Source organism: Barbus barbus (assembly GCF_936440315.1).
Source record: "Barbus barbus genome assembly, chromosome: 32".
NCBI classification, from domain to species: Eukaryota; Metazoa; Chordata; class Actinopteri; order Cypriniformes; family Cyprinidae; genus Barbus; species Barbus barbus.
Window position 1 is genome coordinate 2,851,028 of NC_136760.1, and position 104,638 is coordinate 2,955,665.

The 104,638-nt window shown below is 38.6% G+C and overlaps 1 pseudogene across 1 annotated transcript; it reads left to right on the plus strand.

Moving 5' to 3' along the window:
- Positions 1-19,034: 19,034 nt before the first annotated feature.
- Positions 19,035-96,489, plus strand: LOC306852278 (dynein axonemal heavy chain 9-like; annotated as a pseudogene). The gene is made up of 60 exons: positions 19,035-19,073; positions 20,401-20,534; positions 21,211-21,369; positions 21,449-21,579; positions 21,670-21,881; positions 22,960-23,193; positions 23,323-23,490; positions 23,571-23,687; positions 24,189-24,339; positions 24,426-24,540; positions 24,628-24,696; positions 27,084-27,088; positions 28,848-29,089; positions 29,216-29,350; positions 29,464-29,655; positions 30,835-30,963; positions 31,408-31,524; positions 32,050-32,180; positions 32,737-32,863; positions 33,134-33,286; positions 34,642-34,767; positions 35,559-35,799; positions 37,190-37,350; positions 38,984-39,140; positions 40,505-40,609; positions 44,646-44,803; positions 45,751-45,888; positions 47,422-47,709; positions 53,069-53,279; positions 53,356-53,483; positions 53,647-53,759; positions 54,700-54,834; positions 56,179-56,353; positions 56,487-56,674; positions 58,111-58,213; positions 59,023-59,262; positions 62,003-62,164; positions 62,603-62,799; positions 63,760-63,922; positions 64,279-64,414; positions 65,132-65,270; positions 68,871-68,985; positions 69,342-69,575; positions 74,521-74,764; positions 74,870-75,115; positions 75,495-75,615; positions 77,860-78,048; positions 79,965-80,210; positions 82,010-82,174; positions 82,484-82,624; positions 83,472-83,642; positions 83,718-83,840; positions 85,592-85,785; positions 86,393-86,541; positions 86,989-87,113; positions 90,543-90,767; positions 92,485-92,676; positions 94,551-94,682; positions 95,038-95,220; positions 96,418-96,489. The product of its transcript is annotated as a dynein axonemal heavy chain 9-like (transcript).
- Positions 96,490-104,638: the final 8,149 nt, after the last annotated feature.

A 104,638-nucleotide genomic window follows, 5' to 3' on the forward strand; every position in this document is an offset into this window, starting at 1 on the left:
TAAACGAATAATATGTCAAAGATGACCACAAACTCATCAGCAGCTGGAAACCAATGTCAGGTAATGGGACCAAATTCCAACAGCAAAACTCCAGAAACTCATAACCTCGATGCCGAGACGTCTTTAAACTGTTTTGAAAACAAGAGATGCTACACCATGATAAACATGCCCCCGTCCCAACTATTTTGAGACCTGTAGCAGGCATAAAATTTGAAATGAGCTCCTTTTGTGCATAAAATTTTAACATTTCTCAGTTTTTGTTATGTTGGCTCATGTGATTTGAAATTCTTTTAGTTTTCATTTTATTCAAATTTAAAAAACGTCCCAACATTTCCGGAATTTGGGTTGTATGTTACACACACACACACACACACACACACACACACATATGTTGGTTTTTGTGGTTTATGGGGTCTCTCCATAGGCATAATGGTTTTTATACTGAACAAACTGTGTGTGCTATTGCCCTACACCAACCCTACACCTAAACTTAGCCCTCACAGGAGACTTTGTGCATTTTTAGATTTTCAAAAAAACACCACTTAGTATGTTTTTTAAGCCTTTTGAATTACGGGGACATAGGCAGTGTCCTCATAAACCACCTTCATATTGTAATACCTCTGTCATACCCATGTCATTATACAAATTTGTGTCCTCATAAACCACATAAACATGCACACACACACACACACACATGAAAAATGTCCCCACTTGGCTCTCAGGTCCCCTGTTAGTAAGTGTGTAAAGACACCAAGGTCCCCTCTTAGATAGGTAGGCAAGTACACACACACACACACACACACACACACACACACACACATATATACATACATATATATATATATATATATATATATATATTGTTTATATATGCATTGTTGAGAATATATATATATATATATATATATATATATATATATATATATATATATATTCTCAACAATGCAAATTAATAAAAATTAAGTGAAAACTTTAAGTGAACTCTGAAAAACTTATCAAAATAAAGTGAGTTTTTGCTTAAAACAAGAATAAATATCTACCAGTGGGGTCAGAAAAATAATCTTGTTTTTCTCTTTCGTTTTTTTTTCCTCACCCCCATTGACATATCAAGCACAAACCCACTTAGTTTTGATAAACTTTTCAAAAACCAGAACTTAATATATACAGTCCTTTTGCTACTAAAGTAAATACATCTTGATCGAAGAATGTTTAGATATTTGTACTGGAAATCCCCTGGAATACTGAAGTACACAAAGTTGGAAAAACTTATTTTTGAAACTTGCGCAAATGTATGCATTTTATAGATAATAAAACAATCGAACCAAGCGCATCTGCAAATAAATGTCTAGAGGTTTTCTCTGAACAATTTCTGCAATATCCAGATAGTTTTTACCTTTATATTGTTGCTAGACTGTGAGCAGAAGAATGTGTTCAATGCAATAATGAGGAAATTAAAATATACGTCCTCTGTGAAACTAAGAATATCTGACAGACTGTTTGATATTACAAGTTTTAGAAAAATCACAAGCCAGTGTTAATGATTTCAGCTCTGTCTGTCTGACAGGAAGTTGGGGTTGTGACCGCTTCCCTATTCAAATTTTCTGAATACGTTTAGTGAGTGATATATACACACAACCACAAAAAGCTCTTACGATAGAAAAATGTCAAAAGAAAAGTCATTTGCCACCCATCACCTTTGACTTGTTTTGCTGCACATTCCCATGACACAAATCAGATTTATTCAGAAACCTTTGTACCGTTCCTTGAGTAAGACAGACTGCGGCCAGCTGTAAAACATGATGACAATGACATCACAGGTTAAATTTAGAGAGGATTTCAGTTTGTGTGCTATATTTGGACTCCAAACCAGCCATGATGTCAGGTTTGTGCAGTTTTGACTGAACACTGAAAAGAGTACTATGTCATCCAATACCAACAGAGACTGCTGTGGAGTTTCACGATCTCTACATGAAATGTAATGGCAAAAATAAGAGGGAATGTTTCATATTACGCTGCAACAAACCCAAAACACATTCCTGTGAATAGAGTTCCTTAGAGATCTTCCGTCAGTCATCAGTCTGCTTCATCCTTCAGCATGCGAATGACACAATGACTGACGTTTCTGAAGGAATCAATCTACATCGGAAAGTTCTGGAGTTCATTCACACATCACACATAGTCTTTTGACATGCTATAGAACATATTAGCTAAACATCTCCAAGACTTTCTGGGGTTATGAAATGCACTTTCAGATTTTTGTGTTTTCTGAGGTTCAAAAAGTTCAAAGTTATTTGCACCAAATAAAAGATAATTTTCCATCATTTCACTCTCTGTGAAACACACTCAAAACACATGCAGAAACGGAAGTAAACGCCCATTGCTGTGATTGGCTGAATTCATCACACCATAGCCACACCCTCCTTTATAGCAAGTCATGTGCTTTGATGCTCGAGATGGCAAAGTCTGTGATAGAGCCATAATGTTTGAGTGTGAGGCAGAAGAAATTAAAACAACGCACACAATGCAAATGCAAAGCAATATACCAAATATCCATACGTGGACTGCTGTTAACAAATTTCTTAAAAAACGACGACAGTAAAACACTAGCTTCAAATTGTTCAGTAGGTTATTAATAGCAATCATAACATAAACTATTACAAATATTCATCTTGCATAATAAAAATATTCAACCCAAAACAAATATTTCTGATCCAGGTATGTGCTGAATTTATTAGCAACACTCAAACAATGATACGCTTGGTGTCTAATAGCGTAAAACGCTGGTTTGATGTTTATTACAAACACTCTAAGATTAAAAATAAACACCTGCGCCTTGTCTGCTTAGGACTGCCGTAACCTTCATTAAAACATATCTTGTGAAAAACAGAATCATGTTTAGAATAATTCACAAAACAGTCAGTTGTGAATTGAACAAATAATTACTTCTCAGGCATTAATGCGTCTGGGCAGTGCGGAACTGCAGTGCAGTACTGTCAGAAATACTGCAAAATAATAATAATAATGTGACTAAATGAGACAAAATAAAGTTATAACATTTCGTTTCTTCTCGTTTTGGTCAACGGAAATGAAGAGACATTTTAGCATAGTTTTTATTTTGTGAACCACATTTAGTCTCATTTTTATTCGTCAACAATATTGCATTATACATTTAATTATAGTCATCGTCACATGACCAGCATTTACATTGCGTCTCGGTTTTGTCACCTGAAGAAGGTTCATTGATGACGACATTTAGTCATAATTTTCGTTGACGAAAGCAACATTACTAGTTAGCCAGTTTCGCTGCTGAAGTTTACAGATTTTTCGTTATTTTGTTGTTTATTTTTTGTACATCTGCTTTAATATATAGATTCAGATTCAGATTTCCTTTATTTGTCATTTTTATGCTTCACATAAAAACGAAATTATGTTTCACACGTCCACACCTCAGTAATTCAGTGCAAGAAAGGTACTATACAAATCTAATAAATAAAAGTACTAATAAATAAATTAAAATTCATAATAAAATAAAATAAAATAAAATTTAAAAAGTACAGTCTTTTAATAGGTAGCCAGTGCAGAGACTGTAAAATTGGGGTAATATGATCATATTTTCTTGACCTGGTAAGAACTCTAGCCGCTGCATCTGTAGCTTGTTTATTGAAGATGCAGGACAACCACCTAGCAGTGCATTACAATAGTCCAGTCTAGAGGTCATGAATGCATGAACTAGCTTTTCTGCATCAGAAACAGGTAGCATGTTTCGAAGCTTGGCAGTGTTTCTAAGATGGAAGAATGCTGTTTTTGTAACATGGGAAATATGAGTTTCAAAGGACAAGTTGCTGTCTAATATAACAGCCAGATTTTTGATTTTAGAGGACGTAACAGTGCATCCGTCTATTTGCAAATTGTAATCCAAGAGATTCTGTGTAATATTTTTTGGTCCAATAAGTAATATTGGTCATCCAATCTTTTAAATTTTTTACACAATCTATTAGCTTAGTTTAGAAGTTTCATCTGGTCTTGTTGAGATATATAGTTGAGTATCATCAGCATAAAAATGAAAACTAATCCCGTATTTTCTAATATTACCAAGAGGCAACATGTATATTGAAAATAGCAGAGGACCTAGGACAGATCCTTGTGGTACTCCACACTTTACTGGTGATAATTGAGATGACTCCCCATTTAAATGAACAAAGTGGTAGCGATCGGACAGGTAGGATCTAAACCATCTTAAAGCTTGCCCTTGAATACCAGTATAGTTTTGTAATCGATCTATGAGTATGTCGAACGCAGCACTAAGATCAAGTAATACTAGCAATGAGATGCAGCCTTGGTCTGAAGCAAGAAGCAAGTCATTTGTAATTTTAACAAGTGCAGTTTCTGTACTATGGTGAGGCCTGAAACCTGACTGAAATTAAAACATCATCGCGCCGTAAGAAATTTAAATACAATGAATTGCCTATCATATTCAAAATGTTTTACTTGATTTCAAAACATTGTAGTCTGGAATTACAGTTCGGGAAAAACCCAACTATGGTTTTGTAGTCATATAGACTAGTATGTATGGTTTTATAGTAGCCTATGATATGATTCTGTAGCCATAGACTCACTCATGCTTTGTACTATAAAAGGATGTACTTTGTACTATAAAAAAATTATATTTTATAGCTGAGAATCTAATTATTATTGTTTAGCACGCTATTAAATCTATTTGTGAAGAGAGTAGTAATAAAAAGCATGGTCTAAACATTCTTAGATGGTAGCATTCATCATGTTGTCGTTTGGGAAAAACCCAAATAAATGTGTTCAAGTTTATGTCACAATAACACGTTGACTAATGCAACAAAGAAACATTACTTACTCATCAGATCGATCTCCTCTTCTGGATGAAATATTGTTCCTCTTTTGAGGGAAATCAAACCTTTACTCAGTGCGTTTTGGGCAACCTCAGTAGCCCGATGGGTGACCTCCTGACTCTTTGTTTATGTTGAGCTTCTCCACATGCATGCGGCTCACGTGGTTATTTACATATGAACGGTGCGAGTCGCGAGGGGGCGGTTTTTGATAATGAGTTAGATGGGAAAGACTGAACACCATGTTGGTTTCATACGAATTACTTTATCACAGAATATTTGTTTTCGATAAGACTTATTTTATTTAAAAGTAGACACTTCAAGGTTTCTATAGAGATAGGCAAACTCCCATGTTTCTGTGTTGAGTATTCGCCGAGTTACAGTTCATTTTAGTGACCTGTTTCAAAAAGCAGTTCGCGGAGACAGAGAAGACAAAGAGCGCACCCAATTTGTTTTCTTTTTTTTTCCCAAAACCACAAAATGTTGTTGTAATTGTACAGTTTCGATTGATGTATAGGGCATATCGAGGGGAATGGTGACATCACCATTGTCCTGACTTCAAACTCTGGTGTTTCAGAAGACTAGAAAATAATAATTTACATTTTAAACTGAGAAGGTCATTTGAATTTGTTTTCTTTTTTTTTAGTTGCAGGCTAACCTTTCATATGTGTAAATAGAAGGAACTTTTTGGTTCTCCATTTCATGATACCTTTAAACAAAACACAAATATAAATTCATGAATGGATAAAGTATTTTCTAGTTTAATGTTAATGTTTCATCAAATAATACTACTTATTTCATCTTAATGCAGCTTCTTGCTGTACCTTGCAGTTTAGACAATTACATGACTTTGGTTTGTGAGTTTGGTTTATTTAGTACCAAGTGAAATATACTGTTGTGTTTAGCGAAACATTTGAAATCCCTGCTGAAATGTATATATACTTATATGTAAAATTAATATGTGGTTTGAAGACCTCAAACCATTTGTTTTGACATGCTTTAGGGGGGTTTAGGCCTTAATTAGGGTGTTCAGACGCTGCTCTTGTTCGCACCCTGCTATCCTCTCACACACTCCATCAGTAAACAGCAATCACACACATCAGTCAGTGCAAGGAGACAACAGCCCAAGTTCATTACTAGCATGAGGTTCTTTCTGATTAACAAGTAACCAGGTTTTGAACTTTGTCAATGACAAGTCTGTCGATATGTCTATAACATTTAGATTTATTCAGAAAGAATCTAAAACTCCAGATGGTAGGACATAAAAAGTGTGAAGCATGGATAGGAACGTTTGTGGTACATTTAATCCACCATGAATATGCTGACTGAATATCTGCTTTAATCGTGTAAATCTATCAGTCTGTGTGTGTCTGAACAGCATGTGGTAATAAAATGGGACTTTCTCAACTGACTGAAATGCAAGGTTGAATGCTAAATATTGCAAAACAGCATTACTGATTACACACATTGGTTTCATAAAAGAAATACTATATAGAGTTTGCAATAACTAAAGGAATAGTTATTGCAAAATGTTAAATGTTAATCTGCTGAAAATGTTCCAAGATCCAAGATGTAGATTTTGTTTCTTCGTCAGATTTGGAGAAATGTAGCATTACATCGCTTGTTCCCCAATGGATCCTCTGCAGTGAATGGTGATAAAAACATCACAATAATCCACAAGTAATCCACACCACTCCAGTCCAATGTTTTGTGACGCCAAAAGCACAAATCTGTCATTAAGACGTTTTTAACCAAAATACAAGTCCATAATCTTAACACTTCCTCCAGTGAAGAAGACATCTTGTCTGAATCAGGAGAGAAATCTGCACAGATCAAACAGTGTTTACAAGCCAAAAACCGCTCTAAACAAATAATATGTGGGTAGATTTTGATGTGAGAGACAACAGGGGATTGCAAAGGTTTGAAGCTAAAAATGTCTTGCATTGTTTCTTACAAACGCGCAGCTTTTGGCTTCACTAGATGTTAAATGATGGACAAGAGTGGTGTGGATTACTTGTGGATTTTTGTGATGTTTTTATCAGCTGTTTGGATTCTCATTCTGACGGCACCCATTCACTGCAGAGCATCCATTGGTGAGCAAGTGATGAGATGCAACATTTCTCCAAATCTGATGACGAAACAAACTTATCAATATCTTGGATGGCCTGAGGGTGAGTAAACCTTTAATTTTTAAAAATTAAATTTTCAGCTTTAAGTGCAAAATTGTTGCATTAATTAAAAATGCTGTAAGGCTTTCTTGATAAAAAAAAAATAAAAAAGGAAGAGAAATTGCTTGAAGAGCAAGTCACATAAACAACATATTACAGCTATCACAGAGCCACTTTTCATCTGCCATAAAAATGAAGACAAGACTGCCTTTCATTTAAATGTCACCAATGTAAACAGATTTCAATATTTCAGTGTATGCAAGCTGAAGAGCAGAATGCAGTGAGGGTTGAATTATGTGTACTAGCATACGCTGTCTGTTTTCAATGCGTGTCCCCAACACAGTTTAACTTCCCGAGCCCTTGAGGAGAGACAAATAAGATCCAAATGCTCAATGAACCGTGCATTAAATAACATTAGACCTATATTAAATTTTCCTCCGTGAAGCACCTTGTCCAGTAAGAGTGTGCTGAAGAGGCCGCGATCAATGTGTTTAAGTTCATTATGACAGCAAATGCAGTTTGTGCAAAAACTGATTGGGCAAAGACCGAGGTTGTTGATTCAATAAATCATAGAATGTCCTGAGGCCTTGGATGGCTTAAGATATTAAATTATGAAATTTCTGATTAATGTCAGATGAATTTCTCAATACACTGTTTGATATTCCAATGATCTTGGTTATTCCTAGGGCTAAAGCTTTCTTTAATTATTGGGTCCTGCGATGTTTCTCCACAAACTGATCAGACATGCGCTGTGAGGCTGGATCTGAAAACTTTAGCATTACCTTTCAATTGCAGATGACAGATCGTATTAAAAACGAACCCATAGTAGAAGAATACAAGCCATAAAGATTTGAAAGTAAATGTTGTCTGTAAACATAACCAATTGGTTTATATATAGCTACCGACTGCAAGCCAGATGAAGATCTTCAACACAAAAGCATCGGTTCTACATGAAACCAGCCTGAAACCCAACATTACCAGGTGTCTTCATGTTAAATACTCTCTAACCATTCCAAGCGCTTTTAACAATAAGTGGTGAGCGGGCTGCTTAATTACACCTTAAACGCATATCTACTCATAATAATACTCTTCAGTATATTTGTACAATCACTGGCTAAACAAGCACCGTTTCATCAATGTAATAAATGAGGCTCGCTGCAAATTTTAAACACATGCAATGCGATCTGTTTCATTTGTCTGAAAATCATCTGTTTGGATATGAAACGTAAGAAATAGTTTTTTGAGCACGCCGTTTTTCATAGCATTGTAAACGAGCGGCGTAATTTAACAAGGCTTGCGTGATTGACTTTACGGTCAAAGCCGTGTGCCGTGTGTTTACGAATCTACAGGCACATGACAAACAGAGTCTCATAAAACAGACATTTTTCTTTCAGCTTTCTCTGGAGTGTCTAAACATCATGTAGCTGTGACTTTAATATGTCAACAGATTATGAAGCATATTCCCAGCATGCCAATATAAGCAAGCCGCTGTTGTTCTAATGCCGAAGGACGTCTTGCAGAAAAACAGACGTGCGATACGTCCAGAGACATATCTGAGGCCTCAGCAATCCCATTTTTATGGTCGAAGCAGACAATACAAGAACAATAATAAATGGCATTCCAGCAGAACCGGGCCTGATGACTCAAGATCTGGCCAAGATGCTCATTTTTTTCTGGATTGGAAAATAAGCAGCGTTTACATTCCTCAGCTTGTCCTTTCACTCAGCATTTGGTGAAACGTTAGAAACCTGGCAGGAGCGCAATCGAACAACAAATCGGCATGCATGCAGGCAGATTATACGCAAACGTCGTAGATCATAATTGGCAGAGAGAGCGCAGGGTGATAACGTCATTGGCAAAACTATCACTTTTTTTTTTTTTTTTGCATTATTCACCCAAAAACGAAAATTCTGTCATCATTTACTCACAAAACCTGCTGGACTTTCTTTAGAAAAATGTCTCTCTTTGTATGAACCAAGAATATCTTCTCTTATATTCCACACTAGGGAGAGTAAATAAATAAGAACAGAAGATGATTTTTCAGTGAACTCTCCCTTAAACAGTTACAAGCGCGTAAATGGCTTTAGTCCTTCATGCATCCTATAAGAACAACATCTTCCTCTCGGTAGGAGAAGGGGTGATAGAAATGATCAATCAACACGGACAAACTGTAAACAGTCCAATGACACGTGGTAATATAAAACCGAAATCTCAAATAAACAACAGCGGGCCTGTTTAGAGGCAGCATTTCAACAATAGAGCAGCGACACGCACCGCAGTCATCATTAAGACTCATAACTCACAGACGAGAGAGTTTAAATAAACACACACATACACACACATGGGATGGGAAGAGCTGCGGCTCTGTGTGTGGCACCAGGAGACCAGCATTTATTTGTGACTGCACTGAGTTTGGGAAAACATGACATCATATACCTCGGAGTCTGTTCTACAGCAAAAAATTATGAACAAAACATAGGAGAATGCAGTTTGGAATGAATAAAGCTCTGCAGGTGAGGATATACAGACCAGTGGCGTTAAGATAAAACAGGGATACAATAAAGGAATGAAAATGATGGGGTTGGAGTGAAGAATAATGCCAAAATGAAGCAGAGATTTTCTTATGCTGACCTCTTTTAGTAGCCCTGCAAACATTTTCCTGGTGCTTTAACTTACATTAAATATACATTAAACAAAATGACATACTTAATCCTCTTTGTCCAATGTGAGACATAAGGCCACAAAACAACAAAAATGCATGAATTCTTTTAATTCTCCAGCTACAGCTAAACTGGTCTTTATTTCACTGTTTGAGACTGAATCTGAGGCTCCTGAGCTTGGCGTCCGGTGGAACGTTATTATAAATCCATATTTGATTTATACTACCTCAAACTGAGTCCAGGAATGTTCTCCAAGCTGACCTCATGAAGAAATTCTTTGCTTTAATTGAGCTCTAATTGGCCCTGATTAGACGCAATTACTGATTATTAGAGCAAGTTCAGAGATAAGAAACACCAGCTCCTCTGAGGGTCTATCAGTGAAGGTCTCGTCACAAGTGATGTGTGACATCAGTCATATTCATATCTGATCTCGGAGTTGATCTGAGGCTCTGATCAATGCATTTCAATGCAGCGCTCCACAGATCCCCACGTATGAATTCATAGTTTGATATTAGCCAGGACTCATTCCTATTGTTTTTCGTGGCATTATTTTCTGCGTCTCCAATTTTCTCTGAGGATTTACACTTGCTCATTTATCAAGCACAGTTAGTCTGTTTACACAGTGTCCTTTCAGCTTATGGCTGTAATGCAATTCTGGGAACAAAACACATTTACATTAGGGTGGGAATCTTTAGTCACCTTACGATCCTTGATCTACTACATTACTATAAGAAGTAATGTGGTTTGTCCTGTCCGTTTAATCCCTTAAGACATAACTGGCTGTGTTTACATTAATTTTGCGTCATAAAACCATTTTGAGACGCAAGTACATTAAACCACTTATACGGGGTCGCGAGCAGTCTACACAAACAAAGCGCGCGTCAGCATTTGAAATTGAAAGCAGCCTTCTGTTAGTGAGGTTCATCTTTTAAATATATAAGTCCACTGCATTCCAAACCAAACCACATAAATGATGACTTCGTAGAGCATTTGTAAGGAAAATACCGACAGGCGAGACCGCACACTTCAAGTGTAACATCAAACAAAGCATGCGTCTCTCACAGCGCATCCTGTGCAATGAAGCCCGCTTCAACCTATATGAACTTTATGAAAGATTATTTTACGGAAGGTTCGAGTGGTGTATGTGTGTGAGGAATTGGAAGCAAGCAGAATACGGGTGTTTCTGGGGCAAACTCAGCGTCATCGCACATCTGGTTAAAAACTAAGCTCAGAATCAATTCTGAAATTCTCAGAAACTATCCAGAATCGTTGGAGAGGGAATCGCGATGCATCGATGGATCGATTTTTTTCTCCCACCCCTAATTTACATCTAATAGGATTACAGCTGATAGGTCAACACTTTGATGACTGTTCTTTAAAAATCAGTTTTGTATTATTTCACGAGTTCACACTTACATATATTTAGCACGAGTAAGGTAATGTGTATTTGGCGAGTACAGTAATGTGCTGTCCTGGGGAAAGGCTCCGGGCTCAGGAATGGCCCGAACCCAGAGTACCCCCCCATAGTGTGGTGAGAACTCTAGTGATACCTCTTGAGTGGAGAAGGGGTGGTGGAGGGTTGCTGATTATCCGTCAAATGAATAGAGGTATGTCAGCTGTATTTATAGCAGTGCATTGATTAACTTGCGTGCTAGATTAACCTCCTGTGTTAATTAGGCTAAGTATCTGACGCGCTCCTCCCGAACTTTGTTAATAAAACATAATTTCACGAGTTCACACTTACATATATTTAGCACAAGTAAGGTAATGCGTATTTGGCGAGTATAGTAATGCGTAGTTGGCATGCTGTCCTGGGGAAGGGCTCTGGGCTCAGGAATGGCCCGAACCCAGAGTACCCACCAAAAAGCAATTGTGTTGGACAGCCTCCAGACTAAGAACCCCCCAAATACGCACTGAGATCTGGCGGGAGCTGGTTTCGAGAAATCGCTTGTGTGATAGGCCGAAGTTTGCGTGCTCCGTGGGAGCGGCTTGGCATAGGATGGGTAGGCCCGACCGGCCGCTGGTGGATTGCGTGGTTGCCACATTCGACGGGAGATCAATACTCGTGGCATCGGACTGGTAGGCCTCGCCGGTTGACGGACTGAAAGGCCAAGATTGCTTGACCGGAAGGTTCTTGCCGCATTTGACAGGAGTTCCATACTCATGGCACGAGCGGGTAGGCATCACCGGTTGTTGAAAGAAAAACATATTCGGAAGGCTTTTGCCGTGTTCGATGAGAGTTCAATACACGCAGCATCGGACGGATAAGCGTCACTGGTAGTCGAGATAGGCCAAGGTTTGCTCAGCCGGGAGGCTCTCGCCAGCACTTGATATGAATTCAATAATCAAACCGTCGGATGGGTGAGCCTCGCAGGTAGTCGACAGAGAAACACATTTGCACAAGTGGTGGCTCCAAGGCAACAGCATTTGGTGGGACGGGCAGTGCTGTTGGTGTTATATCGGCCTCTGGGGCTTGAGGTGGGAAACTGATGGAAGGAAGAGAGAAAAGGGAGTAAAAGAAAGATGTGTGGGTCTGTTGCAAGCGGAGGCAGCCTCGCGCTTGCTTCGCCTGCCGTAGGCCACAGGAAGGGAGTCCTGAATAATTTGAGAGGCCTGCTCTGCTAGCGGAGGTAGCCTCGCGCTAGTGTATGCTACGGGAGCTGGAGGCCACTGAAAAAGAAAAAAAGGGGGTTATTAGTAGCGAAAAAAAAAACTGAGATATGTGGGCTTGTGTTGCAAGTGGAGGCAGCCTCGTTCTTGCTTCTGCTGCTGTAGCTGTAGGCCACGGGAAATGGTTTGTGACTTTTAACAGGACGTGCTGGAATGTCCAAGTAGCCTGCAGTGTTGCCGACTTAGCCATTTTGCTGCTAGATTAGCCACTTCTCGGACTACCCTAGCAACTTGTTTTTCAAGCAACGAACGTATCTGCCTTTTTTTTTTTAAACCATGCAAAGGCAAGAAAAGTATTGAAAGTAGAGGTGCCTAGCAGTATGCGCTTCACATATGTATTAAGTTGCACTTGTTAAATAATTGTTTATTTATGATGCGCCTTAATTTTTTGGTTTGTACCTATGATTGTTAATCTGTTGGTCCACTGTGACCAACAGCGAAACGTCCTCTTCCACTGTTGATCTTATCCATAAAATAAATTAATCTTATCTATCCATTTATTAAAATGCAATGTGTAGATTAAATACGGGTAAAAAATGCTGGTGACAGAAAGTTTGCGTAATTCCAGTGTGTATTCTAGGCACTTTGCCTCATGGTAACAAAGACGATAACATCCAGTGATATCACGATCGACGCCCTTTAACAACATTTAGCAATGAATTACCTGTCATTAGCATTTTTACTGAAAATTATTTGGCAACGTTGGTGGTCTGCGCCGCTAGCGGGAGCCGCCTTGCGCTAGCATTTGGAAACAGAAGTAAGAGGCCCGGCTGCATACGGCGCTGCGGACGGGAGAGCCACGGTGAAGGTTGAGCCAAAGTGGGAAGCGAGTGAGGCTTTGCTGCGGTGAGAACTGGGGCGCGGCCCAGGCTCATTGAAGGCCTGCTGCTGCTGCGACCCGACGCTCGTGGAGACGACGGTGGTGTCGAGCAAGGCGAGTTCGGAGCTTTTCTCAATCTATTGGCCGCCTTGGCGGCTGGAGTGGATTTAGGAGTGAGGTTGGCTGCTTTGCGCGGTGAAGAATAGATCGTGTTAATCTGCTTTGTTTACTCTCCGCGAGGACGTTGCGTCGGAATTAATCAGCGTTTGCCTCAGGCTTAAATACGAACCACTTTCCGATCGGAGGGATTGTTGGCACGGATGATATTTGCGTCCGAATGATAAAAGGATGGAAGCGACGCCAGTGGAGGCGAGGTAGAGCTCGGCGGCTACGGCAAGCACTGGAGCTCGGCGGCCATGTCTGGCGGAGAAAGACCGATCATGGGGCCGGCAGATTGGCCGGAGGATCCGAAAAATCCTCAGTATAGGTCTCATCGTTTGGACGGGACGCGTTGAGTCTGCGATGTAATGTATTACTTGATCTTAGTGCTGCGTTCGACACTATAGACCATGATATACTCATAGATTGATTACAAAACTATACTGGTATTCAAGGGCAGGCTTTAAGATGGTTTATATCCTACTTGTCCGATCGCTACCACTTTGTTCATTTAAATGGAGAGTCATCACAATTATCACCAGTAAAGTATGGAGTACCACAAGGATCTGTCCTAGGTCCTCTGCTATTTTCAATATACATGTTGCCCCTTGGTATATTATTAGAAAATATGGGATTAGTTTTCATTGTTATGCTGATGATACTCAACTATATATCTCAACCAGACCAGATGAAACTTCTAAACTAAGCTAATAGATTGTGTAAAAAATTTAAAAGATTGGATGACCAATAATTTCCTCTTATTAAATTCAGATAAGACAGAGATATTACTTATTGGACCAAAAAAGAGTACACAGAATCTCTTGGATTACAATTTACAATTTGCATCTTCAATAAACAAGCTACAGATAGTCCAAAATGCAGCGGCTAGAGTTCTTACCTGGTCAAGAAAATATGATCATATTACCCCAATTTTACAGTCTCTGCACTGGCTACCTATTCAGTTCCGTATCATTTACACATTATTATTACTTGCCTATAAGGCCCTAAATGGTTTAGCTCCTGCGTACCTAACTTGTCTTCTACCACGCTACAATCCAACCCGCTCCCTAAGGTCGCAAAACTCTGGACTTTTGGTAGTACCTAGGATAGCAAAGTCCACTAAAGGAGGTAGAGCTTTTTCATATTTGGCTCCCAAACTCTGGAATAGCCTTCCTGATAATGTTCGGGGTTCAGACACAATCTCTCTGTTTAAATCTAGATTAAAGACACATCTCTTTAGCCAAGCATTCACATAATGCATTTTATAATCTTGTACTGCAGTTATATCTGATCAAATGTACATTATTATTATTCTTTAGCTTGGGCTGAACAAATCACTTTTGCTTAGATGGAACAGCAGCTACGCTAATTATGTCTCTATTTGTTTCTCTGTTTCTGCCATGGGATTAACATCCCGTGGTATCTAGGAATGACAACGTTCAGTCTGGATCCAACCCTTAAATGATCTGAGATGACCGAACACCTGAGAAAAGATAATGCCAACCCCTCAGAGGACCTCAGAGGATGCCAACGCTCAGACAACATACAGAGTTACCAAATTTTGCCATAAGTTAAATATATTAAGGTTCTGCAATATATAAATATATTGTGGAAACTTAATTTCCTGTAGAGCTGCTTTGCAACGATTTGTATCGTAAAAAGCGCTATACAAATAAACTTGAACTTGAACTTATAATGACATATGACTGTCCCCAACAATTATTTGAAATGGAAATCTTACATTATAAAAGATACGAACCATAACAACTGTTTTCAACATATAATAATCAGATCATAATCAGAAATGTTTCTTGAGCAGCAAATCAGCATATTAGAATGATTTCTGAAGATCATGTGACACTGAAGACTGGAGTAATGATGCTGAAAATTCAGTTTTGCTCACAGGAACAGTTAACTGAATTTGTAACATTTCCTCGTTTTTACTGTATTTTGATCAAATAAATGCAGCCTGGGTGAGCACAAGAAACTTTTATAAAAAACATGAATAAATATTGACCATCTGTTGACCTTTTGATTTTTAACTTCTAAATTTAGAAGCACTTGAAACTGCTGTGACAGTATAAAGTTTTACGCAAAAACTGCATTAAAAAACCCTCTGGTTAGCTGACATGTTAGTTAAACATGATCTGCTACAGAACAAAAAAAATTAAAATAGAGATTACTGTGCATTAAAAAAAATAAATCTTTATTTTTTGGCCAACATAGTTATTGAAAGTTCCAGCATCTTGTAAAACATTTCCTAAGTGAACTGCTCATGCTGGGCATCTGTTCATACACACAGACCGGCTTTAAAATCAAATAAAGAGCTTGTAGGGCACTTTCACTGACTTCATGCTCTGGGAATTTCAACCAGAACTTGATTCTTGTGATTCCAGAAGTTTCTAGGCAAGAGCATTTGGTGTTATCACCAGAAGTGACGTCATGTCTTAAGTCAAACCCAGTTATCGGTAAGAAGTCTCTGCGTGATGAATGAGTCAAATGACGCCACAGCTTCACAATAATCAGCCGTTTAGTATGTGTTTCTTGGCATGGCAGGTAGATGAAGGAGTTAAAAAACACCATGAGATCTCGTTAATAATGAACAACAGACATTAGACGGACTTTAATTGAGTAATACGTCTCGGCAGCACATCGGTTCAGGCCGCACTGTGGTGAAGACTGTCAAAGCGCATTAAAAACCCTTAGAGTTCTAATTAGCCAGCAGAGTAATGTGTGTGAAATTGGGAAAGACTTCCATCAGATGAGCGAACACGCAGAGCAAATCCGTTATTTCTGTCATACTACAGTCCCAGGACGGCCATTACTAAGCCAATATCCTGTTTCAGAGCGAGTCTCGGTCCAGCCTGTTGCTCTTGGCTTTCCACCAAAGCGTGAAACTATGAAAATTGTCCAGTCATGGCCTGAAGCGCTGAAACCACCAGTGTTGGAGGCCCTGCACATGTTTGAGAGCCATGCGATGATACCGTCCCTCATATAGCGGATGATATGAGTGTGTATTTGAGCGACCGCAGCGCTCTGTTCTGAGAGCAGATAATCAGGCCTGACTTCCTGCAGGCGTTTATCAGCCGCTCTCATGCGTCCAGCGCTCAACGTGTCGAGACCCTCTGGAGGACAGAAATAGCTTTGACGTGTCGCGTAGTGGACATGGAAACAAAAGCCATGGCAGCGGATCTGTGCTGAGAGAAAGAGAGACTTGAACCCCAGTCAGGCCGACTTCATGTGTCTGAAGTGAGCGTTTCCTCTCTATATGAGACACGTCATCAAAGTAAAAAAAAAACAACAACAAAAATGGAGGGATTTTCACAAATACTATAAATTTGTTCTTTGAGCCAATAGTGTCCACATTAAAGAAAAGGAAAAACTTCTACAAATCTATAATGTACTATTGGTATTAAAAAAAACATTTGTATATTTTTAAAAAATGTTTTGAAATTAATGAGTCTAAAAATGTCACGTTCAACATGTACACATGTTAGTGTATTTCTATGAATAAATAAATGAATGAATATATATATGTGTGTGTATGATATCAACGCAGTTGCATTACCCTGAAATTGACTTGTTTTTTAAAAAATAAATAAAACAAACAAATTAATTCATTTTAATCCAGAAAATAAAAACATGCTTATCATAGAAAAATAAATAGCATTTAAATACCATTTTTAATGTTTCTGAATAAATTAATAGATTTATTAAAAATACATTAATACAGCAAAAATATAATGCCATTAAACCCAGACAAGCTCTTGATATTCATTTCTAATTGTCAAAACTAACTAATGACTAAGAGCCTGTATGATGGAGTAATTAATAATCCATATTCATACTTATATTCTGCAGATCACAGGTTTCATGAAAAGCAGGTTCACTGGTTTCAGACGGTGTTGCTTTAGCTCCCTCCCTCGTCATGGACAGAACTTGACTACGTCAGAATTTTCAATAGATAATGCTTCATGTTTCTGCTTCAGCATCTTATCACACTGATTAATGAATCTTCATGTCCTTATGAGCCATAATACTTCATTACTTAAACATCTACAGCTGTCTGAAACATTTATAACAGAATGTGCTATTACAGTTAATAGATATGAATACTTATGTTAGATTCTTTTGAATTTTCCGTGCATCAAATAATCTTTAAAAATAAAATGTATCACAGAGACTTTAAAACAATGTATGTTAAATCGGTCTGGATCAGGAGAGAATAAACTTAATTTGCTACCAAGAAGAAAAGAACAATCCAAAGCTTCTCTGTGTAGGAAACTACTCAAAGCCACTTTATTCTCTGAACTTGTGCTACAGTCTCTTCTCTTTTAGTGCCATCCAATGGCATTTGCAGGTTACTGCATTTGGAGTTCATTCTTCTGATTTCACTAAACACAGATGAACCATGCAGCATTGTACTGATTAAATGGCTTGAGTGAAACAGAGAATGGATCTGTATGACAGAGAGTGTATATGAGGTACAGTAGCATGTGCATTAAACAAATTAGGCCTAAAGAGCAACTTATGTCAATTCTATAGCCTGAAAACACAAACAGGACAGACCGTCTGAGGCCAACAAAACATCACAGCAGTTTCTAAGCAATGGCCATTGACCTGCCTGTCACTATAGCAGTAGCAGGTCGATTCATGTAAACACTGGGTTATTATGGAGACAATTAATGTAATTATAGGGTTAGGGTTAGGGTTAGGTATTTGATACAATAAGTATTTGATACACTGCCGATTCTTCAAGTTTTCCCACTTACAAAGAATGGAGAGATCTGTGAGAGACAGAATCTAAAAAAAATCCAGAAAATCACATTGTATGATTTTTAAATAATTAACTTCCATTTTATTGCATGAAATAAATATTTTATCACCTACCAACCTGCAAGAATTCTGGCTCTCACAGACCTGTTAGTTTGTCTTTAAGAAGCCCTCCAATCCTCCACTCATTACCTGTAATAATTGCACCTGTTTGAACTCGTTACCTGTATAAAAGACCCCTGTTCACACACTCAAGCATTCAGACTCTAACCTCTCCACTATGGGCAAGACCAAAGAGCTGTCTAAGGACACTAGGGACAAAATTGTAGACCTGCACAAGGCTGGGATGGGCTACAGGACAATAGGCAAACAGCTTGGTGAGAAGGAAACAACTGTTGGCGCAATTATTAGAAAATGGAAGAAATTCAAGATGACTATCAATCTCCCTCGGACTGGGGCTCCATGCAAGATCTCGCCTTGTGGAGTATCAATGATCCTGAGAAAGGTGAGGGATTATCTTAGAACTACATGGGAGGACCTGGTCAATGACCTGAAGAGAGCTGGGACCACAGACTCAACGGTTACCATTAGTAACACACTACACCGTCATGGATTAAAATCCTGCAGCGCACGCAAGGTCCCCCTGCTCAAGCCAGCACATGTCCAGGCCCGTCTGAAATTTGCCAAAGACCATCTGGATGATCCAGAGAAGGCATAGGAGAAGGTCATGTGGTCAGATGAGACCAAAATAGCACTTTGTGGTATAAACTCCACTCGCCGTGTTTGGAGGAAGAAGGATGAGTACAATCCCAAGAACACCATCCCAACCGTGAAGCATGGGGGTGGAAACATCATGCTTTGGGGGTGCTTTTCTGCAAAGGGGACTGGACGACTGCACCGTATTGAGGGGAGGATGGATGGGGCCATGTATCGTGAGATTTTAGCCAACAACCTCCTTCCTTCAGTAAGAGCATTGAAGATGGGTCGTGGCTGGGTCTTCCAGCATGACAATGACCCCAAACACACAGCAAGGGCAACTAAGGAGTGGCTCCGTAAGAAGCATTTCAAGGTCCTGGAGAACATCTATGGAGGGAGCTGAAACTCCATGTTGCCCAACGGCAGCCCCAAACCCTGAAAGATCTGGAGAAGACCTGTATGGAGGAGTCCCTGCTGCAGTGTGTGCAAACCTGGTCAAGAACTACAGGAAACATCTGACCTCTGTAATTGTAAACAAAGGTTTCTGTACCAAATGTTAAGTTCTATTTTTCTATTGTGTCATACTTATTTCATGCAATAAAATGGAAATTAATTATTCAAAAATCATACTATGTGATTTTCTGGTTTTTCTTTTAATATTCTCTCACAGTTGAGGTGTACCTACGATGAAAATGACAGATCTCTCCATTCTTTGTAAGTGGGAAAACTTGAAAAATCGGTAGTGTATTATATACTTTATTTGCCCCACTGTATATATTGATATTAAAAAATAGAGACAAAAGAAAAAATAAGGCGAAAAAATTCAATAATTAAACAACCCTGCGTTGGTATTGTATCAGATTTTACTGATCAGTGTGTATTTAACATTATATGAAATTCAAGTTCAAATGGAATTGATGTTTTTGACCAGCGAATGATGGAGATGGAGTGTTTTGTCTGTCATTAGAATGGCTGTAACTGTTCTCTGAGGCAGCAAGTGCATCGCATTATGCTTTCATCAACTTTTACAGGTTATATAACGTTTATAGGCGCTTAGTTTTTCTTGTTGTTTAATAGGCTTGGTCAAAATCTCAAATTAAGCGCTTATGCACAGGCTTTCAGCCGCAAACAGCCCAGAATGCTGCGTCACGTGTATAGCCTACTGCCCATTGCGTCTGCGGTCACCGTAAAATGCACTGTAATATATATTTTTTTTATAATTTAATATATGTTAATGTTTAGATTTCTATTTATGTGTATGCACGTTAATTTTAATACTAATATAGAACTAAAGTATTTTTTGGTTTTTTGAGCAACTGGGATGGTGCCCTCCGCAAATAATCCAGTTAGATTATTATAATTTTATGTGAGGTATTTTTTTGCGATTATTTTGCGGTTAAATGACGAATTATGCAGGATCACAAAAAAAATGCGACATTTTGTTTATTTTGCATTGTATTCAGCGATCGCGGAATCGCGAAAAACTGGAGGGACTGAATTAGGGATTTGTCCAAATATCACAGCATTTTCTGCTTTCATCTTTCACATGTGTTGAGGTTGTGGAACCGGTGTTGTCCAATGATGTCATTTCTCAGGACCTCATGCGGCACATCCACTCGCTCAAAAACAATGTGTTTGTTATTGCTGGACAAGTCAAAGGCAAAACACACCTTCCTGTGCCTCCAGGATTCGAGCAGGTTGAGCCAGTCGCTCATGAGGGAGATAAGAGGTGGTTCATGGAGCCATGACATTTTAATAAACATCTTTTTATGTCTTAATCCATGTGCTGTACTGAATATTCTTTATAATTCCAATTGGCATTTTAAAAATTGCTTGTAAATTGGACTTACATTAAATGTTCCCTCCTGGTGAAATGACCTGCCCGACTCGATCCAAGCAGCTGAGTCCTTGGCCATCTTCAACACCTCTTTTTCATCTTTATTTGACCCTCTAACTCTAGCACTGTGTATTCTAATTCTAGCTTCTCTATTTTATTTGTTTACTTTTTATTATTATACAATTAACCAAAACGCAAAAAAAAAAAAAAAAAGGCCTAACACTAGCTTGCTCTTTTTCTATTCTATCTGTGTTCTTTTTATTTATAAAAAAAAAAAAAAAAAAAAATTGCTATGTAAGCTAACTGAGACTTGTTATAGCACTTGCATATTGCTCTTTTGTTGATTTTGATTGCTTCCATTGTCCTCATTTGTAAGTCGCATGTAAATGTAATTCTTTCCAAAATGTACAAACATGATTTTTGATTTGGGAAGCTGTGTGTGAGCAAAGTCAGAAAGTTTTAATTCAATGCAAAAACATTAACTAGCATTTTCAGGATCAAAATGACCAGAACACAACATGAGGGTTAGTTATTTGATTTGCATTGAACATTGATTTGATGTTTGCAGTATGCATCTTGTGGATAAACGACTCATTCATTCGATGGAGACTGTTGTGATCGATTGGAGTTATCAGGTCAATAAAGTCCTGAAGAAGGACTCATCAGAGCCGTTACTTGAGGGCAAAAACCCCACTCCACATACAGAGATAAAGTTTTGGAAAAACAGGTTAGTCTGGGAATTCAGTCACTCAGATGTTGCCTGGAAAGCTCCTTCAGTCTTGTTTGTCCACGTTGTTATGTTGTAGGCTTGCTAATCTTCAGGGAATTCATAACCAGTTCCAGTCCCCTAGAGTTCTGATGCTGGCTGAGCTCCTGGCTGCCGTCGACAGCAGTTATTATCCTGCCTTTGCAAAAATGCTCCGGGACATTTCAGAAGGTATAACATCAGCTTCTGCCATAAAACATGTGATGCATTAATTGTGTGGAAGCTTTGAATCTTAATTGGATTTGAGATGTGTTTATTAAGCTCGAAATGAGACGAGGGATATCAATACCTTCCTCAAGCCAATAGAGAAACTTGTAGAAGATGTGGAGAACGCAGGCTTCAGTGAGGTGAAGGGGAAGATCGCTCCTCTCATGCACACCGTGTGTCTCATATGGGCAAACTCCAAATACTACAACAGCCCAGACCGAATCATAGTGCTTCTACAGGAGATCTGCAACCTCCTCATCCAGCAGGTAAAGGGCCAGTCACACTACATTTTATATTCCACCGACTTTCATTCATAGTTTTCAGTCAAACATCCATAGAACTGCAGCGCAAGCCTGTCAATTTTCCACCCGTTTCCAAGCCACAAATATTTAAATCACCTATCAAAAGAATAAATCAAAGATATGTGAACAAAATGCAAGTTTTGGCCATTTGCAATCAATAAAGCACCCGCCAGCCGCCGCAATATTTTAATCTAAAACGTTAATATCAAAAACACTTAAAGTGCCTTAATATATTAAAACATTAAAATATCAAATTCAGTATACACCTTATGATGATACATACCTTATATAGGCAAGCAGGTGATTTCTATGCGGGGAAAAAATAGTTTTTATATACTGGGTTCCTGTCCCTGCCTGTACGATGTATGCATCATCAATAAGGTGTATACTGAATTTGGCCTTTTAATTGTAGTATCTTACTATATTACTTCTTAATACAAACCTCAAAGAACAAAACTGGCAGTCAGTGGTAGAAAGCTGTGTTTTGTCCTCCAGGTGGGCGTTCCTCTGGCAGTGTGACGTCATGTGAAAACTATGAATTCGTATGCATGTTGTGTTCCGCTGTGTTTCATACCTGAATTAAAAGAACATAGTTCAAAACTGCAGCTTTACAGGAATGTGTAATAGATTTATATTTTTACAGTTTGGGTTTATTTTATGTAAGTGTTGAATTTATGTTTTTAAAAAGATGCTGCAGAGCGTGACGTCATATCATGATGATTAGAAGTTATAAGAATGAAATGTTCTTGTTGTCGTCTGTTTGTGTTGAAGATGTTGTGAGGAGAATTTCTGAAAGTCATGTCATATTTCAAACAGAGATTTTTTTTTTTTCTTTTAAGATACGCTGTTAATTTTTCATTATAAAGTGCAAAAGAAAAGACTGTTTGTTTGATGTTCACCAAAGTTCATATGGCAGCGTTCACACTTATTCAAATTAACGACACTAATGGAGCAATTGCAAAAGCGTGAACACACCTTTAGATCAGTTTGCTTCATCGGCTCACCATAAGAGAAAGCTTTACATATAAGTGTTGTTTGTCAGGCCCGGAGTTTCCTGAACCCAGAGGATGTCCTGAAGGGTGATGTGCTGGAGAGCCTGTGCCGAGTGCAGATGGCTATAGATGGGCTGACACACTTCAAGAGCACATATGAGGACAGAAGGGCCAATCTGAGTCAGTACCAGAGGAACCAGAATGAGGTGAAGCCTTGGGATTTCTCACCCCTTCTGGTGTTTGTCGGGCTGGATCACTTCATGAAGAGACTCAGAACAATTGAAGTAAGTGGAGAGACGTACTCACACGTTCATGTAGTTTGTGTTTAGGCCATATATGGAAGTATTTTAAGAGCCTGTAGTGCAAAATGTGGTATCAGTGTTGTCTGGTTCTTTTTCAATGTCATCGTCTAGACTCTCCTGCTGACTGTAGTTGATATGATGAAGTTGGAGAAAGTCGAGTTTGGAGGGATTCTAGGAAAATCTCTGAGCCAGCGAGTCCAGTTCTTACATGAAGACTTCTTGGAGACATATAAAACATTCTCAGAGAAGCCGTATGACTGTCTTGATGTTAGTAATGTGGTAAGTGGGCAGCATCTCCAACAAAACGCAACACAAACACTGAAAATTGACATAGCTGTATAAACAATGCTTCTTTGTAGGAGTTTGAAGCAGATTTCATGGAGTTTCAGCTCAAGGTGGAGAATACCGAGCGGCAGTTGAGTACAATCTTTTGTCATGCTTTTGATGATGCTGCTGGTCTGGAGCACGCTTTCAAGGTGAGCAAAACTTTCTGAAAATGTGATAAAATAATTTCTGAGAGGCTTTTTTGGTGTGGAGCTGCACACATGCGCCTGGTCTTAGTAATAACAAAGAGTTTGGACATTATACATAGACAGTTTCAGTGTCTTTAATGAGATGTAGATACCTGCATATTATCAAGTCCCAATCAGGAACGCAGCCTGAATTATAAGACTGGAATGCACACAAATCTCCACAGACTCCAGATCTTTAACAGAGCTCAGTTTGAACCCTGCAGGAGAAGAAAACACGCTTTAGGCTCTTTGTGTATTTTTGAGTTGTAGTCATTTGAACTTGCAATGAGCAGAATATTCCACCCTGGACCATATTTTCATTACTGCTATATTTGATTTTTGCAGTTGATAGTGCAGTGAACCATAATATTAAAAAGTATGTCTTTGGATGAAGTTGGTGGAAAGCATTTGTGATTCTGATATACAATAAACACAACACAGTTTCAAAGAGTCTCTGCTTGGCAGGTCTTGGACATGTTTGGCAGACTGCTGGAGCGACCCCTGATAGCAGCTGATGCTCACACTAGATATCAGATGCTGATCAAAATGTTTGACAAGCGACTGGAATGTTGCAAGATGATCTTCAAGCAGCAGATGCAGACAGGAGAAACCCAAGGTTCAGTGTCCACAAACAACATCACCTGGCTGTTTGCTATTAACTTGGGTTTTTGACTTGACATCTGCTGTTAATTGGTCTTCCAGGTTACTCTCCTGTCTCCAAGAACATGCCTGTGGTTGCCAGAGGTTTGAAATTTGTCCAGCAATTGCAGGAATGCATACAGATCCCTTACAATAACTTCAGATTCATCAACCACCCGTAAATATCATATGCTTGGTGTTTGATGGGAAGGCTCGTTTGGAACTGCTTCTGTGTTAAACAACCACTTTATTTGTATGATAACAGATGTATGGAATCTGCGGATGGAAAGGAGATGATCAAGAAATATGATGAGTTGATGCAGCAACTCAAAGGGTCAGTGAAAATATTATATAAAATGTATGTATGCAGAGCTGGGTAGATTGCTTACAAATTGTAATTCGTTACTGATTCCAAATTAAATGACAAAATTTGTAGTAACGTAATCCATTACATTACGCATTTTAGGTAATTACTTTTAAGATTACCTTTGACCTAACTCGTTTATGGCATTTAAATAGGATAATCTTGTACCATATTGGCATAAAAATACAAAGAGTAAGAAAATATATTCCATTTGTTATTAACAACATGAAATGCTTTAAACATTATATTACGTCAAAGTTTCCAAACTGGGTTTGTGAAGGGACTGCAGGGGGTTTATGAGTTTAATGAAAAGCTAATAATTAATTAAATCATACAATTTTAAATATCTATATTTTAAAATCAATAATAATAAAAAAAACTACTAAGAAAATCAAATATTGTTATATTTGTTTAGCTGCATGTCATGTGACCATAACCAATGTCAGACAACCGTGAACATGCAAATGTGTTACTTAATTATCAAAATATATATTTTTAAAATCTCGGGTGTACCTCAAGTAAAGGTGAAAGAGCATAAGATGACAAAAATGTTTGTGAATTTGTGCATTTTAATGTGTAAACACCTGACTAATGTCTGGTCTTTTGTGAATGTCCACAAAACGTTCTGAGTGTACGTAAGCGGTAGGCTATTTTAGAAAGGAAAAATTAAAAGATGAAAAAGGAGAATTAGGGAGCATGAATAAAATTATGAATATTTTTTTACTATTGTGTAAATAATAGCTAATCATGTAATCCATAAAAAAGTAGCTGTAATCTGATTATGAGTTTTTTCAAATGTAATTTAATCTAATTACAAGTACTTAATTTTTGGAATCTGGTGACATATTCCAGATTACATCAATTACTACCCAGCTCTGACTCTTAAAGGTGACATATTATGCCACTTTTAACAAGAAGTAAAATGAGTATCTGATGTCCGCAGAGTGTGTATGTCAAGTTTTAGCCCAAAATGCCCCACAGATAATTTTTATAGCATGTTAAAATAGCCACTTTTATGGCCAAAACGTGCCGTTTTTGTGTTTGTCTCTTTAAATGCAAATGAGCTGGTGCTCCCAACCTCCTTTTCATAAGAGGGTGGAGCTTCAACAACTCATGCTCAGGCATTTGCAAATAAACATTCCACTATTAGTACAAGCCTGTTATCTTTACAGAAACCGTACTCGGTTTAAAAGTCGGTCATCTTATCGTACTGTAATGATGGGAGAAACAAAGCTTTTCTAAGCTTCCAATCAATTGAACAAATTGCTTCACAAAATGATTCACTCGAAATACCATACGCTAGTCAAAACTGTGTAAATGCAACTAAATTCTTGCCAAATCATGCAGAAAAAACCAACAACAACAAAAAAAAAAAATTTTTCAAACCCAATGCAAATGCTTTCTTGAAAGTATAGTATATTAAATGCAATCAAAATAATAAAATGCCATTAATTAAAGGAATATTTTAAAATGATAAAATACCATTATGAAGTGTCTGTATGATATGCTTTTTTTTAATTATTATGATTAATTTGCAGGGCTTTTTTTGTTTGTTTTATGGAGAGCTTGTCTAAACAGCCCAGTAAGAGACTAACTACTACTCATCCTTTCAATTACACACACCTCATTAAAAATGTTCACAAATTGATAAAACTGATCCGTGATCAGAGACGCTGGTCCAATGGTTCGCCGCTGGGGGGGCGATCTCAATGAACTCGCATGATTCATGGGTTCACGCAGATCACCCCCTAAGGTAAACTATTGAAATTTTGAAACAGTTATGACTTTGGCATTGTGATATACACTCCGAACCACTGTTTCGAAACAAATGATTCGCCGAGACTTCGAAGCTTCGTGAAGCAGTGTTTCAAAAGCGGCCATCACTATTGTACTGTGCATAGTAAATGCGCGTTTATGAAACAAATATGACTCCTATGTTCGTTAGTGCATCCCAAAACACTTGAAATGCCTCTTTGGCGCTGACATTGCATATCTCCAGCAGCTACAGCAAGAAAACAGTAATGGCGGACTGCTGCTTCTCACTCAGGGCTGTGTCTCGTCACAAATAGGCGGGATTTCTTCCCTACAACGACATCATCGTAGGGAGAAATCTGGAGTCGCGTGTTCAGAGAGACATGTTTATGATTTATTGGAATTATAAAAAAATGAGTGGGTGGATTTCTACCATTATAGGTTGGTTGTTTTCACACACTGTGGCCACACAAAAGTGTTCAAACACCTTATAAAAGTGATTTTTGCATAATAGGTCCCCTTTAAATCCCTGTTATTAATCATGTTTATTTTGATAGTGTGTCTCAGTTGATAACTTTAATCCCAGATGAATCGTTTTTGTGTAGCCAATGTATAGACCGCTATGATCCACCTTTGTTAAAATAAATGAGGCTTTTTATTGAAAGACCTATATATTCTCTGCTGCAAGCGCGAACAGATAGGGTGGGATTGCCGAGGGACCTCAAGCTCAACGTGGAATAAACAAATAAAACATGATTTATTTGCTCATTTAGGCACTAGTGTCTGTAGTTTATTACTTCAGGGTCTCATTTTCTCCAATTATGTGCAATGCTTCCATATCACAGCTTGAACAATGGTTGTGTAATGCATCGCTGATGGAGGAATGCATGTTATATGTGACCAAGAACGTGATGCATTTCCCAAGGAGCCAGATCTGCATTCTCTCCAGTCAGAAATTAAGCCTCCTCATTAGATTATGGTAATCAGCGATGTTGCGTAAACACAATCTAGCTGGAGCTGTTATTGGTATCTCTAGTCATTATTTCTTGACACTGAGACATATGACTTGTGTGAAGCAAAGCGATATTTGATTTCATGGACCGTAGCTCTGCAACTCTAATAAGATGATCAAGCTCATACCAAATCCAATAAAGGCCAGAGTGTACAGCCTTTCACAATCGGCCTGTAAGTGAAGTCAAGTGACATACTCGGAATTCGTGCTCTGCATTTAACTCATCCAACATGCACACACACACAGCAGTGAACACACACACCCGGAGCAGGGGGCAGCCATTTATGCTGCGGCACCCGGGGAGCAGTTGGGGGTTCGGTGCCTTGCTCAAGGGCACCTCAGTTGTGGTATTGAGGGTGGAGAGAGCGCTGTACATTCACTCCCCCTATACCGACAATCCCTAGGATTAAATAAATTAATCGCAATCCCACTGTGCATCAAGCGCCTGCCGCTATTGTTTTGAATGCGCTCGAACACTAACCGGAAATGTCCAAGGAACAAAGACGTCACTTCCTTATACCGCCGAATATCCGTTGAAATGGTCTACAGCTGTAAGCGTGATGCAAACGTCATTTTGAGCACTCAAAACTACAGCATCCTGCAGGCTAATTCAGGGCAGCACTGCTCTAAAACTGAAATTTAAAATTAAAACCATGAAAAATGTTTTTACCTAATGTTTTTACCAATTATTTTAATTGTTACCTAAAATAAATAATAATAATAAAAACTTATTTCAGCTAATTGTCAAGGCAACATTTAATTAAGTTTAGTGTTCTAAATAACTTAAACTGAAATAAAAATTAATGAACTGTACAGACATATATAAAAACTGATAAAAATGACAAAAACACAACAAAGACTAAAATTGAAATGAAAAATACAAAAAAAAAAATGGATCCAAAATATGAATAAAAGCTATAATTAAATAGTATTTCAGTGATACTAAAATAACTCAAAATATCAGCATTTGTTGATAGGATCTAGGATCAAACATCTTTTATCAGTTTTTTTGTTTTTATTTGATATTGAGCGTAATTATATTGATTTTATTTTTATAAGTCTACCTCTGTTACTGTACTTCTTCATAATCATGTTTTTTTTTTTGTTATAAAGAAATAGTTCACGTCATGTTGTTTCAAACCTGTATGATTTATTTTTTCTGTTGAGCCCAAAAAGTGATGTTTAGCAGAATGTTCATGCTGCTTTTTTCCGTATGATAGAAGTGAACACACCACATAATAATTACAATAGTCATAATGTTTTAAACTTTTCCCTCTGTTGTAAGAGGATAATTTATGTTTGATTTTATAAACTGTAGATTTTTATATATGCTAAATCTCTATGTTTTCTCTGGTAGGGATTTGGGAATACATCCAGGATGTCCGTGAGACGGTACATGACCTGGAGCAACGCACACAGAGGACTAAAGACAGTGTTGAGGAGATCCAGACTATCATGAAGAGCTGGACTACCCTAGTCTTTGAGAGGAAGGAGGGGAAGAAAGATACTCTAATAAACCTGGAAGATAAGACCGAGCGTCTGGAGAGAACGTATGGCCAAATCCGAGCTTCAGGAACCAAGATCCATCTGTTGCTGAAAGTATGCAATGACAAAAGCCAGCGGTGATTCCATCAGATAACAACTGAGAGAATGACGCATTTTAAAGGAACTGCTCACCCAAACATTTCTACTCCTTATAAGAATTATCTTTTTGTTTTGTTTCAGGACAACATGTCACTCTTCAAAGCAGACCCGGTGTCTGCGCAGTGGAAGGTTTATGTGGAGTACATTCATGAAATGGTCATCGATGGTTTCTACAACGCTATCGAGAGCTCCCTCAAGTTCTTCTTAGAAAAGAAAGTGTGCATTTTCATTTTTTTTAAGCTTTACTAAAAATGATCATAGGGATTTCCCTCATTGCAGACTTATTGTTCTGCACTAAACAATTACACCAATACCCTGATACAGATCAGAAGGCTGGATTAGCCCCACTCTTTGAGGTCCAGCTACTCCTGCAGATTCCTGAGATTGTGTTTTGTCCGTCGTTGGAGTTCAGTGCTTCAAACGGCTTCCATGATCTGGTGGAGAGCCTCATCAATAGCATCTTTAGGATCTCTGCTCTTGTGCCACGATTATCTGAGCACAGTGGTTTCCCACACTATCAGGTACTGAGCCAAACTCGTCACTTCATCTGGATTTAGATACTGTGAAAAAGTGTCTGTGCCATGATACTTCTGCAGGGATTCTGCGGGTCTTATGTAAGTTTTTTACTGTACTAAAGCATAAAATGCATAATATGTGTGACCCCACCCACTGGCAATTTAACCAATAGTATTTTAATAGCCCAGGTCGCCATTTGGCAGGAAACACAGCGTATTGCACCCATGGAAGCAAGTAGACAAACTGGGTCAAGAATCTCAGATTATAGCTGACCAAAAAAGCATCCACATCCATCTAAAAATCTCTATGACCAGAGGAATATTAAATACGGTTAAATCAACTCATCAACTTTCAATATAAGACTTGTTGCCTTCCATTGTCAATTGCGCTCATGCTTGTTGTGTGTCATCAATCTGGCAACCCGCATGAGTACCAGTTCTGATGAAGTGGGGGTGGAAGAAGCAACTCTCTCCAGTATTAAACCACTAGCTGTCAATATTACATACTGTACCTTTAAAAAGCATAGAGAAGATAATTATTTTTGGTTTTGTTTTGTTTTCTGAGAATCTGAACAAAATATATTGAGTTTATGCTCAAAACAGGAACAAATGGCAGATATTTGTTGTTTTAATCATAAACTCACTTCATTTTGATCAATTCTTATAAAACAAGACTTCATATCTTCATTTTGCATCTCCAGTAAATGTATCTTGATCTAGGGATTTTTAGACAATCGTATTGGTAAACAAGGCTTTTTATTTATTTAATCTATTCAAAGTAGTATTCTCAAACTTTGAAGTGTTGCTAATACAAGACATTTGCATTTAGAGGACATATTGACGTATTGTGTTCAATAAAATGTATTTTTAAGTTTTTCTTAACTTGGTCTTAAACATCTTACTTTATCTTAATAAAACCTGCAGAAACCTGTTCTGTAATTTCAGTAAAAATTCATGATTCACTATCAAGAGGCAGATCAAGTCTTTACATTTTGATAAAAGATCTTGAAAGAACAAACATCTTTTTTTTATTATTATTATTTTTTTTTTTCAAATTGTGCACAATGAGCCCAGAAACACATATTAAGAAAGTAAATGCAGTAGATTTTGTTTTCATGTTGCTTAGCAAGTGGTTTATGGTCAGATATGTTTACATGTTTACATAAAGGCATCTTGTTCCTTCAGGCTGATATGGAGGACATGGTGGACTTTGTGGAGTGGAGGCATCTTCTGATGGAGCGTGTGCAGCACACCATTGATCTGCTGAGGACTTATGAACAGGAACTCCCAGAGGTAGTGTACAAACAGCTAGAGGTACGTGTGTCCATAAAATAATACTGAAAACCTCTGAGAGAAGCTCAAACTCACTGTTTTACTGAATCTGACTGATAAAGCCATTAAACGGAGGCCAAGATTTAGCATGACAAACTCTATTAGCAATAACTATTCTGTGAACCTAATGTTCTGTGGGTAGATTCTGAATGGAAAGTGTTATTTAGACCAGTGAGGAATTTCCATGATTGTTCTGGGCCATATTCACGTAGCTAGTGTATGTGTATATATAGTGTATATGTAGCTAGTGTAATATATGAAGCAACCCAATAAATTCATTCAACATTCAAGACAAGATTGAGGGTATCTTTATAACTTTAAGATTGTTTTTATGTCTAAATGCACTAAACAGACAAGTTCAGTTTTTTAAAAAATGCATCTTGAGACCTAGCTTTTTTTTTTTTTTTTTTTTTTTTTGATGAACAGGTGCTGCCGGAGAAGTGGAATAACATGAAGAAGCAGACGGTGTTGGTGAATCGGCATGTTGCTCCGCTGCAGGCTGGCGAGGTGGCTAACCTGCGCAGGAAATGCGCTGCATTCGATGTGGAGCAACACACCTTGAGTGATCTTTACTCACATTCTTTGTATAATATTTTCTGCTTTTATATAATACTGAAATATAATGTGAAGCAATCCGAAAATTCATAAATGATTCTTAGCTTGTTTTGTAGCCAAAATAAAAATGCATCACATAAAATTAATCGACATTAATAATCAATGTTACATTATCAATAATCAATAATTTTTTGCAGGAATGTACTAAATTTGCAGGAATGTACTAAAGGCATACTAAAGATAAATTGTGAAACACACATCTGAGATATTTTAATGGAGAGCCGCTCAGATTCAGGGAGCATCTTGTCCTGCCCTCTGGCACTGTGTTCATAGATCTAGATGAGAGATGAAAATGTCGATCGTATGCGTTTGGCCGAAAACATTTGGATAATTACCACTGGGCGCCTGTGGCCAGACGCGCAGATGTTCCTCAGAATGTCAGAGGTTGTTTTGGGTTTTTCTCTCTGGCAGATGAAGTTGTTTCGACTCATTCTCTTATGAATGTCTCCACAGGACTCCAAACGCTTCGATGGTATTGATACTGATTTCAAAGAGCTGACGCACGGCACCAGTAAAACACCTAACGTTGTGGAGGCCACCAATAAACCTGGGCTCTACGACAAACTGGAGGACATTCAGCGCAGGTCTGCAGCTGCTTTGTGGATTTATGTGTTTGTCTGATTTACTCAACTTCCTCTCTGCAACTTTAAGGAATAGTTCACTGCAAATTTAGTCATTATTTAATCGCCCTTATGTTGTTCCAGCCCCAAATGTTTTCAACTATTACACTAACTATAAAGTTTTAATAGTCGCTCTACACTGCAAAAAATATTAATTAATAATCATTTTCTTCCTCAGTACTTTTGTCTTGTTTTCCAGTACAAATATCTAAACATTCTTAAATCAGTAAGATACATTTACTTGAGAAGCAAAATGCATCAAAATGTTGTTTAAAACAAGAACAAATATTCATTCAAATGGTTTTTTCAGACACTTTTGCCAGATATTTTTTCTTGTTGTTAATTTCGTACTTAATTGATAAATTTTTCAGAAAACAAGACTGAATATCTGATGTCATTTTGCTTCTCTAAATGTATTTTGATTTAACACACATGAAATGCTTCAGTGTGCCGTGATGCTTGCGCTAAAGCGATTATCTCTCAGATTCAGAGTGTGACCATCATTCACCTGTTCTTGCAGATTGTCTCTTTGTGAAAAATACCTGGCAGAGTATCTGGACACCAAGCGCTTGGCCTTCCCACGCTTCTACCTCATCTCCTCTGCTGACCTGCTGGACATCCTGTCCAGTGGCACTGACCCTCACCAGGTATATCTGCACACAGACCATCACATAAACACATAAAATCACATGTTTATGTGCCTAAAATCATTTAGCATGAAGTATACAGTGCTTATGGCCAAACTGCATTGCAGCGCTTCCATTATTTGTCTTTTACACCCACTGGATGGCAGTGTTGATTGCGGTTTCTTAAGTTGTCTTGAAGGCACACTGCAAGTTTTCCATATGTCACATTACGACGAAATTGAACTGAAATAGCAGCTGTGCAGTTGTGAAGCCGTACATTTCTTCCCTCAGGTTCAGAAGCATCTGTCAAAGTTGTTTGACAATATGGCGAAGCTGAAGTTTGAAATGGACGCAGGCGGAAAGCCCACCAAGACGGGGCTTGGCATGTTCAGTAAGGAGGACGAGTACGTTCAGTTCAATGTGCCCTGCGACTGCACCGGCCAGGTACAGCCAGCCTCTGCCTTATTTACCCACAATGCACCGCAAAGTTTTTTTTTGTTCTGCAGCATACCTTGCCTTAAAGGCATTTTAATTAGGAGATTTTCATTTATTTATTGGACGACACATGAAATAGTGATAGTGGTGCATGCTTGGCACATTGTTATAGACATGAAAAATAACTCAAATCATGTGCTTTGTGGAGATGACGTGTGCCCACAGATTTAAACTGAAGATTTATAGTATGGCCACAAGTGATGTCCGGAGAGGATATTTCTCAATATTTGCTTTTAATGACTCTACAAGTTCAAAATATCTTGAAGAAGAAAACACTAATTTGGTTAAGGTATTTAGCTGAGAAAATGATACAAAATACAGTTCCTCACGGAATATGGGTTTATTTTACTACTCAAAAAATGGATAGAAAAACAAAAAGCTTACAGGAAATTAAGCATACATCTAATACGAGAACATAATCCGTTATTAATATTTTGTTTTTGATTACAGCAATCATTCTCCAGGCCAGAACTCAATATGTTTGCACGTTGTGTAATTTGTCATGTTTCATTGCACAAAATCCTTACAAAATTTTTAATAGGTTCAAGGACCAAAATGGATTTTCAAGCGTCAAACAATAAAAGTTTGACGCAGCTTTAAATTGTATTTTATTTTCTTCACATAAATTAGAATGTGTTCTGTTTAATTCTGAACTATAAATAAAGACTAATACATTTTTACAGTGAGTTACAACAACAACAAAAAAAGTAGTTATCTTGTCAGGCATATTTAGAACAAGAGACTCTGTTTAAGGATCACAGTGGAGTCCTAAAATACAATTTTAGTACTATTTAAAAATAGTCAAATTATTATTATTATTTTTTTTTTATCAGTGTTTGCCATGATCCTTCAAACCACTAGCTTTTACCATGATGGCATTTTACCATTTTACCAAGATATCATTTAGCATGGTCACTTAATCTTTTAAATAAAAACCAAAATGTGACATCTTGTCTTTGACCTAGTAAACAAATGTTTGAATAAATGGTGAAGATGTCATTTTCATAGACCGGACATCACTGTTGTCCACTGCTGTACATGAGTCACATCTGCGGTCCAGAATATCATAGACTCAGACAGGCTCTTTCACAGAGAAACACCACTCATGTTTTCTCCAGCACATGTGGATATAAATGTGGTTATGTTGGGAGGATCTGCTGTGGATTAAGGCTCAATCTAATCCGGCTCATGAAGTTTTGCTCCGTCTGTTTACGGATGATTAGTTTATTTCTAGTGGAACCAATGTACAGTATCAGGCTGCTGCCAAACCTCCTCACTTCTGGAACTGTGCAATGCTTGTTCAGGTGGAGGTGTGGCTGAACCGTGTTCTGGACAGCATGAGGGCCACCGTGCGTCATGAGATGACCGAGGCCGTCGCCGCCTATGAGGAGAAGCCCAGGGAGCAGTGGCTGTTCGACTATCCCGCTCAGGTACTGAATTTTCTGTGAATGAGAGAATAATTATGAGGAATTGGAGATATTTCTGGCAGTATTACTATCTATAAGCCCACGGGTCTGCCTGCATGTGCTGCTTACAGAATCAAGCCTCATGAAGGCCTGCTTCTTTGGAGTTCACGTTTTGCTCGATAGCGATGGGGCCGCAGTGGATGTCTGTGTTTAAATCATGGTTATTCATTTTATTCAGTGGGGCTGAAACATTTCAGACCAAATCTGGGATTCAAACTCTCATATAAAAGTTTAACGAATTTGAAAAATGTAAAATGAAGAGATTCTGTAGTATTTCTAGGTCACTTATTAAATGTGACATTGACAGTTTCTTTGTAGCTTCACAAACTGAACAACTAGTATTAGTATAGTTACTAAATACACCTCTTCTCTAATGAAAGTGTTTTAATTTTAATTTTGTTTTAATTCTTTTTTATATTTCTTTGAAAGCTTAGTCAAAAATGTCCAGGTTAAACGACTGGCCTGATGTCATAGTAAAGAAAACAATAATTTTAATTATATTTGAACCCTTTTCGTAAATTTTTAGTAACCCTAAAACCATATGAAACCAATATAAATACAAAGAGTAGATTTAAAAAAAAAAACATGCCACGTGATTTCTTTATCATGGACACAAACATACAGTATCATTGACTCACATGCTGAACCAAATACTGAGACATCCTGACATTCATGTTACTTGTAACTATTGTTATGCTGATCGTGTATTTTGGCCTAGTGCAGAACAGAAATGCGTCATCTGTTCATTTGGATAGGTGGCACTCACCTGTACTCAGATCTGGTGGACGACTGATGTAGGAATGGCGTTCTCCAGACTGGAGGAGGGATATGAGAATGCAATGAAGGAGTACTATAAAAAGCAAGTGAGTCAGTTAAACACCCTCATCACTCATGCTGATCGGCCAGCACACTCCCGGAGACCGGCAGACAGTCATGACCATCTGTACCATTGACATCCACGCCAGAGACGTGGTGGACAAGATCATTCAGCAGAAAGTACCGTCTCATCTTTCCTATTGTCTTGCTCCATCCTTGACACTGAGTTTCCTTCAGATATCTGCAGATGAGTGCATAAGAGAAGATTCAATACTACCTCCATAATCAAAGTCTCAGTTTGCTCCCATGTGATTTGGTCTCATATTTTGGTCACACTCGAAGATGATATGATAGGATAAAAAAAAAAAAGTAAAAAAAAAGAGAAAACTGTTGTTTTGTAATCTACTGCAGGGGGTTTGCAAAACCTTTTAATGTCAGACAGGCTAAAGCATAGTAGTGTAGTAAGATTTATGTTATACAGACAAAATGAAGTAATTGAAATAATTATTCAATATTGTCACTGTACTAAAGCCAAAGCAATTAATATATTATATGGAAAATATTTAGCTTGTATTAAGTAGAATAGTTGTTTTCTCTCCACTATTAGAGTAATGTTAGATGTATAAACATTTCCAATTCAATTAATATCAACTCAAAATGTAATTGTATTATGCTTTTCATAATGAAAATTGTTTTGAAGAAATTACATAGGTATTTATTTAGAATATTTCACATTGCAAAAGAGGAGAGATAAACGCTTAAAAATAAATAAGAAATATTTTGTTCACAAAACTATAGATGTGAATGTAATAAAATAAAATAAATGCAATGAATCTGAATAATTTAAAATGAAATTTTTGGTAACACTTAAAGCCTTTATGTACTGGATAATGCATTATAAAGGTATTCAATAATGTATGTTATAATGCATTATATTTTTTCATAAACAATTGCAACAAAGTTAAAATGCATTATACTTCTTGCAGATTTCTTGTTACATCTGAAATTGTATTTTTATTGCATTAATTGTAATGCACCTTAATAAAAATACTTTCATATGGCATTATACATAAAGGCTTTAAGTAAAACGTTACCTACTTTTTTATTTTCTGATATTGTCCAGGGACTCTCCTAAATGCTTCTAGAATCAGAATTTATTGCAAACGCTTTGCATAAGTCATGTGAATCATCTGAAAACCAATGTGGCCTTCAAAAGACCAAAGTTGAAATGGTTTGAGCTTTGAGGAGTGCATTACAGTGCATGAGGTGAATGCTGCAGCGGATGCAAGAGTTCACTGCAGTGACCAGCACTAGCGTTAGTCATGTGAAAAACCCTGCAGGCGTCTCATAAGAGGATATTCAATACTGCCTCTATTTGCCTCCATAATCCAAGCCTCAATGTGCTCTCATGTGATTGCTCATATTTTGGTCCCATTTGAAAACCCCCGGTTTAGTAGAATAGAAGTCCTGATGAAAGCGCCGTAGAGTGGCTCAGAAGCGCACTAATGTTTTTATCCAGCTCAGGTCTGATATTTTCCTCATGCTAATCCTTCATAATCATCTTCCTCAGGTGGAGAACTCTCAGGCCTTTCTCTGGCTGTCCCAACTGCGTCACCGCTGGGGCGAGAGAGAGAAGCACTGCTTCGCCAACATCTGTGACGCCCAGTTCCTCTATTCATACGAGTATCTGAGCAACACTCCACGATTAGTCATCACGCCACTCACAGACAGGTGAGACGCCAGAAAAACACAGCTTTAGCTTTAGAGTGACTCATTTCCCATCAGATGCCCTTAACGCTAAAGGAATACACCAGGTTGCTCAGGCGGGTCCGTCTCGACCCTTTGAAAGCGTCACAAAGCATAGACGCTGCTGTTTGATAGTCAAATCAATGACAGTGCGCTTTCCTGAACATATGGTCAGTCTCTGAGCTCTGCTGACCGAGTCACACGCCTGCCTTTCATTCACACCGAACCGAGACGATGCAAAAATACAACACCGGGGCACAGATGGCTCCATTAAGATAGAGCGGCCGCTGAACGTCATTCATGTGCACAGATGCTTACTTTATAGTTGTTTTACTTAACCTGTAAATAAGTTTTCCCAAAATAGTTCACTTGTATTTTGCTTAGTTTATGAACAAAATCAGAATGTGAACCTACACAAACAAACACTATACCATTAGACTCGTTTGATAATTTAGCGATCGCAAGACATTATTACACTACTGTTCAACAGTTTGGGAAACTTTTTTTGTTGTTTTTCATTAAACTGATCAAAGGTGACAGTAAAGGCATTTATAATCTTACAAAAGATTTCTATTTCAAATAAATGCTGTTCTAAAATGTGACGGTTTCTACAAATTCTTTTTGATGTTTTCAACATTGATAGTAATCAGAAATATTTCTTGAGCAGCAAATCAGCATATTAGAATGATTTCTGAAGGACTGGATTAATGATGCTGAAAATTTAGCTTTGGTCTCAGCAATAAATGACAGTTTTACTACTGTGTATATTCACATAGAAAACTATTTTAAATTGTAATAATATTTCACAATTTTTACTGTTCTTTGATCAAATAAATGCAGCCTTGGTGAGCATTTCCTTTCAAAAACAAACAAATCTTATCGATCCCATACTTTTGAACTGTAATGTATGATTTACTTTTTGGATAATATACTACTGACATAACTCATGATGTGTCTTTAAATACATGTCGTCATATACAGTAGTAACTAAACTAATTTAACTGACTCATAAGCATCATTCGTTAGGGTTTTGACTTTCTGAAAAAAAAAAAAAAAAACACTACATAAGAGTCATTTGTTCATTTGGAGTCCACTGGATCTACTGTAGGGTTTTGATTTAGAATAAAGATCCGGCTCATAAGAGTCAGCCTGTTCTGATCGTATTGTACATTTTCGATTCACTAAAGAGGAACAGCATTAGATTATTCTTCCTGAACCTGCAGAGGATGTTAATTCAGGAGCATTGTCTGTTTGTGTAAATCACATAAAACAGTGCCATCCTCACCTATTAATGCAAATTATCTTCACTGAAGGACTCTTCAGCGGTAAAGGCTTGCCAAATAGCCTTACTTAAACACATAAAACCCCTCCGTTCTGTACACAGGCCATCAGCAAATACGCCAAACTCAGTGTTAAAGGTAAGGTAAAACCTGATCCATTTAGCAGAGCTCCATCTCTCAGAATTGAGCAGTTTGCTCAGGCTGATCACATCAGAAGCACACTGTAATAGCAGGACTTTAGCCGCTGGCAAATGCTTGAATTTGAGGAAGTCTGTATTTATGTGATTGAACATTTGTGTTTGTTTTGCTGAAGTGTGTTTTTCTCGACTCAAACGCAGGTGTTACATCACTCTGACGCAGTCGCTGCATCTCATTATGAGTGGAGCCCCAGCCGGTCCGGCCGGCACCGGGAAGACCGAGACCACCAAGGACCTGGGCCGGGCCCTCGGCATCATGGTCTACGTCTTCAACTGCTCTGAGCAGATGGACTACAAGGTGATGAGAACATCACGACTCTACACGCTCCTGGGCTTTTCTTTATTGGGTTGTGTTATGCATTTGCCAGATCTTACTGATATGGGTTATGCTTCATCAAATATGAGACAAACTTCATCAAATATGAGACCAATTCAAAAGCAGCTCAACTGAAGACAATTTTAAAAATGGATTCAGTTCAGCTCAATAAGTGTTCAGTAAGTGGCAGTGTAAAAAGTATTCAGTAAATGTAAAATCCATAATTTATGAAAACAAAGTCAGTTCAGCTGTAAAGCAGCTCTAGAAGGCAATAGTTCATTTTTCAGATCAATTCAGTTTCATTCTCGTCCAATAGTGTCGGTGCAGTTAAATCAATAATGCAGTATTACTGAATATGAAGTGTCCTTTAAAACCTGAAATATAATGATAGGATTTCATCATGTCATGTGTGTTTTCTGTCAGCTGTTTAGAGTGAGAACTAGAACAAATTTGCAAATGAATCACTCAAATCTTGCTATATGAGCTGAAGTGGTTCATGATTCAGTTTGGACAGTTCACTCACAGGCTGAATTATTTGCAGTGGTTTCTCACGCAGCTGGATACTTTATAAGACAGAGAACAAAAAGTAGTGATGAAGTGATTTATAGCTACAATGCACTGTATAAAACTTGCAAATCTATTATATTGTTTATTAGCAACAAAGGAACTCCTTATTGCTTACGAACGACTCGGGTAAAGACAATTATACAATCCATTTGTCTATAATAATGTTAGGACATGCTCCCGGTAAGAATAGTACGGTGGATTGCTGTTCCCAACACAATCAGTCTCGTTTTGATCAGAACAGCTTCTAATCAAGTTCACAGCGAGCTCTTAACTCCAAACTCACTCTACACCTCACCTGATCCCATCTTTCATCTCATGAGCGATTTCTTAACGTACTTCTCCCATCGCGGGCTCTAGCAGATTAGTAAAGCTCTAATGGCCGGCTTTATTTACATCTGAAGCCATGTCAGTATTCAGGCCTCATCTGCACTCTATATAATAGTGTTCTTCTGCTGCGACTGCAGAGAACAGAAGACAGACACCCGCAATCAATCTCCGGTCATCTCATCACGTCTTTGCCAGCGCTGCAAACACACACACAGAGTGTTTAGAATATGAATGCGGGTTTGCAAATGCTGCTCATCCATCCAGAAAACTTCTGCTTAGCATTTGTTGTTCTTGTTTATAAGCTGGAATTTCAGCGGAGCAGGAACCGTGAGCTCGTTTCTAGAAAACAAAAGATGCCTGCATAATTTCACATGCTTCTGTTTGTTGCGATTGATGCTTTCCAGCGATGCACACGTAACTCTGCCTTCTCTCGCTCGATCTGTCTTTTTCAGTCGTGTGGCAACATCTACAAAGGCCTGGCGCAGACTGGAGCCTGGGGCTGCTTCGACGAGTTCAACAGGATCTCGGTGGAGGTGCTTTCAGTGGTGGTGGTGCAGGTGAGTGACTTACACCCTGATGTATAAACAACAGCATAAACCCAATTTATGCCATTGGCTTAGAAACCTGGAAACTAATGCTGTTTTTTTTTTTTATTACATAATGCACCAGTTAAATAATCAAATGAATTGCAAAATAATCACACATCAGTATGGGCTAAGAAACGTTTTAAAGTAGCTTTAGAAAGAAATATTTAGATTCTTATATATATACCCCTAAAGAAGGCTTGATCCCCCCTGATGGACGTCGAAACAAGATGTAGTAGCCTAAAAAGTAACCCATGCATAAAATGGAGATTTATTTGTAAATATGAAGATGCATTTCTGTAGCTGACATTACCTGAGAGATTGAAGTAAATGCACAATATCACACAACTTGAGCAAGAGAGCTGATTTTTTCCTGAATATCTGCCTGAATGCAAATGTGATATTGATTTAGCAAGAGAGTTCAATAAACAGTAAATTAATAGCGTTGCATTTTAGACACAATGTTGTCAATATTATCTGTTTTTGAGCAATTTTGTTAAGGAAAATATTACCTATAAAACCCTAGCAGAACTGTTTGTGAAATTTATCAAAACAATATTCAGTACAACAGTAGAAATACTGTGTCTAAACTATGTCTAACTACTCTAACTAACTACAGGTATTGGGGAGAAACTGTACTCTTGCTGGTGTGGTATTACTGAAATATATCATATCATATAAATATATGGGTAATTGTTTTGCGCTTGAATTTGAATCTTGAATTTTAGACTCATAAAACTGCATTCTAATAGGCTTGTCAGTCATCCTGCATCAGGTTCATCAGCTACTGCATCAATGTAAGATGATGGACAGGTCTGGATGGGGTGGCTGCATTAAGAGCCTTCACTTTTTGAATGCATTATTTTAATCGCACAAAATTAAACTGTTAAATCGACAGCCCTACTTGGAATGCAACCAGGGAAAGTTTTTGCCTAAAAATAAAGATATAATGCATCAGGAAAACACTGCATGAGAAAAACCCAGCCTTTGTGCTTCACTCAACAGTTACATCAGCTGCTTATATGTCACATCCTCTTATAATGCTGTGACATCTGCTGTTTTCTATTGAGATTTTATGCCTTGCAATTCAGAGTTTACGCAAGGATGCGGCAGCACTGCAGACGCACATACTGTAGACGAATGAATCATCTTCATAACGCTGGCAGACGTAATTTGCTCACAATAGCTATTATGTTGAAGATGATGATGGGCATGATTATAAAGAGTTTGTGTAGCTGCTCATTCATCTTGAGATGCTTTTTTTTGTGATACAGTGCGACGGGTTTTAATGGCCAATTCCTGAAAAGGTGCACTTGTTCCTTTGAAAGCGAGAAAGACTTGTCTGAAATGTCAGGACATTGAAAAGGTGTGATAAATAATGAATTACCTTTTCTTTTGTGGTGTTTTCAGAGAGCAGGTGTCACGAAGAACAATTTACAGTGAATCAGAACATCATAGTAATGATAGCGAGGCGTTTGTCAGGCCGTCTGACAGGAAGCGACTGCCATTTAGCCTTATCCTTTTTAAGTAGGAGGATATTTCGCTGGAATATAGTCCATTCAAATTTTATTCTCACAAAGACAGATAGGAACAATTTTCCATTTGGTTAAGCTAAAACAAACAGAAGGGCCTCCAGACGTATCAATATTGAGACAAATTAACCAGCTCCAGCTTTCACCTCACCGCCGCTCACCATGGGAGGGAAACCAAATATCAGGCACTTTGTTTTCATCTTTTCATTAATTACGAACAACGAGGCTGTTGTCAAGCCGGGCAATTCATGGAATAGGAAAAATGATCATTCTGTCCTCATTTACTCACTCTCATGTTGCTCCAAATCTGTATTGATGCACATGATGGTTAGAAAAATGTCCACACAGTGGAATTGAATGGGGACCAGGACGAAAAACATCCTAACAAATAAGTTCATTGAACTTCAAGTCAATTTTACTAGTATTTTTGAAAAGGTCCTTTTCACACATGATCTCTTAAAGGGATAGTTCACCCAAAAATGAAAATTCTGTCATCATTTACTCACCCTCTAGTAGTTCCAAACATGTATGAATGTCTTTGTTCTGCTGAACACAAAGGAAGATACTCTGAAGAATGTGGGAAACAGAGCAGTTCTGGGGCACAATTGACTTCCATAGTATTTTTTTTTTCCTACTATGGAAGTCAATGGCACCCCAAAACAGCCTGGTTACAAACTCTCTTCAAAATATCTTCCTTTGTGTTCAGCAGAACAAAGAAATGAATACATGTTTGGAACTACTAGAGGGTGAGTAAATGATGACAGAATTTTCATTTTTGGGTGAACTATCCCTTTAACAGTAATTGACCATGAATTCACCAGTTAACACTGTATGTGTGAAAGACGCTATAGTCACCATTCACACCATTCATTGTTTGGAAAACAGCAGCTTGGACATTCTGGTAAACATCTGCTTTTGAGTTCAACAGAACAAAGTCAGTCAGATAAATAAAGATAACTAAATTTTTTTTAAGTTTTTGAGTACCCAAACCCTTTAATATTTACAAGTAATTTCCACTCTTGTGTCCCGGTCACCCTCTTAATGAACGCCTGTGCGTGGCTTAGCTGCTGTGCTATAGAACAGCATGCAAAATTCATGAAGGCAGTGTATAGTGTGAGGTTTGGAGTTCACGTAAGGCCATGGCAGAGTAAAACCTCTTATCTTATTCCATCAGCTCTCAGCAATATCTGAATCACTCTTAATATTATATGTCAGTGTTTATCTGCTAGCAGCCTGAACTCTATCCGACTGTGTCTTCAGTGCTGCGAGCGGCTGAATCATTGCTGCTTCAGACACTAAACCCGTCCTCACGCGCTGTTGACAAGTTAACCCTTCGCTGTAATCCAATTAGATTTTTTTTAAATATCGCTTCATAAAATATTCCATTAAAGCACAACCTGCCTGTATCTTGATCTAGCATTCGTGCTTCCCATTCCTCTCTCTCCACACTGACCAGTCGCTAATATGAATTTGTAATATAAAATTCAATTTGATTATTTCATCAAGGTCGGTGGAGGGAGTGAAAGGATCAAGGATTTGTCCGTTTAAACACATTTACGTCCTAGTAAGACATGCCTCTTGTACTGTAGGCTGTAAATGATTTCACTTCTCAATGGCCTTGCTTCTGGAAGGATTTTTCACATTGATATTCTCTAAAGGGATTTATAAAATTCTTAAAACAAGACTTTAAGCCATTAACCAAACAACTCTGCATTTCTAGAAAAGTCGCTTTGATTTGCCAAAAAAAAAAAAAAAAAATCATCAAAATACTCAAATTAATTCTTCATGAAACATGCAGTAATGATAATAGTAATACACTTTTAAATATATATATATATATATTTTTTTTTTTTTTTTTTTTTTTTTTTGATTAGAAATATAAAAAATATAAAAAGCCATTTTCTTTTTTGTAGTTGATATACAGTATGTACATTAGATTTTTAACGTTTTTCCCATTAATTTTATTTGCATTCTCTACATTTATCATTTTCCGTTTCTTCTCTTCTTGCCATTTTTATGTTTGTTACTTTATGCTCAGTGTTGTAAGATTTTATCTGATTTTATGTATGTACAGTATATGCAAAAAAGTTTTTTTTAATTTATTGCAAAACATCCCAACATGTACAGAAACAGAAAGTCACAGACTAACTTGTTTACATTGTAATGCTTGATTTTAGCAAGCAGTTTCTGCTGAGCTCCTTTGCCTCAGTTTGGCTTTTTCAAGCTAACATTGACTTCTCTGATAAACAAGTGTCTTTATCAGATGTTTAAATCATCGCTAACAATCTCAGAGCTCATGGTTGGTCTCTCTTAAAGGTTTATTTTTATTAAGTGAATGATATTTTGACATCGAGCTCCCTGTTGTGCTCTTTGTGCTCTTTTGTGTTGATTTATTCCCTCTTTCTCATTGGTGTTTAAGTGCAACTAACACATTCTGTTTCATTTACCTTTTATATTGCTGACATGTGATCCATCAGGTCAAAAGTATTCAAGATGCCATTCGAGACAAAAAGAAGAGGTTTAACTTCATGGGCGAGGATGTGAACCTGGTCCCGTCGGTGGGCATCTTTATCACCATGAACCCAGGCTACGCCGGCAGAACTGAGTTACCAGAAAACCTCAAGGCTCTCTTCAGGTGCATTTCATTAGGTGCCATTTGCTCTTAAAGGGGAATTCTGCCATTTTAAAAATCGACATCTGCATCCTGGTTTATAAGGAGATTGGATGCACCTGTGCTTCTTCATAACAGATTAAAATGATTTTTTGCATTTCAAACAATAAATAACTTTTTTCCCATTAGATCTATTTTCCTCTGTAGGATCAGCATTCACAAACACATTTTAATTTGACCGCCTATAGTTTATTTGTGGCTGCCTACTCATAAACATAATACATATTCATAAACATCAAGCTCTCAAACACACATGAGCTGCATTTCCAGCCAGGTGTTGTTCTCCATCAGATGAACACTTACAACTAATGCAGATTATGTTAATTACCATAAATGTTTTTTTTTTTTCTGATGTGATGCCTTTTTATTATTATATGATTTATTTGTATGGTATCAGTGCCATTAGGAGACCAGAAAGATGGTCAAAAGTTATGAAAATAGATGAGAACTAAAAGTACATACAGTATTATCACTGTATGATATTCAAAAATAAATAGGTTGCACTTTATGCTGATAGTCCACTTGAGACAGTCTACCAACTACAAGTTACATGTCAACTAGTAGTCATTATAGTATTAGTAGTCAATCTTCTTAATATCTGCTAACACTTTATTTTAATGTACATTCTACTGATTGTAAGAAACTTTGCAAGTACATGTCAACGTATTCTACTAACCCGAACCCTAACCTAACAGTTGACTAATGCTCTAATGAGAGTTAGTTGACTTATAATGTCTAAAGTGGACTGTCAAAAAGAGGTGTTAGCAACAAATGTTTTAGTGCTGGAATAAGTGTGCAAATACATTTCTATAGTCGGTTACTGTAAAACAGACTGTATGTAAGCGTGACTTGATCTGCATGTATGCTGCATTTGATTCAGTCATGATTCGTGTTTCGTTGTGTTTCCGTAGGCCGTGTGCGATGGTAGTGCCAGATTTCGGGCTCATCTGTGAGATCATGCTAGTGGCTGAGGGTTTCCTTCGAGGCTCGACTTCTGGCCAGAAAGTTCATCACTTTATCAGCTGTGCAAGGAGCTGCTTTCCAAACAGGTTTAAACGTCTCACACTATCGCTCCAATGCAGTTAGCAGCTGTGTCACATAAAGGATTCGACTCGTTAAGCCAGAGCAGTTTTCCGAGCCATCTGTTTATCTGTTATTGTGATTTTATTTGATTGCGATGTTATGAGACTCCCAATTGCTTTCTAATAAAAAGGTTGTCAATCCCGCTATCATACTGCGGTTACTCTATAAATAGTTTTATGTACATCTGATACAGACTGCGAAAGTGAGAAATCAAAGCCTTTATAATTCACAGCGTTTCAGCTGCAGTAGCTGCTCTCTGTCTCTCTCATTGTCGTTCTCTTCTCGTTTTTTGTCAAAACGTGTTTTTCTCAGCATCACTATTACTGGGAACATGCTAATTCATGTTAGTAATGTGCTAATTCATGCTAGCCGTGTGCTAAACATGGTATAATTGTGTTAAAATGCTAGCAACATGCTAAAAATGCTAAACATTTTAGAATCACAGTGCTAAAAATGCTAGCAACATTCTAATTCATGCTAGCCATGTATTGAACATGTTAGAAACATGCTAGCATAGTGTTAAACATACTAGCAACATGTTAAACATGCTAAATATGTCAGAAACAGGCTAGCATCGTGTTAACATGCTAGATGCATGTTAAAAACATGCTAATGTATGTTAGCAGCAAGGGTTAACCATGTCTTAAAACATACTAGTAAAATCATGTTAGTCATGCTAAATATGAGCTGTTTATCATTTCCGAGGTTGCTCCCTCCGGAGGTCAAATTTGTAGGCTGCATGCACATCAAGGATGTCATATTTAAGAAAAGTAACCACAATAAAATTGATTGTTATTCCTCGTGAGATGTAAAATCTTGTAATTATTTTTTTTTTACTTTGCAATTTAATGGTTATTTTTCTAAAATGAGAGTAAGTATGCAGCCTTCAAATGCTACCTCTGGAGGATGCAACCTCTGAAGTGAGATGCAGCTATGCTAGCAAAATGTTAAACATGCTAATTCATGTTAGCAATGTGCTAAAAGATGTTTGCCATGTGGTAAAACATGGTAGAAACATGCTAGTTTCCAGAGTGCTAAAACTTGCAACCAATATTGTCACGTTATTCTAGTAACATGTTAAAACATGTTAGCACTGTGGTAAATCATGCTAGCAATATGCTACACCATGACAACAATGCGTTAAATCGTTTTAGCAAATTGTAAAAACATGTTATAAGATCCTAGCGATGTGCTAAAACATACAAGAAACATGCTAGCAATGTGCAAAAACATGTTATTTTATTGATTTTCTCTTTCTTCTCTGAGTAAAACCCTCAAACTTAAACCTTTTTGAAGTTATTTTAAACTTTCAGACCTGGCTTTATCAAGCCAACATCAAAGTTTGTCATCAAACGTTCCTCGTCTAGTCAGTGTGTAACAGCGTTTCAGCTGTAGCTGCACTGATTCCACTCTGTTATTCTGTGATTCAACTCAATGATTCTGTGACTGATTCTGTCTGTCTCTCTCTCAGTGTGTTCTTCTGTGTCGTCCTGTTTCAGGATCACTATGACTGGGGCCTCCGGGCCATTAAGTCGGTGCTGGTTGTGGCTGGTTCGCTGAAGAGAGGTGATCCGGGCAGAGCGGAGGATCAGGTGCTGATGAGAGCGCTGAGAGACTTTAACGTCCCTAAGATTGTGACTGACGACATGCCTGTGTTCATGGGCCTGATCGTGGACCTGTTCCCAGCGCTTGACGTGCCCCGCAAACGGGACATGGACTTTGAGAAATTCGTCAAGCAGTCCATGCTGGATCTCAAGCTGCAGGCTGAGGACAACTTTGTGCTGAAGGTGATCTATATACTGATATACTGATCTATCTGTATATTTATTTTAGAAAACTTTTACTTCACTATATTGCATAATATCTTTTTCTCCATTTCATTGCATAAAACTATATCGTTCCTCCTTATTTCAAACTCAAGAATTCGCCGCTCCCTCTGAGATGCAAGATTCTTTCGGATTCTAAGTGATTCTTTCTAATGAACCTGCTAAATCACTTAACAAATCAAACTGAACGATTAATTCGCAAATCAGACTGATCCGATTGCAGCTGTTCTTGAGTGAGTGTAAAGTGAGTGTAGTTGACGGCATGAAAAGTTACTAATGCCGAATTTTAGAATTGAATATTATAAATTAAATCTAGTGTGTTTGCATAGTGTTCCTCTTAATGTTAACACATTTTACCCTGTCACGTCTATACAGTTTATTTTTATACTATTTTTCACCACAAATTTAGTTTTTCTTACTTTTTAAAATACTATATTGTATATTATTTCAAGTACTACTTCCACCACTGATTTTATACTACATTTTATACTCAAAATGCATCCAAAAAAAGAAATTGTATATTATTTTCTGTCCATTGACAAAAATGTCAGTATAATTTGAATCAACCAAGTGTACATGATTGTCAAACGATGTTGATAATTTCAAAATGACCAAACATCGGACAGCCAATGACTTAATGTAATGATTAATCAGCTAAGTGTTGCTGCTGGAGTTGTGTGAGGTGTTTTGAAACAAGTGACATCTCTTGCTTCAGGCTTTCTGTCCTCATCGAGGAGCATTAAATGAAGAAGCTGATCAGAATGCTTTGAGCACTGATGGGAAATTGCTGTCATTTCAGTCCGCTCTCATACTCTGTTCCAGACAGCCTGTCATTTTGTGCACTTTTTGGCAAAGATCTTACACTGGTCCCTTATGAAATTAGCATTGCTTGAGGAGAAACAAAACAACGATTTCAAAATTTACGTCTTCGGACTAGTAATAACCATTGACCTCACGTCAGTTCGTGATTGACAGGCGGCTTCGAGGTTCATCGGGACTCAAAGAATCATCCACTGAACCAGTGCAGTCCTGATCGATGCCTCTCTCGCATTTTTTCTTCAAGTTGCACATTATCTTCCTTTTAGAGCCATAAACCTGCTGTTGTGTTTCAAGCAAATAGACATTAGTGTCAAAGCAGTCTGGAAGTGGATATATTGGACAAATCAAAGATAGCAGGAATTACAGTGTAATAGCGCCTCAGGTGCTGGAGCACAGCTCTAATTCTTAGCATTAGGATGAGCTCTGGATATCAGCTGCTGCGTTCAGCAGAGCCTGGGGAAATAAGTGCAATCTCACACAGGTCAAAGAGCCACAGAAACAACATAACAGCACTCCATCAGCAGAGGCCGGCGCTCCACCGCGTGTTTAACCCCTTCACATTGAGAGGAGACGCGGGTCAGCGTGCTGCGGCCCGTCTGACTCTGCGCTCTTACTGGCTGGAGGACAGGTGCGAGAGGAGGAAGAGGTGCATACTTAAGTAGGACTTTAGCCACATCTCTGATAGACATCTGATCAAAGCAGCAATCAGCAAACCGTCAGAGATGCCAAGGCAGCGCTGAAGAGCCCGACGGGGAGCTGCATCAATGTCATTGATTGAACATGCCATTAGATCCAAGAGGAAAATCTCACACTTCTGCTGCGCTTGGTTCTCAGAGGGAAGCGGCTCACTGTAAAAATGTTTATCATAGTCATAATGCTCCAGCACTCATCTAATTGGGGAGTTTCAACCGCAGTAAAACTACAGTCTGTGTACTTACAATTGTAACGTGTCACTATGAAACGTTCTGTAGTATGTCTGCCAGAGTTTTGGCAGCTACTGTATTTCCTGGAATATAAGTCATGTTTTTATCATCTGAAGCATCTTATGACTTGTATTCTAAATCGAATAATACAATACCTTTAGAGATCAAGCATGCGTATTGTAAGAGAATTGTACGTCAGTGTTTTTTTGTTTGTTTATTTGTTTGTTAGTTTTTTGAAGTTGAGCAGAAAACCGAGAAGTAGTTCGCAAAAGTAGGTTTTTCACATAATCTCAAATATTTAAACAATTTGACTGACTGATGCAAAGATGTTCCGTGTGTATGTGTGAAAAGCAGCAAATTATCCAGTCATTTGCACGCTTGAAAAATGTGCTATTCTTGTCCTTTTATAGCACCACACAGTGGCCAGACGCTGCACTTATTTTTTCTCATGTGACCTCAGATTGAGGTCTTAAATATGCATATTGAGTTTGGTGTAAATATCTCATTCTGTTTAAAAGTTATAGCTGTTTAGGAAAAGTGGCCCCACATGTTCCTCTTGTTCCTTTTGGTGTTCCTATGCATTTTTTTTATTTTTTGGGGATAATATTTATAGGCCTATTCACTCTGCAGAGAATTTTTCTGCAATGGTTTGGTACCGATCGGGTGAACAACATAGAACTAGTTTGTGGACTGACTAATCTTTGAAAATCTTTGAAATTACAATAGGATGTCAGGGCTATGTGCTTGAATACTACCCTAAGTATTTAATTAATGTTTATCTAATACTACTATGTAAGATATCAGAGACTGAATCAGACAAATTTAAGATGCATCAGAACATTGAAACCTGAGGAGCTGGAATGCAGAGAGGCCTTAAGGAAACAGGACGTCTTAAATCAGATTCCTAGCTCCAGCTACTCTGAAGCAAGCAAACTAACCAGCAAGCCTCTTTCACAGAATAGCTTACAACCTTGAGACAAAATAACACTTATTGATAATTCCAATTCAGGAAGGAGACTGTCAAATTTGTTGCAAGCAATCAAGACTGATGGTCACATGTAAACCTGTGATAGAAAATCATGAGCTACAGACTCTCTTGGGCAGGTCTTCCCCCATACAAGACAAAAACAGACTTGAATTCCTTTGTCTAAAGAACATGCCTTCATTCTCCATAGAAATACACAAAGACTTTATTTTTCATATGCACATAAAATCATCCTAAAAGGACATTTCTATGCAGACCCCATATTGTTTGTAACCCACACATTTGACTATCCTTGTTTTAATCACTCATTGTGTATGTCTTGCTTTTAATAAGTATTGAATAGCTTAAGCCGTAAAGGGTAACATTCATGTTTGGTATGTATGAGTTTGAAAATTCATGCTTTAAATGTTTCTTCCAATTAATTATTTGTAAAATGCATCATATTCTGGTTATAGAAATCACATTCAAAAGTATGCTTTGCAAGAGCCTGTAAAGTTCGGACCTCTGACTGAACAGATAACAACGATTTATTAGTGGGGTGGAGAAACAAAGCAATATCCCAAGCAAGGACAGTATGGTCAAGACGTCCAGATGGGACGGTCTGAAAGCTGAGTTTAAAACTCAGGACACCATCAAACTCTCCTCTTCTCTTTTGCCACCCGCGTTTTGACGCTGCTCTTTGAGCATGCTCTGGCCCACGTGCCAGCTGCTACCGCGATGGAAAGAAAACCAACCTAGTCTCGTTACATCCTTTTATTCTTTTACTTTAGTTTCTTTTCTTTCCGTGGAGTTCTAATGTAAGTTTGCTGCAAAGTCCAGCTCCGACTGCACCCGCTTTAAACTTCAACCAGACCAACTCCGCATCCTCAGCCAACGCCCAAGACCTCACTTCAAAGACTACTGATCTCTCAACCAATCAGACACTTCGGGGAACCCCCTTTCCTGCAAGGACGAAGACAAAAGGGATTCCCTTAGCAAAGCAAGCAAGTACCTCCAGATTCTAACTGAATCGGTGCAGTTAATATAAGCCTCATTGAGCCTCATTGAGAAACTCAAAGCGAGGGTTAAATAAGTGATTGATGGTTGTTCAGGTCTATGCAATTGAACATATTGCTATAAACTTGGGATTTCACATTTCCATTCTCTTAAACTCCTCCTTTCCTCACTTTCTCTCTTTCTGCAACGTGTGAATGCTTGTGTTCATGTGTTGGATAAGTTTATGTCTTAGGTTTATATAAATAAAATCTTATTTATATTGAAAAGAGAAGTATCTTGTGTTTTGTGCTTACAAGTTAATGTCTTAATCTTCCGATCTTGTTACTGTGCTATGAAATAGTTTTGGATTTTAATATCCAGTGCAGAGTTTGTTATACGGCTCGTTCAGTGAATCGCCGTAACAGTGATTCTGTTCAAATCCCTATAAAATCATAAATGATTCCCTTTGAGCTAAATTAAACTATTGCTTTAAATTACATATTAATATTACTTTTATTACGTGTCGGGAACAACCAGTTAGAAACATGAGTGATTTACAGTCTCACCATGAGTATGATTTACTAAATGTGACCCTGGAGCACAAAAGCAATCTTAAGTCGCTGGGGTATATTTGTAGCAATAGTCAAAAATACAGAGTATGGGTCAGAATTATCCCCTTTTCTTTTATGCCAAAAATCATTAGGATATTAAGTAAAGATCATGTTGCATGAAGATATTTTGTAAATTTCCTACTGTAAATATATAAAAACTTAATTTTTGATCAGTAATATGCATTGCTAAGAACTTCATTTGGACAACTTTAAAGGCGAATTTCTCCGTATTTTGATTTTTGCACCCTCAGATTCCAGATTTTCAAATAGTTGTATCACAGCCAAATATTGTCCGATCCTAACAAACCATACATCAATGGAAAGCTTATTTATTCTATATATAGCTTTCAGATGATGTAGAAATATTCAATTTCGAAAATTTGTCACTTATGACTGGTTTTGTGGTCCAGGGTCACAAATATAACTGAGAGAATATGACTCAAGAGTCATGCATTAGCAAATCATACTGCTCAGACTGCTCCTTATGCGTTCGATTTGCTAAGAAGAGCAAACCTTATTAATTTGTGCGGTAGATTCAGTTCTGTCTGGTGACGCTAGTGGTGCAGACACTACAAACTTTGCCTTTAAACACATGAAATTTTGAATTGTAATGTTTCCCTAGTATTATTGAGTCTTCACTGTAGGAAACAGAGAACTGTTTCGCATGTGCATTATTAAAACAATACCACAGTGACAGACTGTCTGCTCCTGCGGGACTGCAGATCCACCCGACCCGTTCCCAAAACTGAACTCACACACAGGTTCACTGTCTGCTTGTTTGCCAGAGGTGCCATTAAACAGCACAGAGAAGAGACTTCTCAAACTTTTTGTTTTGAAATGTTTGGCATGAAGTCACAGCGGTGCTGAAAACCACTAGATACTTTGACAAGCCGGATCTGCTGAAACTGCCTTTAGCCATCCCTGCTAGTTTGTCTCTCCTGTGTGCGCTTTATAGCAGAAACACCGAAACAGTCGTGTTCTGAGTGTGATGTGTGTCTGTGTCTCAGGTGGTCCAGCTGGAGGAGCTGCTGGCTGTCCGTCACTCCGTGTTTGTGGTGGGAAACGCCGGCACCGGCAAATCCCAGGTCCTCAAGTCTCTCCACAAGACGTATCAGAATATGAAGCGAGGGGCCATGTGGGCCGACCTCAACCCCAAAGCAGTCACCAACGACGAGCTGTTCGGCATTATAAACCCATCCACGCGCGAGTGGAAGGATGGTGAGGGCCGCTGCCGTTTCCAGTGCTTCCATCACAGCCCAATGCCAGACTCAACACGTGTGCTTTTCCCCCGCAGGCCTGTTTTCTAATATCATGCGTGAGCTGGCCAACATCAGTCACACCGGGCCCAAGTGGATTGTCCTGCATGGTGATATCGATCCGATGTGGATTGAGTCGCTGAACACAGTAATGGATGATAACAAGGTAAAGCAGAGACAGCCAGAACTCCAGCTCAATATCAGCTTTCGCACGCGGCATTCAGATATCTTTATGAAAGAGAGCGCATGAAACCAGCCTCACCTTTATGTGACCTTTAGCTGAGATGACGTGTGTGTGTGTGTGTGTGTGTGTGTGTGTGTGTGTCTAGCTGCTGACACTGGCCAGTAATGAGAGGATTCCTCTGAACCCAAGCATGAGGCTGGTGTTTGTGACCAGTCACCTCCACACTGCTACTCCAGCCACCGTCTCCAGAGCTGGTTAGTGCTCACTCTAACTAACTAACAGTAATGATGCTGCGGATGTTACAGGATATCAAAACACTGCTTCCCCAATATTGAGATTTTTTATTGTTAATCTAGCATTTTTTTCTTTTTTTTAACAAAAAATCATCTCTGTTTAATGTAATATAGTGTTGCATAGGTACTAATCAGACACAGTCATTTAAACATCCACTTTCATATGCCAGATGGAGCATTAGGAATCAGATCAAATCTAATAAAATGATTCACAGATTCTTGCACGTCTTGCATGCATTTTTTATAATAATATAATAATATTAATATTTGTAACATTCCTGTTTTAGTTATTATTATTGATTAATACATGTTATTTATTTGAATATTTTGATTTATTAAAATATTATATATAATATGTAGTTTTAGTTCATTATGTTAATTTTTATGTTTTTTGTGGTATTCGGTGTAAATTGTTTATTGTTATTGTACAGGGTTAAAATTTGGTGTAATATGTTCAAAATATGTAAAAAATATTATTATTATTATTTTATTTTTTTTGCAGATACTTTAATCCAAAGCTATTCAAATTGTATTTGAAATGGACATTTATTTCAGATTTCTCTGGGATTCGAACCCACGACCTTGGTATTGCTTAGCACCATTCTGTACTATTTGATCTACATGATTTTGTTACTGTAATTGAGATCTGAGTGTAGTTATAGCTCAAATTTTGTAATGTACAGTTTAGTGAAGCAAACTACTTTTAAAAGGGTAGCTTGACTTTGCGGTCAAACAATCTCCTCAATTTGAAGCTACAAATGAAAGACTAAAATTGAGTTCAAAACTACAACTTAAGTATCTTCCACAACACTTCCTAGTCTGCATCACACTGAGCCAATAAACAACACCCTGAATGAGATCCAAAACTTTTAATCTCATTATTTTACTGATGTGTCTCCAAACAGGTATTTTGTACATTTAGGCTGGAATCCTCCTGTGTCCAGCTGGATTGACGGGAGCGAAGTCCAGTCAGAGAAGGCCAATCTGACCATTCTGTTTGACAAGTACCTCCCATCATGCCTCGACACGCTCAGGTCAAGGTAGAGTCATTAATGATTCTTGTCGTGACCATATCCATCCAGTTAAAAATCACGTGCCATTTCTGAGTTCTGAGCATAAACACTTGGCTCGTTAATATTAATTATAGGTCCCATAACGGAGAGTTCTAAGATTAAGCAATGTCAGCATGCACTAATTAATATTCATGAACTTTCTATGTGCTTCATGCAGCCTTTACTAGTCTTATTTTGGTATCACTGAGATGCAGTTTTTATTCATTTTTATTTTAGTTTTGATTATTTTAGTACATCAAGTTGAACTAAATTTAAACTATATGATGTTGCCAACTAGCTGAAATACTTTTTATATTTTATTTTTAACATTAGCTGCTTTTCCACCATCGTGCTGAATGGTTCTCTTCTCATAACCGTTCCATTCCGTGCCGATCCGAGCCGGCCGGTACAGTTATGGTTTCATTTTCCACTGCGGGGCTGATAACGGATCTCTTTGGAATGCAATTCAAATGCGTCAGTTGTTGCCATGGTAGCACAAGTGTTTAAATATGATATGAGGTGTAAAAAAACACTGTGTTATGGAAGATGATCAGAAATTTCTTTAGATTTTATTACTAATTTCGGTTTACCTTGCTCAAAATAGCACGCTTAGCAAGAAACTAGCAGCCAGGCAACAGACAAGGGACAGATCCTGAGTGGCTAAGTCACGCACACGCACTCTACCAGTACGGCTCAGCATGGTTTTCTAATTCCGGGCCGAGTACAGTTTGTAATCGTACCGCGCCGTACCAGGCTCATGTGGAAATACAACTGGAACCATTCCTGACAGTTCTTAGAACCGTTCGGCCTGATAGTGTTAAAGTGGCTATTTATTTTATTTCAAGTAACAAAAATGTTCTTTTTTTTAAGAGTTTTAATTTTAATTAACTATAATAACTCTTCATATGATTTTCATGTTAACCAAACCCAAATTAACATGACCAGAGAGGAAAACATCACAATGACAAACATGCCAGACCATTTCCAATCAGCAGCACAAACAAAAACCAGTCCACGTCAGTCCGGCTCAGTTTATTCTACAGCTGCAGAAAAACAGTGAAGAAATGTCCCTCAGCGTTATCCTCATTCAGAAGATATTGATTGACCTGCTGGTGCGTGAGTATGTCCTCCCTTTACAGCACGACTCCGCCAAACTCTTCAGTCAGTATTTATTCACTGAAGTCAGTTTTAATTTGACTTTGAAGAACTCTTTCTGTCTTTGTGAGGGTGAATAAATTTCAGCTTCAGGAAATGCAGCTAGAGCCAAATGTGTATTTTGAAATGTAAATCAGGTGTGTGCGTGTGTTTGTGCTGCTTTCTGTCCTGCTCCAGATTTAAGAAGATCATCCCACTTCCTGAGCAGAGTATGGTCCAGATGCTCTGCTTCCTCCTGGAGTGTCTCCTGATCCCAGAACACACCCCTCCAGACAGCCATAAGGATCTCTACGAGCTCTATTTTGTCTTTGCAGCCGTCTGGGCCTTCGGAGGAACCATGTTCCAGGATCAGGTGGATCTGATGTGACTAAATTACCGACTGAGCCTTAAAGTCACACACACAAACCGCTGTGTATTCTCTTTTCCACATGATTTCATCACGAATAATGACTGTTTTTGTAATGTGTGTGTGTGTTTCGCTGCAGCTGGTGGATTACAGGGTGGAGTTCAGTAAGTGGTGGGTGACAGAGTTCAAAACCGTGAAGTTTCCGGCTCAAGGAACCGTATTCGATTACTACATCGATCCCGAGAGCAAAACATTTGAGCCCTGGTCAAAAATTATTCCCAAATTTGTGATGGATCCTGACATCCCTCTTCAGGTGGGTACTGATGTGTTTGTATGTGTAGTTCTACAAAGTGCAGCAGTCTGACAACAATTACATTGTAAATATTACAGTGTTTCCAATACCACATGGGCAGCTGTGACATCTATATAGTCAGTGACTCCACAGCACTCCTCACATGAAAACATGAAAGTTATTTCAGTCTCTTTTTTTCCTCAATAAAACCGGACAAAATGGTAAACTTTGACCATAAAAACGCTAAAATAATAATGGTTTACTAATAAAGGTAAAAAAAAAATAGAATGATGATGATAAATAAAACATATAAATACTAGAATCATAAAATTCCAAAATACTATAAAAAAAGACAGAGGAAATCCCTCACTGCTCTTGACTAAATAATGTTTTGTTAAATAACTTTAATTCATTTCATTTAAAACACGTTCATATTTTAGAAAATGAATTTAATGTTTGAATCTTTAATGATTTATCTTATCCACCTGTGACCCACCCGCAAATAATCAGAATGCATTTTTTTTTTTACCCGACCCACCTGACCCGCGGATTATCCACAGCGCCCGTGGATATAACCGCTATCCGCTCATCACTATTCCACAATCTTTTTACACACTCTTTCACAGATTGGAGAGCCTCTGCCCATCTTTACTTCTGAGAGACTCTGCCTCTCTAAGACATCACTTTTATATCTAATCGTGTTACATACCTGATGTCAATTAACTTAATTAGTTGCTAGATGTTCTCCCAGCTGAATCTTTTCAAAATGACTTGTTTTTTCAGCCCTTTGTTGCCCCTTTGCCAAATTGTTTGGGACCTGTTGCAGGCATCAAATTTGAAATGAACACATTTAGTGGATAAAAGTGTAAAATTTCTCAGTTTAAACATTTATGTTCTCTTATGTTAAGTTTTATTATAAAATATTGGCTCATGTGATTTGAAACTCTTTTAGTTTTCATTTTATTCAAATTTAAAAAAACATTTCCCAACATTTCTGGAATTCGGATTGTGAACAAAAAATTATTTTTGATATTTACGGTTATTTTTTTTTGACCCAATTACAATTGAGCCCCTGAAAATGGGGAAACTGTGTATAAAAATGGTTGTAACTCCTAAGCATTTTATGTTATATTTTTGTTCAACCCCTTGAATTAAAGCTTAAAGTCTGTACTTTAATTTCATTTTAATTATATTCTGGTAACATACAGAGCTGAAATTCTGAAAATTGTGTCAGTGTCCAAATATATATGGACCTAACTGTGTATTGGTTGAGATGGTCCAGTTGCAGGGCGGTCACTGCATGCGGTGTGTCTACTGTTGGTTTGCAGAGTCTCTGGTTTGTCTGTTAGATGTGAGATGAGCTGAGAGCAGCTGAAGTCAGTGTATCTGTGAGCCGCAGTGGCTTTAGCGCAGATGCACCGCGCATACAGAGCGTGTTTGTGTGTGACTGACGAATGCCGTGTCCTCTCAGGTACGACAGGAGCAAGCTGCAGCTGAAGGAGATTCACAATGTGCAGTACGTGTCCTGCATGAACCCGACGGCCGGCAGCTTCACCATCAACCCTCGCCTGCAGGTACTGATATCAGAGAGATTCTACAGCACAGTCTGTCCGACACAGAGTTCGCTGTCACTCTATATATATACACACACGTTTGTTTCACTATAACTTACATTGGACATCACCTAAACACTAAACTTACCCATTACAGAAACATGTGCAAATCACAAAAAACTTTTGGCTGATTTATATACCTTTTTAACTAGTGTGAACCAGTAAAATGTCCTCACTAGTGGGTTGTCAGAGTATTTTACAATATACTGTAAGTAAGGACATTTGGTCCTCACAAGTACAGTCACACACACTGCCGTATAGAAGTTAAGTTTTTTAACAAAAAAGTACTTGCTGTTTTTTTTTTTTTTTTCAACCTTTAAATTTGCAAAAATAATCAAAAATATGCATCATCATTTTCAACATTTATAATAATCAGAAATGTTTCTTGAGCAGCAAACAGGTATATTAGAATGACTTCTGAAGGATCGTGTGACACTGAAGACTGGAAAATTCAGCTTTGATCACAGGAATAAATGACATTTTTACAGTAGATTCAGAGAATAGGAAATATTTTAAACTAATGTCACAATATTACTGGATTTTTATTTAAATAAATGCAGCCTTGCTGAATATAAACTATAAGACTTTATAGAGTTCAGTACAGTTCACCAAAGCTTTATGAGCGTCTTTCTTCTACTGAACACATATTTTGAAGAATGTTGGGAATCAAAACATGATACAACGTATAATTGTATTGTGTGATAATGTGAGCTGTCAAAATGGAAGCATCTGGTTTAATGCGAAGCTGTTGAACGATTGGTTTATTTCAGAGGCATTTCTCTGTGTTTGCGCTCTCATTTCCCGGTGTGGAGGCTCTGAACACCATCTACTGCAGCATCTTGAGTCAGCATCTGCGCAGCGAGGGATTCCCAGCCGCTCTGCAGAAGAGCTGCTCTCAGCTGGTCCAGCTGGCCCTGGCCTTCCATCAGCGTATCACCGCAACCTTCCTGCCCACCGCCATCAAGTTCCACTACATATTCAACCTGCGCGACCTGTCCGACATATTCCAGGTACCCCGATCACACTCCAGCAGATGCGAATTGGGATCTTTCAGTAATAATCCATTAATCCTGGCAATCAGTGTGAGGAAATGACTTACCTGCTGTTCCGTCTTGCTCTTTTCAGCTGGAGAAAGTTTTATAATCTGGTCTATGTCTAATATTCGTTTTATACAAGTCATGAGCTGTGAGTTTGAAGTGAAAACAGTGCGAGTAATTTCTCTCTAACACGTTGAGATGAGATGCAGATTGATTAACGCTAGAACAGGTCATGAAAACAGCACTGTCAGAAAGCCACCTACAGTATCAGCTTCTGATGTGTTTCTCTTTGCAGTCAGAAATGAATAAATAATTCACCCATGGATTTTTTTTTATGTGCACATTGTGACAAAAGCATAAAATGACTTTTAATTAATGCATAAAATGGATGTTTTCCTTCTAACTAGCAGACACGCTTGTGGTCACATTTAAATCCACTCCATTCTCAACCTAGTGAAGGAAGTCAACATCATTATCCAGATGCATAAACAGTTCAGTCCGTCCACCTTTTAAGTGCGGCTCTGCTGTCCCAGTTCTTGTTATTGTGCTGGATTAGACAAACGCCCTTTGGATTTCATTGTTTTAAAACGGCTTTACTGAGCCCCGTTTCCTCGCTTTAGCGATGATGAAAGCTGAAAAAGAAGAGAATAGCTTCTGAAGCTCCACTCATTGTTGTGGGTGCAGCCAGAGTAATGAAGCGAAATGAGAGCGGGAGAAAGGAGCAGATGAGACGCAGCTGAAGGAACATTTGAAGTGCGGCCCTTAGTTCTGCCTTACTAATTCAGCTCACAGTTCAGCTGCCGGAGGACAGAGAGACACCACTGCCTCACAGCCGATCTCACGACACGTTCCCTCTGAGCTTTCCATAAGGCTTCGTCTGCAGCTCTTTTTTACTTATCTTGACTGCATGTTCAGTGTTGAATCGAGACAGCGGCGATTGCCGGTTATTTCTCTGACCTCTTTAATTGGTTGGCGATACACCGTATTAAAAGTCTCCTGTTACACCGAGAGGGCCCCAAAGGTGCAATCTTATCCAATGTTTTTGTGAACTCTTTAAAAAAAATTAAAAGGCTTCCTGTTCGCCCCAGAGCCGAGAAATAGTTTCCCATTTTAAAAAAGTTTGGGGGAAAACTTTTCTATTTTCAGATGCAGCTAGTAGGTACTTAATTTCAGCGTGGTGATTGACGTGAAGGCATTAATTTATAGCCCGGGTGTGAGGAAATGCTCGGATAATTAGGCTCCCTTGAGGACTGGATGGGAAGCACTGCTGTATGTCATCGGAACGGAGTTCCTCAGGCGCTGTCCGGCCGTGACTGGACCTGTATCTCACTGAGCAGCGATGGGCCATCGGTTTGATTTATTTGTTTTCAAAGGAGGCTCATCGCTGTGGAAATGGCTTCTGAAGAGCCGTGTGTGTGACTGAGATTCACTGCAGTGCAGGAGTGCAGAATAATGAACAGCAGCAGCAGCAGGTTCAGATTTATGGAGCATTTACAGCTTTAGAATTTAATCAATTCATCTGAATTGGGGTGTTTGGGGTAGTTTTCCTCTCTCTCTATGTATGGATTTTATACTCTTATCCCAGACTTTTAGTCATAAAAACTGATAAAACAAATATTAACAATAATAAGTGTACATTAGTAAGTACATATGAATAAAATAATACATTTAAGACAAAACAAACAATTTCATGTAATTTCACATGTGGAAATGTGGTTCAGAAAAAAAAAAAGATTGAGAATGTGCAAAGTGTTATTTAAGGTTGTTTATATTCTGATGAAACATCCAGCGATGTCGAGTAGGTTAAAAAAATCATGGAATAGCAGGTTTGCCGCATGGTCGATTAGGATTCAGTAGACATGTCTAAAATAGACATTTGTACTGCAGTTTTATTGATGATTAGTTTAATTCAGAACTTAAATGGTTATACTTTGTTTCGAGAGCTTTTATGTAGCTTTAGCAGAGGAAGAAAGCATCTAAACGCGGTGTGTTCAGACAGGTCTATGCTAGAATAGAGCTCATTCTCAAGTGATGAAGAGCTGTGGCAAAGTCAGAGGACCTCCAGAGTGTCAGAATGAATGCTGAGGAGAAATCAGACAGATGCTTGCTGTAAATCCAGCGTCAGACACTCTTTGGAGCGGTGTAAGGTCAGACCTCACAGCCGAGAGGCTGTTTATCCTTCCTCCTGATGGTTAATCAATATGAATTTGAGTTCTGGATCACACCAGATGATGCTTTCAGGGATCCATTCGAGCATGCAGGATGACTACTGGTCTCACCTGTGGTTCCTGGGTCAATTTTTTGATCGATCTTCTTATTTTGAACATTGATGATAGTGTCTCGGTCACTTTTAAAGACCTGTAGCAGTGTAGTGTTCTCTAGTACATTGACACAAAGGATGTCAATTTAAAAACTACGCCTGTTCTGGTGCCTGAAATCCCTCTTACTCTCTTTAGAAGAATGTTGAGTTTAAAGTGGTGCAATATATAGTATTAGACTGATCAGTTGTAGTTCTTTCCCAAAATCACTGGTGGTCAAAAATCAATGGTTTGTTCTTCTCTCTTTACACTCCAACAGTTCAGTGTTTTTGAGCATCTTTCTCTATTGAATTGTAATGATATCTGCGCTTTATGCTTTATGCAGTAGTTTGACATTTGAAATATCTGGAGAAACGATAACCCTTTGTTATTGCGGTTCGTCCGTTTGATTTCAGGGCATCCTGTTCTGCACCAGCGAGTGTCTGAAGACTCCTCAGGACCTGGTGAAGATCTACCTTCACGAGTCCAACCGGGTTTACTGCGACAAGATGGTGGAAGACAAATATTTCAACATCTTTGACAAGCTGCAGTCAGAAACGGTGAAAAAGTTCTACGAGGTGAGTTCGTTTGACTGGAGAGAGTCATTAAGGGCCAGTGCTAATCAGAGCAAAACCCTGGCAGTCCACCAAATTGGAGGGAGGGGGAAATTATTTCTGCTATTTTTCTCTCTGCGGTCCCGCTCCTCCTGAGACTTATGAGCGAACTCTCTGCAGGAAAGTGAAGGAGAGAATTCACACTTTCCTTCTTTACCTCTGTTCGCCTTTAAAGCAACATCTAATAACCTGACATACACACACACACACGTGTTGATCAACACATGAAATACACCAATTTCCATTGGTTTTGGAGAGGGAAAGATCTCCGACTGCTATGAATTCTCAGGGTGGTGATTGTTTGATTTACATGAACTCCTTCCCAAGACAGCAGTGCTCAACCTTAGTTATTCACCTTTTAATATTTCATGGAGTTTTAAGGCTGCTTTTTATTCCCACCAGGATATGGAGGAGACCCTAGAGGAGACCAGGGCCATGAATATGTACTGCCATTTCGCCATGGGCATCGGTGAACCCAAATACATGGTGGTGCAGTCCTGGGGGAGCCTGAACAAGACCCTGCTGGAGGCTCTTGACAGCTACAATGAAGTCAATGCGGCTCTAAAACTTGTTCTGTTCGAGGATGCCATGTCTCATATGTAAGAGAGCCAGAAAGAGCTTCTGCTGATGGATGAACATCTGGCCACTACTTTAGACTGTGCAACGTATACCAGAAAACAGTTCGGGATCAGTTACAATAGTGTATTAGACAGCTAAACATGCTAAAACCCTCTTGAGAAAGTTTGATATCACCTTAACAAAAGTTATGCATCTATAAATTCAGCCTTTTTAAATTCGCACTCAAACACATTTTCAGATGCGTCTTGTGTTGTTTTTGATTGTCTGCTGCTAACAGTGCATTTTCAAGCAGTGTTTCCCACAGACTTAAACTCTGGCTTCTACTGGGGGAATTTAATTAATAACTTTGATATGATAAAAATATCGATATTCTATACCATTTTTGATACCACAGAGAAAAACTGCCAAGGGGATGCCAATTTTATTGAAAGATAAATATAACAAGGCTAGAAAATAACAATGAGATATATATTTACATTAATGAAAACAACTTGAGGTGGTAAAACTCTGGAGAAAATCTTATGGATTTGCATAAGATTCCTTCAAATTACAACAACTTCCTTAAAACCAATTAATTGACTATAGCAACCCACCAACTAATTGATTTTTTTTAAAATTATGTACACGCAGTTTTGAATCCAGACCAAATCACTGGTGATATTTGGATTTTGTGCCGATTCTAAACTCTACTGACAGAATAATAAACAAGTCCGCCTTCAGGTTTTTTAGTGAGTTATTAGTCTTCATTTCAGCATATTATGCTGTCATTGGATTGTCCTGCTATGTATTAACTAGTATTAAACACTCTATATAATAAGTACTATCCATTGATAAACCAGTCAGCTAATCTTAGTGGTTGATTATTTTTCAGGACAAACCTTTTCATGGATTTAGGCATTACTCAGCAGGAAGAAGTTTGATTCTTCCTCCGCATGACTTGATCTCCTTAACCCTTCTGACCCTCGTCTCTCCTGCTTCAGCTGCCTTATCAATCGGATCCTGGAGTCTCCGCGGGGAAACGCTATGCTGGTCGGGGTGGGCGGCAGCGGGAAGCAGAGCCTGACCAGGCTGGCGGCATTCATCAGCTCCCTGGAGGTCTTTCAGATCACGCTGAAGAAAGGATACGGCATCCCTGATCTCAAGGTTCGTTCCGTTTATTAGCCCGAACCAAAACAAAACATGCTTGTAGATTGGCTTCCATTGCTCTGAATAATACTGAATCTCCACTGAAACCGCTTGCTATTTGCCCTATCAAATATTTATTGTAATGCTCCTCGCCAGAGCATAGATCACCTTGCTTCAAATTCACACTCGGCCCTGCAACAGTCTGAAAAAATAATGGAATAATTAGGGATTACCAGAGGAGCTCTTGAGCACAATATGAGGTTGCAGAGCTCATCTGCCTTCATGCCTGTAATGTTTAATCTCTTAGCGTTCTGCTGGGACTGTTCCAGGACGAGGAGCTCATGGCGTACGACTGTTGTTTTGTGTATTTTTAGATCGATCTGGGCACGTTATACATTAAAGCTGGCGTGAAGAATATTGGCACGGTGCTCCTCATGACAGATGCCCAGGTCGCAGATGAGAAGTTCCTCGTGTTGGTGAACGACCCTTTAGCATCTGGTAAGCTTTGCTGTGTGTCTGTGTCCACTTGCATCACGTAGAGTTTGCTTTCTCTGCCAGATGATATGCATGGGGTATATTTGTGATGATATGGCGGGAAATATGAAGGAAATATAAGACTGAGTCATTAGACTACTTACGCAGTCCTTCCTTGAAGGAGTTCAGAGATTGATTCAACAGTGTCTCTGATAGTTCAATAGAACTTCAATAGTTTTCTTTTTTTATTTTTATTATTAATTACTGTGAATCATTGTTTCAAGAAATCAATTCAGTGGTTAGTTTGAATCATCTCAAAATTAATCATCTCACTGGTCCAATAGCTTTTCTGAATGTTAGTAAAAGAATAGATGTATTTAATATAAATATATTACCATAATTTATTATTAACAATAACAACAAAAATAATGATAATAAAAATATAATATAAAACTGATGATGATTAATATGCGTTTTTACTACTAATGAGAATTTTATTTTATTAAGCAGTTGTCATTTGAATTAATTCCTTAATCATTTTAAATTATGGATTTAATCATTTATTTGAATCGTCACTGTTCAATAAACTTCACCAATAGTGTTTGTATGTTAATATAAAAAATATACACAACATTATTTTTTTTAAATTAACAACAAACAACAGCATTAATAACAATATTAAAATCATGATGATACAATGAATATCATTAATATGCATTTTTATTACTAATATGCATTACGATGGAGTCCCAGACCTCTTCCCTGATGATGAGGTGGAGAATATCATCGGTTCTTTAAGGAATGAAGTGCGTGGCCAGGGTCTGATGGACACTAGGGAGAACTGGTTCTTCATCGACCGTGTCCGTAGGCAACTCAAAGTATGTGAGCAGGAGTGATTCATGAAGCCTTTATACTCCCACAGCCTGTGAGAAAGATTAGGCTCCGAACTGCCTCTGTAATGCTTCACACATAGAGTCTCAGCTCTCTCAATGTGACTAGATCAACACAAAGAGAGAGGCGGTCTGTCTGAGGGCTGGTTCTGCTGAACATGTGGGTGGATGGATGGATGGATGGATGGATGAATGGATGGACGGACAGATGGACAGACGAATGGGTGGGTGGATGGACGGATGGATAGGTGAACGGATGGATGGATGGATGGATAGATGGACAGCTGAATGGATAGGTGGATGGAAAAACAGATGGATGGGTGGATAGATGGATGGATGGACAAATAGGTGGGATGTTGGAGGTATGGGTGAGTGGGTGTTTGTATGGATGATGGGTGAATTTTAAAAAAAGTCTTTGTAAAAGCTTTAAAAGCCATGAATCAAACCAACCAGCTAGGAGGAGGATGATAACATTACAGACTATGATTTGAAGCAAAAAAGTATTTGAAATGGGACAAAAGCCAAAGATTCAAGACTGTATACTTAACGGCTTCAGTGAGGAAAAGAAATACCATGTACAATACCATGAAGCATTGCAAACAACATCATCAAATAAAACATTTTAGAGAAATATATAAAAAAAAAAATATTAAATGTAAAGTTGTTGGTTGTACCTATAGAAACAATAAATTTTAGGTCTATTTCAAATATATATATATAAAATAAATAAATTTAGTCATTTAGCAATTGCTTTTATCCCAAGCGATTTACAAATGAGGACAATGGAAGCAATCAGAATCGACAAAAGAGCAATAATAAGCAAGTGCTATGACAAGTCTCAGTTAGCTTAACGCAATATATGTAGCAAGGTTTTTTGTTGTTAATTATATAATAGATAAAAAGAAAAATAGAATAGAAAAAGCGGTCATTTTTGTTTTGTTTTTTAATAGAAAACAAGCAGTTAGAAAAGAGTGCAAGGGTTGTGTTTTTGTTTTTATAAAAAATAAAACAAATAGATAAAAGACAATTAGAATAGAGAGTGCTAGCGTTAGAGGGTCAAATAAATATGTAAGAGATGTGTTTTTAGCCTTTTTTTGAAGATGGCTAAGGACTCAGCTGCTTGGATCGAGTTGGGCAGGTCATTCCAACAGGAGGGAACATTTAATGTAAAAGTCTGTGAAAGTGATTTTGTGCCCGCTTTGGGATGGCACAATAATGCGCAGTTCACTTGACACAAGCTACTAGAGGGCACATAAGTCTGAAGTAGTGAATTTAGGTAAAGGGGTGCAGAGTCGGTGGTGTTTTTTTAGGCAAACATTAGTGCCTTGAATTTTATGCAAGCAGCTATTGGTTGCCAGTGCAAATTGATGAACAGAGGTGTGACATGCTTTCTTTTCAGCTCATTAAAAATTGTAAAGGTTTGATAGAACTGGCTGGAAGACCTGCCAAGAGAGCATTGCATTAGTCCAGCCTGTACAGAACAAGAGCTTGAATAAGGAGTTGTGTAGCATGTTCCGAAAGAAAGGGCCTGATCTTCTTGAGAATAAAGCAAATTTGCAAGACCGGGCAGTTTTAGGAAAGGAAAGGAAAGGAAAGGAAAGGAAAGGAAAGGAAAGGAAAGGAAAGGAAAGGAAAGGAAAGGAAAGGAAAGGAAAGGAAAGGGGAAGTGGTGTGTGGCCAAGTGTGGTGACCCATATTCAGAATTTGTGCTCTGCATTTAACCCATCCAAATGTACACACAGTAGTGAACATACACCCGGAGCAGTGGGCAGCCAATGCTGTGGCGCCCGGGGAGCAGTTGCATTGTCCGCTGCTCAATATACAGCATTAAATTAAGATAAATAACTTGTGTTTCTTCATCAGAAGCACAAAAAATATCCATAATGCTTACAAGAATACATCTGAAATAATTAGAGGTACAATTAGCATCACGCTACATTGAAAATGTATGTAATTATTAACGTTTTTGCTCAAAATCCACTTTAAATCCTCATCGAGTGCTTGTAATAACTTCCAATTGTGATCTAAAATGGATTTTGATTCTATAATAGGCAGACATGCACTCTTTGCACGTTTTATAATGGACTGATTGCTTGTCATTTGTCATAAACATCCTTTATTGTTAAAATAAATACCACGAACTGCATTAAAACGTATACAGAACACCTTCATAATCTTCACAATTATAGGTCTATTTGCTTTCATATTTCATGTGTAGAAAAATATTTTCTCTTTTTTTATATACAGAAGGGCAAGATATGCGATTACATGATTGACAGGTCTAGATGAACAAGCTTTGGCTCATAAACTCGCGCTTGCGGAAGAAAATGGACGGTGCTTGTCAGATCACATGATTCAGTGGAGAATTAATATGTAATTCTGTATAAAGAACATGTGAGAATAGTCTGTTCCTAAATACCAACAATAACAAGAACTTGGCATTCACTCTTCTCTCTTGTGGAAAAAGTCCTCTACTTCTGTGTTTTTACGCTTGTGCTCAATAGCCTTCTGAGCTTTTAGGGCCACCGCGTCTACCTTTTGTGTAACAGCAGCTGCTCTGGTCATGTGATGTAATGCTCAAATCTTATTGGATGGCCTGTGTTTTCGCTTAGCAAAACTGAAAAGATTTGTAGGACTGGACGGTTTATAGCAGCTTCCTTGGTTTAAAATGGACTACTAAAATGTCTTAAAGTGTTTGTGGAGTGGTCTTGAGTTTTAAAAGGCCAGTAGACATGACTTTAAACTGTTAAACTGTTTCTAAAATGACAAATGCATGGTGCAATAGAGCGCAACAGTCAGCTATCATTTTCTCCATAGGGAAACTTAAACCTGATGTGAGCTCTTAGGCTGTTAATCGATTAATTGTATATGCTGTTGTTGAATCTGTTCCTGTTAATTCAACTTATTTTTAGAATAACTGTGTTTGCTGTGGTGTTGTACAGGCAACTGCACCAATCAGAGAGTCACCGTAAGCAAAGCACACAAAAAAGAGCTCCGCCCACTCCCATGTAATCATGTGCCATATATATATATATATATATATATATATATATATATATATATATATATATATATATATATATATATATATATATATATATATATATATACACACACAATTCCCTCCAAAGGTTTGGAAACACCCCTGGCAAAGTGTGGTTTTGGACGATATCAGCACAAATCCTTATTTTTTGGTGCAAATACATTAAAGTAACTTGACATTATCATTGATGACCAGCAATAAAACATAATAATGGCAATATATACATGTCCAAGTCAGACATGCCCCTTTGCCAGCTGTGATGCCTGGTTACTGGTTTAAACTTGGCCCAGGTTTTTAAAAGATTTTTGGGTCAGCACAACCAACTCTAGCGCCTCCTGTGGCCACTCGTGGAACCAATCGATGGCGGTGCAGTTGACCACTGCAGGAAACTTCCTGCTGCGCACCCTCAACGTACTGCCCACCGGAGAGAAACAAAGCGCCACCTGCAGAACAACATCAGTGTTAGTTAAACGCTCTCCCAAAACAATCACAGGGAAGCGGTGTCAGTTATAGCTGGATGGTTGGTTGGCCTTTAACTAACACTGATGTTGTTCTGCAGCAGGAAGTTTCCTGCAGTTGTCAACTGCACCGCCATCGATTGGTTCCACGAGTGGCCACAGGAGGCGCTAGAGTCGGTCAGCCTGAGATTCCTGCAGGACGTGGAGAACGTCCAGGTGAGATGCCCATCAACTCAGAAACAATACATCTTCATTAAACGGTTTTATCACGATTCCCTGAATCCAAAGCACTGAAGGTCTCAGCTGGTTTGACAAACGCACCTCTCCTACTGCAGTAATGCATCTTAACGTCATCTAATACATTCAAGAGCAAATGCAGTGTGAATTTTTTTTTTTTTTTTTTTTTCTGAAGTGCCTGAAGTCATGAAGAACATAATTAGATTGTGCAGTCAATTTCTGCTTTATGTTTCAGGGGAAAATGAAACGACTGTGACGACTCAGTAGTATGACATTTATGGCAATATTCTGGTAATTATATTTCATGTATGATCTGCATTTTTTTACTGATCTAGCCAGAGGTGAAGGACTCGGTGAGTAAATTCACGGCCTACGTACACATTAGTGTGAACAATACCTCAAAACACTACCTGGCCAATGAGCGGCGATACAACTACACCACGCCCAAGTTCTTCCTGGAGCAGATCAAGCTGTATGGGAACCTGCTGGCGCTCAAGAAGAAAGATCTGACCTCTAAGATGGAGCGACTGGAAAATGGCTTGGAATAGCTCAACAGTACGACAGCTCAGGTGCGTCTCTTTGTGTGCCTGTTCAAAATCAGGCCCTTATCGTGTAATCTCAATGAACTATGAACTCAGAGTTACTCACTCAGCATAGCATAATAAATGACAAGATAAATATCTAATGACTTACCGGCATTTATGATTATTTGGCTGCTTGCAGTGAACTCAACGTTCTGGCATGTCACGTTTGTCAAGTTCACATCAGGACTTCCTTTCACAGATCGCAGAGTATTGTTTTGCGTATAGCACTCACCTAGTGTTAGCTGCCTTACCGAGCCATTCTGTGTTTCTGTTTAGTTCCAGTATTGTTCTGCGTTTATTACTCTTCTAGTTTCAGCTGCGATACGGAACCCACTTAGTTGTCTTAGTCTTGCCTTGTCTGTTTTCTGGTGTTTTGATTCTTGCTTGTGTTTCCTGGATTAACACTTCGTCTTTTCGTTTGGACTCTGTTTGCCCCTGCTTGGACTATTGCTCGTGTTATCGGATTATCCCTCTTGTCTAAACCCGTTGGATATTGTTCGCCGATCGACGACCCATGCATGCCCTCAGAATACTCTTGTGTCTTGTCCTCAACATATCTGTTAACTGATGTTTGACCCTGCCTGTGTTTTGACCACGTGTTTAATAAAAGCTTGCACATGGATCTGTACGCCTTGCGTTGGCTCTGTTACAATAATGCATGATAAAAGTAGTTTTAATGCATTAATTATGCCTTGTAATGCACCTTATAATACATTGTACAATCTCATGAATAATAATTGAAACCACAGTTAATACATTATAACATCAATTCATTGTTCGGTTATAATTGTTTACAACAAGATATAATGTACAACCCGAATTCCAGAAATGTTGGGATGTTTTTTTTTAAATTTGAATAAAATGAAAACTAATATATTATTCACAATAGAACATATATAACATAACAAATGTTTAAACTGAGAAATTAAAAAATTTTATGCACAAAATGAGCTCATTTCAAATTTGATTCCTGCTACAGTTCTCAAAATAGTTGGGACGGGGCCATGTTTACCATGGTGTAGCATCTCCTCTTCTTTTCAAAACAGTTTGAAGACGTCTGGGCATCGAGGTTATGAGTTTCTGGAGTTTTGGTGTTGGAATTTGGTCCCATTCTTGCCTTATATAGGTTTCTAGCTACTGAAGAGTTTTGGTCTTCTTTGACATATTTTTCGTTTAATTATGCGCCAAATGTTCTCTATAGGTGAAAGATCTGGATTGCAGGTGCAGGCCAATTCAGCACCCGTACTCTTATACTACAAAGCCATGCTGTTTTAATAGCTGCAATATATGGTTTTGCATTGTCCTGCTGAAATACACAAGGCCTTCCCTGAAATAGACGTCATCTGGAGGGGAGCATATGTTGCTCTAAAACCTTTATATACCTTTCAGCATTCATAGTGCCTTACAAAACATGCAAGCTGCCCATACTGTAAGAGACCAGAGCGTGACCACGAGTTACACATCTGACTAGTGCATAATTTAGTTCATAAATTATGCACTAGATAACTTGTGCATTTCCGTCTTTTTGTGCACATATAAGTTGTAATATTATGTTTATGTTCTATGAATATCTGATTATCTTATAGCCTAATTAACCCGCTGTAACAAGCGCTTCAGTTTGCCGGTGTTCATTCAGCTCTTCTGCTACAGCGCACGCAGCTCAAACAGCACTGCTGCTATTTAAAACAGTGTAATTAATTTGTTACTTTTTCAAAATCATTGATGCATTATTACCACCACTTTTATTTTTCGTATTATTATTATAATTTTCATAAACAATATGGTTTAGTAATTAAAATCATTGCATTATTTTCCGTGCAGAGGCTATTCCGTTTTATTGATCCATGGCGCATGCATTTTGATTCTTTACACATGTAATGATGTTCAGTGACTTGTTTGCATTATTTATGCATTATTTATTTTATTTTATTTTATTTTACAAGACTTTTTATGATGAAATTTGGTAATGGGAGAGTAAAATTATTTTTAAAACATACACTGTTCAAACTAGGTTGCTTATGTTGAAGTGTTTGGGATGTGGCTTTTAATGATGAGCCCTTTTTTTTGTAATCAGGCTCTCAAAAAGTATACAAAAATTTGGATATAGATTTATCGACCAACATATTGGCTTTCAAATATAAAGAGTTATCGGTATCGGACAAAATTTTCATATTGATAAATCCCTAGTTGTATTACAGTGCACCATTAAATAACATTTATAATGCATTATACATAAAGGCTTTGAGTAAAGTGTTAACATAATTTGTTTTGACCTGGAACAGCACATGAGAATCATGGTAGGACAAAAATCTAAAAAAAAAGTATAAAAATTTTCAAAAGATTTTTGGAGATGTAGTTATACCCTCAGTTAGCTAGTTAATTATCAACTTATTATATTTATTTAATCATTTGTTTGTTTTTCTGGAAAAAAAAAATCCTCTCTGTTGAAAATGATTGGAGCACAGTATTAGGATAAGTAACATTATTCAATAAAGAAATAAAAAAAACTTGTATTATGTGTAGCTTTTATTAATATATTTTAATATTTAAAAATAAAATAAACAGTATATTTTAGGATTAAAGTCAAGTGTGAGGCTGTCCTAACATAACTTATAAATACCATTTTTTTACAACCTTAAACTGAGGATGTCTCTTCAGGAATGGACATTTTTCAGAAGCTTTTCCTTAAGTGAAAACAGATGAAAATAGTAGCGAAGAATAATTTAATTCTATTTAACATCGTCTATTCCAAGTGTTTTCTCAGACTATCATTGAGACTAGCAACATAGCAACACGTTAGCGACATGCCGGTGACTTTTGCATGAGTGACACGGTTCACATTTTCTGCAGCAAATCTTCTTATTAGCAATAATTGTGTTCTCAGCTACACTGTGCTAATTATTATGACTGAGACATTATGACTTATCTAATGTGTCCTTCTGTTTGAGCTGCTTTATGCTTCCTGACGCGTTAATCCCGCCGGTGCAGAACTGCTCAAACTCTTTTCTCAGGTAATGGCTTCAGCGCTTTGTCCTCGTCCCTCCACCCTTCAGTAGAAAAGCTATCAGAAAGCTCATTTGTGTGCTGAGATTGCGTTTGCAAGCGACGGGAGGGGAAATGTAAAGTCAGAATTCACACATACACAAGATATATCTGATAGTGCTGTCAGAGATCCACGCCCACCAGAATAACCTCTTTACATTAGCGATGAGAGGAGAGCCGGCCTGGCTCAAAAATTTAAAGTAGCTGCTAATGAGGCAGAAAGTTTATTGGTGCTGCTCCAGGCTGCTTTATTGAGGTGGGACACCGTAACATGTAATTAGCGGAGAGCGGATATCAATTCAAGCTATTTGGTCCCTTCCCACATTTGGGGGCGTAGAGGTGGTTTCATCCGTTTTATAGCCACTCATTAAGTGGTTCATCTCTAAATGAGAACCTGCATTGTTTTTCTTTGCTCAATATAAGCATGTTTATGATGTAACCTTCTTTATGATGAAGACGGAGATCAGTCCAGCTTTGTGGTGATTATAAGAACAGCGCCAATTGTCTATTATCCAAGAGTTCTTTTGCCTTTTCATCTCAAACGGTCTCTTTTGAGATGATTTACGGTATTTTAACAATGCAATATTAGGCTCGTGCTCTTTGATGTGAACTTGAGGATGATCTGCTCTCTTCGACTGAAGAGGATCATTAAGCGTTTCATGTAGTTTGAGGAGCAGAGAGGGAGAAACTTCCACCAAGAGCCATAAGAGCGCTGTCTGACTGTGCTTTCTGGGCAATTAGTCCTCCTTCGTCTTTACCTCCTATTCATCAGTTTAATTACCCACATGATAGCAACTTGATTTTGTGGGTATTGCAGGGTTTCGCTACCCAAGGGCAGTTCATCCCTGACGTCTCGTTTTCTTAAGGCTAATCAGCTCATTTGGAGTCTGGAGAAAGGAAACAGATTCAAGAGGAGTTTGCTGGGGATTGCTGTAGAACAGCCGTATTTGACTGTTTGTTTGCTTCACAAGCCGCGTCGTGTTGCTTTGGATTGCGTCTGACAACAGTTTTTAGCTAATTGCGTATTTCGCCCAGTTTTCTCGCCTGATTGTTTTTTCCCAGTTGGCCTCTGTTTGAATAAGTGCCAGCAGCTCAACCCATTGTGACGGATGAAAACAGAAATGGTTTATTAAAAAAAAGTTCATCCGCCATATCTCTGTGAACAACGCTTCTTCACAATCGAATGATTGTCATTTATCAATTAAAACTTTGAGCGCTCATTTCTCTGATATTATCACTAATAGGATTTAACAATGAGTGTAGAACAAAAACAAATAGGCTGTTATTCAGAACAACTGCTGATGCAATTAGCTGATAACTGCAAGTTAATTAACTTCCTCAACAAACTTTAATAGGGAATAAATACAGCACATATAATATTATGATGCCAATTTATAAGAAGGTTCTATACGTTGCACATTAGTTAATGCATTAGGTATCATGAACAGTATTTTTACAGCATTTTAGTTCTTAGAATTGTTTAATATTTTATTAAATCCATATAAGCTGCAAATGCTCTGCATACACAACAGATTTGAGAGAATTCAGGGACTGGCTAAATATAAACATTACTATAAATTCCTTTGTCATTTAGGGTGCAACATAATTAATAAAATGTTGGAAATACATATGCAACTTATTTATTTTACAAACAGCTGTCATTTTCTTTGTTCTGTTGTTAAGAATCATCATGATTGTTCTTTGTTTTCATTACTTCTGTATATTTTTCTCAGGCAACAGCCCTGATTTTAAATGGAAACCTGTCATGGTGTTACTTATTCATGGTCTCTGATAAATTAGATGACAGACCATGTTTAAAGTAGTCACCACTATTAGTTTATATTTATATTACCTCATCCCAATACCCAGCTGTTTTTCTTTTTCTTAGGTGGATGATCTGAAGGCCAAGCTGGCGGCACAGGAAGTGGAGCTGAAGCTGAAGAACGAGAGCGCAGATAAACTGATCCAGGTTGTGGGTGTGGAGACTGAGAAGATGGCGTGGGAGAAGGCGGTGGCTGATGAAGAGGAGCAGAAAGTGGCCTGCATCGCTAAGGAGGTGACGCGCAAACAGAGAGACTAAAGCAGAACCTGCGCTCATAGCAACACATGAGGCTCTGAACACTCTCAACAAGGTCTGATTTCACCACACATGTGCATTATTGTTGATGGATTTATATATAATGTATATATAAGGTTTGCTGACTGCATGTATATCTTGGTTTGGCTCTTGTTTTCAGAACAATCTGACGGAACTGAAGTCTTTTGGTTCTCCTGTAGTTGCCGTGACAAAGGACCGCAGCTGGAAGGCTGCTAAAGTCATGATGGCTAAGGTGGACACCTTCCTCGATGCCTTGATCAATTTCAAAAAGGAAAACATCCACGAGAACTGTCTCAAAGCCATCCGGCCGTACCTAGAGGACCCAGAATTCAGGCCTGAGCTGATAGCAGCCAAATCCAACGCAGCGGCTGGCCTCTGCTCCTGGGTCAGTAGAGTTTTATACTGTTCTGACTGCTCTATTAACACTGGAGAACATGTGCAGATGAAGCAGCTACAAACACGAGTGAAAAGACAGAAATGTGACTGGATGAGGCAACATTTAAAACCTTTCATCTAAAATTGATCAAACTTTTATTAGTATGCGTAAAGCTTAAAAGGCCTCATATTAACAGTTTTTTTTATATATATATATTATGTTAATTTTACATTTTTTAAATGAATTTGTCACACCACGGTTCTATTTAAAATTAATTATTGAAGGCAAAAGGTGGAAAGTGTTAAAAAAAGTAAAACTTGAAAGATACATGACCTAAAATGTGCGTTTTGTCTTTTAACATCCTCTGTCCGTGTTCTTCTCCTGACAGCAACTTAATGAGAACTTGGCGAAAGCTGACGGTGAAGTTTGAGAAAGCCACAGCAGACAAGCTGCGGTGCCAACAGGAGGATGAGACCACGGCGCGCACCATCGCTCTCGCCAACCGCCTGGTGAGTCTCCAGCGCTGCACGCGTCACGTTACACGGAGAGCGGCTGGTTCTTGTCTTAATTAAGAAAAAAATAGATGAGCCAGCAAAACAGAAGAAAATTCAGAATAATAATTAAAATGCAGCAAACCTCCAGAATAAATAATTTATGCTGTCCGTTGAAGCGTGCAGCAATACTAAGTCAGCAGGAAATCACACAAACACGTGCAGCAGCGCTAGCTTTGCCTGAAGCGCACCGGCTGGGGTTATTCATTACAGCGAATGTTTGATCTGGTAATAATTGTGCGTTGTACAGCAGTGATCCGGCAGTGACCCGAATATGTGTGAGGGGTTTGCTGGTTACCAGGGGTTAAAGGTCAAGTGTCTCATTTCCACACCACTGTGGGCAGCAGACACAATCACGCAAATAATGCCGGTTTTCAGAATAGTTTGCTGCTGCTCAAGCAAAATCAAAATAATTACATACTGCACCTTTAAAGATCTACTGAGCTGAAATCTGAAAGGCTGCACTTCATAAAGCTGCATTAGTGCTGTTAACTTTGACAGTGGCACTGGTACTAGAAGTATTTATCGCGTTCGTTTTGCATTCACAGGTCTTGGTTAAAGCGTTATAAGATGTGAACCAAACCAACCAGCTATGAGGAGGATCACAACATTACAGACCGTGATTTGAAGAAGGAAAAGTATTTGAAAAATAGACAAAAAGACAAATGAACTACAATTCCAGAAAGCACTGCAACTGACAAAGTGCGAATGACATCAGATAAAAAATTATAGTGAAATATAAAACTATTCATTTAAATATATAACTACACATTTAAAGATTTTGCTAAGTATGAATAAATATTTACTTATTTTGAGAGCGAAGGGGACCAATTCATCATTAATTTTGCTTCATGAGAGTGGATGGAGCTAAAGTTCTCTTTTTTTGACACAGGTAGCTTGCTGCAAACTTTCTGATAGCTGGAATTTTCTGTACAGCATCATATATAATGTAGTTTTTCACAGTGAATCTTACTGTTGAAGGGATAGTTCACCCAAAAATTAAAATTTGATGTTTATCTGCTTACCTCCAGGGCATCCAAGATGTAGGTGACTTTGTTTCTACAGTAGAACACAAACAAAGATTTTTAACTCAAACCGTTGCTGTCTGTCAGTCATATAATGGCAGTCAATGGGAAGACTGCCACGGCTTCGTAACGATACATTGAGGTCTTAAGACATGAAACAATCGGTCTGTGCAAGAAACTGAACTGTATTTATATATATATATTTTTTTTTTACCACTGATCCACCGCAATGACATTTCATTGTTTCATGTTCATAACATCCGGTGCGTGATGGGTCAACGTGCTCTGGCATAGTAGATGTATCCGCAGAAGCGATCTGTTGCACGTATATGTCACTCGTTGTTTAGATCACTTCCGTGCATGCATCTACTATGCCAGAGCACGTTGACCCATCACGCGCCAGCTGTTGTGAATGCGCTCAGAACAGCTGGACATTGTGGTGGATCAGAAGTAAAAAATGATATACGGTCGTTTCTTGCACAGACCGATTGTTTTGTGTCTTAAGACCTCAATGTATCGTCATGAAGCCGTGGCAGTGGCAGCACGAGCTGCAAGGTTTCATTTGATTTTGGGGTTTTTTCAGCATCTTTCCTATTGCATAGCTGCTCACAAAGCAAACTCCCTCTTCCAAACCCAACTCCACCCAACTGAACCTATAATCTAATCTGAGTTTTGTTTCTTTCCGTATACAGTTCACTACATTGCAAGGATTCTCTATCATGTTTTTTTTTTTTTTTTTTTTTCTACAACTCATGTAATCGTGAATTGTAATTATGTATGCATATACTGGATCTGTTCTGTACCCCAGAGGAATTTGACTTGCTGCTCTTCCCGATCTGTCCAAGCATGGCTGTATGGTCAAGCATGTGGAGTTTTGCCGAGAACAGAACCATACCGCCAAAACTAACAGTATGCAATATAATTGTAATAAATATACTTTGATGAAAGCATTCTTGACTGAATTAATGTGAGCTGATGGATTCAACACAAGTGTAAACAATTGATTAATAACCTTAACATACCCTTATACCTTAATAGCCCACAACATATCGGTCTTTAGAGGTTTATCAAATTTTTGTTAAAAATCAGTTTCCCTATAGAGATTACTTAGAGCTTTTTTTTTTTTTTTGAGTGTTTTGAATGATATTGTCAGACTCATAGAGTTGTGTGTATTCAGGTTGGAGGTCTGGCTTCAGAGAACGTGCGCTGGGCAGAGGCGGTGAAGAGCTTCAGGCATCAGGAGAGCACTCTGTGTGGAGACGTGCTCCTCATCACTGCCTTCGTCTCCTATCTGGGCTATTTTACCAAACGTTACCGCCTGGAGCTGATGGACAACAGCTGGAGGCCAAACCTGAGCCAGCTCAAGGTCTGTCCCACCGGGAATGCGAAAAACTGATTTTAAAATGTTTAAGATTAACAGAGAAAGAGATTGTGTGTTTTATTAAGGCCAGTGTGGCTTTCACCTGAAATCTAAAGCATAAAGCAAAATAAAAAAACAGCATATGCTGGCTAGGTATGTTTTGAAGCCTGGCAGCTTTAAGCTGGTCCTAAGCAATTAGTAATATTCACGTCATAGTTCAGAAGCGGGCCGTTCCTCGGGCCTGTTTTAGGATTCTCCTTATCAATAACTGATGATGTCTAAAATATAAATATTTAAAAAATTGCCGCGCTGGTGGAAACCACATGAGTCCGTGCTGCCGCAACTGTCAAGAGCGGCTCGACGGTGTTTAGTGTCCTGCAGCAGCAGTGAGCCGTCAGCACAGCTGAAGAGTTCTGCTTCAAATACATGCAATAAAGCTTGCCGTAAAGCCCCAGCAATAGTAATTACCATGAATGTGTCCGGGGGAAATAGTAAGGATTCGCCATCTCCTCATTAGACGCACCTTTAGAGAGAAGTGCATCTTCACGGATAATGATTATATTAAAGAGTTTTTGTTTTTATTTATTTCATTAAGTAGTAATTTAAAGCTTTCTATAGATATATTTATCATGTCTGTGAGGCATGTATTCACTGTCTTTCGGTTCATTTTTGTGAAACGCTCCTGTTCAAGATAAAAGCACAACGTGTTGTTGATATTGTGAGTGCACGCAAATAAAAGTAGACCCTTTACAGTTCCGAATGATGCATTACTCTTACCTTTAAGAGCAAAAATTACGGCGCAAGTTGTTTCCATTGAAAAAAATTGCAATTGATTGCGCTGGTGCCTCCATGTCCTGCGCTTTAGCTTCTACTCTCTGCACAAACTACTGGATGCAGCACACATTTATCTAGGTTTAACGTTTAAACATTGTTATATGCTTGAACTGTTTTATTATATCTATAGATTTTATTTTAGGCACGTCATGATGATTTGAGAAATTGATCAAACATAAGCTATGATCAGCCTGCTGGTCTGCCGCTGGCCGCTTGGTCGTTACTTTAAGAAAGAAAAAACGTATTTAATGAACAAAAAATGCTCCAAACGTTTTTCTAAATGAACTTAATAAAAAAACAAAACGAAATCTAAACACTTTGCCATTACATACAAAACATGAGCCGTTTTGGGAGAAGGGAGGAACAAAAAGACGGGCTGGGGTCGGTAATTCAAGGCAATTAGTTCATATTTTACGAGGTGGCTAATTCATACAAATTCGTACGACCTCACTCATACGATTTGGTACAATTTGTCTAAACCCCAGTGACGGGTAGGTTTAGGGGCGGGGTTGGGTGTAGGTCATTCGTACAAATTCATACGAATTGGCAACTCGTAAAACAAAATCGTATGAATTTGTATGAGTGAGGTCGTATAAGCTGTCGGACACGGGCTGGGCTTGGGCCTCAGCGTCTCGGGCCAGGGCCCGACTATGGCCTATTTTGCATCCGATATCCCCTTTAAGATAAACGGATTTTTATTCGAAATTTTCTGACATGATATATTTAAATACGCAAATGAGGCATTATCTAATTAAATATGCACTGATTTGCATAAATGTCCAGAACATAAATCCGAACATTGGATAAAGCCAGGTTCATAATTCTCGTTTGATTTTGTTGATATGTAAAGGCTTTTCCAGAGAGAATTTTCTCTTTTTATTACTCCATAAATCAGAAATTACTGTCAATAGACAGAAAACAAAGACATTTTCACCTTGTTTTTAGGAGTAAAATGTTACATAAATCAGCATGAATGATATATGACCAAACCTTCAGAATATAGATAGAAATAAAACTAAAGTTTGCTGGATGTAAGAGAAAAATTTCTAAAGATACAGATTAGAATTGACATCTACAGACGCAAATAGATAAAGTGTCATAAAATAATGAGAGGATTCTGGTTTGTAATCCGCTACAGCTACATAAAGATCGGTGATAGGAGTGCGAGTACAACCCCAGTTTCCGTCTGATCCTTCACACCAAGCTGGCAAACCCTCACTACCAGCCGGAGCTCCAGGCTCAGTGTACGCTGGTCAACTTCACGGTGACACGGGACGGGCCAGCTGCTGGCGGCCATGGTCAGCATGGAGAGACCCGACCTGGAGGAGCTGACGTTAAGTCAGCCTCCTCTCAATCAGACACTCTCTGAGGAACATCACAGCCATATCAGATCGATCTCTCCACGCTTTATTGCGGGACGGTTAAGTAGATGGTATTTGACAGGTGTTTTGTAGCTTAATTGGATTCATCAGTTTCTGAGGTCTAGATTGGCTGAACTCAAAGATAATTAGTCATCATGCACTGACGGCCAGAACGGTCAATCATAGCGGTTCTGCACGCGTATTTGAGGCTCCAGAGCTCGACTCTGTCTTCTCACCTTTACTTACAAAAGGGTAATTGGTGCTTTTACTTTTTGCACTTCCATGTATATAATTAGCACACTTTCCCTGAGCAGTTTTTTTTAATGACTAGCACATACGCAAATGTAAATTAGTACATTGGCATAACATTACTGTAAGTAATTAGCTGCAGTGGTCAAGCAAGCATTTGTGCCACAGGCTTGAACTTCCCCATTAAGTTTCTCACTTTCCACAGTTTTTTTTTCTCGTTTTACTTCATTTCCTCTCTCTAAAGTGTCTGTCAGATGCTGAAGCTTTCATTTGAGAACAAATTACAACAAACTGGAGAAGTGTTTTTGAATAACTGACAGGAAGTGAATGCGGTTATTTTGAGATGCGCATTCCGTAAAATTGAAATGTTACTTAATGAAGCTTGATTAATTAGTGTTTCATAGCTGAGATCCTAAAGATGGGGAAACGCTACTGAACTCTCTTATCATCTTAATTAATATCGAATGTTGCAAGAAAAGCATGACAATCCCTCAGCACCTGCTTTAACGTGGAGGGAGACGAAGAGTTTTGCTCGCTGATCATTATACTCCGGTCAGTGTTTGCTGGATTTGTAATTAGATCTTATGCAACCACACCGCAGGGATGCGCTTTCTTATTTAGATGTTTTTTCGAGGGTTTGTTTTTAATCCCTGGCTTGTTTTACATCATGCAGTACCAACATAATTGCGCTGAGCAAACTTGTTCCGTTTTTTTTTTTTTTAATCCTATTATAGCGTGAGATCTGCACATCCTCCAAGTCCATTAGATGAAGTAAATGTCACTGTGATCGGTGGAGAGCCGCATCAGTCTCGTCTAATGAGCAGGACTGAAATCATCTGACCAACGTCACTTTGGTTACATAATTTTTTGGTTGCATAATTACTCAGCAGAGATTGTAAGCGTACCGAGTTTCTTCACAGTAAGTGTGGGGCTGCTAGTTAATTGTTTGTTATGCAGGTCTGGGTTAATTGGACGTACAAGATGCCAGTGGAACTGTAATCATTAATGAGTGACTCATTAGGACGGGATAGTTGAACATACTTGTTTTCCTCCTCTCTGATGAGGGGTTGTGTCTCTGAACCCAGCTGTTTTTCTCCAGCGCTGTTATTTGTAAAAGTCTCACAGAGGCTCTGGGGGTCACTGACGGAGCGACGTTATTATACTTGAGTTTTTTTTGCAGATTGACCTCTTCAGGGATGAGTTTTGTCTTGATGGTTCAATACTCACTCCAGCGATGACAGCTCTCTGATTTGAGATCATCAGCGAGAGTGCGTGCGTGTTTGTTTCACTATCCAAACGTGGGAAATGGATCCATCAGCATTGACAATCCCATCACACGCTAGCGGATGTGGTTTTTGATGTCCGTTAATCCGCGCAAAGACTAGCTTCTTTTCTCCTGCATATATTGATCTCTGCAGCTGTTCAGATGCTCTCTCATGTCCATGACTTTGCCCCTTGGCTCTTGTTTTCACCAATCTTCACACATCCTTCCACACATGTCTTTCTCTGTCTTTACTTTGTAGTCGAACCTCACAAAGCAGCAGAACGGCTTCAAAATCACTTTGAAAACTCTGGAGGACAACCTGCTCTCACGGCTCTCCTCCGTGTCCGGAAACTTCTTGGGAGACATTGAGTTGGTGGAGAACTTGGAGATAACCAAACGAACGGCAGCTGAGATTGAAGTCAAGGTGTGTTCTTGGGTTTTCAGCTACAGTAACATCTTCCCGGGTGTGATTTACAGTAATAAATGACAGCTGTGGTTGCCAGAATTTTGCTCTAAAAATACAGTACATTTTAAGTTTTACAGATCTTTTGTATGTGTATATATTGTGAAAACATGATGAATTGCTAATGAAATGCATTGTCAAACTATTTGTTGATATTTATATGAGTTATTAGTCACGAAAGTGCTGAAATTCAGCAGCATATTAACATACATACTAACACACATATTTACACATTAATAATGATCCTGATCTTGTTTTGCTGCGCTCCAGGTGAAAGAGGCTAAGGTGACGGAGGCTGAGATCAATGATGCGCGGGAACACTACCGTCTGGCGGCGGAACGCGGTTCGCTCCTATACTTCATCATGAACGACCTCAATAAAATCCATCCCATGTACCAGTTCTCTCTCAAGGTAGCGCCAGCCTGACCTGCACCGGCTCTTAAAAACCTGTTGTTTATTTCCCTGTGCTCCAGGATTTAGTTATTGTGTTTCTCTCCTGCTTTTATGAAGCTGTGTTTGTCCCATGCTAACACTACTATTTAGCCGTGATGAACTACAGCAGTTAATATAATGTTCTACAGACGCTCAGTGTATTACTACACTAGCTAATAACAGAGGGATCACTACAGCTACATTTATTATACTTTATTATGTTTTATATTTCGCGTATATATCGTTTGATCCGAACTGAATGTGATGAGATTTAGACTGTGTACCATGAAATAATACAAAAATAATATAGGCAACACGTCATCACTGGTTACAAGCAAAAGCAAACACGCTGCTTCCAGCATCTGTTCATTTAAAGAATCATTCAATAAGAATCACAAACTATCTATATATCTGACTCACGTATTGAGATGCAAGTTATCAATACTTAAGAGTATATTATTGTCAGACTTAAACCCAGAAGTATAAACATTTATTTTATTTTATTTTATTTTTCCCCTCTAACTGCAACACAGAATACTTTAGGAAACACTTTTTTTTAATATTCATAAGAAGAGCTTTGCAGACATAAATGGAGAGCAGATTATGAATGTATAGTTAATTTGTACGCTGGTTTTCTTGTGTTTTCAGTCATCATGCTGACAAGATACAATCCACAGCCATCAAAAAAATAATTGCCTTTTCCTTTGTGTACAAATTTATGCAGAGAAATCTTGATCTTCCCCAGAACTAGTTACAAAAGCAGAAGAGTATTAAATCAAGTTATTTCCTCCTGTAATGCGTGCGTTTGTGTGCTCCTCACGTCCAGGCCTTCAACGTTGTGTTTCAAAATGCCGTGCTAAAACCCGACCTGGACGAGACCTTGAAACAACGGGCCTTAAATCTGATCGACAGCATCACGTCGTTGGTGTTCCAGTACACCACCCGCGGGCTCTTTGAGTGTGACAAACTCACCTACACCGCCCAGCTGGCCTTCCAGGTGAGCCTCCGCTTCCTCACTAGACCCGAACATATGCCACGGCTCTTAAACACGTTTAATTTATCTCCACTTTAGGTCCTGCTCATGAATAAAGAGATCAATCCCCGCGAGCTGGACTTCCTGCTGCGCTACCCGGTGCAGCCAGGCGTGACGTCACCCGTCGACTTCCTCTCCAACCACTCCTGGGGAGGAATTAAAGTGAGTTACTCAGTGTAACGGTTTTAGTGAAGGACGTCAGCGTCTGTGCTGATCTTTGATTTGCTTTGCTCACGACTCTCTATTATTCATTTGTACGAAAGGATGAAAATGTGGCCACAGGGAGCAGAAGCATCATCATATCTCTGAACAAACTATCTGTCCTCATCATATCTTAATATAGCTTCATTTGGCTCCTCAAACACATTCACCAAATCTGCTTAAAAGCAAGATGAGCTTTAATGTCAGGAAAGCTGTTAGTTGAAGCTAACGTCAAGATGCTTTTATGCTGCTGCTTTTGATTTAGCTGAATAAATCACGATACACATTCATGGTATGAAAGCTCGGACATTCCACATGAGATCTTTGTGTTTTCAAATGTTTCATTTTTGGGGAAACTATTAATTTCTTATACGTCAACTATATACAGTAAATATTAGCTTAAATACTACACTACTACTACTAACAACAACAACTATGATTGTTAACAATAATGAATTATCATTATTGTTGCTGCTGTTATTATAATTATTAATAATATATGGTAATACTTTAGTTTAGGGACCAATTCTCACTATTAACTAGTTGCTTATTATCATGCACATTACTAGCATATTGTCTGTTTTTAGCACATAATAATGCCGAATTCGGCATGACCATATTTTAGATCCCTTAATCCTATTCTATACCTAAATTGAACAACTACATTACTAACTATTAATAAGCAGCAAATGTATATCTGTATATCTCTACATCATAGATGCTTTTAGGAATGAATAGTAATTATACAGAAACCCATCACTTAGTTTATTCTTTAAGTGCACTACTGTACATTTAGCAACTGCTGTCTCTTCTATTCTGTCTTGAAAACTTTTACCGCTTTCCGAACGACTAACTTCACCTTCAGTGCAAATCTTCAGGAGGTTTCCTGCTGTTCTCCAGCACATCGTCAGCGATGGGAATGTAAATCTGATCTCATTTAAGAGTCCATGAGTCCGTAATGTGCTCAAATCTGCAATTAAGATATAGTGTTTCCCATAAGCAAGGCTTTCTGGGATTATGAGACATCATCATTCTCCCGCCGCTTTCGGCACCTTCGGGTCGAGCCGAGACTCCGTATGAAAGAACGGCATATGTCACAGCGTTGTTCTTCCGAGAGGAGATAAATATAAGTGTGCAATAGGAAATCCTCTGTTCTGCTGCCTAAGCGCTTCTGAAAGTCTGCGTTATGAAGAAACACATTCATGTTTACTCAGCAGTTTATGCCTTAAAGACACTTTACTTTGTAGTTCGATTTGATTAGCGCGTTGACAATGTTGTATCTGAGCTCTTTATTCTGTCCAAGGCTTACATGTCTGTCATCATAACGTTTGATAAGATTGCACACCGTCCACTCAGCAACGTGCAAAATAATGCATACTAAATGAGTCATACTTGTATTATTGATGAAACGCATAGCTTAGAAAGTCCTGCGGCGTGACATGCTAAACTCCAGCGAAAGATTCTTTAAACAGCTTTTTGCTAATTATTTTATAATTATTATGCATGCAGCTTTTATGGCTTCATATTAATTCTGAGGCGACGTGACATTTGGACCATACTTATCATACGTGACAAGTCCATACTTTGCATCAAATGCCTTTTGAACCTTTTTCACTTCCGCTGGTTTTGTGTGGTATCTGTAATCAGTATTTCATCTCGTTAAGGATTTATTTAATAGAAAATGTGCTTATTTTATGGTGATGTTGTTTCAGGCTCTCAGTACAATGGAGGAGTTTCATAACCTGGACCGTGACATCGAAGGATCTGCTAAATGCTGGAAGAAGTTTTCAGAGTCCGAGTGTCCGGAGAAAGATAAGTTCCCTCAGGAGTGGAAGAACAAGACGTCGCTGCAGAGGCTGTGCATGATGAGAGCGCTATGGCCCGACAGAATGACCTACGCCGTCAGATCAGATGTCAGTCCGTCCTTCAGCATCACACCGTGGCGTTTTCAGACATGTTTTCCCAGGAGTGTGTGAATCAGAGTTTTTGCTCAGCTGCATTCATACATTTACTTCATTAACTGAAAAAATTGTTCCAAAAAAAAGTGTGAATCGACTCCTTGAGTAGAGAGTACAGAGTTGCGGCTCAAAAATTCGATGAAGCTCTGATGGATTCGGTTCATTTAGTCAGACTGATTCAAATCAATAAGAATCATTTGTTCATAAATCAGATCTGAGTCGAATCTGTCCTAGAATCATCTGACAGCCTAGTCAACGGATAGTATTTTTTTTCGACATTATCTTTATATTTGCTCATTACCCCTTTATAGATTTAGTAGTTCTGTGTTTCTACAGTCCACGATGCTTGACCTTTAGAGAGACACAGTCAGAGTTAATATAACAAGACAGCACAGGCAGGTGTCTAAAACAATCAGTTTCCACAGATGCCCTGTATGAGTCCATTCCTGACTTTGTGCTCTTTATTATGGTTCGGAAGTGCATCATTATTACAGTGTGATCATAATGAGTTCATCAGTTTGCAAAAAGTCAAATCCCGATTCTTTCACCCTTCAGAGATTTTGTTGAGGAGAAGCTGGGCAGTAAGTATATGATGGGGCGCTCTCTGGACTTTGCCGTGTCATATGAGGAGTCTGAAGCCGCCACACCCATGTTCTTCATCCTGTCCCCTGGAATCGACCCGCTGAAGGACGTGGAGAAACACGGTACAGATGCGTGTGGTCTCGAAATGAAGACAATTTACATCATTTCACCAAAATGCTGCAGTAATCGCATGTGATTTTAAAGCTAAGGTGTAATTTTGGCATTTTCCAAATGTAATTTTGTTATTTTCAAAATGACCCTGTTAAGATCAGCAGATACCTACAGTCCAGACCAATACATTCTGTGTATTTGCTTTTTTAAAGTAAACTTAATGTGTTTGAGAGAGTCTGTCAGTGTAAGCAGGCTGATTATTGTGTCCAAATTTTTCCTCAAAGGCCGATTTGAAGGTTTATTGATAGTCTTGCTCTGTCTGTCCATGAACGACTGAGTGTGAGGGATCAGATCAAACGCGACTAATCAGATCACACACCAATTACTGACCGCGCACAGAACACCTCACACGACTTCAGATCTGACTGCCTGTTTTGTCCTTTAATAACATCCTTCAGGAAGAAAACTGGGATATACGTTCGACAACAGAAATTTCCACGTTTCGCTGGGCCAGGGGCAGGAGGTGGTGGCAGAACAGGCTCTGGATCTGGCTGCGAAAGAGGGGCACTGGGTCATTTTACAGGTAAAACACACGACAAACTACAGTAAAACTATCTCAAGTTCTTCCTCAGGTCATTATTAAAACACGTGAAGAGCATCATAACCGGACACACAGGTCTGGAGCCAGTTCAGTTGTCTGGATCAAAAAACTTAAACTATAAAAACATTTTCATTACTTGAAATAAAATAAATATCTAAAATTAAAAATGCCCCCACTGTCCAATAAAAACGTACAATATGTACAGTACAATTATATTTCATATTATTTACATTTATTTTGAGTGAGATACCTCTTATTTACACTCCCTTGGATAATTGTGTGTATAGCAAAATATCTACACATATAATGTCCGTTTTCTTGTTTGTCTGTTATTTATATGAAGTTCCAAATGTAGGTTCGGGAGGAGCCTAATCATTCAGTCCTGTCAGTCATCGCTACGAGTGTATATAAGCAGCAGTCACTGCACTGCTCCAGCAACAATTCTTCCGGCATCCCCTTCTCCTCCTCTATGTCCTTCATTTCTCCATCACATATGTAAAAAAAAAAAAAAAAGGAGTTCTAACTCGGAGCTTCAGCCGAGCCTTGGGTTCGAGCCTCCTTCGAGGACAGCAAGTCAAGTTTGTTTATTATCTAGCAGAACTGAATAGGGCTGTGTATTGGCAAGAATCTGGCGATACAATACCATCACGATACAGGGGTTGCGATACGATATATTGCGATACTGTAAGCAAGGCGATTCATTACCACAAAAGCCCAAATGACTCCACACTTCAAGCTTTGTACACCGAAACGAGAGCTGGAACAATTCTTTCATCCTCCATTACTGGCAGCGAACTATATTAACGCTAACATTAGTGACGTGCCCTAGTGCTAGTATTTCCTGTCACTGTTTAAATTGAGAGATGAAGACTGCTCTCTAGTGGTTGGGATATGAACTCAAAACGAAAAACTTACTGCCGTGAATCCTGTATGATTTTTATTTTTTAAATATCGATATTCCGTTTTTGAGAATCGATACAGTATCACCAAACAAAATATTGCGATACGTGTATCAATATTTTCTTACACCCTTAGAACTGAATGGGCACTGGAAGCTCAAGACAGATTCCTTGTCAGTGTAAGCATAGATGGTAATAAGTCTAAGTCGTATTCTAATTCTAATATGATTCTGATTCTAAATCTTTAAAATGAATATGAAAAAGCAAAGTACAGAAATAAAAACTAATTATAAATATTGAACATTTTTCATGATAATCACTAAAATAACACTGGCCTGGATGGCAGTAGTGGAGTGATGCTGTACAGTTACAGTAAAATATACCAGATTGTGATAACCTGCTGCATCGTTCAACCTGACACTGTTCACATTGCATTCAGCAGTTTCCTGATGTGCATCATTCTTTAGTGAATCGTCGTGTACTTTCCCCCTAAATGTTTAAACCAGTGCGGTATGACGGTAGCGTGTCTCAGATGAAGAATGCTGCTTGTGCATTAGCACTTAACTGGTAAAGCAAATGTCTGGACAGCGTGTGCCTCCCGGCTGATTAATGGCCTGTTGTGCTGTGCTGGGAGAGAGAAATGCCCCATACTCATGCCACTGCCGCCGCCGGCCCACAGAGGCAAACAGCCCCACTCCGATAATGAGTCCATTAGAGCGCCGCCATTCAATCCCAATGTCACTGTGAAGGCAGCGACCGCTCGGCCACTGCTGCTCATTACACATATTAGTCTGGACGGCATCCAACAGCCACCCAAATGTACAAATTGGCCATATGGACACGGTTTGATTAAAAAACACAAACGTGATCAATATGTCAAGAAAACGAGGAGGGCGGTGGTCTGAAATCAGATGCTTGCGATATGGATGCCTCTCATCTAGATAAACATGCTGCATCATTGAACGCACAGGAACGAGGCTCCTGCGCAGAATCACAATGACTTTTATTGACGGGGATGAAACGGCAGCAGAATGTGAACAGCTTTACTCAAAATCCTTGAGCTGATCCGCCGCCCGCTGCGCTGATCAGAAATGCGCTATTTAATTGGCTAAATCGATGGATCCATAGATTCCCATCTCCGTATGGCCTTCCCACAATCTTCATCGGTCGTCTCATCTCTTGTTTCAGTCCACTTATGAATTCAGACCTGGGCTGGGAGACGGTGGGTCAATGGAAAGTTCCCCTCCAGTGAAGGTTAATTATATTGCAGCACACGGGATCCCGGCCAGCAGAAATGCAGAAATCCACTCACTGTAGAGGCAATCAATCGCTAATACTAGAGCAGAAAATCCTCAGTCCTGGGAGTCAAGTGGCTTACAGTCCCCCTCCTGCTAGAAATGTACGCTTTTAGATACACAATGAGTAGAGACCTGGAGAGCAAGGTGAATTCTCTCAGGGACGACTATTACTTGAAAAGCGGCTACCAGGATAGTGTTTAACTTTAATGGCTTTTCTGGAAGGAATATGCTGCATTCAGCCAGCCGTTATCAGGCTTTACGGGCAGATTCAGCAGGAAAGACCAGACAAGTTACAACAGACATGCTGTAGAAGGGAACAAATCCTTTGGAATAATGAAATTATGACTCATGGTGATGTACAGTCACATCAGTAATGCATTTTTAATGCTCCTTTTTCAGTACAAATTTTAGGATGAACATTATAAGTGGAGTGAATTAAAATGAACGTCAGAATGCCATGTATTCAGTGACAATCAAATCACCTCCTAAAGAAACCACAAAACACATGAAGGCGTCTTAGTATTTTACACATTGGATGTGCCTGAGAAATCGCCTGCTTTTTCAGTTTTCAGACGCAGCCAACGACAAAAATCTCACCTGGGATAGATAGTAAAAACTGCAGATGGCTCTGAAGCTTTTAGCTGCTGTTTCGTCTCAGAGAGACATTACATCTGTCTGTGCCCTGGAGAAAGAAAGCCTTCATTTGTGTTGACAAGCTAAAAGTTAAAGCGGCACTTTGTTTTGTGGAGGCTTTCAGCTCATCCTTGGTACTTTCAAGTCATTACCAGCCAATTGCAATATTGATATCATTTAGAGGTTTATTTTCTTTCATTTAAATCTTTCTGTGAATCAATAGCGCTGTTATAGTGATTTTAACACTGTGACAGTTCATTCAGCACAATGTTATATTCTACAGATAACAGCATTAAGTAGGGTAATCGTTTGTGCTCCTGCATTATCAGTCATTGTTTTTTTCATAGTTGTTTTTGTAACCAGTTTCTCTTTTATGCATTAGGTTTTTAACAAAATGCAAAACATTGTAGTTTAGAGCTTAAGAACGTATAAGACATGTAAGACACAATACTTTACATGTATAGAAAAAAAGATATTTACATCCCATGTACATAAGCCATACTGACAAATAACAGCACGATAATGCTTCAGGGAATTGCTTGTTGTTTAAATTACTTATTGTTGGCTGTTTTCTAAGCTAGAATATCCACTTGGTGGCTAAATGGCTGGGAACGCTGGAGAAGAAGCTGGAGCAGCATGCAGAAGGAAGCCACCAGAACTTCAGGGTGTTCAACAGTGCGAAGCCGTCCTCCTCGGCTGATGGCCACATCATCCCACAGGGCATCCTGGAGAACTCCAAAATCACCAATGAGCCGCCGATGGGCATGCATGCAAATCTGCACAAAGCCCTGGACAACTTCAACCAGGTAGAGCGACCCGTACACGTTGGATAAATAATACTGAATGTTCTTGGTTATGTTATTGCTTATGCATACTGAACTGACTGAGCTGAAGTACATACAGTGTAGGTATAGTCACATACCACTACAAACCTATCGTTTTCTGTTCCACAAAAGGTTACTTTATTTTTATTACTCTATTTTCAGATTATGAATTGAAACACAGATCCTGTTTTGTCATATATAGTTTGTCATATATAGGCTTCGTAGTTTCCACTGGAGAGGACACTCCAGCGTCGCCACAAGGTGGCGGCATGGAAACTACACCATCGTCTCACGTAGACGGAAGGATGCCGACGATGTGATCTATCTATCATACTGTAAATAATATATATATATATATATATATTTAGAGAGAAATGAAGTGAGAGAGAGAATTGATTTTTTTGAGAATTGAGTTCATTTTTTTCACACTCGTTTGTAGTGCAAACAGTTTTTCCATTTGCTGCACATTGTTATTCTCCTCATTATTTACCCGGAAGTCTCACCCATAGGCTTATTGCCGCGTTGAAGAAAAAGTTGGATAGAGTAATTTGCAATAGCTTCGAACTTGTCTCAACCAATTAGAATCAAGGACCGGAACTATCTGTTTTATAAGTGTCATTTTATTAACCCATGCCATGATTTCTGTAAAGTCCCATGAATCCAAATTGTGCTGTTTTGTTTATCTTGGATCTGGTTAATAAATAATGGCCATTTGAGGGGCCGTTTTGCTTGCTATGTGAGAATCTCTGTTTGCGGTGCTTCTGCTAATTAAAATTCTGCATGTGTTATCAACGAACCCGATCCGTGGCGTGACTTTCAAGCTCACTCTAGGCCGATTTAGTGTGCCGATGACTATCTGCCAGATCAGTGCTGTAGCAACTCTCGTACTGTAGATTTCTAGGAGGGTTCCTCCGCCGAACAAGTCACATTCTAGTCATGTACGCACCTCGAAAGTAAATCAATGGCAGAGAAAAAGGCCTAAATAGCTCTCAAACTCTAGTAAGCAGCAGTAATCCAGAAAATGACAGCTACTTTCATATTGACCTTTTTAGCTGTTCTGGCAAAGAGCAGAGTCAATTGCTTCATGTTGGCGTTGTCAAATTCAGGGCTAATGGAAATGATTTTTAACTCTTCATGATTGGTTTGATTGTGACGAGCCATTAAATGTAGCAATGGAGATCATAAACTCATTCTGTAGAGCGTGTGCATGTACAGTGCACTCAGATCGCTGGTGTCACGTGCAGAATGTTAATGGATCAGAGCTTCAACTCCTCCAAAGTCAGCCGAACCAGCACAGTGACATATAAGAGCTCACACTACTGGAGACATATTCATAAGCAGAGGATATTTAACTGCATTATTGGGTTTCTTGTGCAAACAAACGAATCCCATGAGGTGGAGATGCCATGTGGACGTCAACCACACACACACACACACACACACTGATTGAAGTTGTTTCAAATAATGAGCCCGGCGATGAAAGCTCTGACAAGCAGTGACAATTAAAAAGGAATCTCAGCTCCTAAATATATTGGAATGGAGTCATTCTTTTGTCTGTCCTAATGCCTGGTGTCCACTGGGAACGCTGACAATAAAAGAACAAAGCAAAGGTTTTTACTTTCAACGCTTTCTCTTTGTTCTCCGGTCGGAGCTTGTTGGCAGAATGTGACGCGTGATACCCATGTGTCCTAATTGACAGGATACTCTGGAGATGTGCGTCCGCGAGAACGAGTTCAAAAGCATTCTCTTCGCCCTGTGCTACTTCCACGCGGTGGTGGCGGAGCGGAAGAAGTTCGGCCCTCAGGGCTGGAACAGGAGTTACCCGTTCTACACCGGGGACCTGACCATCTCCATCAACGTGCTCTACAACTATCTGGAGGCCAACACCAAGGTGAGAGGAGCAGAGTTTATTTATGTGAGTGTGCTTATTGAACTAGGGAGAGTGAAACGCCTGCTGACATACGCTGTGTTAAAAGAGACTGATGTGGGTCTGGAGCGTGCGTAATTACTCACCCACACACAACAACCTGCTCCCAATTTAATATTCATGCCCTTCATTGCACCCAGCAATTAAGCATCACTGCTTGCTTTTATGGCAAAAACCCAGTGCTAAAGAGCTATGGACTCGAACTAGATCGCCATTTCCTGAAGGAAATAGCAGTGCGAGGCAGCAGAGCAGTGTTAGATACATTTGGTTCAGTGTAATGATGCGTTAAAGCCACTGTCATGATTCTCAGCAAGTGTCATGTTTCACTCGAGTGCTGCGTATAACTAGCTATAAATGCCTTAAATATATGCTAGGACAACACCAATCACAAAACACCAATAACAGGCGTAATTCAGTATGCAAATGTAGCTGTTGGTTACATTTTGATTAATGAGTAATCTATTGTCAATGGGAGGTTTTCAAACCTTTAAAGAGGTAGTTCGCCCAAAAATTCTAAATGAGCAAGCATATCCAGCCTTATGTTTTACATAGACTGAAAGTCAATAGTAGTTCATACTGCCAAGATCCAAAATGGACAAATAAATTCACTAAATAGACTTGTGCGCTATATTCCAACAGCAGGGGATCATCAGTGAACTATGACTTAAATTTCCATCTGGGTTCAGAAGGCTTGGAATATAGTGTGCAGTCATATAGACTGATTGTGTGGTCTTTTTTAGGAGTATAAACAGTGTTGGGGAACATTCCTTTTAAAAATAAAGCGTTACAATATTGCGTTATTCCATCGAAAAGTAACTGTATTACTTTGTTTCTTTTTATGGAAAGTAATGCATTGTGTTACTTTTGCATTACTTTTTGTCGTGGGCTGGGCTTGCTTATTTGTTTTTTAATAACAAAAAAACATTAAAAATTATATTTTTGGCAACTGTAAAGGCCCTTTTACACCAAAAGTGAAATTAATAAACCTCAGGCTGAAGAAAGTGCATCTGCAACTCAACACGGGACATGAAAACAAAGTACCTAGCATTACATTTTTGAAAAAGTAACTGTTGTTTTGTTGTAAATATAAAAGTAGTGCATTATTTTACTAGTTACTTGAAAAACGTAACCTGATTACGTAACTCGCATTACTTGTTATGTGTTACTGCCAATAACATGTTTTATATATATATATATATGAGTATAAATCACCATCTAGATTATATTGAAAACAGAAGCTCAAACATTCTAGATCTTGTTTAGTGTTTCACAAAAGGAGGCAAATCACTTGGAAAAACCCCAAGCAGAACGTATGAATACAGCGCTTTGTGCACTTTAATTATGCACATTTTGTTATGAGACTTTTTAGTAATTCAAAAACCACATTTGGAAGCTCTCATTGCAACAGGCCAGTGACTGTCGTTCACCAGCAAACAGACACAGGGTTGAATATGTAATGAGCTGCTGTTCTTTCCTGCTCCTCTGACGCATTTCAGCTTTGCTCTCCAATCGTTTTGCCCACACTCCATCTCTGCAGGTCACAGCGCTCGCATTAACCTCCTCTCACCTGGGAACGGCTTCATCTGGCTCTGGCGCCGTGCCGTCACACACCCACATTAGCTTAATCACATTACTCAGAGTCGCCGTTCAAACACGGCCGTAACACTCATCCGCAGGGGCCGCAGAGCATGACGTTCAACACACGCTAAAGAATGAATGAGTCTCATATACCTCAAACACACTCTGGGGAGCAGTGAAACACCTCAGAAGAGCCGCTTAGTTCTTTCAGAGCTGTGGTTTAGACTAGTACAGGTTTAAACTCTCATCTCTTCATCTAGGTGCCCTATGATGACCTGCGCTATCTCTTTGGTGAGATCATGTATGGGGGTCACATCACTGATGACTGGGACCACAGGCTGTGCCGCACATATCTGGAGGAGTTCATCAAGCTGTGCTCAGAGAAGAGATCTGTCCCTTAGCAGTAATACCTTCATCAATAACATGATTGGACTTATTAGATGATTGCATTGCCTGCAGGCTAATTGAATACTTGGTTCATCCTGCAAAAGATAATTTCCTCTGTGTGCAGTGTTCTGATTTACCAATAATGTATCCTCAGTAAATTAGTCAGCCAAGAAAGATAAATCTTTATACTAATGAAAAAAAATTACTGACATTTACTAATTACCAACCTGTATCATTTTGCTGTAAAATCATTATATTTGAATCAATGGACGAAAAAGTGGCATACTTTAAGGGAGTGATTTGAGTGTTCAGCGTTATGGATTGATGAGAGCAGTTTCTGACGTGTGTTTGTGTGTCCAGGTGAAAGCTGCACTTGATGAGCTCCTTGAGAAGCTTCTGGAGGAGTTCAACATGGCGGAGTTGATGGGGAAGGTGGAGGAGAGGACGCCGTATATCGTTGTGGCGTTCCAGGAGTGTGAGCGCATGAATTTCCTGACACAAGGGATCAAACGCTCTCTAAAAGAGCTCAATCTAGGCCTGAAGGTTAGACACACACACACACACAGAGACACCTGTAACTGAATGGCTTGCTGTTGTACTGAGTTTCTAACCCCTTTTGTCTGCTGCTGTACGGATCTCATCACCACATCAAATGCTGATCAGGTGGCTGAATATTTTTTATGCCATATTATTAAAATCTGATATGCAGTCAGTTATTGCTTTCTTCGCACACCTGCTAGAATGACACATCATTCTCTTTCCTGGTGCTTGGTAACGGCAGAAATTAAATCACTAGCATGCCGGCGAGAGAGTCATGTTGCTCTTTTCAGACCTATTTTAACTGCATGAAATCCCTGAATGATGGTAATCCTTATAAAGAAAAGACAACTATTAACTAACGCAGGATTCTGGCCTTGGCAGATTTAAGAGGGAGTCACTGAGATGATTTCCATTACTGTGGATCACCTACTGAAACAACTGAAGCCCTTTATTGTGTCGTTCTGAGACACAACATGGAAAAAAAATCTAAATTATTCACTTATTCCTGGATGTGTTTGGAGCCACGTTGCATTGTGGGAAATATTATGCTATGAAAACAAAAGAATTAAAAGACGGCAGTGTGACACTGAGATTGAGAGAGTATACTGATTTTAAATGCATCTTTGTTTTTGCTTCATATATATTCATATTCAGCTGTGACTTTTCCTTTAAAAAACAATTATGCTATATGGAGTGTGAAAAAAACATGCTTTTTAGTCTGTCATTTAAAGGGCTCATGTCGTGAAGAATCGCATTTAAATTCTTAAATTCAAAGTAAAAAGAAAATGCAATTTAAAAAAAAAGCCTCAAAATCGACTCTCAAAAGTCGTTTTGTTTACATTAGCACTGAACATTTTCAAGATGCCTGTTGATTTATTCTGTCCACTTATGACTGAAACTGTGACTGTTTTAGCCACAAAAAACACTTCATCTCAGGACCTCAAAAAATGATTATATATTACCTCATTTAAAGTTTTTTCTTCAGCTGAATCATTGTACAGACCTGCACCTGTTTTATCCACTTTAAATGACAAAAACTAGACGTTCTTTCATTTTTTTTATTACTAATCATTTTATTTGTTATTTAGGATTTCGATTTTAAACTGAACATTTAAAACAAATACATATACATGTTCTCACTTGAATCCGAAATGATCAAGCCGCACTGTTTCTAAGCTGACCCATATGTGTCTCTCTCAGGGCGAGCTCACAATGACCAACGACATGGAGAATCTCCAGGACGCCATCTACCTGGATAATTATTCGTATTAGAAATATTACAAAAAAAACTTTTTTAGACTACATTCACGTATTCTAAACATAGATTTTCTTGTCTGATTCATGAAAATGTGTATAATGTGGAAAAATATATACTTAAATAGGTAGGTCAATAGATACATTTTAGTTAATTAATTACTTATTTAAATGACACAGCTATCCTGTCCATATTTCTGTGTCAATATTTCTATGGCTGCGTGTTCTAGAAGCAGGCACATTCATTTCATCTCTTTTCTCTTTCTCTGGAGGTCAGGTGAAGTAAGCAGTGACACAGCGAGCTCCTCTATGCACAGATGAATCGTTCATGAATATTTTAGTGCATCTGTAAGATTTACTGGCTTAAATTCACACTGACTACATTGTCATGAAAAATTAAACAGGAGTTTTAAACACTGACCAGCATTTCTGATGAATGAGGCAGGGGTTTCTGCTCATTTAAATCCAAATGAAAACGAACATTGGACTGATTTTATTCCCCGGCCTTTGAAGAACCCTAGAGGAGCATCGACATGTAGAGCATCACCTGAGATTCTCCAGCTGAGACTATAATGGCACCAGCTGGATATTAACCAGCATTGTTTGCTTAATTGATTTGGTTAAATGAGTTGATTCTGAGAGCTGTCACTTTAACACTCGCTCACACAGATCTGCAGAAACACACACACATGCTTCAGCACAGACCTACAACAAAGAGTCTGCTCGCACCATTAGCGCTCTAATGAATGGAAATGCATGCGGCTTTCTGGTAATGTCTCTAAAAACCAGTTTTAATTACGCACAGGAAGATTTTAATCACTGCGCGCCTCCACTGTTTTCCGCCGTAGACTTCGTTGAACTTCAACTTAGATTCAGGATGCCTTTTGCCCTTTGGGAAAAGCTACTCTAGCTTATCCGAGTGTGAAAGCATATAAGCGGAGATGGAGGATCTGGCCTCATTTATATGAATGAGATTTAACACCTATTGCGACGACATCAAACACCTATACATGATGGCCTATATACATAATATTATTCTTATCGTATAGTTATCATATGGCTTATTTCTGAAGATATCCTCTTAGCTGATGAATTAGTGTAATCAGCTTAGAGAGTTTTAAAGAGACGTGACCTTAAGTTTTCAGGCCCTGTAGAAGATCTAACACGAGTTCCTCTAAACCTGTGCTAGATGTGCAAGGACACTTTCAGTGGTTTACTGACTTCATTTATTCAAAGAGTCATAAAACTATCAGTATTTAAAAGCACAATAAACTTTTACTGCAGTGGCGCGACAATTAGAGTGAAATCATAAACAGCGTCCTCTGTGGAGCACTGCAATGTCAACATTATTTGCATTTGTCCCTTTAATACTTGCAATCTTTGGTCTGTTGCTTGTAGAACAGAAGAGGATTAATGAATTCATGAACTATCCGATGAAATGTCCCACATCTGAACTCCTGAACGTTTCCCTGTTCTGAAAGACTGTGGTGTTACTGCAAGAATTTTCAGTTTAGTGAAGGACAATTCAAACTTTCAAGATAATTCTGTAATACTGCCACCACCAACAGAAACTCAGTTCAGTTCAATTGGTGTTTTTTTTTTTTTCCCCCTCTGCAAACATGGAGCCTCTTTTTAATAATTTTCATTAATAAAGTAAGTAATAAACATTATGAAATGCATTCCAGAATCTGATTTGATGAGCCACATTTAAAGTATTATTTGACCAATTTTCTATATGAATTAAATTACTAATTCTGATTATTTTTGTCAAGAAATGTATCTATTGCTATTATCAATAAATAAACCTATTAGTGCATTTTATCATCAAACACACCTTTTCTGTGATGAAATCATAATCATATAAAGGATAGTTCACCCAAAAATTAAAATTCTGTCATTAATTACTCACGGGTTTGGAATGACATGAGGGTAAGTCCTTCGTTCATCTTTGGAACACAAATGATGATATTTTCTGACCCTTCCATAGACAGCAATGCAGCTACCAAGACCAACAATTTCTTTTTTTAGTAAATTAAACATTTTAATGATGCCTTTACTACTTTTATGAGCCTTGAACATGGTAGTTCCATTGCTCTTAATGGAGGGTCAGAAAGCTCTCGAATTTCATCAAAACGTCTTAATTTAACAAAGGTCTTACGGGTTTGGAATGACATGAGGGTGAGTAATTAATGACATAATTTTAATTCTTGGGTGAACTATCCCTTTTAAGTTAATTCAAAAAGCAGTTTCACTCAGTTATACGTCACATTTCATGCTGGTATTTAAAAGATCTGTACTTCATATAAATACAAATATGAATATACAGCATATGATATTATAAGTGCATGAATAGCATATTTTGTATTGAAATAATATAATGTATGCCATTATATTATGAACCTCATACAATGCAATATGTTTAATTGGTGATTTATAATGTTTGTGTTTTAGGCTGGCATAATGGTGGATGCCCGTCTAAAGGAGCTCACGCCCACAATGCCGGTGATTTTCATCAAAGCCATTCCTGTGGACAAACAGGAGAACCGTAGCCTGTACCAGTGTCCCATCTATAAGACCCGACAACGTGGACCCACATACGTCTGGACCTTCAACCTGAAGACCAAAGAGAAACCGTCCAAATGGACCGTCGCTGGAGTCGCTCTGCTGCTTCAGATATAAACTACCTGCTCGCATTTCACTGATGACTTATTCGCTACCAATAACACCAAAACACGTGATTTCATGGCATAGCACCTTTTTTAGAACATAGTATATTCATATTTTTTGTGTGCCGTTAGGAAAACGCAAGTTCCATTGCAAACATTTGCACAAGCATGACGTGCCATGCAGTTAAATGAAAAGCACTTTGATGTTTCATATTTGTTCAGTGTATTTTTCTTTCACAGATTTGTGTGACTCTGCTCTACTTCTGTTCTCTTGAGTTGAAAACAGAACTGAGATTTGTAGGCTTCCTATCACATTCAAACATCTCACCCTGAGAAACCGTGGCATCGGTCTGAAGAAAGTGCAACACCTCAGTGAATCCACCGCCACGGCAGCGATGAGCCTCCAGGGTCACTTATAACTGTTATTGAGAAAACTTAACAACACAGAGACAGCTATGAAACAGGGCCACAGGGAAACAGAATATGTGGAGAAAAGCAATAAATCCATCCAGAATCCAATTACAAAGCACCGGGAAACGGAGCTTCATGTGACACAGCTTCTGCTGTGCTCTTTATATTCATTTCTCTCGTGTCCCGGCGTAAGGGATAGGAGACAAACACGTTAAAGAAATAAATATGAAACCGACACGAAATGTAAGGGAACCGTCTTCATTTGTTTGTGTTCACATCGGTTAAATATGATTAATGTGCTGCTTGTTTATTCCTTCCAGCACGGCAGTAAAGACTGCACTTTGTTCTCTGAATTTTACATTTGCATTTTTTGAAGCGAATATCAGCACTTGTAAGGCATCAAAAGAGATGCGAGGAGTTTAAGGTGAGGTTTCAGGCTTTGGTTCTGCATCAGTGAAAACCCACATCAGAGAAGCTTTACATGTGTCAGGAGTTAGAGAGACAATGATTTCCGTGAACGCTTGCAAAAAGTAAGTATGTGAAGATTTGGATGTGCTTAGATTTCTGAACAAATTGGTCATAAAATTTGATCTGATCTTCAGAAAAATCACAACCAAACGTTTTCATGTATTGTTTGAGCGTACCATGAGAAACATAATGTGAATCCTGAGGGGAATGACTTCAAAACAGTCCAATCAAAGAGATGCTGTTCACAAATGTTAATGTGAATCATGCCTCAAACAAAAGACATTTGCATTTACATTTGGACGTTTCAAATATGCTTACAATGAAAGAGCTTGCGGTGCACATTTCAGATCGCTTAAGCTTAATATTGACTTGCATAAAGATGGAAAGTGTTACAGAAACACCTACAATCCTTTATATTCACATTAAAACCAATCCAATCTCATGAGACGCAATGATTTGAACAACATGGAGGAAAATGTACAGCAACCTGACGCAAAGGAGGACAACCCAAACACAGGACTAAATCTGTCCAGCAGCGGCTCAATCCTGACCTGTTCACACCAAACATGAGAATGTTTCTGAGTTTAAAACCGGTTTGTAAAGAGAAATGCTGCAAAATCCCTTCTGATCCAGCATTTCATCGGATGTTTGGTGGAGGTTATTGCTGCCAAAAGGAGGATCAGGCTGTTATTAAATTAAAGTTATTAAGGATTCACATATTTTTTTCCTTCCTGAGCTATGACGATTTTCTCAGTGTGTTCATCACAGACCTGGTTGTGATTGAGCTGAAGATCGGATCATTAGGACTAGGAATGTTTTCTGGTTTATTTTGAAGCCATTAAAGAAGAAAATCTGTTTTTCTCCTCAGATTGCTTTTGTATTGATTGTGGATATCAGTTGAGGAGATCAGACCGAAGGCTGCAACGCTTCAGACATGCAGGGGTTTTTGTTTCGCAGACATTGGCAGCTGTCCATGATTAAATGAAGGCTAAATTGGTGAAAGCAATTAATCAAGTTGGTCACGATACAGCTGATTATACAGTGTCAGGACTCACGACTGCTGCCAAATCAATGTTAAAGAGTTCACTATGGTATGCCAGTTTCTATTATCTTAAACTCTATCTTTATTATCTTAAGAAACTTTGTTTCTTGCATTTTTGTCACAAGCAACCAAATTATGGCATTTGCTTTATGACACTGAATACTTTCCAGATCCAAAATAATTATGATACTTAAAAATCCACAAAGGTATCATAAAAGTCTAAAGTCATATTATAGCTTTGTGTTTCAATGATTGAAAATGTGTTCATTCTTTTGAGACCATATTTAAATTTGCACACAAACAAATGAGATGTGAGGCCTGTGGCAAAGGACAGGACATTCAGTGTGATTACTATCGTATGGCTTCAGTAAGATTTGGAAAATGCATAAGCCGTATGGACTATATTTAAATGGATAGTTCACATAAAATGAAAATACCCCTTGATTTACTCACCTTCAAGCCATCCTAGGTGTATATGAATTTCTTCATTTAGACAAATATAATCAGAGTTATATTAATAAATGTGCTGGCTCTTCCAAGCTTTATAATGGCAGTAAATTGTGGTCAAGATTTTTAAGCAAACTAAGGTGCATGCATCCATCATAAATAATGCTCCACACAGCTCTGGGGGTTAATAAAGGCCTCCTGAAGAAAATCTATGCATTTGTGTAAGAAAAATAGCTGTCCAATGCCATCGGTGAGTCGGAATCATGTACAGTAAGAGTCCACTTGTGAACATCTGCATCCGTCGTGAGCATCTCGACCCGAACGCAGCCGTCCCGCACCGTTCATCCCCGCAGTCACGGCCACCATTCACACCTGACAATTCATATTTCACATCACAGAGGGGATGTTTGCGCCGCCGGGTACATGCGCTGGGCAAAGTGTCAGGCTACAGCAGAAATCTATCAAGACTCCTGCTCAGAATGTAAAGAAGGAAGCTTTAATCATTTCCATGGGAAATGCTGGTTGCTAGGCTACAGGTCAGTCTTGAGAAATTACTTAGGAGAGAGCCGGCGATGGTGCAGTATATGTAATATTAAAGCAGGCTGTATGCTAATTTGCAGAGAATCGCAGCATTTCTTCACTTTGGCTTTTTGAAATATGTTAATTTGAGACAAGAGCAAACTGTAAACTTAATGGAAGCGCTTGGAGCCACTTCTTTTTCTTTAAAAGCCTTTGAAATGCACCGTTGCCTGTTTTATTCACAAGTACCATGTGGAATATGAAGATTTATGTGGCGTATTCAACCCTTATGAGAGTCCTTAAGAGAATGATGGAAAGTATTTTCAGTGTATTGGGCAGGCACAAAGGCTAAATTGTCAGTTTTCAACACACAAATGCCTTTTTCAGAAGCGTGTTCCCAACTACTGCAGTTAAAAAGCCGTCTCTCGTCTCTGAGCTCGGCCGTTCTGACAGACAGATGGTAAATAATTTACGAATTATGTTCCAAATTCATGCAGGGAGAGCCTGCCTTATACCTCACCCTGACCGGGATAAAAATTTTAGCACAAAACATTGCATTTTGGCTGAACAGACATTGCTCTCAGAAGTGGAAACCTAGAGGGCTTTTCATTATTTTATATGGGACCGATGTTTTAGTCAGCAGCTATTTGCACAGTGGAAGCTTTCGCTCGCCTCGTGCTTCTGCTTTCACGTCAACCAACACGGACTCCATTTAAGTGTCATATTTTCATCTAAATGCTGATAGGGAAGACGTGGGGGGGGGGGGTAGGAACCGAGATACGAAGCCGTCTCACTCCTTAAGCTTTTGCAAATAAGAAATGTAAATGCAAATGTCTTTGTTTGTGTGTGAGAACTGCATTTTCACCCCTGAAGTTCAATGAATTTAAAGGAGGTTTCAGCAGCTCCGGCTGGTATGCGAGCAGCGGGTATTAATTCACATGTCCAAAATAATAAATAAAATAACCCAATATATCACCATATATTGCTGAAGCATATTTGGTTGGTTAGTTTTCAGACATATTGGTTTTTCTGGCTCTGCATGAGAGCTCTACAGGGAAGACGTGGCGATTTGTCGTGCTGCTCTGATTTCTAGGTGTATGTAATTGCATTTCTTTTCCTTTCAGACTGTGTTACACAAGTGTTCCCGAAGTTAAACTGTAACGTGACTTATAAATATACCAAAAACCATTTAAAAATGAATAGCTTTCCTGAAACTTTCAGTCAAGGTTGTCTGTAGCAAAACCCCAAAGAGAAAGATGGTGAACTCTAAGGTTAAATGGGCTGTTCTCCTAAAAATAAATGTTCTGTTATCATCTGCTGTTTCAAACCTGTGACTTTAGCTGTGTTTCAAAGGCTGCTGTGCCACAAGCAACTCACATTTTGCTAGCTGTATACAGATTTTTTTGTTTGTTTGTTCACAAATTGGACAATGGCTACTTCTCTCATGAACTATAATGAGCATGTTCCTTAAATCCTTATAAAGTTATGCAGGCTTTATATAATAGAGGTTATGCACCACAAACGTACATGGTAAAACAGGTTGCGTCATTTTCGGTTTATTTATAAAATGTGCACAGATTTGATCTTAGAGTGTGCATGCTAAAATCCACGCTAACTTTCAGATTTGGCAAACAAAATGGCAACCATAAAAAAACTAGCAAGGTTAGCTGATTCTTTTAAAAATCCATGGAAACTGGCATCAGTTCATAGTGCTCTTAAAGCGGATGAGATGAGAGCTGTTTTCGTGACATTCGACATATACCTTATTGTATTTTGGGGTGAACTAACTCTTTAAATTGGCACCGCTTTTCCTTTTCTTCTTTTTCCTTAAAAATGGTTTATCTTATTCTTTAAATTTAGCTGTTTTCTATATCATGGACCATTAGACCGGAGCTCTTTCAGATATTTCAGTGTTTTCTTTTGAGGCACATGAACCTTTTTCACATTCATTTTCATGTTTAGAAAAATAAGGAAGGTTTATTTGAAGCTACTACAACAAGCATAATATACTCATTTGTCTTGTGAGTCACTGCAACACAGTCTACAGCCAGATATCAACAGTTGTCTTTTTTTTTTCCAACAACATTCGCCCGGTTCCCATTCTACAAACACATTTGAAAGGACACACATACAGTATCATATTACTTTAAATGGTCCAACACTGTATTAGTGGGTTGTCTATAGTTCTGAAGTCTTGAATTTCTAAAAATCAAACTACAATAATACAACTGCCAACCAGAACAGACTTGTTAATTTACTGTGGCTAAAAGAGCTTATTTACAATCATCTTCGCAAAATAATCAATGGCAATTAACTAAAGAGAAAAAACTGATATGTGCCAGCCATCACCAACCGAACGAAAGAACAGAACAGAACGAAATGCAACTTTTACTTGATTGTGCTTTTTAACCCACAAAGCCACTTCGTCGTTGAAATGGAGCGTTTTCGTAGAGGCACCAAAAGAAGTGTGTGAACATCATAAGAACGTCTAAAGCTACTGACTAGGACCGGAAGTACAAACAGTATTTGTATTTATATATATATTTATGTATGTATATATAAATTTATACAGTTCTGTTCCATGTCCATACCTTTTAACGTACGTTCTTTCTTC